The sequence below is a fragment of the Pocillopora damicornis genome, chromosome 3 (genome assembly GCF_964200805.1).
Source record: "Pocillopora damicornis chromosome 3, jaPocDami1.2, whole genome shotgun sequence".
Classification (NCBI taxonomy): Eukaryota; Metazoa; Cnidaria; class Anthozoa; order Scleractinia; family Pocilloporidae; genus Pocillopora; species Pocillopora damicornis.
This window is the reverse complement of record NC_142672.1, coordinates 11580236-11698699: the sequence shown is the minus strand read 5'-3', so window position 1 is coordinate 11698699 and position 118464 is coordinate 11580236. Positions and strand designations below refer to the sequence as shown.

General features: G+C 38.7%; 19 protein-coding genes and 1 long non-coding RNA gene across 28 annotated transcripts in view; 13 read left to right on the top strand and 7 right to left on the bottom strand.

The window, feature by feature from the left end:
- The window catches only part of LOC113667080 (uncharacterized), a 6841-nt gene extending 6308 nt beyond the window's left edge, over nucleotides 1-533 (bottom strand). Inside the window, exon 1 of the mRNA XM_089199003.1 lies at nucleotides 1-533. This exon is cut by the window's left edge and continues 133 nt beyond it. Coding sequence (XP_089055129.1) covers nucleotides 1-398 — 398 coding nt within the window. The 5' untranslated portion in view covers nucleotides 399-533.
- A 17645-nt stretch (nucleotides 534-18178) lies between these two features.
- On the top strand, nucleotides 18179-20241 carry LOC113667044 (uncharacterized). The gene has a single exon (XM_027182837.2). It carries the CDS (start codon nucleotides 18353-18355, stop codon nucleotides 19553-19555), a length of 1203 nt encoding a protein of 400 aa, XP_027038638.2. The 5' UTR covers nucleotides 18179-18352; the 3' UTR covers nucleotides 19556-20241.
- On the bottom strand, nucleotides 19753-25876 carry LOC113667089 (uncharacterized). The gene is made up of 3 exons (XM_027182890.2): nucleotides 24277-25876; nucleotides 23196-23372; nucleotides 19753-22075 (listed from the first exon to the last, which is right to left on the bottom strand). The coding sequence occupies exons 1-3, from the start codon at nucleotides 24841-24843 to the stop codon at nucleotides 21503-21505; spliced, it is 1317 nt and encodes a 438-aa protein (XP_027038691.2). The 5' UTR covers nucleotides 24844-25876; the 3' UTR covers nucleotides 19753-21502.
- Nucleotides 25877-26021: 145 nt separating this feature from the next.
- On the bottom strand, nucleotides 26022-29110 carry LOC113667043 (uncharacterized). Its single transcript, XM_089199432.1, has 4 exons — nucleotides 29093-29110; nucleotides 28417-28614; nucleotides 26953-27133; nucleotides 26022-26551 (listed from the first exon to the last, which is right to left on the bottom strand). The coding sequence occupies exons 1-4, from the start codon at nucleotides 29108-29110 to the stop codon at nucleotides 26022-26024; spliced, it is 927 nt and encodes a 308-aa protein (XP_089055558.1).
- Nucleotides 28827-34679, bottom strand: LOC113667045 (putative sodium-coupled neutral amino acid transporter 12). The gene is made up of 6 exons (XM_027182838.2): nucleotides 34518-34679; nucleotides 33030-33425; nucleotides 31967-32248; nucleotides 30651-30980; nucleotides 29956-30057; nucleotides 28827-29550 (listed from the first exon to the last, which is right to left on the bottom strand). The coding sequence occupies exons 1-6, from the start codon at nucleotides 34569-34571 to the stop codon at nucleotides 29359-29361; spliced, it is 1356 nt and encodes a 451-aa protein (XP_027038639.2). The 5' UTR covers nucleotides 34572-34679; the 3' UTR covers nucleotides 28827-29358.
- Nucleotides 34680-34692: 13 nt separating this feature from the next.
- On the top strand, nucleotides 34693-39303 carry LOC113667046 (uncharacterized). 3 transcript variants are annotated; one of them, XR_016184603.1, is made up of 6 exons: nucleotides 34693-34850; nucleotides 35269-35447; nucleotides 35980-36115; nucleotides 36558-37241; nucleotides 38169-38230; nucleotides 38335-39303. XR_016184603.1 is itself a non-coding variant. In XM_089199009.1 (4 exons), the coding sequence occupies exons 1-4, from the start codon at nucleotides 34720-34722 to the stop codon at nucleotides 36856-36858; spliced, it is 747 nt and encodes a 248-aa protein (XP_089055135.1). In that variant the 5' UTR covers nucleotides 34693-34719; the 3' UTR covers nucleotides 36859-37787. The 3 variants fall into 3 exon arrangements, 1 of the variants encoding a protein (XP_089055135.1); XR_016184602.1 differs by having other exon boundaries at nucleotides 38169-39303; XM_089199009.1 differs by lacking the exons at nucleotides 38169-38230; nucleotides 38335-39303 and having other exon boundaries at nucleotides 36558-37787.
- Nucleotides 39304-39561: 258 nt separating this feature from the next.
- On the top strand, nucleotides 39562-42298 carry LOC113667047 (uncharacterized). The gene is made up of 2 exons (XM_027182842.2): nucleotides 39562-40426; nucleotides 42161-42298. The coding sequence occupies exon 1, from the start codon at nucleotides 39702-39704 to the stop codon at nucleotides 40413-40415; it is 714 nt and encodes a 237-aa protein (XP_027038643.2). The 5' UTR covers nucleotides 39562-39701; the 3' UTR covers nucleotides 40416-40426; nucleotides 42161-42298.
- Nucleotides 42299-48677: 6379 nt separating this feature from the next.
- LOC149048237 (uncharacterized) lies at nucleotides 48678-49425 on the bottom strand. Its single transcript, XM_089199021.1, has one exon. The coding sequence runs from the start codon at nucleotides 49292-49294 to the stop codon at nucleotides 48815-48817; it is 480 nt and encodes a 159-aa protein (XP_089055147.1). The 5' UTR covers nucleotides 49295-49425; the 3' UTR covers nucleotides 48678-48814.
- A 1496-nt stretch (nucleotides 49426-50921) lies between these two features.
- LOC113667028 (uncharacterized) lies at nucleotides 50922-52807 on the top strand. The gene has a single exon (XM_027182822.2). It carries the CDS (start codon nucleotides 51041-51043, stop codon nucleotides 51617-51619), a length of 579 nt encoding a protein of 192 aa, XP_027038623.2. The 5' UTR covers nucleotides 50922-51040; the 3' UTR covers nucleotides 51620-52807.
- A 917-nt stretch (nucleotides 52808-53724) lies between these two features.
- Nucleotides 53725-57488, top strand: LOC113667085 (uncharacterized). Of its 2 annotated transcripts, XM_089199014.1 has the most exons (4): nucleotides 54280-54424; nucleotides 56039-56379; nucleotides 56792-56845; nucleotides 56961-57071. In XM_089199014.1, the coding sequence occupies exons 1-3, from the start codon at nucleotides 54400-54402 to the stop codon at nucleotides 56822-56824; spliced, it is 399 nt and encodes a 132-aa protein (XP_089055140.1). In that variant the 5' UTR covers nucleotides 54280-54399; the 3' UTR covers nucleotides 56825-56845; nucleotides 56961-57071. The 2 variants fall into 2 exon arrangements, with proteins under 2 accessions (XP_027038688.2, XP_089055140.1); XM_027182887.2 differs by having other exon boundaries at nucleotides 53725-54424; nucleotides 56792-57488.
- On the bottom strand, nucleotides 55177-59597 carry LOC113667086 (uncharacterized). 5 transcript variants are annotated; one of them, XR_016184606.1, is made up of 3 exons: nucleotides 59415-59597; nucleotides 56760-56807; nucleotides 55177-56377 (listed from the first exon to the last, which is right to left on the bottom strand). It is a non-coding gene; the product is annotated as an uncharacterized LOC113667086 (long non-coding RNA). The 5 variants fall into 5 exon arrangements; XR_016184605.1 differs by having other exon boundaries at nucleotides 55177-56354; XR_016184607.1 differs by lacking the exon at nucleotides 59415-59597 and adding an exon at nucleotides 57533-57812 and having other exon boundaries at nucleotides 55177-56354.
- A 469-nt stretch (nucleotides 59598-60066) lies between these two features.
- On the top strand, nucleotides 60067-61569 carry LOC113667084 (uncharacterized). The gene has a single exon (XM_027182886.2). The coding sequence runs from the start codon at nucleotides 60067-60069 to the stop codon at nucleotides 60745-60747; it is 681 nt and encodes a 226-aa protein (XP_027038687.2). The 3' UTR covers nucleotides 60748-61569.
- A 500-nt stretch (nucleotides 61570-62069) lies between these two features.
- LOC113667103 (uncharacterized) lies at nucleotides 62070-65750 on the top strand. Of its 2 annotated transcripts, none has more exons than XM_089199012.1 (2): nucleotides 62070-62306; nucleotides 64818-65750. In XM_089199012.1, the coding sequence occupies exon 2, from the start codon at nucleotides 64828-64830 to the stop codon at nucleotides 65368-65370; it is 543 nt and encodes a 180-aa protein (XP_089055138.1). In that variant the 5' UTR covers nucleotides 62070-62306; nucleotides 64818-64827; the 3' UTR covers nucleotides 65371-65750. The 2 variants fall into 2 exon arrangements, with proteins under 2 accessions (XP_089055138.1, XP_027038705.2); XM_027182904.2 differs by lacking the exon at nucleotides 62070-62306 and adding an exon at nucleotides 63203-63531.
- Nucleotides 65751-74851: 9101 nt separating this feature from the next.
- On the top strand, nucleotides 74852-81900 carry LOC113667097 (kelch-like protein 12). Its single transcript, XM_089198980.1, has one exon. It carries the CDS (start codon nucleotides 78081-78083, stop codon nucleotides 79827-79829), a length of 1749 nt encoding a protein of 582 aa, XP_089055106.1. The 5' UTR covers nucleotides 74852-78080; the 3' UTR covers nucleotides 79830-81900.
- Nucleotides 81901-83798: 1898 nt separating this feature from the next.
- On the top strand, nucleotides 83799-87532 carry LOC113667109 (uncharacterized). Its single transcript, XM_027182912.2, has one exon. The coding sequence runs from the start codon at nucleotides 85358-85360 to the stop codon at nucleotides 86945-86947; it is 1590 nt and encodes a 529-aa protein (XP_027038713.2). The 5' UTR covers nucleotides 83799-85357; the 3' UTR covers nucleotides 86948-87532.
- Nucleotides 87533-87936: 404 nt separating this feature from the next.
- LOC149048236 (neurexin-4-like) lies at nucleotides 87937-91083 on the bottom strand. The gene is made up of 2 exons (XM_089199020.1): nucleotides 90668-91083; nucleotides 87937-88712 (listed from the first exon to the last, which is right to left on the bottom strand). The coding sequence occupies exons 1-2, from the start codon at nucleotides 90976-90978 to the stop codon at nucleotides 88076-88078; spliced, it is 948 nt and encodes a 315-aa protein (XP_089055146.1). The 5' UTR covers nucleotides 90979-91083; the 3' UTR covers nucleotides 87937-88075.
- A 2095-nt stretch (nucleotides 91084-93178) lies between these two features.
- Nucleotides 93179-96826, top strand: LOC149048235 (uncharacterized). The gene is made up of 3 exons (XM_089198979.1): nucleotides 93179-93571; nucleotides 93922-94575; nucleotides 94830-96826. Exons 1-3 carry the CDS (start codon nucleotides 93316-93318, stop codon nucleotides 95969-95971), a joined length of 2052 nt encoding a protein of 683 aa, XP_089055105.1. The 5' UTR covers nucleotides 93179-93315; the 3' UTR covers nucleotides 95972-96826.
- A 2230-nt stretch (nucleotides 96827-99056) lies between these two features.
- On the top strand, nucleotides 99057-102770 carry LOC149048234 (uncharacterized). Its single transcript, XM_089198978.1, has 3 exons — nucleotides 99057-99557; nucleotides 99912-100565; nucleotides 100823-102770. The coding sequence occupies exons 1-3, from the start codon at nucleotides 99302-99304 to the stop codon at nucleotides 101968-101970; spliced, it is 2058 nt and encodes a 685-aa protein (XP_089055104.1). The 5' UTR covers nucleotides 99057-99301; the 3' UTR covers nucleotides 101971-102770.
- A 2459-nt stretch (nucleotides 102771-105229) lies between these two features.
- LOC113667042 (uncharacterized) lies at nucleotides 105230-108730 on the top strand. The gene is made up of 3 exons (XM_089198977.1): nucleotides 105230-105632; nucleotides 105978-106631; nucleotides 106885-108730. Exons 1-3 carry the CDS (start codon nucleotides 105377-105379, stop codon nucleotides 108030-108032), a joined length of 2058 nt encoding a protein of 685 aa, XP_089055103.1. The 5' UTR covers nucleotides 105230-105376; the 3' UTR covers nucleotides 108033-108730.
- Nucleotides 108731-111559: 2829 nt separating this feature from the next.
- LOC149048233 (uncharacterized) lies at nucleotides 111560-115412 on the top strand. The gene is made up of 3 exons (XM_089198976.1): nucleotides 111560-112039; nucleotides 112394-113047; nucleotides 113288-115412. Exons 1-3 carry the CDS (start codon nucleotides 111784-111786, stop codon nucleotides 114439-114441), a joined length of 2064 nt encoding a protein of 687 aa, XP_089055102.1. The 5' UTR covers nucleotides 111560-111783; the 3' UTR covers nucleotides 114442-115412.
- The last annotated feature ends 3052 nt before the right edge of the window (nucleotides 115413-118464 follow it).

Genomic DNA, 118464 nt, shown 5'->3' with positions numbered 1-118464 from the left:
TTACTTCCACTTATGTCAGAGCGGTCTGTCGTAGCATGACTCTTTGTGACAGTGAATGGCAACAATCCAGTTAAATGCCCACCAACAATCGGCGTAATCAACAAAATACAAATAACACCCCAGATCAGAGCCTTGAATGCTTTAAAGGCGTCTGTCACTTCCCCTGTTTTAAGTTTGAGTCCACTGTGAAGGAAGATACCTATGACACAGACGTAGTGGGTCGGTAATTTGCTGAAGAAGACACCAGGTTCTGGAGCCAAAATTCCTAAAGCTACGAAAAAGACCAAGCTTATAGGGAACAAATTCTTAAAAACCACTGCCTTCACCGTATTCAAAAACGTCGGTGGTTTCTGCGGTATTTCCTCGGGAGAACCTTCACTTTTAGGAAGATTCATCATCGCCACTAAAAGTTGTCGGATTCCGTAACTTAACGTCTATCGCGCTCTTATGAATGCCTTTTTGGTTATTCAAACTATGTTGCACGTCAACCCGGGCTCGTGCGAGGAGGCCGTTATAGTCAGTAGTCAAGCAGATGCTCGTTAACTAGACCTTATTCAGCTTTACTGGCCGGTTCCAAATAGCGTGTAAAAACTCAACATAATGCTCAAAACTTTCCACAACAGAATAAGTAATCATGCGTTACAAAATAACCGAGAAGTGGTTATTAGTGCATTACAAAGTCACTTTCTTTTCATGCTACACAAAAGATCAAAGGTGAACATGGATCAAAACACTTTTCAAAGGTTCAGAAAATAATCAAGCTCTCTTTGATTTGACCGTTTTGGTGACATAAAAACAAAGCTTGATGGTTCAGAAAGTACGTTTGAAATTAAATAGTTAACAAATAGACTCCAAGTTGCCGTGCGTCAGTGCAGTAATAGATCACGGATGACGTCAAAATGTGGTAAAAACAAAGAAGTGGCACACGAGGCGCAGCCGAGTGTCACTGATTTTCTTACCACATTTTTGACGTCCTCTGTGATCTATTACTGCACTGACGCACGGCAACTTGGAATCTGTTTGTTTTATATAATAAAGAATTTAAAAAAGTTTTAATTGACGTCATCTATACGTCTGTCCTCCAATAGATGCGTACATATTTGAGCTTATTATTTAACAAATAGAGAAGCCTTGACTGTGCTCTGTTCTGTTATAAAGCACACAGGAAGCGGCTAGAGCACGAGAGAAGTGTAGGGAGAAACATGAGACGAGACAAGACCCCACTTCTTGAGTGCTCTAACCGCCTCCTAAGTGCTTTATAACAGAACAGAGCACAGTCAAGGCTTCTCTATTTACTGGGATACCTGTGGTAGCCCAGTCATACATACCTTTGTTTTTTTTTTTCCTCCGCCACAAAATGGAAAAATTGCGCAATAGTACCCAGAGGTCATTGGGCCCTCAACACCATGACAACTAACTGTGATCCAATGAGGTGTTCACATGCTGATCACGCGTGTTATCTTGATGATGATTGACGTTGTCATGAACAGACAGGGCCGGGTCACATGACGAATCACGAGATTTTGCTTATAAAACTCTTTGGTCAGTTATTTTGTATTTCAACGTATTTGGATTGCTATCTCCTGGAGCATTATGGCGCAAACGCGCAAAATACTTACAGACGCATATACAAGTCGTATTAATCGCGGCTAATCCACACTGAAAGATGTTATTGAGCGGTAATTTTGGAACGGATTGAGTCGCCAACGCTTGAAAGCCATGAAAGCCTTGAATGCCTTGTATGCCAATGTCTTAGTTGAAAAACGTTCACTTGTTGTAAAAAGCAAAATCTGAAATCTGAAACCAAACTGCATATACTCTATGCAATCTATTGAACAACACTACTACCGTGAGACTGAAGAACATAACTGTAATGGATGCAAACTGCTTGTGAAGAAAGACGACATGTTGGATTTACTTGATGGCAAGGAACGTAGCTACGATAACAGTACGAATGGTATTAATTTCACGATCAGAAAGGTGAATGTTATGTTTTTTTTCATTGTAGTTTTATGGATATTCTTTTTGAGTAAATACGTTATCCAAAACCCTGTGTTTTTTTGTGTATAATGTTATTATGTTAAATATTGTTTACGCAATTCTCTTGTCACAGGCGGCCCAAGCTTACGTCTCGAGAAAAAGCCAACGATTAATTCATGAACGCGTCACGCGTTGTGTGACTCGGTGTTAAGTTACGAGAGGAACTGCACGTTATAAGGAATAGTATAGGGAAAGAAGTATGGTCGATTTACAACGATAAATATTTCGAAATATGAACATTTTTCTCGTAAAATCAATAAAACTTACTCATACCCTGTGTATCCGTTGTATTTTCTGGAGATTTCTGCCGTTTTAAGCTTGCTTTACCATTACTGTTATTCACGTCATCTACTTTTACAACGTTGGTAAAATCTGTACAGACATCACACCAACCAACTCGCACGCAAATTAAGAAGACTATATTGAAGGCTTGAAATAATATTGCGATCGATTTTCATCAAGAAGTGGGCCAGGAATATTCCACAATGGTGCAAATAATCGTGAAGGCGGATCGCAGAAAAGCGATTGCGTGACGCTCGGTAAGTATAGGAAATCGTATGAACGCGAGTGCATTTCGTGATTTATGGGCACGAGTGATGTTTTGAAAGTTCTCAAAATTGCACGAGCTGTAGGCGAGTGCAATTTGAGAACTTTCAAAACATCACGAGTGACCATAAATCACGAAATGCACGAGCAGGTTCATACGATTTTTTATTTATTATATTCTCGACAAAATTACTCCATCGCGCTACTCTGCAGGCCTTACGTACTACAAAAAACACTTCAATGGGTTCCAAAATGCTCACATGTTTTATTTGAACCAATCAAAAATGTAATGTTGTGACAGGTAAATCAAGCGTGAAGTTCTTGAAAGTTTCTCAGAAAATATTACAAGCCGAACTGTCAGCCATTTTTTTATAATTTGGTGTTCAAATTTGGCGCTTCCCCGGTGTTTCCATGGCAACTTCTCCGTATTGCACTCTATAACCTCTATTGCACTCTATAACCTATTTATGCATTCATCATTGACCAATCAGCAACGCGATATTTTGTTGAGTATATTATAAGCTGTAATAAGTATATAATAAGCTGTAAGTAAGCTTATATACCAGACGTAAAAACTCTTCAGATTCTTAGTCTGCATTTTGTACCCACTCTGCAGTCTGCAGTTGTTCGGGAGCGATAACGAAAACCTCCTAAATGCGACTAAACTGGAAAACACAAGCGATAACGAAAATCTCCCAAATGCGACTAAATGCCGCTAGAAAACTGCCACTAATTGCGACTAAAAAATGCGACTAAAAAATGCGACTAAAAAATGCGACTAAAAACTGCGACTAAAACTCCGACAACACACACGCGAGAAATCGTAAGCGTAACTTGCTTACGACTGATTAACGTTAAATGTCTCAACGCGCGCGAGCTAATTGCACGACACACCAGTCCGGTACTTTCTTCTTAACAGCAGTCTATATTTTGTATCCGGTCTGCAGTCTGCTGTCTGCATTTTGTACTAATAGGTATCCGTGGCACCAATACGGTTTATTTTTGGTTACATTTATTCGCAAAACACACATAATCTACCACAAAATACCTGTAAGTGAGGTAATTCGACATTTTCGTTCTTTCCCACATTAATATTCTTCTCTCCTTTTGTAAGAATGTAGACATCACTCACAATGTTTCAAGTAATCCACCCACCCTACAAAAAAGTAACTCTTGCATGCATAGCATGCCTATGTTTTGAAATAGGTGTATGCCCTTGGCCAGACTTGAGCGCACTATTTCAGTATACTAGTCCGACACCCGTAGTATCACTACACTTGATTCCAAGAATCCAGTACCATCCAGGTATCCCAGTTACCCTGCTCACAGGGTCTAGTTTGTTTTTCCTTTGAGGATTTTCGTATCTGCTCACGTTTCAATAACGTAAATTACGGCGCGTGGTAAGTTTACAAACCTTTGTTTGGTTCTTCTATTGCTATTTGCCGGCTCGCTTGTTCCGAAATTTCAATTTCAATTATCGGAAAAAAGCTAAAAAGAAATCCCGGAAAAGGTCGAACATAGTACAATTTGGCAGATGGCGTGACAGCTTCAGCTCAGCTCTATGCTCTATACTCTCATAGAGCACGCTCTTTCAACCAATGACAGCGCGCGTTATATCCGAACTTTATTATTATTAAATAAAGAATAATACATGGGTGCGCGTAGACATGGAATTTCCATAATCCGAAAATATTCCGACAAACGACCTTGGATTTAGAAAGGTGAAGGATTTGCCGTTCATTCATCAACCTGACCGAGTGGCGCGAAAGGCGAGTGACTTGTCAGCAGCAGATTGGCAATATCAAACACGTGAAAAAATATCGTATTGTTACGGCTTTTCTTAGGGTTGGAAATCCTTGTATAGCATCGTAGTTTATGTGATAAATAAAGAATAATACATGGGTGCGCGTAGCTATGGGAATTCTCTTCGAGTGTTTAAATCGATAGCTCACAAGTGAGCGCAGTGAACAAGTGAGATGTCGAGTTGAACACGCGAAGAGAATGGTCCCAGCATGCAACGCGCAAGGTTAAAGTGATTGACATTGGTAGAGATTGGCCTAACCCTATACCTCCCCCCTTAGTACCGAACTATCTGTTGAAACTGAATAACAAAGATAATCAGAGTAACGCCCACCGAATATTTTCCTATCAAAAGTCTGACGATAAGGGGTGGAGGCAAACGTTTCAAAGTCTCGATAGGGCATAACCCAAACAGAAACGACATTACTGGGATAAATGTCCTGAACAGTGTCAAAAAATTATTGTCCATAGTAAACTACAAGTCCAACCGGTTAGGAAGTCTGACTAGCCTTCCAGAACGTGTTTGTATCAGTGCCAATTCTCTGTAAACAGGCTGCTTTTGGCAAGTTTCTGAGGTAACACAAGGGGACTAAAATGCACCTGCTGAATGTCCTTCTCAGTCATTCACAGGCTGGTCACAAACAGAACTAGTGAGGGTGGCTTGGTTATCTGCTATGGCAGGGGTAGAGCGGCTTTCAGCTTTGACAAGGGCAGATCCATTGCGACGCATTGTGCCTTTCTCTGTCTCGATAAGGTAAGACCGTGGATGCTGGGTACGTCCTTGTACTTTCCCTGGTCTATCTTGATCCCCGATCCATACTGATTCACCAGTTGTCAAATCCGGAAGTTCCTGTACTTGACGTCGGCGGTGGAAGTTTCTCTTCTGGTTAGATCCGGAAATCTCTTCTTTCTTTGCAACTTCTTCACGCTCTCTGAGTAGATTTCTGGAAACCAAGGTACTAGGGAGTACAGGGAGCTGGGTTCGCAGTCTTCTCCCCATTAACAGCTCGCTGAGTGAAAGGCCATTTTTCAAGGGGGTGGACCTCCGGTGAGCAGAGCAAGGTTGGGATCTTCATTCTTCGTTAACAATCCCCTTGCGGTCCTTACAGCCCTTTCAACCTCTCCATTTCCTTGAAGGTATCTGGGAGAGCTGGTAATGTGGAAAAACCCATAACTGACAGCAAATTCTTGGAAGAATTCTACAATGAAGCATGGTCCGTTATCTGAAATCACTATATCTGGTATTCCATGGGTTACATAAAGCTCTTTGGATACTTTGACAACGCTCTCTGCAGTTTGGGATTTGTGTTGCTTGATTTCAATCCACCTCGATTAGTAATCAACCGTGGTGAGGTATGTTCGTACCCCATACTCAAACAGATCCATGCTTATTCTCTCCCAAGGACGACTGGGGAAGGAGGAAGGCATTAAGGGTTCCTTAGGTTCTAGTGTTTCCTTTGCACATGTGAAGTACGATTTGATCAAGTCTTCGATTGCTCAAGATAGCGCCGGCCACCAAACTGACATAAGAGCTCTGGCGCGACATTTGTTAATGCCGAGATGGCCACGATGGATGCAATCTATTACTTCCAGTCTTAAAAACTAGTGGAATGACAATGCGCTCGTCATGGAGGAGTAGATCATCGACTACTGCCAGGTATGCTCTGTGTTCCCAGTATGGACGGAGTAAAGGCTGTTGTGGCATGTACAATGGCCATCCCTCTTGACAAAACCTTCTGACCTGTGAACATTCGTCATCATTTTACTGGGCATTTCTAATCTCCTGAAAACGTTGAGCAGTTGCAGGAAGACTGTCCGTTACGCAGCTGGCAAAGGTTTCAACCTCTTTGGTAAACTGGATGTCACTAGAAGCTTCAGGGGTACATGAAGGAGCGCGCGAGAGTGCATTAGCAGAAATTTGACGTTTTTCAGGGACATGAAGGACGTAAGGGTTGTACCTGAGACGGAAGTTTAGTATTCGGGGCGGCATGTTGGATAATGCAGTTGTGGTCAAAAGGGGTACAAGGGGCTTGTGATCTGTTTCTAAAGAGAAGCTTGAGTCCGAGCACATATTCTTCAGGGCGTTCACATGCCCAGACTGAGGCAAGAGCTTCTTTCTCGATGACCGTATAGTTCTTTTCAGCATCACCGAGGGATCTTGAGATGTAGCAGATTGGACGGCACTGTCCATTGTCTTGAGTTTGAAAGAGAACTGCTCTAAGCCCAGTTGATGAGGCATCTGCTGCAATAAATGTTTGACGACTAGGGTCATAGTATGCAAGGACATCGGGTGATACAAGATCTCTTTAACCCGCTGAAAGGCTGTTTGCTGAGCCCCTCCCCAGTACCATGTAGTTTCTTTGCGAAGTAGTCAGCGTATGGGTTCATTTAGGTCAGCCAATCGCGGAATGAACTTTCCCAGCTGGTTAGCCATCCCCAAGAACCTCTGTAGCTCTGTTGTAGTAGAGGGGACTGGGAACTGGGAGCTGTGTAGTGACTCTTGTCTTTTCTGGATCAGCATGAACTCCTTGAGCATCAACGATGTGCCCCAAGAATCTCATTCTTCCTTGAGAACACTCGCACTTCTGTACGTTCAGTGTCAGGCCAGCTTCCTGGAGACGGAGCAGAACAGCCCGGACACGTACATCATGTTCAATCTGATTCCTACCATGGATAAGGATGTCGTCCATTCGGCATATTACCCAATCAAGACCCTCCAAGATAGCTGACATGGTCCGTTGGAAGATTTCGGGCGCAGAACTTATGCCAAAGAGTAATCCGTTGAAGTAGTAGCGACCGAATGGCGTGATGAAGGTTGTTAGTAGCTCTGAATGTTCGTCCAAGGGGATTTGCCAGAAACCACTGTTGGCATCCAATTTTGTGAACACGCGACATTCTCCCAGCGGGGCAAGGCTCTCATCAACGGAGCCCATGGGATGAATTTCTGCCTTGCTCAGCGGTGTTAAGTCCACACAAATCCATACTCGTCCGTTGGCTTTGGGTACAGGAATAATACCAGAGCACCACTCTGTGGGAACAATGACTGAGAAATGACGCCTTGCTTTAACATTGAGTCAATTTCATTCTTTACTTTGGGTAGCAATGGATGTAGAATCTTCCTTAGAGTGTAGACACACTCTGACTCGACTTCTGGATTGAGCTTGATTCGTTATTCGGTTTTCAATTTTCCCAGGTCTGTGAAAAGGTGAGGGAATTCTTCCTTGAGATTAGCAGCAGTGTGAAAGTGAAGGTTTACTCTTGAGTCCAGAAGCGACTCTGCAGCGTTCGAAGCAACGGCTCCATTTCATCCAACACTCGGCTTGTTTTGGTCCGTTCGCGCCATCAAACTTCGCAGGGAAAGGAAGTTGACTCGGCTGTTGCGGATTAATTCCATTTTCTTGTGCTCCCGAAGGCAACCCTGAGGTTTCTTGGTGTGATACTACTGCAGTGTCGGGCATTTCACGGGTTATCCCACCGCTGCCACCACGTATGATTCGAGATTAATTGAACAACAACACCTTTATTGAACATAGGCATGCTATGGATTACTTGAAACATTGTAAGTGATTTCTTCATTCTTACATGTACTTAATAGAAACGTTAGGTTCGGTACATGTAAAGATCGACGTTTGAACTAGGCCTTACCGAGCGTCACGCAATCGCTTTTCCGCGATCAGCTTTCACGATTATTTGCATTATTGTGGAAAATTCCTGGCCCATTTCTTAATGAAAATCGATCGTAATATAATTTCAAGCCTTCATATAGTCTTCTTACTTTGTGCGCAAGTTGGTTTGTGTGATGTCTGTACAGAATTTACGAACGTAATAAAAGTAGATGTAGATGTAAATGAGATGTCACTATTGAATATTAAACATGCGCAACATTCGAGAAACAATTGACAGCTTTGCACGTGGTCCGTACTATCATCTTTTTAAGCGGTATGTGTTTATTTTGTTGACAAAAAATGAGGCACCAAAACTGTTCCTTCGACTTGATTTTCGACGTTCGTAAATCACATCACATTAGCTTACCTCCGTAAATCATTCATTCCAGATAAAAAAATCAAATAAACATGCTAACGATGGTATCTGAATTCGTCCTTGGCCAAACACAAACGACTCCACAAGATCACTTTCTCCAGGCATCGAAAACATACACAAAATCGTCCATAGTTAATTTTAATCAGACATTCATCTAGAGATAGCACCAAGCAAACCAATCCAGAAAAATGTAATGGGCACACTCAACAAAACATTAATCTTGCAACACAGCTTGCCGTTAAAGAACTGCTCAAGTCAAATGTTTGGTGCAACTTATCAACGCCTCAAGCAATATTTGATTCAAAATTTTTCCACTCACTCTCGTCGGGAAGGAACAATAACCATGATCGTGCTACAGTGCACAGAACTCCATTTACTCTCGAACAACTATCCACCATTTTCACAGGATGAGTAACACGTTTACTATAGGTAATCTCATAATCTTTCATCTTTCCAGTAGTGTCGCATTTCTCATGAAGCACGGTAAATTACACGTTAAAAACACAGCTAACATTTCTCATTCTAATAGATGTTTCCATTCTACGAACCGCTCTCTCCGAATCCCCCATTACCTCGCTGAAATTTGAACACCTCTCAAACCAAAGAACAAAAACGACGCTCTGATTAGTGCGAGATACATATCCTAATGCGGCGATCTGATTGGTGCGAGATACATACCCTACACGATATGATTGGTGCGAGCAACATATCACTCTCTGTACGCTAACATAGATGTTATTTTTTTTTAATAGAAAAAAAATAACTCAAAAACGGCGGACCGTGTACACAGATGGTCCCAGCATGCAACGCGCACGGTTAACGTGATTGACATTGGGAGAGATTGGCCTAACCCTAAACCTGTCTGTAAGCGATACGGATTTTTCAGTGTTTTAGCAGCCATAATCCGGAAAAACTCCGACAAACTATCATAGATTGAGATGACGAAGGCTTTGCCGCTCATTCATCAACCTGACCGAGTGACGCGAAAGGCGAGTGACGTGTCAGCAGCTAATTGGCGGTATCAAACACACGTAAAAGAAATGTCGTTTTTTTTCGCGTGTGCTGTTACCACTTTTCTCAGGGCTGGAAATCCTTGTATAACATCGTAGTTTATATGATAACATCTTTTTTTTACCCTTAAGGTGGTACGATACAAAAAAAACGCAATTTTTGTTGAAAATGAGTCCATTTTTTTCTCATTTGATTTCACCTCTAAAGGCTTTTGTTTAATCGTCCCAAATGTCTTTTTGCGAATAATTTGTAATAAAATAGTAATAAAATGCAATTTCTAAGGCACTGTTGTTCCGTTGCCATGGAAACGTATTTTTAAATGCGTCCTTTTAGGGCCTAAAAGTGCGATTTCCATCCAGGCCAAAGCAAACTGATTGCATCTTGAGTAATCTATTGGGAGACTGGGGCCCAACAATGACTTTCAGCCTCGTTTTGATATGTTTCGGTGAACGGCCGTTATTATCAATCATTTAGTTCGGAATTTTCGCAAGTGAGAGAGCTTCAATCATCAAAATGGCGAAATTTTTGTCTCAGAGACGTAAGAAGCGTAAATTTTATGGAAATCGCTTTACAAATAGTTCAAGAATTAACGAAGAAGAGTCGATTGCTGTCGAAAGCACTTCGAGTGGGATACGTGAATCCGCAGATGGCATTTCACATGATCAAAGCGAAGCGAAGGAATCTTCGGCTTCGTATCGAAAGCTTCAATCAACTATATCAAAGGTCTGTTGAGCTGCACAATCTCAGGTACACTGAATTTTATGGGGATGGGGACAGTAAGAGTTTTTCCAGGATAAAGAATATTTATCAAGATGCTGGAATTTTAGTGGAAAAGAAAGAATGCATCAGTCACGTGCAGAAGAGGGTTGGAACTGCACTTCGCAAATTAAAGCGTGACAATCCAGGCCTTGGAGGCAAAGGGAAACTCACAGACAATCAAATCGATAAACTGCAGAACTATTATGGCATTGCCATAAGGTCCAATGTTGGAAATTTGGCTGGAATGAAGAAAGCTATCCATGCTAGCCTCATGCATTGTGCCTCAAGTGAGGCATGCCCACTTCATGACCACTGCCCAACAGGTAATGCAAGTTGGTGCAAGTATCAAAAGGACAAAGCCAACCATAAAAATCTCTTTAAGCATGGACCTGGCCTTTCTTTACCTGTTATTGCCAAGCTAAAGCCTGAATATATTCGACTTAGTGAGAACAACTTGCTGCAGAAGTGCTTACATGGCAAGATGCTTACATGGCAAAGGATTCCAAAAGAAATTTATGTTGGAAGAGAGACATTGGAATTAGGACTTTATGATGCTGTTTCTTATTTTAATATTGGTTCAATTAGTATAATTAAGCTTTTCCAAGCCCTTGGTATTCCTCCTGGAAAATATACCAAGGATGGGTTTCAGACTCCAAGACCAGCTTAGAGTTAATATTGCACAACATAAAAGCAAAGCTACTACCAAGAAGCGATACAAAGTGATTAGGGACCTTAAAAAACGAAAAGATGATCATAATAAGCAAACTGAAGGTGTCAGCTATGGCCTTGGTCAGTTTTGAACAGTTTAATTCATGGAAACTGTGTTTAAGTCTTGAAAAAATCAGTTTAGAAACTTTAAACCAGTTTTCTCTCAATTTTGAATTTTGTGAAACTACCGACACTCTAACAAAGATAACTTTCCAGGGTTTTATTCAATTCTTCTCATTTTTGGAGTGAGAGATCTCTGTATATTTTTGCATGCAATGAACTAGAAACATGTACTTAGGTGCATCTTTTGTTGTTAAATGACCAAAATGAGATTGCTTATCTTATCAATTCCTGAAAGTTGTTGTGTTTTCTCTAATATTTTCCATTCTATATGACTGAGAGGTGTTTTGGTAGTTCATTGCATGCAGGTGCATGTGAAGATCATTGTCTAAAAATTTTGTGAATTTTTAATCTAATGTTTAAGAGATATGACTGTTCTTGTTCGGGTGCCTACTGGGAGGCATCATTTGCTAATTCTCAGCAGCAATAATAAAATATCAAGACAAAAACTGCAAAAATATAGTTGTCTCCATGTGTCATTTCAGGTGACATAGATAACTTTTTGTAAAACAACATATGAAAAAATGTTGATTTTTTGAGGGTTGTACCACCTTAAGAAAACGTAATTAAAGGAGATCGGAAATCCAGTTTTGCTTTTTGTAGCCTGTGTATCCATTTACCTTTGGCTAATTGGAAATCTAACAAAAATGATAAAAACAATAAGTATACTTAAACATATATATTTACAGAGGGGCCTGTTAATGTTTGCTAATTAACACAATCATGCTATGTCAAACGTAATTTCTTCATGAATGATCCAATGATATTTAAAATGAATTTTCAGTGTTATAATTTCGTAAAATTTATTCAGCTTTCTCAATTTTCTCTTTTTCATTTTTTGCATCCGTGTAAACTACCAGGATGCCCACACTGAATCAGACAATAGGATTCCAATGTGAATAATAATTAAAGGGAGTCTTATGAGGCCTTGCTCAGCTTGTGTAAATGGAAGATGACCACATATCGTTGCTGCAATGGCCAGAGTTTTCTTATTAGCCAAGATAACAATTGATTTCAAAGCAGGCTTTTCCATTTTCAAGGCAATACTGGCCTTCCCTTCCGTTTATTCCCAAATTAATTGAGAAGACGGTTGCGGCCCAACTTGTGCAGTATATTAATGAGGACAATCTCAGTAAAAAACTACAATCTGCTTAGAAGAAACCAGGACGACATATTGCGAGCTGTGGACGACGGCTGCACCGTCATTTTGTTATTGCTTGATTTATCAGAAGTTTTGGGCATTGTTGACCGCCGTATACTACTCCACAGATTGAAGATGCAGTTTGGTATCAAGGGAAGGGTCCTCGCGTGGTTCAAAACCTACCTGGCTGGTCGGAGTCAGTTTGTCTGCTTGAATGGAACTGGTTCCGGCAGGTCTAATCTAATGCATGGTGTTCCCCAAGGTTCTATTCTTGGCCCTACTCTATATCTTTTGTATACGTCTCCTCTTGGTGAAGTTATAAGAAGACATAGTATGAATTTTCATTTCTACGCGGATGAATCTCGGGTTTATTTTTCGTTCGCATTTTTCGTTCGCATGTTTGCTGTTGCGACATAGATGTCTTTGAACAAACTTAAACTTAATGGTGACAAGACAAAGCTTTTGGTTAGATGATCGCAACATCGTCCAGTCTCTCAGCTCCTCTTTCACAGCGGTTGATGGTTCAGTCATAAATACCTCTCACTCTGCCAGCAATATAGGTGTTATTTTTGACAATAATTTGAACATGGAACGTCAAGTGGCTGCCATTTGTAAATCCGCCTTTTTTCACATTCGTAGTATTTCTCGAATTAGGAAGTTCTCGTCAGCTGAAAGCACCAAAATGTTAGTGCATGCCTTCGTAATGTGTAGATTGGACAACCATAACTCTCTTTTATATGGACTTCCGAAATACTGAATTCATAGACTTCAGTTAGTCCAGAACTGTGCGGTGCGTCTAATCTTAAGTGGTTCTAAATATGATTGTATTACTCCTTTACTTAGAGAACTACACTGGCTTCCCGTGGAGCAGAGGATTGTTTTTAAAACCCTACTGTTGATTTTCAAATCTTTAAATGATTTAAGTCCTTGCTATATTCGTGATTTGTTGCAAACTCACATGCCATCTAGGAAGTTCCAATCACCTAGATCGAGGTTAAAATTTTATGGTGATCGTGCTTTTTCGGTCTGCGCCCCTAAACTTTGGAATAATCTTCCAGAGCATATAAAATGTAGTTTAACTCTTACAACTTGTAAGCGCAACCTTAAAACTTATCTTTTTAAGCGCTATTTTAATTTGTAGTTTTGCTCTTGTATTTTTCGAATTTATTATTTACTAAGTTACAGCTTTAAACATTTTATTGTAGAGCGCCTTAGAGCTCTAGAATATGGTGCTACGGAAAGTTTGTATCATTATTATTATTATTATTCTTATTATTATTAAATCATGGAGGAAAATAACAATAATGAAGAGCAAGTGCATTGCTAAGCCCCATCCAAGTACAACAAAAATACTCCAAATAGAGATCATACTGAAGGCTTTTTGAACACTTGCTCGGCTAACCTTTAACCATGGAATCATTGCTAACAGTATCATGCTTATAGCTTTCAATGTGTTGGAGTATTTCGTGACAAATGTCTTCACGTGTGCTATGTAACACAGTCCTTTGCCAACCTATAAAATTCATGTCGTCAAAGGTTAATTTTAGTTAAGCTATAATTTAAGTGCATTCCCTAGTGACAAAACTTATAAATAGTGGACTAAGTATATGTTAAATAATTAATTTTACGAAAACTTACTCTGCAGAACATTGAATAGGTATTCCTCAACCAACTCTGGACAACCAGCCTCATCAAAATTTCCAAGCCGATTACGGTAATATGATGAAATGACTGAATGAAATGTTTGATTTAAGAACCAAGAAACATGATATCAGGTGCAGTGCTTAATCTTTTAAATATCCAATGCTTATGAATAATAACTAAATTAATATACAAATCTTGAATGAGTCAAAATAGTATTTAATGTATCTTGACACTCTTCTCCTCACACCAAATTACAATTAATCTGATTGCACATACCAATAATGGAAGGAGAACAGTCAGCACCAACTTAATCAAAAGTTTAACAGGATCCAGCCGGACATTCTCAAAATTTATTATCCAGGCCACAAGAGGAGGAACAGTGAATACAGCTGCCAAGTTATAAAACACGGTGAGCAGTACAGACAATGCTACGGCACCTCCAGCTTGAGCTGTCTGTTGCTTCATAGAAAAAAAAAGAAATAGTAAGTATCCAAAGTGCACTAGAATCCAAATTAATTAGCCTGTGTTTGAGTTCTGGTTATGCTTATCATGTTATCTTTTTATTGAAGCACGCCTTTTTACTCTCACAGTGCCTCTTTCCATTGAAGATGATAAATTCGTGGGTACTTTTTTAACTATCATTTAATCCTATCTTTGTCCGGCATGACTTAGAAAGAGGTACAAAATGATCGGAAATGTCTACGGGAAGAATCTTGTCGGGTTGAATGCAAAATCTTGAAGGGTACTTACGCGCTAAATGACACCTACAGCAAAATGTACGAAGGAAGTGTGACCCATTTTGTGATGTAGTTTGGTTTATCAGCGAAGTTGATAATGTGAATCGGCCACCGTAGAGAGAATCTAAAAATGACAGTTTTCGATCGTTAGAGCGAATTTATAATGGCTTATTCCAGGGTGCTAAAGCTTAGGGTTAACGCATGTCGGTTGACGAGTGAAAACCGCCAAATGAATGCAATGTCTATCGTTTATGGTCCTTTTCGAGAAGGACGAAAAAAACCGAGACCAAACTATAATGTGATGCAAGTGCTCAGGTCTTGTATCTGATTGGTTGCAAAAGTGGTGCAATGTGCTTTACTCAGTCACATAGCAAAGTAAAATCAAAAGCTATGCCAATCAGGCTTACTCTTTGCCCTCGATTCGATGACTGACTTAGCAATAGGCCGGAAAACCACTGAATAATGGCAAAGTTTTCTATCCTTGAACAGTTCTATTTTTCGAATTTAAGTAGACCTTAAATTCCTAATTTTGCCATTTTCTCAGAGAATTGATATTTAGCGAATAAGATTTGTAAATCCTATTCCTTGCGTTCATAAAAATTGTGATGATCGTCACATGATAGCACCTACCCGAAAGAACGTTCGACATCATGCGAAAATGCAAACCACATAATTTTCTGAAAAATGCCAACTTGTAGTTTCTCTTCTCGTCGTCCAGTTATTCAACTATCCTGTCTTCAAAAGTTGATGCTCCGTTTAAAAAGTTTTCTCTTTCACAAGCGGATTTCAATCGGATTTATATTAATGCTATGCAAACACACTGGTGGGCCATTTGTTTTCTGCTGTTTTAACAGAAAACAAAGCTAACCTTATTGTTTGTACCGTAACCAACCAACTGTTTCTTTTTATTCGTTAAGAGCAACGATTTGTTTTCATTTCTAAATGGTTTCATTCGCTCAACCAAAACTGCATTAGAGGAACCTGGTTCGTGAACTCTGTCTGCCGTTAGCCTCGCGTCAAGTTCAAATCGAACCAACTACTTTACAAAAACTCCACCAGCGCTCATTCAGGGCACCAGTTTTGATATGAACTTCCTGTGACTGAAATCTCACCATTAAGTCAATCGCTAACCACCTCTTCAATAATCATTGGGATTTGTTAAGATATCAGACTCCATTCATTTTTACTTATCCAACGCCAAGCGAAGCAGTGGCTCACTAACGCACCCAATAAATTACCCTACACGCGAAGGGAAACGGAGCGCTCCGCATAGTTTGATACGACTATAGTTTGAAGCCCAAACCTAACAACTCGCAATCCCTTGCGCTTTAAAACTGCAACGTAACAGATGGCAACGTTTACCAAAAATGATCGCCTGTTTCATGTGAGGGTCTTGAGTAGTTATTCATACCGGGGCATACTCCTAATGGACAATACCTATAGAACAAAAAAGATACTCGGGGATAGGGCGTTTGAAAATGCTGCGCCCAAAGTATGGAATCGACTCCCTTTAGAAATTAGACAATGTCAATCATTGAATATTTTTAAAGTTTTACTAAAGACACATCTTTTTAAATAAGCTTTTTATTAGTTCTTTTATTAACTCATATTCTACTTTTATTGTTTTCCGAAAATTGTAAATTATTATTATTATTATCATTATTTGGACTAGCCATTTATTACTTTAAGATTTTAGTGTTGTAATGCACACTCGATCATATCTTTATCGCATGCTAGACTGCGCAATATAAGAAATAAACATTATTATTATTATTATTATTATTATTATTATTATTATTCATACCAGAGGGTCTGGATGGGATTAAGTGACAACTGACAAATGACCAAAATTTAGCTGACAACTAACAAATCTCTGAAAATCTAACTGACAATTGACATTTGTGGTGGGCTTTTACTAACAGCTGACAAAAGACCGGATAGCCCAAAACATCCTAAAAACTGGATGTAAAATGATGACAGTTGATTTATTTTGTCCAGCAAAAGTACATTTTTTATTGCATATTAGTAGGAGTACGCCAGTGTCATATTTCGTTAATAAATACCACCTGGACCATCTACATCAAGGCCATATGTCACATATCGATTATACGATCTTTGATACCCAACTCAATCGTCAACTTACGCGATGGCCGTCAATGCTGGTATTTGGAAAGCTGTTGTAAGCTTTCATTGAATTGATTCGGAAAAGGCATTTGAGCGTCACAGAAGCAGCATTTCCATTATTGATGTAAACACTGTACTGCGCTGAAAAAGCACCTTATTTCGTTCCTTGGTCTAAAGGAGTTACCGGTATCCAGTAAATATGGCCTCGACAGGTGTGAGTGCCTTGCAGCCAGCACGCATGTTAATCAGCTCCAACAAATTTGTCCTTTTCTTAGTCATTTCTTGTCAAATACGCCACCAACATTTATCACAAAAGTATTTTAGGCCTGTTGAAGTCTAGTATTGCGAGAAGATGGTTATAACGTACACAAGAGCAGCGTTGAATGCCTTTTGCATTCCGTAATTGGTCAAGTACAGTTAAAAATGTATAGCATTTATTGCATGCGGAAAATCCCTTTCTCAGAGGGATTTTCCGCATGCAATAAAATAAGTACATTCAAAAGTTCATCTTGAATCATACCTTGATAGACGAACTTAACACCTTATACTATAGTCCTATGTATTTTACTGATTTTGCTAGATTTCTTTTATAAAATATTTTACAGGTCGTTGCACCAAAAAAAATAAACAAAAAGAAAAACTCATGAGTGCGATATATTAAGTATTTTTGCTCGCGAACGTGTAATACCTCGATTGAACTGAAAGTTTATACGATATACCGAATCATACCCCTCAATTTTCAAACTAGACGGCCAGTACCGTAAACAAAAATCTTTGACATAAAAAAGTGCTTCAATATTTTCCTGGCGTCTTATCTTTTCCCTAAAGCTCCCACTTTTCCTAAAGCTTGCTCTAGGAAAACTTAGTTTTCTCCCCTTGGAACAGCCAATGTCCGCGAGCAAATATCCGAGGATATTTTCAGGATAAATGCAGGCTATTGTTCAGTTGTCACCTCTACTCAATGTAGTTTTAATCCATGAAGGCAATAGACCGCACTTTCTGTCGGTTTACCGGCGTAATAATCCACTTGGGATGTCAACCTTTTAACCCCCAAGGAGTGACTAGCATCTAATTTCTCCTTACAATTTCATCCCTGAATTACACATTAAGGTCACGTTAAGGAAAACGATCATCAGCCGGAGAAGCTCTTGATTGTTAAAAAATTCTCCTTGTCAACATCTTAAGAAAAAAATTATGGAGAAAATGCAAACTGATTAGAGGGTGTAAAGATTTAACCGGAGGCAAATGATTTGCAAACTTTTCTTGATCTTACTTGTGTTCTCCCAACATCCCAATTGAGTTATCACGCCTTTACACCGATATAAAGTGCGGCCTATTGCTTTTCTAAATTTAACTTAAAATGTTTCAATATTCTATGAGTTTACCAATGCAATACACGGTAGGTTTTTTCTAGCAATCACGGGGCTCATAGAATCTCCGTCATCTTGAGCGTCCGCCCAAACCGTTTCCACATACATAAAGTATGAAGTGGTAATTGTGCTTGCTGGCTCAAGTTAATTTTTCCTGGGATCACGGGATTGCGGACATTTCTTGGAGAGGATTGCTTGAAAATGATATAGTTTACGCGTAAAGTGTCAGAAGAATTGAAAGGGAATCCGTATATAGATGGATCTACGCGGTGATTGAAAGCTAGGAGATAGGATATATTATTTTTACTGTCATGGAAGAAGACAGGAAATTCGACGTGGCTGTTGTGGGAGGAGGAGTTGTAGGTTGTTCCGTTCTACACGAGTTCACTTCTCTAGGACTTCGATGTGTTCTTTGCGAAAAAGAAGAGAACCTTGTCTGTGGCGCTAGCTCAGGAAACAGTGGAACTCTTCACACGGGATTTGATGCGCCGCTCGGTAGTTTAGAGTTACGATGCCTTCAATCGGCGCGAGAATTGAATGAAAGCTTTTTCTCGAAGCATAACATCCCTTACAGGAAATCTGGAGGCTTTATTGTAGCATGGAACGAAGAGGATCTGGAAAAATTGCCGAAAATTGTCGCTATTTCTCACGAAGCTGGTGTTTCAGACATAAGGCAGATAACAGCTCAAGAACTTCTTGAGAAAGAACCGCACTTGAATAGAAATGCTCTTGGTGCCGTGCATGTGCCTGGAGAGAGCATTGTGGATCCGTGGAGAATTCCCGTCACGTTGGCAAACTTAGCACTGGCGCAGAACGCAACCATTTTAACCAACTGTCATGTGACTAGTGGGAAAAGACAAGGGAAGGATTGGCAGCTGTCAACATCTAAAGGGCCAGTCACTGCTTCAGTTGTAGTCAATTGTGCTGGTTTATATGGTGATGAGCTAGAAACAATACATAGACAAAGCCCATTTACCATCAAACCACGGAAAGGACAGTATGCTGTGTTCGACAAGTCCGCAGGCAAACTTTTGAACTCAATTATATTTCCTGTACCTACACCAAAAACTAAAGGGGTTCTTCTTTTTCCTACAGTCTATGATAACATAATAGTGGGGCCCACAGCCGAAGACCAATTAGATCGCTGCAATGCAGAGATTGACAAGACAGTCATTGACACTTTAATATATCGGGCACAGACCATTCTTCCATCTCTCAAAGAACATTCTGTCATAGGGACATATGCAGGTCTGCGGCCTGTAACAGAGTTCAAAGACTACTGCATTGAGTGTCAACCAGACAAAGCATGGATCACAGTGGGTGGCATTCGGTCAACTGGTTTGTCTGCTTGTCTTGGGATAGCTAAACATGCGGCGGCTTTTTTACCTTCTCTTGGTTTTGAAAATTGTAATAGTTCACCTGAAAATGGTTTGACAAGGGCTGAACGAAAATGGAAAATAACTCATCCAATTGCAAAGTTTGGGTTGTTAACTGGCGAGAAAATAGACCCTTAAATTAAATTTTGTATAATTAATATATCACTTTGTTTGACAGCATGTATGGGATCAATTAGCAGAACTACTGTCGCTGTGGACATTAGAAGAACATAGAAAAGGTTCAATCCCCTAGTCTTTTCAAGCTGATCAATTTTCATACAAATATAAGTTAGAAATACAAAATTCAGCTTAGTGAATCACCAAACCTCAAAAAATATAAATAAATAAATAAAATTTATTGAAAACAAATTATGCATGGTTGTGATACTTCCATTAATTTTTTAACTAACATTGATAAAATGATAATAGAATGGAATTATTTATCTCTATAAATGAAATTGATCTGACGTGTTTTATCATAAGAACAGAAAATTATATAACCAGACCATAAAAGTGGTGTTTTCCAATAGACTGTTCAGCTATTTCAAAATTGAAAGTACATAATTTGATTGCTTGCTTTTAGACAAACATATGTGGAAGACTCTGCAATAAATTAAGTTGGTCATTATGTATTTAAATTATTTTTCAAACGTATAATTATTTGTTCTGATGTAGGGCGAAGAAGCTTCAGGCTTCTTTTCTCTATTAAGGATTCTCCAGGCCTTAGTTTTAAGAGTGAATTCTTACTCTCATACATACTTAGATGAAATGAGAAGGCAAAGTTGAATGGAAAAATAAATACCGGTAATCAATTGATTAAATAATTAAAGACCTTTTCTAAACATACAAGAGACACACTTGAAGACATACCCCACCACCAGATTACTAAATATGAAAAAAAAAAAAAAAAAACCCAGTTTAGTCGAACTCCTCCTTGTTAACCAATCAACCCCTAAGAATAACTAACATCTAATTTTGTCCTTCTAATATCACTCCTGGATCACACATAAAAGGAAGTGATCACCAATTAAAGACTCACTGGAATTTTAACAAATTATCCCTTGCAGCACTTTAGGAAATGTATATATATGAACAGTACTGTGACTAAGCATACTGATGTTAGGGTGTAAACAGTTAACCTTTTAACTACCAGAGGAGATTTATTATCCAGTGAACAGGTAATGAGAATACTCAAACTTACCAGGTAGAAGTTCTTATCTTGATTTAACAACAAACTCTCAAAACTAATTAACAAGGAAAAGTGCAGCAGCCAAGAGAAAGAATAAACAATCTTTTGAGGGATCAAAGGGTTAATAACAGCAACAGGCCTGAGTCAAGTGATTTGTTAATCGCTGGTATGATTACCAACAGAACTGGACTACACAAAGTTCTGTTACCAATTAATCAAAACTGACAAAATTCAAGAAAGAAATTAGACTGATGAAATGTCTTCATTAAAAAAAAAAACAACTGATAATTTCAGGAAATGCACAACAACAGTCCACACATGACACGTACTGTTCACATACACAAGCAGCGTACACATCACGCTTGTCCAATTACAAGCATGATGTGTACGCTGTCCTATTAGTTCTCAAATCGGGCTAATGATAGCTAACCACATTCGAGAATTTTGTTACAGTTTTGATTAATCACAAAATATACTTCTTCCCCTTTCTCACTGACACATGTACTACACCTGTGCCAAGTACCAAGTGATTTACTGATGTCAAGATAAATAAGTCTAGAAATGAAGACCACACTAAACTAGCTCAATTCAGGGTAATAGTTTACTTCAGAGCTACTGTTCTTCCTTGAATAAGCACCCAGGCACTTATTTGAGGCAAAAAAAAGAGTGATACTTATTAGGAGGGTACTTATTATTCTCCTAAAAAGTGGCAATAAAAACAGGTTTTCCTTGTATCCCTATTATCTAAGAAAAAGAGGGAGGAGGGGGGATGGGGGTATTTATTCAAGAGAGGTGTTTGTTTGATATTATGGCCTAGAGGGTGGGTGCTAATTTGGGGAGGGTGCTTAATAGAGCACAGCCATTATTTGAGGAAAAATGGGATATGACTTTGGTCATTAAACAGATGAAACATGTAACTGTTGATTTGCATCACAACATAAATGATCCAGCTCATCATTAGTTGTTTGATTAGTAGTCTCATCTCCTTTTAACGCCATGTTGCCAGGGTCAGCTTTCTCTTTTTCTTTCTTAGCATCCCGTGCAAACCACCAAGATGCCCACACTGAATCAGCCACAAGAATTCCAAGGTGAATTAAAATCATTGGCAAGCTTAGCAAGCCTTGTTCAGCTTGCGTAAATGGAAGATAACCAGCTATTGATACTGCGACTGCCAGGGATTTTTGACTGGCCATTATCACAACTGACTTAAGAGTAGATTTTTCCAGTTTCAGTAGAAAACATGGAAAAATGACAATGATGATAAAAAGAAGGTGCATTGCTAGGCCCCATCCAATAACAGCAAAAACACTTCCAACAGAGAATCCGGTGAAGGCTTTTTGTGCACTTGCTTGGCTGACCTTTAGCCAAGGAATCATAGTCAATAGTATGATGCTGATCACTTTCAGTGTATTGGAATATTTCTTCACACATGGCTTCACATGGGGTATATATCTCAAACCTTTGCCAACCTATAAAGAAGAAAAAAAAATTGAAAAAATTTATCTCAGTGCCAGTAGCAAATGCCACTAACCCTAACTTCTGTGAGGAACCAAGACAGAAGTACTCCTCACAATACAAATACAATACGAAGGCAAGTGATGCGAATGAAGAAAAATATCAATTAGGGGGTTATTAGTTGATCCAATGCTAAATTCTCTGAACTAACATGATAAGAACTGTATGGCATTCAGTAACGAGACTAGAAATGAGATCTTGGGAGTGAGAAGATTAAATGTTTGTCTGTGTACAAAAATATAAAGGAGCACATGCTAGGCCTTGGTTACCTTCAAAGCTAGATAAACCTTAATTGCTTGTTTCAGATTTACCACTTTCCTCCCTCAACAAAAACCCTTGTATCTGGTTCAAATACTTTGTAACATCTGGGCATCTTTTTGTCTCGAAAAAGAAATTGTTTATTTGATCATTTGTAATTACAGGAGTCACAAAACTCGACATATCTTCATCTTACAGATAGTGAAAGCAATGCAAACAACTAGTTGAATCATGCAACTGTTCTGCAGTCTATGAATTTTAACTTCTTCCGTTACATTCATTAAATCTGCAAACCAGAGTAGCATCAAACTATGTCTGTTCTGCAGTCCTTTGTTGTAATCTTTTGGCTGTATAATGAATTTGTTATTGACAAAGCCTGTTAATCCATTCACTCCCATGATCTCAATGTTAACTCTCCTTATTATCTAAGGGTGGCAAAGGGGTTCTACCTGTGTGTGATTAAGGCCAAATTAATATGTGACGTGCAAATTTAACAGAAAGGCCAGTGAGATTTGTGAATTTATGAACCAGAATCAAGTTTAATTTGCCTCCTGAAATATATGTGACCCATAGACTTTTCATATCATTTCACAAAAAAACCTCAGTATTTCCCTGAAACCTTGTACACAAGATGAGAATTTGAAATTTTTCCCCTTATATACATGAAACATGCATTTTTCCAAAAATTCAGGCGTGAAACGAGATCAGGATACCTGCTTTGCCACCCTCCTATCTGTCACTTGGTTCTTTTAACTTTAGCACCAAGAATTTCATGTATTGAATCTTGCATTATTACACTCTTGCTACAACACTTACCAATAATGGAAGAAGCACTGTCAGCAACAGTTTAATCAAAAATGTTACTAGATCCAGCCTAACATTCTCAAAATTTATTATCCAGGCCACAAGAGGAGGAACGGTGAATACAGCGGCCAAGTTACAAAACACTGTGAGCAGCACTGACAGTGCTACAGCACCTCCAGCTTGTGCTGTCTGTTGAAGAAAAAATTGTATATCTAAAACTTAGACACTTAAATTATAACCAATATCATAATCCTAATTTATTTTGGAATCATTATGTCAATAATTTTTAAAGCAAGCAAGCAAGATAGTTGCGTCCCTGCCTATTTTAATTTGCGAAAACTGCAAGCATATGAATCTTGTCGGAAACAGAATAATAGCATAGATATCAAATAGCGATTGTGAAATGTTTGTTTGAATCTTACAAAAGTGGAGAACATTTCACAGAGTGATGTTAACTTGGCTTGTTTATTTCACATGCACTTCAAAAGTGTTTCACATGTAAGATAGTTGTTTTCCAACCTATTTTAATGTGTGAAAACTGTCAGCATATGAATCTTACAAAAGTGGGACACTTGCATTTTAAAGAGAGAAGTTGCCTTGGCTCATTTGTTTCACATGCACTTCAAAAATGTTTCACGCGTTGATCACATGTTTGTTCTGTTGGTGTCTTTATCAAATGTTCATTCAGTCCACGCTAGATTAAAGACACTCTTAAGAACAATTCTATACCCCTTGGTGGAGAGAGGTAGTGTGAGTGTTTTGCCCAAAAACCCAATACATTTACGCGGCCAGGTTTCAAACCTGGACCTCTTGACCCACAGGGCAGGAAAAACTTAAAGGTTATAAAATATTCTGTGTAACTGGTTATTGACATCTTTGACAAAATGTTGGACAGGGTCAGGTCAGAAAATAAATAACTAAATAATAATAATAACAATAATAATAATAATAATAATAATAATAATAAAAATAATAAAAACCCTACTATTCTGCAGGTGTTGTGTATGTGTGTGTGGGGGGATAAATGGAAAAAAATTAAACTTTCCTAAGCTCGCCAAATTCCCTATCGCTCCATGACACGTTTTAAACTTACCAAGATAACGCCAGACGAGATCGTACACGGCACGATGAAATAAATCTGCATTCCTATTTGAAAAAAAACTGGACCAAGTACTGAACTACCCTCTGAGTGTCCTCCAGTGGACGGGGAACTTCCATTTATTTCAACGCCGTTTGTCGTGGCATGACCCTTTGTGACAGTGTATGGCAACAATCCAGTTAAATGTCCGCCAATAATCGGCGTAATCAACAAAATACAAATAACACCCCAGATCATAGCCTTGAACGCTTTAAAAGCGTCTTTCACTTCTCCTGTTTTAAGTTTGATTCCACTGTGAAGAAAGATTCCAACGACACAGACATAGTGGGTCGGTAGTTCGCTGAAGAAGACGCCGGGTTCTGGAACCAAAATTCCTAAAGCTACGAAAAAGACTAAGCTTATAGACAAAAAATTCTTAAAAACCACTGCCTTCACTCTAGTCAATAACTTCGGTCGTTTTTCCGATATTTCTTCTGGAGAACCTTCACTCTCAGGAAGATTCAATGCCGCCATTGTCGGATTCATATGACGCAACTTAATACGCGCGCCTATGAACGTCATCAACAAAACGAATGCGTGACTTCTATTGCGTGACGCACGACGTACGCACACAACAACTGAAACATTTACTCGTGGAAGGTAAACTGTCGGGGACTTACGAAAAGTTATTATATGATCTCTCTCCTGTGACCTTCAGTGGTTGATTCACCACAAATGGCTACGCTTTTCAAAAGTCCGGATCAGCCCCTCCTTCCAGGTAAACCGGTAACCCCTCTCGAGACCCGAATTTACCTGGCAGGAAGGTTTGAAATTCCCTCGTTTTTTTTGTAACTCGGGCTAACGTGATATTGTACAGTGTAGTGTTGCAGCGCAAAAGGCTGATCTGCGATTGGAAAAAGGAGGCTTTACTCTCTGTCCTCCAACTGCGTCTAATAGTGATACGCCGGAAAAAAAAACCCAGATTGCAGGTTAACATGAACCCAAAAGCTAACCCAGGCTAGTGCGCATACAACATCAAGAAGTACAGAAGCACGCCACGAGCGCTACAATATTCAGGTGGCGAAAACTGGTGAGTACTCTCTGTTTGACACAGTGTGATACCCCCTTGGGAAAATCGTGGCTGCGCCCTCGTCTATTTATAGCAGTCTTTCTGATGATTCAAACCGTACTACGGGTCAATCCGGGCTTGTGCGAGGAGGACTTTTAAGGTCTACATCTAAGCATACGCTCGTTGACTAGACCGTATTCAGCTGTACTGGCCGGTTCCAAATATTGTACAAAAACTCGACATAATGCTGAAAACTTTTCACAACAGAATGAACTCGAGCGGTTCACGTGATTTTTAGTGCATTACATAATCACTTTCTATTTACGCTACACCAAAGATCCATGGTGACCATCGATCAAAACGATTTTCAAAGGTTCAGAAAATGATCATGCTCTCTTCAATTTGACCGTTTTGGTCAATCACTTTGGCGGTAAAACAAAGCTTGATGATTTCAAAGTATTTTGTAAATTAATATCTTGTATTTACCCTGAGGAAAACGTAATTAAAGGAGATTGGAAATCCAGTTTTGATTTCTTTAACCTGGTTATCCATTTACCTTTGGCCAAATAAGAACAAGAAATTTTTAACAAAAATGATTAAAATAATAAGTATACAAAAATATATATACTAGCAGAGAGGCCCGTTAATGTTAGCTAATTCGCACAATCATGCTATGCCAAGCATAATTTCCTCATGAATGATCATGTGATATTTGAAATGAATTATCAGTGTTATCATTTTGTAAAATTTTTTCAGCTTTCTCAATTTTCTCTTTTTCTCTTTTTGCATCCTGTGCAAACCACCAGGATGCCCACACTGAATCAGACACTAGGATTCCAATGTGAATAATAATTAGAGGGAAGCTTATAAGGCCTTGCTCAGCTTGTGTAAATGGAAGATAACCACATATTGTTACGGCAATGGCCAAAGTTTTTTGACTAGCCAGGATGACAACTGACTTCAAAGCAGATTTTTCCAGTTTCAAGGCAAAACATGGAAGAAGAATAACAATAATGAAGAGTAAGTGCATTGCTAAGCCCCATCCAAGTACAGCAAAAATACTCCAAATAGAGATCATACTGAAGGCTTTTTGAACACTTGCTCGGCTGACCTTTAACCATGGAATCATTGCTAACAGTATGATGCTTACGGCTTTCAGTGTGTTGGAGTATTTCGTGACAAATGTCTTCACGCAAGTTATGTAACTCAGTCCTTTGCCAACTTATAAAATTCATGTCGTCAAAGATTAAGTTTAGCTAAGCTATAATTTAAGTGCACTCCCTGGTTAATAAACTTATAAATAGTGAACTAGGTATATGTTAAATAATCAATATTACAAAAACTTATTCAGCAGAACATTGAAAAGGCATTCCTCAACCTACTCTGGACAACTTGCCTTGTCATAATCTCTTAACATTACGGCAATATGATGAAATGACTGAGTAAATGTTTGATTTAAGAACCATGAAGTAAGATATCGTGTGCAGTGCCTAATTTTTAAACATCCAATACATATAAATAACAACTAAATTAACTTTAAAATCTGAAATGAGTCAAAATAGTATTTAATGTATATTGATACTTATTCTCCTCACACCAAATTACAATTATTCTGATTGTACATACCAATAATGGAAGAAGAACAGTCAGCACCAACTTAATCAAAAGTTTAACAGGATCCAGTCTGACATTCTCAAAATTTATTGTCCAAGCCACAAGAGGAGGCACAGTGAATACAGCTGCCAAATTACAAAACACTGTGAGCAGTACAGACAATGCTACGGCACCCCCAGCTTGAGCTGTCTGTTGTTTCAAAGAAAACAAAAACAAAATAAGAAGTATCCAAAATTCACTAGAATTCAGATTAATTAGCCTGGGTTTGAGTTCTGGCTGTGATAATCATGTTATGTTTTTATTGAAGCCTTTTCACTCTCACAGCACCTCTTTCCATAAAAGATGATAAATTCATGGGTACTTTTTTAAATGTGAGGGAACGTTATGTAGCACTCGGGGTAATCCCTAATTAATGAACTAGTATCTCGCCTAGGGGGGGAGAGGGGATTTTGCTTAATACTCTCTGTTGTCTTGTGCCCCTCAGGGATAATTCCGGTCAAATATGGCTACTCCCTGTAATACTGATACAAGCTTGAAGAGCGTGATCGGGTCGTAATTCTAGAAAGGTTATTTATTATTCAACTGTACAAAGTAGAGTACAAATAACGCGCAAATAGAGTACAAATATCCTATGATATTGTACGGTTCTTTGGACAGTTGGTTATTTTGTACTTTAAAAAAACCTGTTTAACCTGTTTAACGTTGTTTGTATTTTAACTCTCCTCACGGGCTCTTCAAAATACGGCACAACTCGTAAAAATACTCAGCGATACTACGCACTAAAACATCTCACAAGATATTTTTTTTTTCTTTTCACATATGCGTTGTTATCAATTTGTTTGTTTTTTCGTTTTTAGTTCGAACAAACTCACCTTAATTACTTTCACTGATTTTAATTTGGGATTAACATGTATATTAGACCAAACATTTTTATCGTTTTTGGATTTAAGGATGCTAGGTTCCCCACTGATTTCGAGGACGGTCGAAGGAATTGACAATGAAAACAGACTGGATCTGAGGGACAGTCACGCTAGTTCTGGGACTTTTGGCGGGAAAACTCTCGAACTGAACTGATCAGCTGACTGCTTACACATCACGATATAAGAAATAAAACAGACAAGAAAAATTTACTCTATTTGTGTATTCCACTCGGGTTGTGAAGCACTGTATGTTGCTGTCTCTGAAAACGCCAACCAGTGGCGTGATGACCCTTTTTTGAACGATCAAGAGACAGAACAGTTGACAAATCACGCGCTCATCATGTATTTTGAAACCTTTGAGAAATTATCATTTTTCCTCTAAAATTACGTATCTTGTTTTGAGTTTGTGCTTTAGTCGATTCTACAGTTTGATACATTTTAATGTGGCAGGATCTGATCTGAACAGAGATCAAGCCAATCTTGAGAGAAAATATTTCCTATTCGACCTTAAATTCAATCTCCTTTCATTTAGTGTATTCGAAAACGACTTACCAACATAATCCCCGACGAAATAGTACAAGGAGCGATGAAGTAAATCTGCATTCCCACCTGAAATAAAGCTGGGCCAAGTATGGAACTACCCTCTGCGTGTTCCTCATTAGATAAAGAACTATTTGTAGAGTTTTTTCCGCTCTGATCGCTTGTCTCAGTGTAAGGAAGCAAGGCTGTAAGATGACCGCCAATAACAGCCTTTTACTCTCACAACTTTGAGCTTAGAATAGCAAAGCCTATGAGGATAAGGATTATCTGAAAATATGAACCAGTTGTATTGTTTAACTTGGAATCAGCCTCTCTAGGAAAACAGAAAGAAACTTTAGTGGGGTACGTTTAAAAAGTGCCATAGCGTCACAGGCAATACACAACTTGAACAGCTTACGAACTGTGGACATCAAATATAAGTCTTACATACATACATACATACACTTTATTTCAACTCAAATTATCAGAGTAGCTCTGTTGAGCTAATATCTTCGAGAAAGAAAAATATTTAAATCATTAAAATTCATTAAAACTACCACTAAAAGTTCATTTTCTTTTTCTTTATGACTGTCTTAAAATCTTTACATGATGTCATTGTTCTCATACTGTCTGGGATACAAAAAGGATACAATTTCAATTTCTGTCTTTAATTGTCACAATTGCAATTGACAGTTTCTGTCTTAAATACTTTTATTAAATAACTCATATTTCCTGTTATAATATATTCTCTTTGAAGCTTGTTTGGTTTAATGTATTTTGTTGTTATTTCTGTCGCTTTTTTGTTGCAAATATAAGTTAAGAGGTTATCATTATATCTCATCTTCTATTTGCAAGAGAAAAATATTCCATATTTAAAGCTTGCTTTTGCCACATGATTTTCCTTGAAATACTATATATTAATTCATTCTGCTACATGGTTTCATCAATTTTAATAAAACTAAGAACTTGCTGTATTCAAAATATTCTTGTCATCAGCACAAAGGCAGCAAATGCCAAAGTCAGGTAGACCCACGCATTACTTTGAAATGGAGACTTGTGGTGGTGCATTTGCCTCCAATGAGGAACAGATTTATCCAGCTTGTTCCTTGAGTACAAAGCAAGAAGACCTGGAGTCACAAACATGATAGCTAACCCTGCAAAGGAGCCCTGAAAAATGAGAAATGTAATGTCAAAAAAATATTCCACAACAGATTGAAGTGATATCCCAGTTGATTCATACAACAGAAAAAAAACTTAACAAAACTTGTTGGTAGATTTAAGCTCTCTTATCCTTATTAGAAGGTCAAAAAATTTCAAGCTAAACTTCCTGAAGAGAAAATAGGTTAAAAATCTTCAAGCAAGTGGTTAACTTTCATGGATGAGGCAAATTTGAAGGAATTTCAAATTTAGCACCATTCAAACACCATAAAAAAACCCTGAAAGCTGTAAATACACTTAAAATTAATTTTACAAATTTGGGTTTCTAGGAATAATACCCTTCAAGACCTACCAGTAACCTAAATATAAATCTAAAAACAACCAAACTGAAAGGACACAGCGATGGACACTTACTGTAAGTGCAACAAGCTGACCAACATCATGTGTAAACACTGCAATAACAACAGGTGGCATAAGGGCCACAAGTGTGAAGATCTGCTGGCTAAATATTAAGCTCTGAAAAAAAGATGCACAATTTATTACAATTAAATACCCGGGAAGAAGAAAATAATTCATTTTTAAATGTATATCTAGCTAGTGTACCAGACTGAACTTTCAAATGTTCTTGATTCCTTAATTTTCAGAGAATGTTTTCCAAAATAAAGGGTCATTCAAACAGGCCCAATTTTGCTAAATTCATTGGATATCTTCCATAAATGACCATCATTCTCATCATTGTTTATTGCCACTGTCATAACAAATGAGAGATCAAATTACTCAAGCAGAATGTGTTAATTATTCCTATAATGTGTTAGATTTTAATCATTAACATTAAAGTTATCGATATTACGGTAAAACAAATAAAAAGTACAGGAAATCCTCCTCAAACCTATCTCCCAATATCTAAAATTTTTATCACTCTTAAAAGCATTTTGATCATACCATTTGTTTCAATTGCTTCTAAAGTCAGTTAACATGTTAATATGGATTATCACTCTTAAAAGCATTTTGATCATACCATTTGTTTCAATTGCTTCTAAAGTCAGTTAACATGTTAATATGGAGAGGGAGAAAGAGGTTTTGAAGCTTTGATTTAATTAGTGCATTACCTTTGAAACTGGAAATAGTGCCATCAAATTATTCCTCAAAGTTATACAGATCAGAGGAAAGTTGCTACTCAGTGTAAATACAGGATAAAGGCTGAGAAACTTTGCCAAGACAGTAACAGAGTGGTCACTAAAGTTTAATGTATAAAGTGGAAGGATGGCAGATGCTGGTTTATTTAAGACTGCAGAGAAAACAATGATGCCACAGTAGAGAAGAACTATCACATAGTCCACCAAAACAACTTGCAGAGTTTTTCTTTTGTCAGCCAGAGGAAGGATGATGGATGGAACACTGTGATGACACATGAATGCAAACACTGCCATGCCTAAGAGCTGCAATGAAATATTAAACTTCAAATAATCTCATATCTTGCAATATAGGAAAACACAGTTAAACCCTTCTGTATAGTCTGACCCTTGAGGAACTGGCAAGTGGTCATTCAAATCAGTAAAGGGGATAAGTTTCTATAGAAACTGTGGTGCTGCGCCAGTGAGGGAATATAACAAGGTAATTTGGTTTCATCAATTGAGTTGATAATGGAAATTGGCCACCATAAGGAGTTTCATAGCTGAAATGTTAAGTGTCAGCCCTTCACCAGAGCAAAAGTTTTGCTCTCAGGAAGGTCATTAAAATCAGTTTGTTGCAAATCATCATTTAAGCTTTTTCCATGTAGCCTCATCTAACCACAAGGGTAGTTGGGAGAAATTAAAAAAAGTTATGCAAACCTGAGACATTTAGGTTTGCAAAATCACCTCTGAGCCACTTAACCCTTTAACTCCCAGGAATAATTTAAATGTAACTTCTCCCTTTTCATATCCATACATTATCATTCAAAAATGTAATAAGAATTTTAGACTTATTGGGTAGAAGTTGCTTTTCTTGATCTAACACCAAATTCTTGTAACTAATTTACAAGGAAATTTAAAAGCAGCTAGAGGGGAGAATTAACAATCAAATCTTGGGAATTAAAGGTTTAAATGGATGTGGTCTCTAATAGTAGAAAAAGATCAGTACATATTTAAATAACTAAAAATTAATGTACTGGGCTTTAACTTCAGAAGGGGTCATAGCAGTAATTATGGTTTAGTGGTTAAAAAGCTAGATTCTGGATCTAAATATCCAAGGTCAAACCCCAGCTGAAGTGTTGCGTGTATCTCATGTTCTTGGGTATGATGAGTTGTTAAGGACAGTACTTAAAGAGTATGAATTAAAAGTTTGGGAACTATTAGACTGAGTAATTAAATATCAACTTACTCCATCATCATTCATACAGCACATGATACACAGCAAACAAAGATAAGTACAAAAACTGTAATACCTCCTTAGCTTTATCTGTATCCCATAATATCAGCTGGTCTGTTGGTACTCTGTGTCCATTTGCAATGTCCAGTAGTGTCAGCACAATCATTAACACCATAGCAGAGTTCCTCATTACCATCGTAAACATTTGAAGATATGTAGTTTTTTGGAAATTAAAGAAACAAAATGGTCCAATGAACATGATAAAACCCCAGAGGAAAGAATAATAAGATATTTGATGGCTGGCACCAACAGCTTGCTCTAATGTTGTGGCAACTGATACTGCATAAATTGCAAGATCCTGAAAAAAGGAAATTTAATCAAATAAAACTTTAAGGCAATTTGATTTCAGCACAATTATCATGACAATTATTAACAAAGGCTTCTTTTAACCCTTAACACCCTATCATCACTTTACATATTCTCCATACTGTTCTATACATTTCCTAAGGTGCTGACAAGGAGAATTTGTTTATAAATTAGCAGCTTCTTTGAGAGTGATCATTTCTATTATTCTCATACTTTACTGTTTGATTCAGGGGTGATATAACGAGGAAATATTAGATGCTCGCCACTATTGAGAGTCAAATGCTTAACTGTGGTGTTTAACACATGTAGCAATATTAATTTTCAAGTTATGCAGATGCCTTCCAAACCTTCCCAGCAAGTTGTTGGTACCTTCACTGGAAGTATCCTAGAGCTCTCCCAATTGGCAACAGAACCATTTGGTGTTGATTCATATCAAGACAATTCCCTCATTGAAATTACGTTCAACCCTTATAACTGTCTGCTTGACACGGTATTATTTTATGTTCATGAGCAGATAAATATCAAGGTTTGATAAGCTTTGCATTCATTAGGGCTGCAAGAATGACCTATCATCCATCAGTTAAAAAAAAATATTAGATGCAAATCAGAATTCTCAGAGTATTACTGCAAAAACTGTGTAGTCATTTGTGAACCTTTAAACTACCAAGATCTGATTGATGGTAATTCTCCCCTCTAGCTGCTACAGATTTCCTTGTAAATTAGTTATGGGAATTTGGTTTTAGATCAAGATAAATGGTTAAGAAGGCACTCACCCCATATAAATACAAACAAAGAACTGCATAGAAGAATGTAGATCCCACACTTCCAAGAAACATCTCTGACAAATAGCCCATCTCAAATTTCTCTTCAATTTCAAACAATGGAGGAGATATTACATCAGTCTTGACCTTGATTTGACTTTTTTCTTCCATACTTTCATTTTGAAGCAGGCCTCCTTTCACACTGCCTTTTCTACAAACTGATTTTGTTCTTCGCCAAGCATTAGCAGTTGCTAATACTTCAATCATGAAGGTTACACTAATAAATGCCATGAAAGACACAGTGATGAGACAAAGAACACCTGCAAAAATTCCAGCTTTCGCAATAGCTGATGGAAGGGCAAGAATTCCCACACCAACAAGGAGGTTGAACAGGAAAATAGTGGCAACCTGAAATCAATAGATATTCATGTTTATGTTATAAACCACATAGCCCAATGTGCCCCTGCCAAAACTGAGGAATATCATGTGATTTCCCCTTAGGGGGTAATAACCATGATAACCTTTGTTTAGCCAAAAAATATGCCTAGATGCTGACAGTTTTCCTTTGTTCTTGCACAACTATTGGCTTCTTAGAACTGATAGTGTCTTTACAAAAATATTCAAGTATTGCATTTCCTTGAATAAGTGCCCACACTCTAATAAGCACTCTCCTGGAATAAGCACCCACCCAGGAATGAGCGCTTCCCCCCCCCCCCCCCTTATGTTCTTAAATAGTAGGGATACAAGGAAAACCTGTTTCTATTGCCACTCTTTAAGCTTCAACTACAGCAGAATCAGCACAGGAGAATAATAAGCATCCCCCTTTGATTAAGCACCCTCCTTCCAAAGTGCACCCCCTGGTTTAAGCTCTAGCCCCAGTTTAAGCTTTAAAAATTTGGATAAACCAGAAAAGCAAACACAATGCACAGTAAATTTTTCTGCATGATCTTTTCCCAAAAATAAGCTCCAGTGAAAGAAGACCATTTTGGAAAAAAAATACTTGCTAAAATTGGCTACACTCCCAACAAGTGGTATCACAGCTCAGTACATTGGAAATAGCAACCAACTATTAGTATGTAGGAGGCAAAGGTGTGAACCCTTTAGAAGCCTTTAACCCTTTTAACTCCCAGATTAAATTGGTAATTCTCTTTACTGTCAACCATACAATTCTTTTGATGTTAGGTCAAAGAATTTAGTATTAGATAAACTAATTATCCCCAAATTGATATTTTCTTTATTCTCATCACTTATCTGATTGATAGTGTATCGATATTGTAAGGAGAAATTCTGTCTGCGTCCTTTTTTGGTAAAGCTCTTTCACCAAACATTCCTGTCGTACTATACTAGCTGGCACAGATGGGAAATAAAGGTGCTTATATGAAAGCAGCTCATATTACCCCACAATCTTAGAGCAACATTAGTCTAAAGACCTACTCTGAGAGAAACACGTCTCTAGTTGATTTAAATGTCTCGATTTCCTTTGCATTTTACAACACATACCGTAGCAGAGTAGCTAGATGATGCATAATGAACATCGAATGATTTCCCTGACATGAGTGTTCTGTCCGGAATGAGACTGTGTTAAAATAACACACGAATCGTTTTACCTTCCGTACCCGGAATTCGTCGCCATTTTGTTTTTTCGGTTGTACGAGAGAGACTGGGACAAATACAATGCTCAGCTGAATGCAATGAATCGAATATGGCAGGGAGTGGGAAGGTCGAGGTTTCTTTCGTGGACAATTATGCAATTCTTTCCATGAAAAATGGAGAAAACCGATTAAATTTAGAATTTTTTAAAGAATTCTATGCTGCTCTGGATGAGATCGAAAGGTATTTATAAGCTGCGTAATTGTTTGAAGACTTCAGAGCCCTGTTAGTGTTAACCTGAACAGGAACGTTATAGCGAAGGTTAATTTCTCCAGAATGATGAGCTATGCGTGTTTATTGGAACATCTTGAGAAAAAATAGGCTGTTTAAGTGCAATTTTACCTGCTGAGCCAACACAACGAAGTATATTTGATATCTAAATCTTTTTAAGATGTTTGCATAACTGCCTTGGGTGAGTGAGTGATCCGAATGAAGGTTACGTCACTCACCTCCCTCTGCCCCAAGATGAGCGATCTCATCTCAAAACAAAGTCACCTTGCTCTTACAGAAATATGTCTACAGTCATTTTATCATGATCATTATGAATGGTCCCTTTAGCTTGTTTCAAACATAGTCCTCCATATTGAATTTTCGTTTTCAGGAATGAAAAGGTTAAATTTCTGATCATCACTGGAGATAAAAAATTTTACTCAAATGGGCTAGATCAAGAATTCCTTGCGACATGTACTCCAGAGGAGTTCATAGAAACCACATCTTTGCTTCATAAAGTCTTGGCAAGATTATTATCATTTCCCATGTTAACAGTGGCTGCATTAAATGGTACAGTATTGCCAATTAGACTTCTTACACTCTGTGTGGACTCCTTAATGGTACAAGGAGGTTATGTTATTCAATTTTTTTTTCTTGGTTTCAAGTTTGATTGCAGCTTATCAATACTATTGAAAGCCTAAAGGTTGTTAGAAAAAAAACCATCAGCTAAGGATATAATTTTATTTTATTTTATACAAATTCTCAAAGTTGGTTTACAAGAAATGTTTGCAAGGTGGTGGAGATAATTAATGTATAGATTTTAGATGTTAAATGTGGGTTAATATCAGTATCATTTCCTCCATGTTCACAACACAATATAACAATATATTGATGTTCCTACAGTTTTCTTTTTAGTTTTCATTCATGTTCTTGTGTCACTAGTGTGAACCAGGTTTAACTGTGTCGTTTCATGGATGAAAATCATGATAGCTAGTCCAGTAGCCTGATCATTGGACAGATGTTGACAAATTCCAGTTCACTTGCATTAGACTAACAAGCCATGTTTAAGTTAGTTGTTTTCCTTCTCTGTTGTGTACTATAGGACATACCTTTGCTGGTGGAGCACTATTAGCCCTTGCACATGACTACAGAGTTATGAGAACCAAGAAAGGTTGGTTTAGCTTTCCAGAGGTCAAGTATGGCATGCGTTTTGGTATTGGAAATAACCTGTTGATGAGGTAATTATGCTTGTCTTCTAGTTTGGTTTGGCCTCCCTTATTGAGGGAATTAACCAATCTGAGCTGTTTTTACCCATTACCCACCCCCTTTCCCACCTTGGTAATTATGGAATTTTTGGACTGGTCTGGGTATCCTTCCCAATTTCAAATGGGATTCCTAACATCACTTTCAGTGAGATTCCCCTCACTTCCCCCCTCTCCCCTTTGAAAATACAGGATTTTCCCCCCAGTATGAGTTCCTTCCTCATATGAATCTCATCCCCTCCCTCCTTCCCCCCCCCCTCCCCCATGGATTTTTCCCCTATGGTTTCATATATATTGAATAACTCCTAGCATATACTATCCCACACTTTCATCCCTATGGAGTCCTCCCCAATTTCACCACACCTTTTGCAAGCATTTCTTAGTTCATGGCATCCTTTTACTTCTTCACATGTGCCAGAGGCAAGATAAAGGACCCCAAAGTAATTGCAGATGCTGTATTCATGGGACGACGGTTTGAAGCAGAGGAGGCTCTGGCTGGTGGGATTGTCCATGAAATCTGTGATATTGAAAAACTTCTAGATACAGCCATACGGATGGGAAAGGCGGCTGTAGGCAATAATAACTTGAACAGAAATAGTGTTATGCATTTAAAATCAGATTTCTATAGTGACATCATTAGTGGCCTTCAAAGTGAAATTTTAACCGGTAAAGGGCTTCTGAAGAGCTTTGAATTTTTTGGAAGAAAGTCAAAACTCTAAAAGAGGATTTGGCCAATTGTAAAAACTCCAAATCAAACATTGTGATGGGCGTAATTGTATTAATTTGAACTTTTCCTGAGAGACATGCTTTGTGATCATAGATGATGTAAGGAGATGTGGTGACCGAAAAGATTTTTCTCGTTAACGCGAAGCACTTCCATAAGTAACGAAGTTTGGAAACCGGTTATAAGGAGTTATTCCAAGGAATCAAGGCGGGCTGTTTTGAGAAAGATCACCGTATAACGCTATCGCGTTTTAAAACAAAGTGGCAGTCACAGAGGCAATCCTGTGTTTATAGTGTCGTACCTTTTTCCGGACTCGTACCCTTGTCGCTATTTACGTATTGTGTTAGAAGAGAAGACTGGATACGAGGATGGATTGAGGTGAGCAGGGTGTCAAACAGGGCCAGTCCATAAAACCAGGAGCCACACCCCCTACTTTTTGCGAAAATTGCGCGGGTTCCTTAACTTCCCTTGCGAACCAGTACAGGAGAGAAGATGCAGGAGACGGGGCTTAAGGTTTATCGCCCTTATCCGAGATCACCAGAATGTCAAAACGTTTTCAGATGTCGTAGCTTAGGCAGCACATTTTCTTCAATTAATTTAAGACCCTGGGTGTTGATCATATCTGGGGCTTGAACCTCGACCTTCCGCACGGCAGTCCAGCGCTCTATGAATAAGTTAATCAAGCGCTGCTTTAATCAGTATCACTCCGTCACACTTCTTGACACGTGTCAGGTACTAAATGAACCATTTGAACGATTCAGTGAATGTTGATAATAAAAATGATTTCATTTCAGGAAGACTTCGAAACATATTTAAAGAAGGAAACGGTTGAGCACAATTGGTTTTTACTATTTTTGCAAATGGTTTTGTTCTTAATGTGCTTTGTAAAGTTACACCTGATGAATAAATTACTTGATATGGGAAGTGATCAGTAAACGGTTTAGTACAGCTTTCATAATAAATTCATTAGGAACAACTATCATGAGCGCATGGAAAAAGGTTTAATGTTCCTCCAAAGTGTGGCATGATTGCGATTTGAATATGTTTTCATATCAATTCCTTAAAAAATTTTGTGAGTTGTGGTTATGTTTAACTTGTTGATTACTATTCAACTTCGTTCTTGCAGAACGCCTCATGGAAAACTTTTAATTAACTGTTTAAAATGCTAAAATCTGAGGCCTTAATCACGCAACTGTAGAGTTTGTGTGGATGACGGTGTCACTTTTTTTTATTGACAAGCTATGGACCAATCGAAATGTTTCAGAACATTCTAGGCATTACCCCTCTTTTTGTCTTATTTTCCAGAAGCTTTAAATCTCGCTCAGCAGGATGCCGGAAACGACTGGCTTAGTGGTCGGTATTCAAAGGTAAAAGGTTGTGCATCGCAGCTGCGCTAGTTCGCACAGATATAATTTACCTTCATTTATCCTTGGAGATTCTTTCGCTTATGGTGTGTACATTTTTCATTAAGGAACATCGCCGATCATTTAAATCAGGAAAATGAATGGCATGAACAGCCAGCAGCCCCAACGAGTTGTGATTCAGTATACGAGACCAGTAGCCTCTCCGCATCAAAACTTTGGCTGCTTCATATATGTCTGGAATTGTGTTTTTCAGTTTCTGAATATTTCGTGCGCAATCTGTTGTATAGTTGTTGGTGCCTTTCTGTGTGCGGCTGTTTGGTATGTCGGAGTGCCTCTCATTTTCGCGGGACTTTTGCTACTCAGTGTCTCATGTTGGATTTGCTACTACGTCATAACGGGAAGAAATGATCAAGGAAGAACTGAAAGCCAAGTTTTTTACGTGACTGGGGTGCCAAGTGCACCCGCCATGCCTTACACAAGTCAAACAGAATTCATGACAAAATCAGCCACGACGACAGGCACTGCTGGTCATGCATCAACAACCCGCAATCGCCCACGGCGGGATCGTGTCCTCTGAATAACCAACTACCTGTATATCTAGGAGAACCTCCACCATCCTACGACAGTATTGTTTACCAAAGCGAAGTTAACATTTCTGCAAGCACAACTCCAAGTCCACCTCCTGTTGAGGAAATGGGTTAGTTGAAAATCTTAGATCAACACGAACTGCTCTCTTAGATATGATCTGCAATTCACCTTAAGGAGGAAAATCAAAATTAACAGAGGAATGGAAAGACTATATCCTAGCTAACCTCCATGAGTTCTTTCTGTTCTTTGATCAATACATAGTTTCGAAACATTGCCTAGAATGAGAACCCAGTCTTGGCTGAGTATGGTTACCTTTTCGACATTCGTATGCGAGACAAGAACATATTTATATCCTTTTTAGACATTAAGTATTTCTGTCAAGATGTAAGAAACGTAGCTTCGAGAGCAGCCAGTTGATCCTGTTTGGTGACCCTTGTACTCTATAAAAATTAATCTTTTCACAAATTAAAGTATCACGGCTCTTCTAAGATTTTTAGATATTGTTACAGCGTGTCAGTGATTCCACCCATTTCTCTTCTTCTACCCTAAGGAGCAAATTCTTCAGTTGTACGCGACTGAGTTTGGTGGGTTGGAAAGGAAAACATTTGTCTCTCGTTCATGACTCTCGAACCCTGTAAGACTCGTAAGTGCAACTCTCGGTTCTTGCGACATGACCCCCGTCCGGCCTTCCACTTAGGCCAGACGGGGGTCATGACGTTGGCCTGATTACGTAACAGCCTCGTCTCGGAGATTGACACAAGCCTCGTTTCCAACTTTATAGGGAAACCATCATTTACGATTTTTTCCACCGAAGCACTCCGGAACAAATTAAATCTGCTTGCTTCGAGTGAGGATTAAATTCGTGTATCCACATCGGCAATCTAAAATGAATCGAGTGGTCATTTATCAAAGGCCAGCTCAGCGTTGTAGCGGTCCAAGCTGCACTAAATGTCTTCTAATTTTTTTCACTATCATGTGTTTACTTATTGGTTTCATTTTGACCATGGTGGGTCACCTTGCCGAACCATTTTGGGGCCCAGAAGATGATTGGTGCGACTTTTGCCGCGAGGACAGACTGGAAACAGAACGAAATTTAAAGAATTGTCGAATCGTCGGACCAATATTCCTTGCGATCGGAGGCGTTTTGCTCGTCATTTCGATCTGTTATTGCCAAGTCCAAAACAAAGCAAATCAAGGGCAAGTTATAACCGGACCGCCTTCTACTCAAACTGTCTCTACAAGTCAACCGGGTCCTGGAGCGGTATCAACTTCTCAGTACCCTTCAGGCAACACTTTTGGACCTCAACAACCTTATGGGCCGTCATACGGATATCAACCGGGACCTTACCCGAACAACCCACCTCCGCCCGCTGCGGGAACATATCCACAGTATCCGACAGGACAAGTGTATCCTCCTGTAACACAACACCCTTTCCCTCCTCAAACACAGCACCCTTTCCCTCCTCAAAGTGGACATGATTACTCACCATACCCTTCGACAGATATGCCTCCTCCACCGTCGTATGAAAGTGCTACAGACCAAAGTGTTACAGACCAAAGTGTAACTCCAACTGCCCCTCCCATGGAGAAAGTGGGTTAGATAGCTGTGAGGTTAGTTTCAAGTTAAAAACTCCTTTAATTTCTAAATCTTTACGAGAAGTATGATGTGTTTATTCACTACATGATACACTGACCACTTCATCCTAGAAGAAGAAAAAATGAAAACATAACTCAAAAGTAAAAAAAAAAAGATTTAAAGATAAATTTACTAATGTTATTACTATTCTAGAACAGAAAATGCTTTATATGCTTTTATTATACTGCTGGCAGTGCCTGTGGGTAATATGAAGCAAGTCCTGAGTTCTGTTTGGCTGCCCGAGTGGGTAAGATGGGCCCATCTTGCCTGCTTGGGATTACCTACTTTGGTCCTGGGTAGGAAAAAAATTGCTTGGAGTGAATGTACAAAAAATGTTCATTAATTTTGGACAGTGTCAGCAATGGAGTAACTGAAAGCAACTGAAAACAGTCAAAATAAAGAAAACATGAACAACTGTCAGTGGTTTCTTATGCTACAAAAACAGTTGGCTTCAAATAGTTCTTAATAAAGCAAAATCTTTTTGCTATACGATAAATCCTTTTTGACTAAACCTGTTGGTTCAATATGGCTATTTCTTTTCTGTTTGTTTTTGTTTTTGTTTTTTTTTCATTTTTATGGACCTCAACTATGTCTCAGTCCATCAAAAGGCTTAAAAGGACTTGGCTAATATCCAGCCATTTTGATCTCATGCTTGGTCAATGACACGTATATTATGGAAATGACTGTTCTTGACCTCCTTCCTTTTTATTATAAGCTGAACAATGCACACATTTTGAAAGCTCACACTTTATGATATTGGAGGACAGATGTTTCTTTGTTGTGTGAAACAAATAGATTTGATGTTGCTGTGCGTTTTTTCAGTAGTAATCACAGATGGCATGAAATTTATTTAAGAAAATCGTTTATTGACACTCTTGGCTGCACCTTGTGTGCCACTTTTTTTGTTATCACATTTTGACATAATTTGTGAGCTATAACTGAACAGAAGTATGGCTATGTGGAGTCTACTTGTTAAATAGCAAAGAATTATCCAAGATCTCTTTCATCCTTGAGATTTCGCAAGCTGTAGAGGAGATGGGGCTATTCCTTCCTAGAGGCTCCCAGATAATGTAAAATGTTAGCATGTATCTGACAGTTTTCCTTATTTGTACAAATAGTGAGGCTTTAAAGAAACTGATTCAGTTTATTAGACGTGATTGTTTGAAGTTTTTAGGTTGTGTTTTTCTTTTGAGCTGTAAGATGTTTTAACAGCCATGTGTGCTTTACACACTTCACACACAGTGGATTCTTTGCATGACGATAACAAATGTGGCATTTTTTCCAATTCTTTGTTTTTTTTCATTTTCCTTTTTCCACGATAGAAAAACTTCTAGTTAATAATAAATTTTAGAAGCTAAGTGGCCTATAGTTGGTAGCCCATATTGGTAGTATCTTTCAGCAAGAGGTGATTAAAAGTATGTCTGCTCCTCTAGGATGTGATGCTCGTCCATCACAGCTAATCCACATGGATTTTGTTTGGTTCCCCTGGTAGATGATAGTTAACGATTTATTCTTTTGGGTAGAGAGGGGCGGTGTGAAAGTAAACCCATTACGTAATGACTAGATACATGACCAAACCAATGGTTGAATGCATGCTTTCTTGTTCCAAGGCCCTAGGTCCTTAGCAGCCTTGTCCCCCACAAGCTGAGTCAAGCAAGATGTAATTGAATACCCAGATATTTATTTTATCTTTTTTTTCTATTTAACAGAGGGAGGATGAATCCAGAGACTTGGAGTAACACATGTGATGTGATAATAATGCAAAGATGGTCTGGGGGAATTTCCCAGTTCTATCTTTGCAGAGGCACAATCTTTGAAACCAAATCTAGTTTAGGAGGACACATGGTATTATTAGCATATAAAAAGATATGGGTTTGAAAACTAAGTGAGCCAAACCAGATGAGGCCATTTTACAGTTGTGTACTTAGTTGCCCAGCCTTTGATTTGGAGTGAGGCTGACGGTGACCTTGTTGTGATAGAGACCAGTAATTAGTTAGCATGATAACAAAGTAATTTGCATTTGAAAAGCAGCAAGGTTTGTATCATAACAAGGTCAGCCCTAGCCTAACTCCTGTTCAAAGGCCTGGCAAACAAGCACACAACTGTAAAATGCACTATTAAGCTATGGTTATTGCAATTTTTGTTTGTTACTGCTTACATAACTGCATATTTATTCCAAGGTAAACAATTTGTTATCAAGACTGGAGTATTGATTCAGAATTTTTGATGTTTTCATTTAAATGTAATCCCACATTGTGAGAAAGTATGCTTGATACTATAATGAGTAAAAGTGGTTTACTCATTAGCTTTATTTAAGCATCAATATCCACAATGATAATCTGCCCTTTTATATATAAGAATTATTTACAAACTGTTGTGTTGATCACACTTAGTGTTGTTAGGGTGAGCACAATTTTTATTTTAAGTTTTTTATTGGTGAGAACTGTTGTGTTGACCACACATGATTAATATTCAATGTTATTAGAGTGAGGCCCCTCGGAGTAGGGGGGCTGGGGAGGGGGGTGGTGAACGAAGAGGAAACTAATTAGCTATGAAGTGTAGGGCTGTGTTTTGTGCAGAATTTTAAAATCTCGGATTGGCTATAAAAATAGAAGAGTCTTGGTATGGATGGGGATAGTATTCAGAGGAAACTGAATCTTGTTTTTTTCAATGTAATCACTGTTTTAAAGCACAAGTTAAGTAATGTGGACAGTTTTGGATGAGGAAGGTTTTTTTTACCCCAAGTTGATAATCAAGCAAAAGGTTATCTAGGTGGATTAAGTACCAAAAGAAATTTTAAAAAAGCTGAAAATTTAAAGTATTAGCCCTTTAATCATTTGATGTCCATAATCTGTATATCATAAAAGTTATATATAAACTATATCATTTAAGTATATATACAGTTGAACCTGTATTAAGTGGCACCTGTGGGGAATGGCAGGGTGACCACTTAGCCCTTCAACACTCAGGATCTGATTGTTAATTCTCCCCTCTAGCTGCTACACATTTCCTTGTAAATTAGATGCAAGAATTTGGTGTTAGATCAAGATAGCAACTTCTACCTCATACATTTGAGAACTCTCATTACCTGTTTGTTGGATAGTGGAAGGATATTGTATAGAGAGGATACATGTGAATCACATCTGGGAGTTAGAGGGTTACTAGAAGTTAACTGACTGTGTAGCACATGTTGACCAGCATATGACTTACATGATGTTCATGCTTAGTATTTGCCATAACAGTCCAGAGGAGGAAGATAATCTGCAATGCATTGAGGACATTTGAACTCAAAGTACTGACATTGATTCCAAGACATGAACATGATTATATTTTATCTGAGGAATTATTCTTAGTTTTAATAGAGGGGTTCCACTTAAAGTGACGGTTCAAGACAGGTGGAAGACATTACCAACAGGCCATTGGGACTTAGTCAAGGGTGATCACAACTGCTTTATAGAGGTGACTGCCCAATGGAGGTGAAAATGACAGTAATTTAGGGGATTTCGGATCGCTTAGTACATGAAGACTGCTTAGTACAGGTTTGACTGAAGTTTGAATCAGAACTAGAATTGTCCCTGTAGAACTTTGTCTTAGCAGCAAAAACAGGAGGCACGATTGTAGCCTATGTATAAATAAAGAAATCAGTTATAGTGTAGCTACACTGTGTAGACAAGACAAAATATTGAACTGGTTTTTGTGCTACTTTGTTTCTAGGGTCCTCTCCTCCCCTCCCTTGAGACAATAAAGGTGTGTTTGTTCACATCCTGTGATTGTGTTCAACAGCTTTGCAACCTTTGCCATAGTATGTTGCAGTACAGAATAAGTGTATGCCATCCGTGACTGACTAAAATTTTTATGGAATGCAACTGATATTAAGAACATGACCACAATGGCAGCATTGCTTTATTGCTTACAGGGGGACATGCCGTTGAGGACTGGATGTTGTAGAGCAGACATCTGATATCGAACGCACAGTCTTGTAAATTCATACTTATAAATGAAAGTTTTCTTGCAAATATACAACATGTGACATAATCCCAGTGGCATTACAAAGCAGTTTCTTGGCTTGCCAAGAACTTCGTGATTAAGCAAAGGTGCTCGAAGACGCTAGAGTTAGACCGTGGATAGAATAATAAATTACTAGATTACAACTTCTGTTTAAAAATTAGATTATGTGCTAAGATTTCTATGGTATGTTATATGATAAACAGAATAATACACGCTTTTTGATTGGTCTTAAATATGATCTATTGAAAGACAGACGTATAGGTGACGTCAGCATTAACAAAATTTGGGTTCGCCAATTTGCTAAGCGCTATTGTAAAAACATCGATATTAAGTTGGTTTTTTTAGGCAATATGTTTGGTGTGAAAGACCCTATCCCTCGTGGGCTCCGTACGTGTGTGGTTTACAAGTTTTTGTGTGCGGGCTGTAATGCCTGCTATGTCGGCGAAACCTCTCGGCATTTATCCACACGCGTAAGTGAGCGCTTGGTCAGCGATAGGACCTCTCACATTTTCAGACATCTACCTAATTCTCCACAATGTCGCACTTTTTGTTCTGATGAGTGTTTTAACATCTTAGATCACGCTTCCACAACTTTTCAACCTAAATCAAAGAAGCTATCCACATTAAATGGGAGAAACCTACACTTAATCACCAATTTATCATGTTAATTTAAAACTTTCCTTGTAAATGCATACACTGTTCTGTTACCATTGTTTGTTTTGTCCAATCAGCATTTTGTTACACACTCTAAATTCAACTCTGTACTTTGTTTTATTCACAACTGAAGATAAAAGAGAAACTGTCGAAACATGTTTGCAAATTTAATAGGTCTCGTTTATCTTCTTAAATTCGTTACATATCTGCTTCTATCTAGACCTTTTAACAGCATTTGGCTTTTTAACCCTCTAAACCCTTAGGGTGATTAGCATCAAATTTCTCCCTACAGAATCACTCCTGAATCATTCGTCGAGGTCTTGAGAGTAGAGGAATGATCACTGACGTAGGAAGCCTTTTATTAGAGCACAAATTCTCCTTGTCAGCACCTTAGGAAATGTCTAAAGAGCAGTATGGAGAATATGTATACTGATTTTAGGTTGTAAAGGGTTAATCGTTTAAAACAAACAAGTTCTATGTTGCCGTGCGTCTGTTTCATAATATAATTTATTCTTTACTCTTACAGACGCACGGCGACCTGGAATTTATTTGTTATTCATACATGATTTTTGATTGGTTCTTGCTCATGATATATTAGAGACAGCTGTATAGTTTACCTCAAAATTAAGATTCTTGTTGCAGATTTCATGATGCAATGCGTCTTTTCAGGAACTGTAATAGAACACAGAAGACATCAAAATATGCGACGCCATCTTTGACATCATCGATTTCACCTTGTGTGCTAATGCCTGTTCTTATCACGTGCTTCTAAAGCATGGATCCCCATTTCGTCACGTTCCTTATGAAGACTCAAACAATATGCTCACGCAGCTTTTTGTTGGATATTTGCTGAAATGTAAAAGCAAGGGATTTTGCGAGCAAATATTCGTATATGTTCGTATTGTTTCAGTGTACAGCATATACCACGGAAACTTTTCTTTGTTTTGAAATAAACTTCTTGTTCTTTTGTTGATCCATGCAGTTTAACAATTGTTCTGTTAATTGCATTTTTGGTTCACCTTACATGGTAAATATTAACATCCTTCGGGAGAAGTTGCCATGTGCAAAGATTGTGCCATGCTATGTTTGTCTTATTTTTATTTTTTTAGAGTAGAAGTTCACGTGGATATTTAAGAGACCACACTTTTTAATGGTCGTCTTCTTACTGTGATGCACAATCTCTCGACAGTGTGATTTGATTTCCCCTAACAGGCGATAACATGCAAAACTGGCCCAGGGGAAAGTAAGGCAAGTGATAATCGTTAGATACCCAGCTTGTGAGCTACGTGTGATTACAGCTTTGTGCCTCACAAGGAGGAAACAAAATTGAGAAACACGCGGAATCATGATCTCTTGTTGAAGACATCTACGTTTCTCTTTTAAGATTTATTATTTTATTAACCCGGAATGAAGAGATAAATTTAAAATTTTCAAGTTGCAATCATGACTATCATTGACTTAATCCGTTGCTATTTTTTGAAAAGAATGCGAGTTGGCGCGACAAATGAGGAAATAACTGTAGAGGTTGTACTTCATGCTTGGAAATATTGCGTCGTTTTAAGACTACACGAATTCCTATCCAGCAAAATACAAGGTCGTTTATGCTTTTTATAACTTAAGGCTTCATAATATTGGATCTTAAATTAACTTTCAGAGGTTTCAGGTTTTGTAATGTAAACGTACCGATGTGACCGGACACAGTGCTCAGATGGAGAATGACTATGTCAGCCTTAAATTCGATTAATACATTGCCTAGGTGGACGGAAACTAAAAAAAATTTTTTTATACTGCCTTGAGTTGGAATGCAGTAGGTTGAAAAAACGTGGTTACTCGGCACAACTCTTCAGTTTCGAGTGCCACTACGAGCTTAATATTCGCCTAAAATGTACTAACTCGAGTTTGTCATGATGTTACCTGTATGTTCTATTTCTGTCATTTACTTCCGATAAACAATGTGGGTATTTTATCCTTGACAGCGTATAACACTATATAAGCCCTCAGTTTATGATGATTTACGTTAGCCATTTTTCATTTCATTTAAGCTTCCTCCAGTCAATTCATGTCACCTAGTTCTTTCTTGGGTGAACTAATTGAAATTGATGCGGTTTGTCGCCTTTCTTGCTCCAAAAAGAGTCACTCGCAACTCTCTTGCTTTTCGTCGGATTAAGTACAAGTATACGTGCACATTTGAAGTGTCTTCTTTACTCAGAGCTCTGTTTTATCCATATATTTTGATATTTTCACGTTTTACGTGGGATATAAGGTTTGATTATTATCGCCAGCATGTCTATTTTTAACTGACACTATCCGCCACAGACATAATACGGAGATACTGATGATACTGGCTTACTGGTCGGTAACAATTTTCTAGAGCCAAAGTGTTTCTCTTTGAGTCTCACTGATATAACTTAATTTCCATTTTTGAGCCAAAAATTGCAGAGAATACACTCAACAAGCCATTAACAGAATGAGAGTGGTTTTAATACGTCTATCGAATACATACATACATACATATATAGGGAGTCTGCAAGTCGATTTTCGCGTGGAACAGTGCTCAATACGTTGAAGCAGAGCGGAATAAATATTTTAAGAGGAAAAAAGGACGCAACTACATTTTCCCGACAAGCCTGTTAAACCCCTGAAGAGTGAAGCGATTTACGAAACAAGCTTGTCGGGAAAATGTAGTTGCGTCCTTTTTTCCTCTTAAAATATTTATATATATATATAATATAACTCTGTAACAATTGCATGTTAAGGCCCCTGAGGAAGGCAAATGCCGAAACGCGTCGGGTCTTGAATAAAGCGTTGAAAACGGAAGCACATTCTCCATTGTGCAAATTATATATATATAAGTTAAAGAATTAAAGAGGACGCATCTATTCTCTGTGACTCTGAGTTTCGCGCCTAAGCACTCGTCAGACAGAACTTTATTCAAGGAAGAACATACCTCCTTATATACAAATTAGATAAGTAACTAATTAATTCACTAGTGTGATGATCTAATCTACTTGTGAAATAAAGATTCTATAAAGCTATTGTTGGCGGCTTGTGAAATTTACTAAGTAAAACTTATTCTCGTGGCGGCAGCAATAAGTTTTACTTAGCTACTTATCAACAAGCCATTAACAGAATGAGAATGGTTTTAATACGTCTATCGAAAAAAAATATATATATATTTTCCACGCTGTGAAACACCGAAGCTCACACGTCACTGAACATCAGTTTTTCGGTTTTCTCAGTCACCAAGGTGTTTCACTTTTCTCTTTCTAGGGCCGAGTTTTATGAACATTAGGGATATTTCCGTTTGGTGCGAAAACTCTTCAAGGAAGTTATGATACTTTTCCTTACACCTCACAGAGGGTTTCATTACGTCTATTAGGACAACATCTTCCGCATTTGTTCAGTGAACACCGAAGCTGATGAGTCACTGATCCGGCATCGATTACATTTTTAATTCAGTTCTCCTGGTCACTAACACATCAACAAAAACACATTTCAACGTGATTCATAACCATTGATACTAATTCCGCTTGAAGCGAAACTGTTAAAGGAAGTTTTGGTATTATTCCTTCCTTAACTAGATAGTTGTGTCCTCACTCAAGTACAATCTTTTTTACTTGAAACAATGATAAGTACCCATATAGGAAGTCAGTAAGAGGAAGCAGTTCGGGTTTCGAGATCACACGACTTTGAAGGTTGTATCAGTGGTTTTCCGATTTTTCCTGGTGGGTCGGAGGAAAGGAATTCACGTCTTTTGCCGAATTCAATTTTTGTTCATCTTTTTCCATGGCTATGTTAGTTTGTACAGTTTTTAAAAAGTTATTGTTCACAGCCTCTTCATATGAGGGAGGGACTATTTCTTTTCCAGGCAACTCGGACAGATTTTCAAATTCGAAGTAATGTATCGGCGCCAGTTGCTCATGGGAAGCGCTCGTAGAGTTTGAAAATTCCTCACCATTTACGGCGGACTCATTTTCAGCGAGTTTATCACCGTAGGAGTTCCAAAACGTTATGACGACAAGCAACAGTCCACCCACAGTTACAACGACTGGTCCAGCAATTATGAGACTATTTATAGAATAGGTGTTCCCCACTACAGTCAAAACAGAGCCGATGAAGACGAAGAGAAGAGGCGTTAACCGTTGAAGTCTGCTGAACATGTTGTTGACGGATTTTAACATCTTTTATCCAAAAGTTAACTGAGTTAGAGATGAAATAGCGTCCTTCTACCAGGTCTGAGCGCCGGGAAGAGATAATATGGCGTTCCGTTCCTTCGGTGGAATATGATAACTACAAAGTGTTAGAGTGAGTGTTACTTATTAGATATTAAATGTCGATTATCATTGACGTCGTGAGTAATATTGTTTGAATATTTTACCCACACTTAGATTTAATTTCCAGATTCTAAATATTACTTTGGCTAAGACTGAGATAACTAACTAATTAATTTAATTAAACTAAATTGAAAGAATTAAACTAAATGCTTAAACTAAATTGAAAGAAGTGTCAAGGAATACTTACAATTGAACAGTAGAATTTTACTATCAAGAAATAGGTCAAAAGGGAAATCATTAAGTCAAAGCACAGACCCTTAAATATCATGATTTACAATGTTTTACTCTTGTTATATTTGTTTCAGCATTCAAGTAATTATAACTTCGTTTGCCAAGATGATCTGAGACAAAATACCATGGAGTTTGTCCTGGTATTAGGTAGTTTTCAAGTAAACCATGGTTAAAAAGAAAACATTTCGTTAATCCCGTTAACAATTTGGTATACTTATTTCATCTGAGCACCATAGTTTCATTCTACTCCTATTTCGTAAAGTTCGTCTCATTCTTTCCCCTTTTAAGTTTATTTTAAGTCACTGAGTGATGTCATTGCAAAATATATTTTGCGGAGTCAACTTTTGTAGCCTCTAACAAACATTTTAACAAAATATACAATGGACATAGCTTTTCAATATATTTTCAAGTGCTCCCTCAGGGCCAGTAGCAAGCTCTTAACGTCAATGTATAGAAACAAGGTCAAGTGGTGGTTGTCAAGAGGAGGCTAAATCTGATAGCCAATGAGGGTGTCAAGATTCTGTAAAATATGATGAAAATAAGAGACCACTTACTACACTACTTATGCACATTTTATTGATTTCAACACAAGAAAACCAAGACACATCAAGATACGGTTATGTTCAAATTAGCACTGAGTTTATCTCAGCTTGGTTGTCCTGTCCAAAACGATGACAACGCGAGAATGTCAAATTATTTATTGTCGAGGATATTTTTAAAAGATATTTTGAATCACGAAGGAGGAATCGAATCTTAAATGTTTCATATAGGATTAAAATCCTGCTTTCACATATTCGCTCAGTTGATCAAGCACAGGCCTTGACGATATTCTTTGGTAAAGAAAAACAAACATAAGCTTTATCAGGGATAGAAATTTCCAGAACAAGGCAATTCTTTGTTTACTATAATGTTTCAATTCATCAATTCTCCGCTCAGTTGAGGCAAACAATCAAAACAACGGCTTCCTGAACACGTTGTACCGTAGCAATAGCTTTTATCAATTTTCATTCACTTTTATATACTCAAAGCCGAGTAAACTGAGATGCTATTTCGAAAAATTCCTTTTTTATAGTCAGCAGAAACAGTCCGGAAAGTTTAATTCGTCTATGTTATTAGTGTAATACGAAGTTTCAAAATACTGTTGAAGTACGTGATTAAGTTGGCGGCTTTCCTAGTATAATTACTTGTCCTAGATATTTTTAATAAACAAAATCAACGAGTTTTTCTTGTTCGACATGCGTGGTTGATCAGCCATAAAATTCAAATCACGACCGTCTAGTGAAAAACGTTCGGCATGCCACTGTGATAAAATGCTCAGAATAATTAAAATGGTTGTTGTTTGTTTGAAACAACATCCGCAAAATGCAAGAACTTAGTGAAATTTGGTACCATGGCTACCATAGGCGATCAGTGACAAGCTCATTGAGCCTGTATAAGACAGTAGTCGCTATCGTGGTTCTCATTTTGTGCGGAATCCTTATGGTTGTGGTTGGAGTGACAAATAACAGCTCGCATATGAAAACAGGAGGTTATACGATGTGTTGTTTCGGATTAATAGCTGGACTCTGTTTTATTGGTATACGTTATTTAAAAAAGACAGCAAGTAATTTAGAGAATACAACTGAAGGAAACGAAAGTCCATTAACACGCAGTGTTGAACACATTGAGTTGCTGCTTCGCGAGGGACAGATGGGAAATAGCGAGGCTCAGACCAGAGGCTTATCGTCATCAAGAAGGGAATTAAACTTTCTTTTGACGAGAATCTTTGGTTATCCTCCTTCTTATGAGGAGGTAACAACAAATGATACTTATGACACCAGGACACAGGTTCAATGTGACCCACCGCCATGTTACACAGATGATGAAATGTTAGCGGATGTAAGTTCATCGCCGCCATCTTACGAAACTATTGTCTCAAGAACAGTAACAAGTGAAGTGTGACAAATCTCCCCGCCGAGCCCCCTCTGTTGATGAATCGTCCAAAAAAAATTATCCTTTCGTTGACTCTTCTGAGCTTCACGTAGGAAAAGGCGAGGCCGAGAGTGGAAGTCATTGCAAAGCTAGTTGGTGCAAGATTTAAAGTAAAACATACAACGTTCAGCAACATTACAATGTGAAGTACAATGTAACAACTCTAATTCCAGAGTTACAGTCAGCGGTGGAAAGAATTGAAGTTTCTTTTTACTACGGCCGTAATTACACTGTCGCACAAAACCCAATAATTCTGTATTGAGGGTGCAACGTACCCTGCCTCTACTTTAGGAAAAGCCTTTTGTTAGTCTGATCTCAACGACGTTCTTCCGGAGTAATCTCGTACCCAGATCCTACCGTGTAACCGGAAGGCCATGGAAGGTCTGGGTACGAGCCTTCTTCCAGCGTGGATTTACGAAACTACTCGAATCTACGACGTTTCGACAGCATGTTACTAGTCTTCTTCAGGTGATCAGTGAGATTGAATGATAATGACGATTCGTTTAGAAGCATTTGCTTTGCCGTGATTGGTTGATTTTTCAGTTCATTGTGATTGTGCTTTATAATAATGAGAAAGGAAACTACGCTGTTTAAAATAATTCGGTTCGTTTTGTACAAAATCTCTTTTGCTTTTAAATTTCAAGTAACAGTTTTTCTCTTCTTCTGCCCCCTTTGTATTCTTTTCGCAATCACGCGCGGCGCGCGTGATTTCACAAATTAGCCAATCACGTCAAAAAACTCTAATCTTGACATTGGAAAACTGACGTGGACATTTTTAGCGTACTTTAAGTTTGTTTTCGCGGAGTTTTAGTTGTTTTTTAGCTTTCGTTCGTGTAAATTTGTAACTCCGTTGTTTGGAATTTTAAGGAGTTTCGGAGTTTTTATTTCAGCTAAATGTTGTGATTCATTCAGCAAGTTTATTACATATTTTCTACGGAGTTTTGACTCAAGCCTCTTTTTTCGCAAGTGGATTTTTTACTCGTTTCACGCGAGATCTATGCACGCATGCCCTCCAGGCTCCAGGAATAACGTCATGATATTCTCACTAGTATGAAAAGTACGCAACTCACGTCTCGGATGTAGATTTGTATGAATTTCTCGACTGCTGTGTATTTTTCAGCGAGCCTCTTTTATGAATAAAATTTTCGTGACGTAGGACGTTAGGTGATGCACGAGAATATTTTTTTGTTTTAATTTCGCTATATTTTCGTTTCCGTCGCTGTCACCGTCAAGATCTGGCCTGTGGTGGGTTAACAACGTTTCGTTCCTGTGAGATAACATGTGAAAAATGTGATTAGCTGAGCGTTACGTTGACTAAAGCACGCGTAAACACGCAAGGTACCGTGTTTTACTAAAGCACGCGAGAGCAATAGTGATTGCGTAAGACTTGTGTTTTCGAATATCTCCTCTCACGACCAAGGGGTGTGAAACAACTAGTGTGATGTGTTCTTAGTGCATTACTGCCGATCGCGTTATGTAACGCTCAAAGCACGTGAGATAACGCACGAGCCGAGGGAGGGGCATTACCTGTAAAGCGATATATATACATTTTTCCAAGGAAGTCGTTAGGTTTCCCTGAAGGCAAGATGTATCTTTTTCCATTCTTCTTTGCATAACTTTGCGTAATCGAAATCTTTGCTCCAGAATTTTGCTCTCTATGATTCAAAATAAATTTTTTTGAGCGGAGCCAATCCAGTGCCTGTGGTGTTGTTACTATTTTCGCGCATAAGCATGGGGTTTCCTTCTCTTTTTCGAAGACCATAACTTGGGATTTTTCTCAATTTGTCCCACTACATTTTTGCCTCATCACATTTCGGGTTTAAATGAGATCAGTGTTTTCGGCCTTCTCTTCTTCCTCAGGTTTGTTATTTTTAGCTCCGGGCTTGACAATTTGCTCGGTTTCGTTCTTCTCCATTTTTTTTTCCATATCTTATCTCGGTTTGTAACCAGTTCGGTTTTGTTGACTTCTCCATTCTCAGTTTTGTAAAATCCAGCCTGGAAAATCTGATCAGCAGTCGTGTTACTTGACAAGGTGAAACGACCGGTGTGTAATTGATGTCTGAGGGGGTGGTCAGCCTATACTGGGCCCGTATATATAAGTAGATCTATGCCTACTTTTGTCTTTTTCCGCCCGATTGACTTTTATAATGTGATTCTTGCAAATGTTGAAACAAAAATTGACCTTTCTTAGCGGCACATGCCCGTAACAAGCCGAAAAGCTGCCTAACCTAACGTGAGTCACTGAACGTTGTTTATATATGTTTTGACGGATTGGTCTCGGACTATTAGCCGAGCGGGTTCATGATCATAGTCATGATGAATTGTTATGTAATAATTAGCAAACGTGAGTTCATGTGTGAACGGTGATTTGAACGTCGTGTTTTTAGTGTTTTGTAACATGTAGTACGTGATATCACGCGTGAACCATTTGGGGCATCACTATTCGATAACTTTACGATGTTCAACGTAAGATCCTACACTAAGAGCTGTTTCGTGGAGGTTCATAAGCCTTGTGGTTTCTCAGTTGATGTCAAGGAGAGACTATGTTTTCAAAAATCACCATGTTAAAGTAGACATTCATCTTGTCATCTTTGGAAAAATATTTGTTTGATTGTTGCTATGGTTTCCACTAAACATCTATAAGAAATGAACTATATGAACGTGATATTACACAACGATTCCAGGCTAAGGAACACTCGCAAAACAAGTCAACGTTTGCTTTTCAGCTGAAAACAAGGACAACGAGTGGTATGGAGAGAAACCAATCCATGCAAGGTATGAACTTATCACTGTGTGTGCGAAGAAACTGGGACAAGGGACATAAATTAATAATAAAACGTAAATCTTCATGGCCTTTCTTGACAACAATTAGCTCGATTTTCTCGACAATTTCTTCCTTAAATATCCTCCATGATGATTCTAAAAAAAAAGGGGAAATTCGTTTACAGAAAGTTTTGTTGTATCATTTAGGCGGCACAAAAAACTTTCTATTATTATGAGATATTATTTACTGTTAGTAACATATGGGATTTCTCTTGTAACGTTATCGAAAGCCGTTAAGGGGCTGTCTTGGATGTACTGTGTTGGAGGAGATGCACTCAGTCATATTTAAAGTAGCCGTCCTTATTTGAAAAAAGTCGACATTGATCAGTGACAGATGATAATTTTAAACAGTATTGACTAATACACCTTGTAACCTAATGCTATTCCTCCTATTATCAAACAGTCCATTGTTACCCTTTAGAACATTTTTTTTGTTGCTGACCATAAATTCCTTGAATGAATCATGAAAGTTACGTTATTGTTTCCACTAGTAGTACCTCTGATCATTTGAAACTCTCTAGTTTAATAACTGTTAACATAACGTTTATGGCGTATTGTTTGTGTGTATTTATCCTCTGTCCACCATCGAGTTCCCTACAACTCCGTGGTAGAGCATGGGAATTCGGCGCAAAATCCGAAAGTCTGAGGTTCGAGTCTTCATTGGAACTCAGATTTTTCTTTATTCTATGCTAGTGGCAAAAAAATGAATAAATCTCTTTGTTGAACAATCGAGTTTAACAATTATAGTCTTACTCATACTTGACTTACTATAGTTCCCTTCTAATCTGCCTTTTATTTTGATTTAGTTTTTCTTTAACAGTCTTACGAAAGCGAAGGGAAACCGACCTTATAATTGTGTTATTAACAAGAGGGGTCAGGTGGTACGGGACCCTTTGCAGTCTTTTACTGAAGGCTCTCGCTTCAGACTGAGATGAAAATCTAGGACTACTTGAATATACTTAGCTTCACCAAAATAGCATATTTTGACGCATGTGAAGTAATTACAACAATTCACAACGGAAATTGATTTCCCTCAACTTGCTGCCAGGTCTCAGATTTGATTGCGATACAAAAGTAGTCCGCGATGTCAAAAATATCATTTTGTTATTGTACGGCAGGTCAAATACATATTATTTATTCCTTACAAATTTCACTTGAATAATTTCCGTGCTCAAAAGTAACATTTAACATTCACCGGTGAAATGACATTTAACACTTCTCGAGTAGTGAACTTAAGTATCGATCGAAATCAGCTATAATATAAAACCAAATTAATCAAACAACCAGTAAGTTTAGAGTACTCTAACTCAACAACTGTTAAAAGCTTAAATATTACGTTCTCCGCCTTCTATATGAGTTTCTGCTTGATCAAGAAATTGTCGATGAGGTAATCTACAGTGCCCGTAGTGCATGCATGGTATTGTGCCCGTAGTACATCTGAAGTCTGCGGATAAATGTAAGTGTCTGAGCAACTGCATCAATCCCTAACAGTCAAATATGATTGGTTAATGTAGGTTAGGGGAGAGGTAAGTGCGCTTTCATCCTCGTCCCTCTTATCGCTAACAGGTGCGTTTAGCAAGGCTCCCAGCTGTGCAGACGATGACCCTAACGAAAATTTATCGTCATCATCATCCTCGTCATCATCATTAGTATCATCATCATCGTGGAGAAAGACAATGGTTCCGGAGCACAACTATTCAAGGCCTTCAGATATAGATGAACTTAAAGAGTTGTTCTCGGATGTCGAAGCGCAGCAACAAGCCAAGGGCGATGTGAAACAGGTTGAAAAAGCTGCGGAGTTAAGACAGCAGCATCAGGAATGGTCACCAGTTTCCTCCTCCGAAAACGTGTTCAAGCTTGTGTTTGAGGCCAGCGGTGTGCGCTTAGCATTGAAAAACGATAAAACTGTAAGTAAATAAATTAAAAATAACTTTTTGATTCAGTATGGGAAGTAGTCCGGGATTACATTGCATGATTGTCTTTTCTTTACTGCCTGGTAGGTATTTAAATTTCATATCACCTCGAACAGCTATGATTCAGCTCGGTCATTCAGCTTGGTCATTCAGCTTAGTCATTCAGCTTGGTCACTTAAGGTTTTTGGCGTTTCACGCAGGCATTTTGTACGTCTCATTGCAGTTTCCATTTTAAATTTTACTTTATTTCGATTGACTGTTGGGATTAATTTGGTTTTGGTTTTGGTTTTTACGAAATTCGCTCTCTATAACTGAGGTGAATTCTTAGAACGGGATACATACGTAAGTAATTTTATAGAGTAATGTTTACTGACCTAAAACCTTTTTTTCTTCCTTTAAACCTCAGAAGCCACAAAAAGATCCTGAAAAACATAAATGAACCACAGGCCCGGTTACCAAGGTAGAAGTCCTTTCTGCTTCGTTCTTGGTCATCTGGGAGATGCGTCAAAGGAGTGGGGGAACGGTGCTGATCCGAACAAACCACTAAATTTTTTTTTTTCGCTTTCCCTGCTTAGAAATGAAAACAAATTTTTATCCAGCCTTACGCCAGACGGATATATGTTGCACGCAAGTCCAGAAGACTAAAGTACATCATTTCTCATCCATACAAATTTCTTTTACTTTCCCTGTCAGTAATTGAAAGGAATTCTTCCACATAAAATCGCCTGATCTGTTCTTGATGTTAATTCTTGTGCCCAGGTCTCACTCCTTGGCAGGAAAATAGTTTTGTTAAGCAAAGTGTTTTATGATATTCTTAAATTATTCGAGAAGTTCTTCCGTGACTGAAATAAAGTGCTCCCGTTATGTGATGGAATCATACGTACGAACAATAGAACGACATGAAATAATTAGCTTTCGATTAGTTCTTTCCATAAATCACGTAAAATCCGTCTTTGTTTTTTTAAAGTTTTTCAAATTGTCATAACTGAGGTGATAGGGCTTTAAACTAGAGACTTACAAACTTTGCAAGGTAAAACAGAAATGTATTTTACTAATTGAATTAGGTTGGTTATTTATAATGATGATCAAAAATTATCATATCATTTTGCGTTTCACTTAAGAGATTTTAAAATTGCTTTAGATCTACCCAAATAATGTTGTCCGGGTGCATCGTTCTGGTGATTCATGACCATTTAATCGTTTACATCGCAATTGAGAGTTTCAAATGTCAAGCCATCAAATGCTTGATCACAACGATCGGACTGCTTTCTTCCTCTCGTCATCGCCGGGCGATGAAGTTACGTCTTAGATAAATATATAAAAGCAACTGACATTTCCTCGCCCTCACAAAATGGAAGACAAATACCGGTATCATGACAAAAACAACCAGTGGGTGGCCACCACAAAAACCAAAATCTGTTTACTGTTTTAACTGGTCACATTGGTCACTCTTTAGAGTTGTCACGTCTTTATATATGACCACATTTTTCATGGTGATCTGTAATATTGGTCTTGCCGCTAGCCACCGCCAAGGCTAGACACATTAATAGCGAAAATGCTTCAAAACATAAATTCAAAAATTTCCAATTTTCATTTATAATTCTTTTCATCAACCTCCTTCCTGTCTTTCCCTACAAAACGAAGAAGAAGAGGAAGAAAAGGAAGAAAGGCGGACTTTCCTCTACCAGTCTTAGAAGTATAAAAGTGCTGACTTATGTCTTAATTTTCAAATTTTTGATACGCAGAGAAATTTGCCAGCCAGCTAGCTTTCGCTTTCGGCACGTTTAATATTTGGAGAATCGGCTCCGCGGGCAGACCAACCTTGCTTTGTACGTCAATGGAATCATAGTTAGTTGAGGGGACTAACTATGATGGAATGCAATAGTTTACCTAATAATCACTTTTAAAAATCCAGCGAAAATGCTATTAGTTTTTTGAATCCCTTACATTTCTGAGAATCTTTTGAAACCCTAAAAAATCCTCTAAAATATCCGGTTTTTGGTCTTAGCCCGCCTTCCGCACTCTCACCAGCCCCTTAGAGAGCATCAATCCCGGCAGTCGTGACGATGGAAAAAAGACAACCTTTGTTTGAGAGAACGTGCTCTAGGACTTCGACGCTCAGATCACTCTGATACATATATTTATTTCCGAGAGGTCATTCTTTAAGGGCGCCGAAAGGATTTCATCTTTACGATTGCAAAAAGTCGGTGAAAAAGAGGAAGGAAATGACGACGATGATATTTCGTGTTTGTAGCCTGTCCCGAGAGGACAATAACAACATCGTCGCCTGACTCTGAAGATGACTTCCGCTCAGGATATCGAAACGTCAGATACTGCAACCGACAACAGTCCCTTTCAGTTTCTACTCTCCAGCTCCGGAAAATAATTTTAGAAAGCTTTTTAAAGAATATTTTTGTAATATTTTGGGCTAAAATCGCAACATCTTCTTCGTTAACTAAGCCGTCTGTGAAATGAAAGACCATGAACCACGTATGTTGTCACTACGTAAACTTTTATCCATACCACGTGACGGTGACAAAAGTATCAAGTTCGCTTTAAATTTGGCATCGTAGGGGGGAAAAGTGTATCTATTTATTAGATTTTTTCTTTTTCTTTGTCTATACATGTATGTTAGATACAGTTTGACTGACCACAGCTCCTTGAACTGTTCTTTATGTGCGCCGCAAATGAAGAATTTCTTGCACTATATGTGACGTGACATTATATTTAGGCTCAAATGTTTGTGTTTACAGACCGCGCTGACAATACAACCTGCAGTCCAACACAGAAATATGCCAAACTATGAGGGAAATTAAACCTTCGCTTTGAAAACAACGACAGAAATTGACAGTAAAGATCAAGATCAACACTAAAAATTTAAAAGTGCGAAGAATCAAAACATCTTTCGCTTCTAAAATAACTCTATAAAGATAAGGCTGTATGGAAATTTCTTGTTTTGAATATTTAAAGGTGGCATTTTAATGACTATGCCACTCGCGTTTCACGTGCACGGGAGATCAGAGACTGACCTGAACGATGAAATGTGCCCTGTGTCGATCTCGTTCGACTCTCGTGATACTGATTCGTTTTGAATAACACCCAAGGGAAACGCGTTGGCAATCACGTACATGAATTTTAATCACCTCTAGCATTCATTCAGCACGTGCTCTCGTTTGACAGCCATGACAATACATAATTTTAAGATCAGTCGCAAATTTTTTTTTCACAGAGATTTCGGTTTTCGACAACATATCTCTGCATGAACCTCCACGTAAAAGCCAACCGAGCGTTTTTCGTCCGCTTTTTCACCAATTTAAGCCTTGTCATAAAAAAGGAAAGGGATAAATCGTTTTTCTAAACGCCAAAAAAAATTTCATTATTCAAATTAACCAACAGGCCTGAGTCGTGCATTGCATCGTACGGTGGTAAGTACAGCCTTCAACCGAACTCTGCGCTTTTAAAATTCTGCGTTCGTTTTTCTAGGCAATTTTCGTATGGGTTTTTTTTTCTACACTGAAACTCATGATTCATTTGAAATACTAATGAAATCTTAAAAAAATTTTCACTCTGTAATCAGGTTTTTTCCCTCAGCGCAATCACACCAATTGCCAAAACAAAGCAAGTGACCGTCATGAGTTTTTAGTTGGTCAACGTGCAAGCTTGACATTGAAGAAATTTTCGATGCCTCGATACCAAATGACTTTCTGTCAGTACAATTCGAACGGATATAAAGTTTCTGAATGGTGGATGTTCCTTTTCTTGTTGTACATTGCCAGTTTAATGGTGGGAGTCGTGTTTGTTGTGGCTGGCTTTACTTCATCTGATTATGGCATGGGCGCTGTCGGGTTAGTTTTGTGCATCGCGGGCGCATGTTTGGCCGTCTTATGTGACTTACTTCGAAGATTTGGTTGCGGATGGAGGAAAATAATGGCCTCGCGATCGCCGCGTTTTGGAGACAACGGTCAAGAAAATCCAGACGCTGACATTGATTTTCCATATCTACCAGGCTACCCGGGATTTTCTACAGCTGTGGTTGATAATCCACCTTCATATGCAATTTGCTCGGGCGAACCGTTTGTAACCAGCCCTGACATTTCTTGCTCTTGCGGAGATTCTTATGCGTGTGTCGATAATGGAAGATTAGAATCTTCCAACAACACTGATAGGATTTCAGAGGCGACTTGTACAACATTACCTCAGGATCATGGACCATCAAACTTTGGACCTGAGGTTGTAGGTACAGAGCAGAGGACTCTAAAACCATCACCACCTCCATATGACTTTGTTGTGGTTACCACTTTCGACACATCTAGACTGTCATGGCTAAGGGACTCACCGCCTCCTTATGCAGAATTCGTTTAGTACATTAAACTAAAGACAATAGCTAAATGTCCGGCAGCCGAGCACGCAACAAGGCTGTATTATTTAACATATTTAATTTTTTTCGACAAAGCCCAACATTACGCGATGCTTATCTAGGATGATTTCGGCTAAATTTTCTTAGTTAGTAATTTTCTTAACATGCGGAACAAGCATGGCAGCATAAGTTTGTTTTTGCGTTTTTCAATCGGGAGAAAGGTAAATGCGAGGGGTTCCGCTTTCGCGCGGACTCTCCCTTTCCCTCCTTGCCTCGCCCTCTATCTGCTCGCCTGAAAAACGCATATGAAAAAAAGCTTAAACGCAGGTTAGTCATTTGTAATCTGTGGAAATTATTCTCTTTCTCAATCCTGTATGTGTTATTTTCGTTTTCTAATTTGTTTTTTCCTTCAAGTTGAAGGAACTTCTGGCATTTTTTCCGAAATGAATCCTTACATCAGATTGGTCACTACGCTCGTGCTGCCCTTGTACCACGGACTTGCAATATGGCTAGGGGAGTTTTTCCCGAGATGTGTCTAGCAGGAGTCAATTCAATTAAGTAATCGAGTACTGCTTCTCAATTGTGGGACAATTTTTTCCTTCTTATCGTGTAAAGCTTTTGTTCTCTTTTATTGACCTGCAATGTCTGACGATTTGCGAGATGTGCCTTTAAACAAAGGCGTTATTGTCAAAAATTATGTCTTTTGTTGTATATCAAAGAGATTTGAATTTTTTATTTCAAATTTGTAAATTTGAAATTGATAATAATAGTTAAAAAGTCAGCTTATGTGAATATTTAAAAGAAAATAAATAGTTGATAATTATTTATTTTTTACTGGCCGCTGGTTTCCTTGGCGGGTAATCATTTTGATCACATGTGATATCTCCTTCCATCCATTCGCCCTACTCCCCCCGTGTAAAGATAGAATGAGAGAATGGAAAAAACTAAATATCCTGTGTGCTGATTGAATACGGATATAAGCCAGTTTTGCCTTATCCCTGCCCTCCCTCCCTACCTGCGTGAACTTACCCCCCCCTCCCACACCCTACGTGAAGTGTAATAATAATAAACAAAAGTTAATTAACATGGCTGCCAGACACAATTGACTAAATTTTCTCGGTCAAGATGGCTGGAAGTTAGCCAGGCAGCAGCAAGTTCAGCAGGAGAGCAGGAGGAGGATCTTGTCTATCTTGTCAGCATTTTAATGAATTCTGTTTTCGCGGGCCTTCACGGTATAAAGCATATAGGCATGATTATTTTCATCTTAGAGACACATTTTAGATCGTCTTCAAAAACAAACACACAGTCGCCTTGGATTTCGAGTTACGAGCGGTCTACGATTATTTCAAACGGAAAGTAAAAATTTTTGAGTGGACAATCTGAATCATAAATAATCCAGCGAAATAGGATTACCTTATTCTGAAATAACTACGAACAAAGCCTTTACAGTTTAGCGGAGAGGAACAGCTGTATTCTGACGTTTTTCCGTTGCTTCTCTCCTTGCCAGTTAAATCCCACAAAGTTACGGATCCAAACCGATAGGAACACACACACGGCGAGTCGGGTAAATAATTTTTGAATGGTATACATATAACAGAACAGATACGGTGTTTATTTATTAGACTACAGCGAAAAGAAATGTTTACCTCGACCTTAATTAAGAATCTAACGAGCATTTAAACGGCTAACGGACGAACGACCTCTCACGACGAGAGAATATCGCATTTTAGACCGACATCAGTCTTTCCTCATCAGTTGGTGTCCGCATCCGGTAAGCAGCCTTGATCACAAAACGATTAACAAAAATTTTACCATACCAGGACTTTACAACTACCACAGTCCTTGGTACATGATATCACTGCAACGGTGGTCATAAAATGAATGCTTTGGAGCACCCATGCTTTCTAGTAATCAAATTTTTTTTTCACTCTTTGACATTTGCAAAATATATTATTTGAATAAACATTTGATCTCCTTGGAAAATAATTTACGAAAATAAATTTAAGGTACGTTGGTTTGTATACTGAGAAATTTATTTTGTGATCAAAGAATCTTCGAGGAATTGTTCCTTTAGCGAGATCGCCTTTTTATTTTCTCTTGACGGCAGCGGCTCATAACATCTGCCCGCTTGTACAATTTGCTAAAAGTTTACGAGGATCGAAACATTTTCAGTGGCGCAGAAGACAACTTCTTCCGAAATTTATTCTAAAACCATCAGGATAAGTTAGCAAAGAATTTCGCAGTACTTGAAACAAAATCAAAGGATTTAACTTGCACAAATAAATAGGATCTATCATATTTTGTTTATTTCGTCCTGAAGAAAAACTCAACGGTGACTCACTGTGTGTTTATAAAGAATTGTCAATATAAGCAAAAAGTGCTTTGCGTTCAGATATATTTTTAAACCGTGATGCAATTTAGAATTGGAAACCGAAAGTACCCAGAAGGTATATCCCCCTTATGTATAATTATTTTGTCCAATCACAACTCTTGATGTCATGAGTTGCGGTTCTTCGTTCCGAAAAAAATAACACAGATAATTTATAATTTTTGTACAACAGTGGAAGACCAGTAGTCCTAAATATCACTACATGTAAACTGAAATATCAAGGATTTGAATCTTGTTGAATGAAAGGCGCTCAAAGTATTACACCATCTTTGCGAATCGCACATTTAATTTGTAAGAAGCGAGTTTCAAACGCTGATGAAACTCGTTGAGGATTTATAGCATATTATATAGCAAGATCGAAGGTCAGTTCTTCGGGAAAACACACAGCACTAGAGAATTGGTAGGTAATTTTATTTAATACGAGCTTTTAAAAATTATCTCTCTCTCAAGCGTTCGTTTAAAAGTCTTTCAGTCGACTTTGTCCTGTTGTTTGAGGGAACTGTTTTGAGCAAACGAAGCGAAACACGTCCTGCTTGATTTCACCCAGACAGAACGCCGGTTAAACACCTCCGTTACGAAATTTCCTTCCCGATTAGTAAAAATCTACAGTTCTTCTAAAAACCAATTCGAATGAACCCGACACAGTTCATTCAAATTCAGTCTGTTTAATTCCACTTGCAGCATTTTATTTATTCGACCATAAATTAGATAGAAATCGAGCAGGAATTTTAACTCGTTAGCGATTTCACTGCCGCAGTAATTTTTAATTTTGTAACAACGGACTCGAGAGTTTCTTCAGTCTAATATTAAAGGAGATTAAAATAAAGGATGAAAATAAGGGAATTGAAGGTTCTCTTTTACACGGCCAGCGGCCCACAACTATTGATAAAACATCATAACAAATAAAAACTATAATCAGTTATCATGTTAAGATTGTTCGAAACAAATGCAAACTTCCGGTTTTTACTGACTCGATGTTGATCGAAATAAGGAAAACTAGCTATTATGTGAATAATAAATTATGATGTTTTTGACTAATTCGGGCATATGATATCCTGTTAAGAAAAGTTTGTATATGTAGCAGTTACAGGCAGTGGCATGGAAATTCCTTGGTTGTAAGCTTCTGAGACGGCCGGGTCAAGGGTCGAAATTGCAATTTTATCAGTTATCGCACGAATTTAGTTATATTTATTGTTGGATGACTGTCGATCGTGTTTAAAGTTTATTTTGTTCTAGGAGGACAACATCTGGCATTTTTATGGAAAACTCATTTTCTTCTCTAAGTTGAGTTCAACCCATCCATCCATCCATCCATTCGTGATTCAACCACGTGCAGTTTCAATTAATCAATTAATTAACCAATCAATCCATCAAATAACCAGCCAGTTTATCAGTTAGCTTAATCAGGAATATACTTAGCAGTTAATTGACTAATTAATCCTTCAATCAATCAAAAAATTGTGCAATCCATCCGTTGTCATTGAATAAATAAATTAAAAATCAAATTAAAACAAATGATATAATTTGTTTGAATTGACGGACAATGATTTTTTTAAACCGTGACAAAAAGGCTCTTCGACTCAGTTTTCAACAATATTTTTGTCGCTTGCGATGTGAACCTGGACAGAAGCCGTTTCCACGATAAAAAGATAAAAAAAGATAAATTTTCTTTATTTTACGACATAGGTATTGAAACATGAACGAGAGTAGTGCACCCACCGTCTCCGCTAAATCTTCCATCTGGCTATGGCTGTTCCGCCCATTTTCCATCATAATCACCTGTGCGGGCCTGGTGATGTTTGTTGCAGGAATCACCTCATTTTCAATTCATGGAGATGCCAGTGGACACCTGATCCTTCTGACTCCCGTTGGAGGCTTCTTGTTAAGTTTTGGCGTGTTGCTGGCTATCGGAATACAATGTCGGGTTCGATTGAGGGAAAGAGAACGGCAAGGGGAATTGCGTCCTAACAACGATATAGTAGATCTGACATCGGAGTTTGCCTCCGCTAACATTTCCACGGAAGCAACTTCACCGGGTATGTGGCGTCACTCACCGGTAATGCTCCCAACATGCCCTGGTCCTCTCCGAAACGAAGACATCCCCAGCGCAAGGTCCATTTCCCCATTAGTGATTGATATGACTTGTTTGGTAAATATCGATGAAGTTTTGTTATCATTGGAGAATCCAGAGGCATTTGAGGTCCCCCCGTCTTACGAGGAAGCGATGTCTTTGGCTTGACATCGTTGCCACCCTGACTTAGTCTCCACTTGCAGGGGATGGGTGTGTTAGCCTGTTGTAAATTAAAGCTTACTGCATAAAATGTACACTGAGATGTTTTTAATCTTCTTTGTCAGGGGCGTTACTAGGGGGGGGGGAAGTCCAGAGGTGTCGGTTTACCCCTCCCTCGTTGGTGAGATGACTTTGTTTGACGTCAACAACATTCTTACTTTGTTGGCGAGAACGCTCGAATCCAAAGACGCATAAGTTAGAGCAGCGGTACGTAGCCACTTCACGTGAGAGGCGCCAAAGTTCGTAACTTTGACTCCTTCCTTTCAAAGCCTCTAGCTACGCCCCTGTAAGTTCCACTAATTTCCTAATAAAATTTTATCTTCGCTTCACGTACGTAGTTCTTGGCGAGTAATCGCATGTTTGCATGATATAAGGGGTTGGTTCACCTTGCATCTAACTTCCTTTTGTTTTTGTTTTAATGTAAAAAGTATTATTCCAAATATATATCATTGTTCCCTACAAACAACAACGAAAAGGATGAAGCTGTACGAATATACCAGGATGTTATCATATTTCTTAAGCGATTGAAATCTTAGTACAATGTTAACAGCCAAAGAGAGAGAATGAGCTGCTGGGATAAATTGTAATAGTTTATGGAATGATTATGAAATTATTTTGATATCCTCATAACAGCTGCACTTAAGAGGAAGAAAAACAAAAAAATTTACTTTGCATCAGAAAGGTGCATTGCCGTCTGTGAATCCTGTACATAACGTACTCGATGCCTTTAGCAGAGCATTTCATTAGTAAAGAAATTTAAAATTTTCATGCGGATGTTAGATTTAGGAATAGTCCACTTACGAGTTCTAAAAACCTTTACTTTCGAAACAAGGCCAAGAGTTAAACATTTATTGCGAAAATAAGCGATATTTGCAAGAGCATGAAACTCTTTTTCGTATCGAAGCTTTTGTTTCTTCCCCCGTTTTGAAACAGAGATTTCATGCACTTCGGAAATTGCTTCTTTTACAGGTATGGTATCTACGTCTTGCGTACCTATAACTGTAGCGCGCATTTGCAAGAACGTGCTTGACGGCATTGCGAAAGCCAGCATCGCGCTATTTCAGAATCTCGTTTACATTCAGTCGCCGGGAATTCAAAGATAGCATGATATTAAACCAGTTAAAAATTTCAATGATTTTCTTACAAAGATATTTGAAAATAAGTAGTTTGGAAATCGATGAAGGAAAGTGAGGCACAATCACAAGCCTGAACACTTGGCTTCGATGTCTTCCAGTTTTGCCCCGAAATAATGGCTTTCAATTCTTCGTAGCTGAAAGAGAATACTGTCGAACTTGACATCGACCATATAGCTCCACGAGGATGAAAGTGTAGCTTCTCTACGCAATTTCAAAACATTATTCATTCAACAAGTGCTAAGAATTGATAAGCATATCAATCAATTGGAAGGTGTTATCCTGTTCCAACACTAAGTTCTCTCGAATGCTACTTTAGGAGGAATGAATGTGAAACAATTAGAAGAGAGAATTGTAAATTAAAAAGGATAGGAGTTCTAGTCTTAAATTATTGTCTCTGCTTCTTCTTTGGCACCAGTAAATCCCTCGTGGTCCATAACAACAGTTGTTATTTCACTTGTTGAAATATCTGCTTGCGCCCGGTCATAAACAGATTCTTCTTCTGGCAAACAAGATCGATATGCCAAATTGACGACTATAAAGTAGAACAACCCAACCATATACACAGCCATTCCGATTAAAACAAGAATATTCTTTGCCATGGCTCGAGTTGACCACAGCCCTATGCCGCTACCAACAAGAGTTGCTCCTGCAGCGACAACAACCATCGGTAGAACACAAAGGCAGGCCAATTTGTGGCGGTACAATTGTCTATTTTGCTGCGGGTGTGTGGGTAGAGAGATCAATTCGGACATTTCAAAACGATATTGCGTGAGTGGAACCATTTCGTATCTGCGACCTTTTCACAGACAGTGATTGAGCAATTGGAGGGATTTTGTTGCTCATCATGATCCTGGCTGGCTTTATCTATTTGGGTTAGATCTTACTTTCACAGCTGTAGAAGGCAGCTCCACTGATGGTGCCAACGAAAAAAACAACGTAATCCAGCGAAAATATCTAGGCCGTGTTCTTTGGAGCAAAAACACTTTAAAATAATTTTGTTTTATCAATAGAGTTCATAAAATCGACACTCATCATCATGCAGTATCAACGGACGCTTTCAATTAAACTTATCTATTCTGTTGTTTTAATTGTTACCATGTTCTCACCTATTAAGTAACAGCATCTTTCTGCATATAAACTACACATAGCCAAAAATTCTTCTTTTCCCTCTGACGAAGAGCTAACTCTTTAAGGTGTAGAGAAAGGTTTGTTACATGATTTGGTTATATTTAAAGTTGAAATAGGAGACCCTTTCTGATTGAACAATACAAACTGATTACAGACGAGGAGTAATTTCAGCTAGGATTAGATCAACACTAGAGAATCTTATTGTATCTTACGGAGAAAAATAAAAATCGAGAAGTTTGCAAAGAACGGCTTCACTTGGCATTCGCAACAACGGCGCCCAACTCACGAACATTAGCAACTCAGCTGATAAAACAGAATTATCTTGAAATATCCCTCTTTGGAAATGTAACAACGGCACCATCACAATTTCCTTAGAAACTTACGTAACCCTTTACGTAACCCGTTAGATTTCGTGGGTCAGCTCTTTCAACCGGCAACATACCAAATAAAAACGATTGAAAAAGCGTAGATTGCTGCTGTTGTTGTTTTCGCGGGCTCTCTCAAAGGTCGGTGAAGGGATCCAGCTGATGGTTGCGCCCTGCTGTAAACAAGACCCAAATGAAAAACAAAACAGGAAAAAAGAGCAGCTGCGTGTGCTCGCATGAAGCACTGGCTATGGTTGATGTACCAGCGACAATCCTGCGTTCATTATGGTAGGAAAGTGTATCTTTTCAAGTTGTTTTCGAAAGCTCAGTTTCATTCTTCGTACAACCCTGGCACAGCTTCTTTCGAATATCCTCAATTTCTAAGGGCACACTACAACACTAAAGCAGCTATTTTATTTATCAATTTTATTTATTAGCTTTGCCAGCAATACATACAATGTGGAACATGGGTAAATTCCATAACAATAACGGGCAGGCAACCACAACAGGAGTATTAAAAGACTAAAACGATTACATCAATAATTAATAATTAAGAACAACATGGAGTTGATATTGTTTCCAGGCTGCGACATGAATTACATTTTGTGCAGATAGTTTTATAAGTCCTGGGATTGTCAATGTCTTAGATCACTTGGATGAATAATAACGCATCAAACCGCGATTGAAGTCATTTACATTGTTCATACTTAGGTTGAGCTCGTCTCACGGTGTGTTCCAGATTTTTTTGCTCGTACAATAAATGACCGTTGAAAGGTTGAAGTCTTGCATTTAGGTACAGATTATTTGTTAACAGCTGTATTGGTAGACGATCGTATGTGTCTCGTAGAGCGAGCAATAGGAACAATTGTAGGATCTATATCCACCAGACATGGGTAATGGATAGTAAGTCTTATTATAGCCATTTCGAGGTGTTACCATGGTTACCACGTTTTAACCAAATGCGATTAAAGAACTGTCTATTGGGAGGCCTTCATCCTCACGTGATAGTGCGACTTGCATCTTATGAAATTTAAAAAAGTTATCTCACCAACGAGGAGGGTTTTATACCCACAGGTTACAGGCTCCCGAAGTTCCCCTCTTAGTCGGTGAGTTGACATTTTCTCACGCAAGATCGCAGTAGTTTGGTCATGAAGAGCTGACAAATCATGCGACGTCAGGAGCCCATTACTCGGAGCCTCCATACCAATTTTACCCTTGAGTCAACCCTGTCCCGTATCTTTTTATTTTTTGAATTGAGATATGTGAGGGGTTCTTTAATTTCCCGCGAAAACACGCTGACCTTCCGTGCTTTCCGCAATTATTGAAATACTTTCGTGCGACATGCATGTGACGTAAACAATAGATGACCAGAGCTCTCGTATGATTGGCTACTATGTAAACACTCGCGAAAAATCCCGTGGGAGGTGCTTCTGAAAATTAAAAGATACTGGACAGTATGGAAGATGAAAGCTCCGGGTAATGGGCTCCTGGCGGCGTCAATAAGTTCTGCTCGGAAAAATAAACAACAAAAAAGGAAAAACAACAAACTATAGCAGCTTGCGAAGAACATTTCTGAAAGTCCAAAGATGCTGAACCATCAACTGAGAAGAATTTCCTTCGGAACAAGGTATAAATGGGAGGGTCGGTCTCTAGGCTTTAAGTCTTTAAGTAGTAGCTTAATCTCGTAACCAGATTTTACCGTGTAATTGTAACTGAAACGTAACAACGGCTTAGCCGTGAAAGGTCTGAGTACGAGACTAATAGTAGCTAGCCTGTTCAAGGCGTTCAGTTGGAAATACAAAGCACGACAGCAAACGGCGCGATAGAAGCGGAGGAGTGAAAAAACGAGGGAGGTCTGGGTCGGGTCGTGTAATACACTCAACGCGACCGGACCCAATCCTCCTTCCCTAGCTTTAGCTCTTCTGCTAATATCGCGCCGTTTCCTATTTCGCTCTGAACGCCTGGAACAGGCTCAGTTGAAGCACGTTGACGCACTGAGCTTGTGTACCCTGTGCTAGCACTACATGTCTTTCACAATTAGAATGCAGATTTTGCGAATTAATGACGACACGATCTTGTGGTCGCATGGTGTAAAGATAATTGGGAAATGTTTAGACTGACATCTAGGATTGTTAACTAGGAGACGAAAATTCCTTTCCTACATATAAACAGCTCTTTATAGGAAGATAAATTTGAACATTATAGACTAGCACTCTGAACTTCTCTCTAGAAGATGATAACTCTTTTCCTTAATGTCTTTTCGGTCTTTGTTGAGGAAGTCACCTGACATGTTTACCACTGGTCATCAACTTTAGACATTCCAAGACGTATTTCTTATCTAGAGGGTTTAATATCTTACTAACTCTGCGTAAAATGCTATACCTGTTGATTGATCCATTCATCCATGGACTGCCTGAGGGCATCTCTTTGAATAAGTGTATACAACTCTGGCAGTTATACAATTAAAAATTAATCATGTACGCAAAATTCTTAACATTTCACGTATATCAAACTTACTAATCAAGATGGTTATCAACTTTGTAACAAAGAAGACAAAACATTGTTTTGGTAGAATTGCTCGTGTTCAGAAAGTAAACTATCTCTACATTAGATTTTTTTCCCTTCAGTATACACATAATTGCTGTTCTTCCGAAACCAAAACATTCTAGCGTTTAAGAATCATTTGAACTGTTCTGACGTGCTGCGAATAGTTTTGATGATTAGGTTATAGTCGAGCTGATTAATTCAAACAACATGCTTACCTTGAACACAATAAATATGTACCTCTTTCTTGGCACCGATCCAAAGTTTGGTAGAAATGTTAATAATCTTTAATTAAAGTTCAAATTCTGAAAGCATCTGATATTCTTCAATTACTGATCCATTTTAATTCAATTTACAAAAAACTGTTGGTTCCGCGGCCATAGAAAGGTCCACAAACTGATTCGACCGATTTATTTCAAAATTGTCTCATTATCAGTCGTTTTTCGCAGACATAACGACATTGCGCTCGATTTTCCTCTCCCTTTTTTTCCATTGATCGGTTCAGCCTCATTAATCGATGGTTCCTCTAACACTGAATATAATGACAGTCGTATGACTTTGAGTCGACCATATTGCCGCATGTTGTAAAGATTGGATCCATAACAGTGGCAAATGAAAAGCCGCTCAATTAGAACTTGTACTTTTTTGTAGGTTTCTAATCCTCACTTCTAAAGGTCAGTACTCGTCTTTTTCGTTTTTATTTTTGTTAAGTCCGTATCACCACGGCTCCTCTTGCCAAAGTTAAACCGCAGCCACAAATGTAGTTTCCTCGCGACTCCGTCGAGGTCGTTTTCTTCCCCGTTTCGTCAAACCGTCGCAAACGTGGCCGCACAGCAAGCAAAACAGAATGCCAAATACAAACGTTATTGCACCAGAGATGATCATAGGGGGGATGTTTTTTAAACAGCCAGTGATGAATACCGTGATTCCTCCGAAAAGTATCAAACCAGGCAGCAGAATTATGGCCAATGATCTACAGATTGTTTGCCAGCCTAGAGACAGAAGGTGCGTGAATGCATTGTCGTGGCTATGTTTTGAGCCTTGGTTTCTCCTCTGATTACCTTTGTAAATAGGTATCCGAACGGTTGATTCTAATTCCATTGTCTTCCCTCCCCAGTTTTTGGGCCCAGCAGTAAAGTTAATTAAAAGTCTTAAAGGAAGTTTACAGATTTAAGGTGTGATGCCTAATTAAAAACTGTTGAAGCTTACTTTCAGAGTCATTGAGGGCCTGTTGTGACTCACTCTTATCGGCAACGTTAGTTTTAATTAAGTGATCTAAAATGTTTGTCCCACCAATTCCATAGATGACCACGACCATAAAGGCCGTCAGCGGGAGGTTCGAAATATCTCGCTGATTAAGGTGTAATCGCCGCGAATTATTACGCTTTTTGTTTGTCAGCGATTGCAAGTCAATAAGCCGCAGGAAATTATTTATATTAACCACTGTTAAAGGGCCTCTTCACTCCCTTTCGATTAACAAACTTTTCAGACAATAAATATTTAAAATACTTTTGAATGTTTACCCGAATTTCATGGCATGCTGCTTGTTGTTCTTTGAAACAGTGGATCCCAGCATGGATTGTCTGAGGACGGCAGTAGCCCATTACTCGTAATGGGCTCCTGAGGGAGGTCATTATCGATTGTCTTTTTTCTCTCTCTCTGGATAGGAGAGACACCAGGTCCATAGAAAGTTAAGTATTTATTCGTGAAAAATAGCACAGCAACAGAGAGTTCAGTATCATTAAGAGGATGTGCGATCGGTCTCTGAGCGTAGACTTAGCGCTGATCAGACATGAATGGATGAGGACTCGACTAAACAATCATAGCAATTTATAAAGTAAGTAAGTTTGGTTGCCATAGAATGCGGATCAGGGACGACGGAGCCCGGAGTTTTAACCTTTGGAGCTGTTTTAGTAGTTCATGCTAAATAAAGCACGAACCTGTCATAGAAGCTGCCACATCTGGGTCGATTCCCTCCTTCCTAGGAGAAAACGATGCTCACAAGTGACCAAGCTTCCTGTTGACTCAAGAGCAGACATGGAGAAACAGCAGCTAACGTGGAAAAGAGGTTCAAAGGGGCAGTTAGTACAAAGGAACTTTGGGTCTGTTTAGGGGAACAAAGGAACAGTGGGAGTAGAGAAACAGGAAACAGAGAGGAACAGAAGAACATTCGATAGAAAGGAACTTTGAGCGTGTACAGAAGGACAGAGGAACAGTTGATACAAAGGAACTTTGAGCGTACTTAGGGGAACAAAGGAACGGTAGGAGCAGAGAAACAGGAAGCACAAAGAAACCGTGCACACAGAGGAACAAGTAGCACAGAAGGACGCACAGCTTCACAGCCTGACACCGACGGGAAGAGTGGACCCAACGGAACTGCGGCAAACCATAATAAGCAGGATCAACAAATACAGAAGAGACACTAAGGAAATTGGTGTTTTGATTTGGGTTTGTCATTTGAGATTAAGTACCCAAGTTTTCCATTTGTTTAATGGCCCTGGATTTTAAATGATCGTGACCTCAGGTGTGAGCAATTGTTCCCGCACTAGTTTTCGTTTACATTATCGGTTCCTTTTCTTTTGTCCAGCGTTAAATTTAAAGACAAATAACGCAACCGAATACACTTAAAATTTTTTTGACAACTCATTTACCTCATATGATCCCTTGGAAGTAGCACGTTTTATACCAAAAAGTGAGAACGTGCTTAAAAGCTGATAGCGTAACAAGATATGCTAATCTATAACTGCAACATTGTGCAATACGGGCTTAATCTGGAAAGTGCACGACCGGAACGGTAAAGATAAAAGAGGGAACAATTTGTATCTGCTTTCTTATCAAAAATTGATTAAAGAATTGACAATCGATGTTAAATATTGCCCTTTAAATTTGGAATACTTTTACTTTTTGTAAAATCCTTTTCAAGCTAGCGTGATGATTGTAAGAAATACCCTCTCTGCTTTCAAAACTGTCATCGTTTGTGTCGATTACATTACCGGCGAAATTAACAAGCTCGTGACGTCATAGATCAATTGACCACACGGACGTTGTGTTATATTTTGTGTGTGACAGGAAAACGATAAACGTAAACATTGCTCCAGGCGAGAGAATAGTTGTCGCTTTTATTAGGGGCTGACTTTGCACACGTGTTGGCTTTGATTCCTTCGAAGATACTCTCGTGTTTCAATGGCCAGATGATTGCTCAAAAGCAACGTAAAGGGAGATAATGCGTGAAAATGTAACCGTCGAAATTGGTGAGTCGCCAACTAATGTCTCCCAGACCAAATGGCAGGAGTTCTGGAGTTGGAAGACCCGATATCAACTCTGCGCCATTTGCGTGGTTCCTTTCGTCTTGATCTTCATTGGTTGTGTGCTCCTAGGACTGCACTGGTCTGGATCTTTTACAAAAGGCTCCAGCCAAGCTGTGCTCACTTGCGGAATGGTTTCATTTTTTAGCGGCTTCCTCGTTTGTGTTATCGCCAATTTCTGCGACGCCTGTGGCGTAACATGCAGCAAACACGAAGAAGTGAACAGCAACGACGCGCAGAACAACACCATGTTTCTAGACTTGAGTGAACTTGGACCAAGGCCAAACGATCCCGAATTCGACGACGATAAATCGGAAAACAGTCCCCAAACAGAGGTGGACCTATTTGAAAACCATTCGGAACCCCAGAGAAAATAATTCATCAATATCACCATGAGTTATTTCTGTTTACTGCATATCCGATGACAGTTTATTTTTGATCACGCAAAGAGAGTTCAATTTGGAGTTTTAGCTGATAAACCTTTGAAAATAATCATCCTGATGTGCAAGCCGTGAAATAAACCACTCGACCTCTGTTTTCTAGAAATGTTTGCCATTCGTGAACTAAGCTCATATTCTGTGGTGCGTTTTTCTTGTGAATAGACAGGTTGCGCAATAGCAACTACAGCTTCCGTTTCGTCTGACAAAAAATTGATGAATAATATACAATTTGTCTCTTATTCCAAAGAAAAATTCAATACTTTAAGAGATAGAATGATGTAAATATTAAAATTTTGACATTGAGGACATCAATTCAAACAGTAAGACATAAAATCAAGTTTGTAATGCTTTTAGATATTTACGGTAATTTACATTCTAGCAGCCGCGAATACGTTTACGATTCGCACGTGAATAAATTATTCTAATTTAAGTGAAAATAAATGTCTTGTCTAGTCAAGTTATTCAAATATTTTTTAGATGCTGAGACTCTTTTTAGAGTGTTGCATGCTGCATAAGTTGGGGCTAGTGTGATTTACCAGCTACAGCTGACCGGTTGGAGGAGCACTTTACGAAAGAGATGTCTCCCGCTTTGAAAGATCAAGATCTCTGTTTTGTTGTAAAACAAAGGGTGGAATTAGCCCCGAAGCCGCGACAGATCAATGGACGATACAGAAGGAAAAATCAAAATTATTCCTTCTCGAAAAGTCGACGTTTGACCTTCTTTCTATTAGCCATAGTTGTATTACTGAGAAGGAGAGCACGAATACTGAAGATAAGTATTTCAGTACAGTATTTCAATTTCCAGTAGAACACCCCAGAGGATCAAATCACGTGCGGTCACGGCTGGCTTAGTTGACATTAAACAAGCGGGTTTCGTATAAAGCGGTTAATTTTTTTTTTCTAATCCATGATCAAAATATGAATGATTTTGCTAACTATCATGACTACTTTTTGCTTGAAAAATAGTAATAGTAGGAATAGTAATTATAATTTCAAAAAAGACAAATTTAGCCAAATGTGCGCTAACACAGTTATTTTTACTATTTTACGGGTTTATAGCAAACTTGCTGCACAAACTGGAAAGAGTGCGCTGTGAATACTGCACTGGTAGAGGAGGGGCGACTCGAAGGGATTTGACGGAACTCATTTCAACTTTTTAAATTTACTTAGAGTGTAAAATGTCGAATAATGCGATTGTTAGCAGACCAAATTTGAAAAATGTTTACAAGAAGCTATGGGAGAGAGAAGTGACTCGCTATAATTTGTGTTCGTTACATAAACTAGCATCTAGAGTCGATTATGGCGGCCAGCACGCAGGAGAGGCAAACCATGCTATGTAGATTTTGAAGATGAGCTAATCTACAAACTCAACAAGTTCAGAGAAACAAAAATTCTCTGGATGTGTGTTATGAAGACTCGAGCCCAAGGACACTCTGGTAGAACAGTCATTCCTTGGGTGAAACATGATGTGCCAACCAGAGAATCTTGAATTTCAGAACTAATGAATGTGCCAGACTATTTTCGATGAAAAAGTTAAGTCTCTGGGAATGTTTGACCAAGAGCTAGTTTCCAAGAATGCCACTTGCACAAGCACTGGACTTGTTTCTATATCCGGTGCTCGCCCGGGACATTTCACATAAACTTCGCGTGTGGCGGTAATCACCGATGGAGTTTTTAGAGATATCTATAAAGATGAAATTTATTGTTTTGTTCTCGCTACAAGACCTATGAGTCCCAATCATGGTGTTACCGTGTGTGGAGGACTCTTGTACGAAATGGGTAGAGGGAATCCTCGTGGTTCAGTGTGTTGTTTCGACCCCCAAAAAATGAATGAAGCGCTCTTAACACTGAATATCACAGATTGGAATGAAGTGTCACACCATTTAATGAAGAGCTCTATTTAATTGGTGGAGAGGATTACTGGCATAATGTTCATATTTTCAATCTAGTTCTTAATGGATGGAGACAAGGAGTATCAATGGGATTTGCTAATTGCTGAACACAATGCACTTTTACTAGAAGAACTTGTTTTTGTCATTGCTGATTGCAATGGTGAGCATTGCCTGAACAGTGCAGGGTATTACAATCCATCAACAGGCCAATGGGCCAAGATTTCAAATATGTCTGATGTCTTAAGGTCAGCCACTGCTGTGGCAGTTGGTGGAAAAATTGTAGTTTAAAAAACTAGTAAATGGCATGAAATATCAGTTATACCAGGTGGGTTTTGCTAAGGGCTACAAGAATCTTTGCCTAAATTACAAAATAACATATGAAAAACAGTCACTGAAATCCCCCTTTTCAAAGATGAGGCAGTAGCCCAGACATTTCTAGAAACTTAAATTATTACAAGTGGAAAAAAGGGACTTGGGAAGTAATCAGTTTCTATGGGAAGTATTCCTCCAGGAGCCAAATCATCAAGACTCCTTAATTTTCAACTTATGACTCATTGAAATTCCATACAGAATGTGTTAATAGGTAATTTTATAAGAGTCTTTTATTGTTTTATTGTCAGTTAACATTTCATATGATCTAGATACATTTGTTGGCCAACAGCTAACTGGTTACACATGCTAAATGTAACCAGAACAATGATAAGTATGGGAATAATGTGTGGAAATTTGCCACAAATTTTATGTCAAACATTTGGCTCACTTACATTTATGTAACATGATTGATATACAATGTAGTTGATGGTAATTGAAATGGAAATTTTTTTTAGATAAGATGGTATTTTGAAGGGAATACTTTAGTGTATAGTTTAGGAGTGCTGACATTTTGATATTAGCCTTGTTATAAGCCAGTTTTGTGGCTCATTAATGTAACATTTTTGTGTAAGCTTTATTGGGCATTTATGCACACTTCAGTCAGAAATGGTTTTTAGAACATTGAAATCATTAAGAATGACCCAGCTCACTGCAAAGAGAGCTTGGAGGAAGAACAGAGCAGCATCCTCCTTACAGGTAGCTGTGCAGGAGACTTCCATTCCTGAGTCAAGGAGTGTTCCAGCCTGATTCAGCTAAACTAGCCAGTCTGTATGCCTTCTCCTCCCAAGAAGGGAAAATATGATGCACACAATGGTGGTGGAGGAGGCAAGGGGGGGAGTGATCACGAGAAGTTTACACCTTCTGTGCTTAATTCCCTTTGCAAAAAAGATCTTTTAACTTACCTGCATATCTTTATAAATATAGAAGTATAGACTGATGTTCTTCACTGCAAAAAAATAATTACCTTTTCTGTAATTTTATGAAGTTCTTGGTTGGCTATATATTGGTGCACAATCAGACTTTTGGTCAAAGGTTTTGTTAGTATATGAATAAATAAATATTATGGCTACTATAAAGTTTACTTATCAGATCAAGGGAGTTTCACTGTTTATGGGTTAAATGATAAGCTGGATTATACACACATTTTGACTGCTTCTCAGGTATTATTGATTTGGAGACAGATGCATAGATTATCAACATTTTGCTTATCTTTTGTGGAAAACAAATCGATAATATGTGATGAAGTGTCATTCTAGTAATTTCCTGGATGTAGAAAATGGTGAAAGAAAGCAAATTTAAACAGTATTCCTTCGAGTTTTGATGGAAATTACGTTGCAGACCGAAAAGAAATTTAATTGCAGTCCAGAAAATACTCGCCTGGAGAGACGAGACGATTACATGTCAAATAGCTAGCTATAAATTGTGTTCCTTACATGAAGTAATTTTTTGAAGGTCGGATGCGTACTACGGTTCTACTATGGCGGCCAGCAGCAGACAGGTAGAGGCGAGAATTGATGAAAAGCCTGAAATTATGTACGATAATTTTAGGGAAGAGTTACTCCATAAACTCAACGAACTCAGAGAATCGAATTCTCTCTGTGATACAACAATTCGAGCCCAAGGACAGGATTTCCCTGCCCACAGATGTGTTCTGTCAGCTGCAAGCCCTTACTTCCGTGCCATGTTTACAAGTGAATTAAAGGAAAAAGAAAGTGACCTTGTCGAGTTAAAGGAGATGAAATCTAGCACGATTAGCGATGTTCTTCATTATATTTATACCGGTGAAACAGCAATCGACTCTTCCAACGCGAAAGATTTGGTCATGGTCGCCGACTATTTGATGATACCAAGTTTGAAAAGGAAAGCTGCAGTTTTCCTCCAGAATGAAATGCTAAATGTTTCCAGTTGTTTAGCTTTAGAATCGTTCGCTTCTCAGTACGATTGCAAGCAACTAAGGCAAGCCGCAGTTTCTTTCCAAACTGAGAATTTTGTAGACGTCTCTAGATCTGAAGATTTCACTTTACTTGATTCGAGGAAATTACAAGAACTGATTTGCATGGACGAGCTAAACGTGGCTGAAGAAGAGGAAGTGTATGAAGCAGTGATGACCTGGGTAAAACATGATCTACCATCCAGAGAGTGCACCCTTCCAGAATTGTTGAAATCTGTTAGATTGTTTTCAATGTCAAAATCCAGTCTTCGAAGAATACTTGATCAAGAGCTGGTTTCTAAAAGTCTCGCATGTACGAGGATTGTAATAAATGCGTTGGATTTGTTCCTTTTCCCTGTGTTGTCGCAGGACATTTCACTGACACCTCGCTCGTCATTAAATAATTATGAAGATGTAGTGGTACTCACACGTTCTGAGCTACCATCTGATGAAATTTATAAAGACAGAACTAATTTTTTTGTTCTCGCCACTATGACCTGGGGGTCCCTCCCCACGGTGCCTTTGAACTGCGGCGAACATCATGTAGCAGCAGCAGTGTGCGGAGGACTCTTGTACGTAGTAGGAGACTTTGGATCAACTTCATTGAGTTGTTTTAACCCAAAGCAGAATAAGTGGAGCACTCCTGATACAAAATTAAACTGCAAAGGCTGTACAGTCACATCTTTTGATGATGAGCTCTTTGTGATAGGTGGTGAGGATTCTTGGCATGATGTTCAAATATACAATCCAGTTCTTAAAGAGTTGAGACAAGGAGCATCAATGGAAGCTGCTCGTGCTGGACACAGTGCAGTTTTACTTCAAGGACACATTTATGTCATTGCTGGTCACAATGGTGAGCAATGTCAGAACAGTGCAGAGTGTTACAATCCATTAACTGACCAATGGGCTGAGATTTCAAGCATATCTGATGTTCGAAGGTCAGCTGCTGCTGTGGCAGTTGGTGGAAAAATTTTAGTTGTTGGAGGATTTGGTGACATGTCAGTTTACACTGTAGAATCTTCCTGCGAAATATTTGATCCAAGGACAAATCAGTGGAGCCTGGTACCTAGTCTAGGTATTCCTCGTGCTAGCTGTGGTATTGTGGGTGTAGGAGACACTGTTTATTTATTTGGAGGTGAGGATGAAGATGAATGTAGGAACGATGTGCAATGTTTTGATTTAAAAACAAGTAAGTGGCATGAAATATCAAATATTCCAAGGTATCCCTATAACGGCATACAAGCATCTTTGCTGAAATTACCCAAACATTTTATCGAAAATAGTCACTCAAGCTGAAATCACATCTTGAAAAGGTGGAATAGTTCCTCAGTTTTTTCTAGAAATTTCAATAAATGTCAACAGGAGAAAAGGATCAGGGAAATAATTGCTCTGATTACTTTACGTGTACAACATAATTGATACATGCTGTATTAAATGGCAATTAGAATGAAGTTTTTCATTCAAGGTGGTATTTTTAAGGAAGTATTTCAGCATATAGTTTACAGGATATTGACATTTTTTTCACCAGCCTTGTCATAAGCCAGTCTTTTGGCTCATTAATGTGAAATGTAAAAGTAAGTTTGATTGATTGATTAAATAACCAACATTTTCTTCCGAACAAAGACATGTGACTGAAAAAATGGTCCTATTGGGTGCAAACAGGACCTGATTGATTTTCAAAACCCTTCAAATCTTTAGTTTATAACTGTTTAGCATTTGATGTTCAGGTCTTAGGGAAAGAACTGTTAATTTAACAAAAATGCAGGAAGCACTTGCATGCCTTACCAGGTTTTGACCAATTCCCTTTTAAATGAGGTTTGGAAATCCATTCTTTTCACTATTAGAGCAAACTTGCAAGGATGCCCCTCAACCTTGGCAGCAAAATATGTCAATTATTTGTATCCAGTAAGAACTTTTTCCTCTGTTATCTGCTCAAATTTGTCAGATAAAAATGATATTATTTATTGTTATTAACTGTTGTTACGATACTAGGGCTGTGCCCTAGCAAAGCCATGGTGCTACATCAACTAAATTTAGTCTCGGATGAGTTGTGTAACTGTGTTTTGTGTTGTAAAAATGTAAACAGACCATTAATCAAAACAAACTACTGAACTATCATATACAGCTAAGTTATGTAACATTGTGTACCAAAATTTGATGATAATGAATCCCACACAAATGAGCAGAATAATTAACACTAAGTTCTGGTTCTATTTACAATGAACCCTCTAACTTTCATGAATGACCAAGAGAGAATTTCTCCTCACAATATCTATACAACATCAACCAGATGAGTGATGAGAATAAAGAAAAATATCAATTTGGGGATAAATAGTTGATCCAATACTAAATTCTCTGAACTAACACTATAAGAATTGTATGGTTGACAGTAAGGAAAATCACAAATTTGATGTGGGAGTTAAAGGGTTAACAATATATTGTGATTCAAGAAAACTGAGCACCCCAGATTTATGTGACTTGATAGAAGAGTTTTTTGGATATAATGTTAGGAATACTAAATTTAAAGGTTAGGCGTTTCCCTTTGATGGTCAAACTCATGTTAGAGCAAAACACACAATGACAGGTTAGTTTTGTGTATTAGATGCTTGGTGCATCCTAAGCTTCGTTCCCAGGGTGCTTTTTAGACTCCACTTGTGAGTTTCAATTTTTTATGCATTTCGAGAAAATTGGTTATATTTATTTCTGTATTTTTTTTAGATTAAATATAACAAATGAATAATCTTACCAAAGTTTAGATTCAACAATGACTAATAGTTAAAAGTTTCCTAGTATTCTCCTTGTACACCTGATTTATAATCATTTGCACTCAAAGCTTATTTTTATTTTTAGAATTCTCCGTAAAAGGCTCCCTCTAGCTTTAACCCTTCTGGATTTTCCTCCTTCTTAAGAGTGGATTATGGTCAAATAACTACTGCTTGCTCAAAAATATGGGGAACTTAACAAAGTTCACTCAAATTTCTTGGTCTTTTTGGCCAGGTGACCTCTTAACTCTTTAACTCCCTTGAGAGACCAAGACATCATTTCTCCTTACAATATCAATACAATATCAACTAGATAAGTGATGAGAAAAAAGAAAAATATAAATTTGGGGATAATTAATTGATTTTATACTAAATTCTCTGAATTAACATTATAAGAATTGTATGTTTGACAGTAAGGAGAATGACAAATTTGATCAGGGAGCTTAAGGGTTAGGCAGGCCTATTCAAATTTTAGTGATGTTATGTGACTTTGATTATGATGAGGAGGCAAAATACCAACCAAGTTTCCTCTCAAGTTCTTTGTTTTTACTTGACTTCGATAATGAGCTGAAACGGCTTTTAAGATTAAAATGAGCTCACTTGAAGATTCTTCATCAGTCCAGTTGAATTCGTTTCTCAGTCGGTACACAGGGTGATATTGCACAATATTTCATACCCTCAGATCTTGTCACAAATGTTTCCAACCGTATGTTCCTCAGTAGCAAGAGGTCAGAGGGTCTTTTGGAAATGACTCTGTGAGTTCGTGTTGTCATTCAGTCATACGTCTTGTACCCCCGTTAAAGAATTTGGAGATGAAGGCACAGTGGATTAGAATTACTTCAACTAGCCTGCGGCTTTTTAACTCAAGGCTCGGCTCTTTCGTACACGTGACGGAGATAAGCCGACTTTTAAAACCGCAAAAACTAATCTGCATCCCATCTCGCGTATGTTGAATCAACTGTGAGTAATTTATTACGCGGAACTTCTGTTATACAATATGAATACTTAAGAGCACTAACGACAAAAGATGTTGAGCGTGGAAAGATCTCCTCCCACAACTTTCATTAATCACGTTTATCTCGAAAATGTTAATACATGCGTTCCACGTGTTCTAGAAAGCCTTGCCTTTTTCACCCTCGACAACAACCCACTACAAGTATTCAATTAGTAACTCCATCCATGGGTTATAACTCAGACCAGAGACCAGCTTAAGGTCAGCACTCACTTCATCAAATTAACATCACTTTCCGCGTTTTCCGACATTCTAGTTTGCCTTTAAGAAATAAACTTATGGTTAGGCAGCCAGATGTAAGATTAATACAGTATTTCAATATTGCGGCTTAGCGCCGATCCTGCGGAAAAAAATTTGGAAACGGCAATCGATGTCGAACTGGTAAAAAGTGTGACTATTGAGATTTTGCGAGCCGTGTCTTTGTTAATCGTTGCATTAAAAAAAACTTGAAATCTAAGATAAACAACATAACCAGGTGTAATTTTAAAATCTTACGTGCTTATTGCCAGGAGAGGTCTACAAGGGGTAGGGGGAGGGGTTGATAAGACGACGGAGTGGGGGGGTGGGGGGTGGGAAAGAGAAAGGGTCATTCTCTATCCTAACTGATGTAAGCTTAATGAACCAGGTGTGACCTTCCAGCCTATTATTGGTTTTATGTTCTATGTTCATCACAGGGAGGGCAGGAATGACTTGGAGGGAATAAGGTTACGGTCAGTTTGTCCCGATGCACTTTCAGTTTCACCCCCCTCTTGTTGAATGTCAATTACCATCAGGTTAAAAATATCTCAATGCTAAGTATCATGATTGTTTTCGGTGTTAGAAACACACTTTTTAAAAATTTACTATCAATATCGCTCTGTCGCCAGACGGCAATACCAAAGAGACACAGACATTGTCTAGAACGTTTTTGAACCCCACGCAAATGAAAAAAAGGAAATGAAAAAATTCCAGTCAATCCAGATTAAAAACTGTTATCGATTCAAATCTCAAAGGAGCCCGCCAGTCGCAAAAAAAAGCTTTACTTTCGTATTTTACTCCATATAGACGCACCATCGCTCCTGGTTGTTTTCCATTTTATTATTTTTTTTCGATATGGGGGTCCTGTCATTTATGGGGTCAAGATTTAGTTTGTAAGTGCGGTGCAAATTCTTCAAACTCGAGCCTTTATTTATCAGCAAATTTCTCGGTGTAGATGGAAAATTTTGCTTGAGGTTAGAACTAGGGTCAAGCGTCAAAATGATATAAAAAAAAGTATCTCTTGAAATATCAACTGTGCCTTATCTTTAACTAATACAATTAGAAAGAAAGAATCTTATACCGATCTAAAACTGAAATCGCAAGTCTGAAAAGATTTTTCATGAATTGCGTTAAAATAATGGAAGGGATGATGTCGTGTATAGCATTTGTGAAGACGAGTTTACGCTCACTTGAACCAAATTATCATTACATGGTGCTTAGACACGATCGATTAATTAGGCACCAGTAGTTTTTTTTTTTTTTTTTTGAAAAATTCTACTCAATAGGTCATGCAATCCAACTAAACCTCTCCTGGGCCGAGAGCAACTTTTAATCTCTCCATAGTTACAAGGACAGATACAAAAAAAATTTTTTCCTACATTTTATCTTTCCGTTTCCATTTTTCAACGAGTTCCCAAGCCAGCTTTCGACCAAGTCTTAGAACAGGCTGTCCGGTATATCTAATAGACTAAGGAAACTTGCCAGGGAGACACACAAAGCCAGCTCTAATCATTATGATAACCAATTATCAAGATAATTTACTCATGGTGTCTTTTGATCCTTTCACTTCTTAGGAGACTAATTTTCTTCTGTTTTTAGACAGAAAAACTTCTAAATGTTGCAAATGGAACCAAGATATTTCATCAGTTTCCAAAGAATTCCAGCATAAATTTTTCTATGTTCATGAAAAGACGACTAGACATTTTACTCAGCGAGTGATCGACAAGTACTCTTTCATGTGACTGTTGGCGTGCTCTCGCGGGACAAAAACAGCATAAAAGATGTAAAATAGAGGAAATGTCTTAAAAGAAAGACAGGGAAACAGCGAAACCAACATGATCAAAAACAAACCACAAAACGGGAAATATGATGATAAACATATTGTGAACTACATGCATTAGAAAAACTGTGCCTTAACGGGTATATTTTGAGTGTTCTCAGTTTTTCGCCAAATCGCCTTTTCTTTCTCTTTGCATCAGTTAAACTTATATAAAAAATTTCATTATTCACACTTTTATAACAAAAATAAAAGTGATGCCTTGCACATAGTGGACCACGGGAAGTTGTTAGAATTCCAGACACGCAAACTAAACGAAGCAAAACTTTTTCTCCTCAAGAACAATATGGTGTTTGTCAATATTTTGAATCAGATAATAATGAAGTCTTGACATTTTTCGGATCGTAATCTAGAACTGTTCTAGGCTCTAGATCAGTTTTTCATCTTCCTATTTGTTTCGTGATGAGTGCTCTTTTCGATGAAACTATCTTAGAGAAGACAGCAATAAATTTAATAGTACGATATTGAATTAGATTAGGCAAGGAACAAAAGGAATTTAACAATTTACTGTAGGAGCTCTAAGGCTTGAACTTGACCAGTGATCCAATATTTCAGTACAAAGATTCTTTTCTTAGCTTATTTTGAAACATTCTTAAGACTGTTATGCTTTTTCACACAGGCCAAACAGTCACATCAGAAAACATAAACATATAAAATGCCGTCTGTTGATAATCGTTGATTGAATCCAGGTTTTTCGAGATTCCATAAAGTAGAACGAAAACTGCAATATACAACAGGCTCAATTACTTGTCACGTCACCGGACATGATCGAAAAAGGCTCGCCACAGGAATGATGTTTAGCGAGTTGGTTTTTACAGAAGGGCAATATAGGTAAAGCTGTTGTTTCTTCAAATTAGAAACAATTGCCGACATTGTTTCGGCATTAATGGTCGCGAAGCCTCAGTGAGAGCAAAAACAGCTGTTTTATCGGTTGATTAAGGATAAAGTTAAACACGATTAGCTATTCAAGACTGAAATGAGCAGTGGACAATCCGTTGGCCAAGATGGGCCGGCAACTCAAGCACAAAATGAACTGTCAGATAGGCGAAATTCTACTGAACTGGCCTCGACGCGAAGGAGAAGAAAGATCTTCTGGGTGAGCATCGTGTGTTGGCTGATGATTTTGTGCGTAACAGCTATTATAATTATAGCTGTTGTACACTTTCAAAACTCTAAAAGCGACATAGATCAGATGAGTGCAGGCGCTCTTATTGGATTTGGAGTGTTGCTTATTTTTGTGCTTTTGTGGTCGGGTGTAATTTACTTCAAGTTTTATCGTTCGAAATCGAGAAGGGATCCGCAACAATACAGACCGAGCCGAGAAGAGTTTGTAGCCTTTGCCTCAAACGAGATCGTTTCAAGAGGAGTTAGTTCAACAATTTCTACAAATAATTCTGCAACGTATAGTCGATCTACTAATAGCTCAGCCGAAGGGATTAATCCTGAACGTATTATATATCGCGAACGACGCTATGACGACGAGCGACGTTACAACGACGAACGACGAGTTATCGATCAGGCCGTGGAAACACCAATCATGACTTCGATTCCAAGTGCGTCTAGAATGACACGAGAATACATCGATCGCCAACTTGCTCTTGTCGGGAGATCACATGCAACACATCCTCCTGAACGCCAACGAACTGAAGCCGAACGCCCACGAATTATCGTCGACTCCAATCGTGCTCCTCCTCGTCAACATCATCGGCATTCAGTTCCAATGCCTCCACCATATCAACCACAGGTAGTCCCTTCATATAGAGCATCAGCAAGTTTACCCGCGGGTACCCCACCACCTGCTTATGACAGAGTCTGTGGCAGGAGGAACCGACGCGAGTCGACGGCGTCAGAAGACAGCCAGTGTCTGAGTCCTCCGGCTTATCAGTCGCGTCCTCCATCACCATCAGGTGGGATATCACAGGGGGTAGATACCACCAACATGTGCCTTAATCTACCTTCCCAACGACCAAGACTGGTGGTCGGTCGCCCTGTTTCCATGCAATTTCCCGTTGAAAACATGAGACGCTATGAAGTAGCGACGAGCCAACCACGTCAGCAATTGTCACTACCATCAACAGGCAGAATTTTGTCAGAAAATGCCATTTATCCTGTGCCATCGAGAGCAAGGCGAGTTTCTCCTCCTGCAATACAAACTACGGCAATCACATCAATGGCGCCCTACCATCAACCACAACACAGATCATCAGCATCTCCACATTACCATGTATCACCCCATCTGCCGAATTCAGCATCACTTCCCCCCCTTGCCCTTGCACGGGGCCCACCATCAAGTCCAACACACCAGCCTGTTTCACCACCATATCCTACAGCGCATGTACCATTTTCTCTCCCTGTCTTAGCTTTAGGTGCTCCAGAAAGCACGTCTCGGCTTTCGCTTACGTCAAACCGTCCTCCTTCTCCAATACAAGAAGCTACTGAAGACAATCAGGAAGAAAACGAGAACAATAAAATTGAAACGCCGCCAGCGGCGACATGCGAAGTACGCAGACCTAGTGTCGTTCTTGTCTATTTATCACAATCACCAGAGGAGGATATAATCGTATAAACGTATAAGAACGTTGACATTCCAAGAACCGTATGAGCTTTTCTCTGTCGAATCAATGAGACTTAGGCTTGAGAAAAGAGGAAACGAAATGAACTGCCTAAAATATCTAAATATGCTTACATTTTTAAAGAGCAACAAAGGAAACATTTTGCGAAGACGTTGAGATTTAATGCAATCTCGTACATGATATATAACTGTCTGCCTGCTTGCAATAAAATTGTTATTAATTAATTCATTCAATTTTTAATATTTTATTATTTATTAAATCAATGATAATTATAAAGAACCTCTTAATCATAATTGCACACTGTTGAAACAAGGGCTATTAACGAAACGTTAAGTATTACAGTAATTATTGCTAACTTCTTCTTATGAATGAAATATCTAAACGGTCGTGACGATGATCAATACAACAATTATTACGTAACGGGAAATTTGTTTAAGTTGGATCAGAAGTAAAATATTACTGCAGTGATTAAAAACCAGGATTTACAGGCTTGACAAAAAAGAGCAAACTTTCGACTTATTCTACATTACTTTGTCTATGTACAATTTAAATTATGCTGAAATAAAATTCTTCTGGTATTCAAGTTCTCATATTATATGAGTTGAAACTTTACCGAGAGATATGACGTTGGGTAAGAGTGGAAGACAATGAACTGTATCTAAAAAAAAAACTCCGGCCATGCTTATATTAGGTCCTTTTAGATATTTTGGAGTGTGAAAGTAATTAATGATGGGATGATTTGCTTGTGGAATTATACTGTACGTACATGCACAGGGAAGTCCTTACATACGTTGGCTCCAACATCGCAACTCATCTCTCATTTCAAATACACTTTCATTTGCATCAAGTACCATTAACGACTTGTAATTATGACTTGTAATTCTTTTTTTTTTTCAATTCGACGTTACAGCCAGACAGACTGATTCCAGTACGTGATACGAACACATCTGATTTTCTAGTTTACAATTTACAGACAGTAGAGAAGTTTATAGACATACCAAGTGCGTGTACTTTTTCCTCGACAATTATAGAACTAGGGTACATTAGACTGAAATAGTTCCGCGATTGCGCTCGAGTCCAACATATGTCAGGATAATCGGGTAGATTAAATTAGCAAGCATTTAAACTATGCCATAGCACTTAAACTTTCCCAAAGTATGAAAGCCTCTTTCGTGTTCCTCCCCAGTATCTCCAAACCTCAGCTGTTTGACCGGAAGACTTTTCTTGTCGGTGAGGAGACCGCTGTCTTCTCGTAAAACTCGGTCGTTATTGTCGCAGTTACAAACGATGTCGGGTTTTGGGCACGTGTTGTTCATTCCGCATGTGCAGATTTGGTCTCCTTTCCCAGGCGAGGCTCCTCCCCAGTAATTCATCTTGATGTCATCGCGTGATACCCACCATGCGAATGTTCTGTTTTGCCAAACGATGGACGAAGATTGGCACTCATACTTAATATACTGTTCACAATGTAAGGAAACTTTGGATAGATTGGCCAGCTGGGACAGACTCGCTCCTGTGTAATGAACGTCTCGTGAATAACATCCTGGGCCATTACATCCTTTCACTAGCATTCTGGTTTCACTGTCGTGACCAATGACTGTCACGCCAACTCCATTCTTGTCACTCATGTCACAGGTGACGTTAAATAGGGGCGGGAAGCCTCCCTCGCCATCAGGGTCAATGATGTACGAGCCACTTTGTGCTGCAGGGTCAATCTGTTTCAAGGCGCTGCAGGACCTCGCTAATGCTGGGGATTGAAAATTTTTAATGTTAAAATTTACCAGCGTGTATCGATCAGAGGATGGTAAGAATAAAAATCTTGGAACGTTAAACAAGGGTAATTAGCACCATTTTTGCCGTGAATATATCTAAAAAAATTACGATTCCATCTCATCAAAATGGCGAGACAGTGAGACTTCAAATATTTCAGTTTCTATAATATTTACCAATGATTTAGGTTATTTGTGAACTTTCTTGATTAAATTGGCAAACAACAACTTTAAGTTTTCAGAAACTTAAAGCTAAATTTGAATTTTTTGTTGTTGTGTATGTGTGTGTTTGCGATAGAAAATGGCCAAACTTCGTATAAGTACCTAACCATTACTAACAAAAGCTTTTAACCCGAAATTGGAATTTTCTGGTACAAATGTAGTATCTATCATTAAAAAACGTCGTTTCAAAACCTAACGGATTTTATGGATTCCCAGGTCATTAATTATTTAGGATCAGTACGCAGTATAATACTTCATAGCTTAAGTAAAACATGTAATAATATTTTTTTCATCGTCAAATATGCAAAAAGAAAACTCTTAGATCTTTAATTATTTTATTTTTTCAGAAGATCACCGGCCGTGTAAAATAAGCCACGTACGTTAGTGATGGAAGCTCTTTCAATTAAAACTAATCGTATTTATTACACATCTCTATGTTTGTTTGAGTGCTGTGACACCCATGAGAAACTTTTTCTTTTTGTTTTTGGTGGAAATGGTAATTATTCGGCTTCTCCCTAGGATATCACGACCTTATTAAAAAAGAAACAGGCAGCTGTATTAATACACAGATTTATCAGCACGGAGGTTTGAACTTGAACTCATATCAAACGATCTCCTTATCACAAGTTGAAAGGGAAATGTATGGCATTTTTCAATCGAGATCTTGGCAATGAAATTGAAGGCGTTGATGTTTATTAATAGAGTATGTGCTTGACCGCATGCTGGTTAATGAATAATAACAGAGCACTACGGTCGCCAATATAAAAACTTTATTATTAAGAATGCGACTGAATCATAATTCATTAAGAATGGAGCTTCACGGCACACATACAAAAAGGCTAGTTTTAAGAGTTAACGCTTGATATTACATTTGCCAAGGTTTATTTATATACTCTGTTGAGCTACCTTGACGCAATTAGCGAGAATCCCTCTTTGCAAAATAAAAATTGAAAAAATTTTATTTCAAATCCTAGTCAAACAAGGCTCCAGTAAACAGCTTGATAGTGATTACAACAGAGCCAAGAAACTGACGACATATCCGAACTAACATACATCAAACGCTTGCAATAGTACACTATGAACGATTTAAAACTTGGTATCAATTTTGATCTCCAATACCGAGGAAATAGGATACCTCTAAGCTTTTTAAGGCTTAGAAAGCTTTTTAAAAAAAGCTTTCTTAGAAAAATCAATTTCAGGGAATTAAAACTGCGAACGAAAAAGATTCCGGCATCCCTCGCCTTCCAATTAGAGTCATTTTACTCCTAAAATGTGTTAAGGTTATTCACCTGATATTTATTTTGCTTTCCTCTTGACATCGTTGTCTCAATGGCCTTGTTAACCGTTAGCCATAAACAGTGAAATAATGTAGCCGTTAGGTGTAAGAGTTGACAAATTTCACTAACCGTTAGTCGTAAAAAAAAACTAACCGTAAACATAATTTTTCCTGTGACCACAAAAGAAAGTTATTAACCATAAGCCATACATTTGAAAAAATTTTAACCGCGAGCCGTAAAAGCAATCACCCTAATGAGACCCTCTGACGTTAACTCCGATCCAAAGCAATATTATTATCGTAGATGTTTTTTCAGAGTATCTGGTTTAGTCAATAATCTAGCTGTTGACTGATAAACAAGGAAATGCAATGGTTTCTGAGTGTCTGAGATGCATACTTTATCTTCTAATCAGCTATTTTCAAAAACTTTTTTTACCTGGGTAAAGGGATACCTCGCCATTCCCATGTAAGTGGATGACTTATCCGTCACAAAGCAGGCCCGGCAACTATGCTCTCTTGCTTTGCTGTTCAAATCACATATTTTCTTCTCCCACCAGAAATTAAAACTCATGCACTGAGGATCAAGCGCGCATATATCTACGCAGTCAGAATAGTGTGATGTTTGCTTTGTGCTGTAGGAAGAGTTGAGAAGGGCAAAACCAAGCTGGGATTTCTCTTCACGACACACACCACCATTTGAAACCGAAAGTTGACGGTGAAGACAGAGAAAAGCTAACCAAATGCGCTGGAGATACATTTATCTCCGGTTGCTGCAGCCTGATAATGTTAAGATTCGGCGACTTTGGAACACAGCCTATTCACCTGTTCTCCACAGTTGGAAATCATGATAATGCATGACACTATATTGCTTTTACTTGTAGGCGTTGCCTAGCGACTAAAAAACACTGAGGTCGGTCTTGTCTTACATGAAAGCTTTTTAGTTCGATTGTATTTATTAGCTTTTCATCTGGTGTACCTTGGATAAAAGGTGGACGAAATTTAACAATTGGTTCATACGTCAGCGTGCGTTCATCGAGATATGAAGCACGCGGGAAGTTTGGAGAGCACGAAAGATGCGTAAGAGTTGCCCGAGGCGTAGCGCAATTGAATTTGATTACACAAATTTACTGGCTATGTTATAAGACAAGCTAATGAATTGGCATTTTAATCATCTTTCCAACCACTGATTTGCGTTTTTCGCCAAGGCAGCGGTAATCAGTTTATCTTAGTATGCACAAACCTTAAAAATCCCGAACGGTGGTTGTAGAATTGTAAAAATCGCCATTTGGCTGAACTTCCCCGCCCTGCGGGCTTAAAGGGAGTAATAGTTTTATAAACGCATCACATTTGCACACCATGGATTATATACATGGAAGAATGATATTAACGTAATTTAGTCATGGAAAAAAATCCGCATGCCTTGTATCAAGGGTTGAGATTAACACAACGGATAAAAAATAAAACAGAAGAGGTGCTAAAATTCACATGGAGAGAAGTTAACGAGACAGGATTTTTAATACCAAAATTCACAATACAGAGGTTTTCGTGAAACTGTCCATTGACTTATGACGAGCTCGCCAGTTCGTGCGCGCCTTTTTACTGCAGATAACTTTGAAAGGACTGTGCGCGAGAGAAAAAAGCTTTTGTTCCTCAGTTTTCATTAAAGTCTGAAGTGTCTCGAGAAGAGAAGAAAATCGAAATGATAAAAAATTTTGCTGGTAGCAATTCCTTTTTTTTACGTAAAAATGAAGCTTGAAATAAGCCAACGCGATTAAATTAACGCGAATTAGAAAATCTCACTAATTTTATAAAGTTTTACTTTCCTATCGTCGGGTATCACTGAAGTTTTTCTCGATTCTCACAGATGTTTATCAACCAATTATGGACGTGACTGAAAACCTGAAAACTTTGAGATGCATGTGTTTCTGCGCAACAAGAAGACACTTTACAGAGGGGGCGAGTCGGAAAAACACTACAAGTCTGCCACTGCCATGTTCCCCTCAAATCAGTCAAATGAAGTAATCGTTTACAGCTAAATGAAGCTAACTTCCTCACATTGTGTAAGCTTGCAGCGAGTGAATCGAAAAGAGCCCGCAATGTAAACGATGTGCTTGGTAACCAACAATCACACTATTTCTAGAGACGTGCAGGTCAAACGTTCACAGAAAATATAGCCCTGCAAGATGATGTGATGATTATCAATACTTCCCGTAACACTAAAGCATTGACTTGTTTCCGCCTCTACTACTGTTCCGCGTTGCTTAGAAAAATGCAACGACATCATAACTTTGAAAGGACTGTGCGTGAGAGAAAAAGCTTTTGTTCTTCAGTTGTCAAAAATGTCTGAAGTGTCTCGAGGAGAGAAGGAAATTAAAATGATGAGAAATTTTGCTGGTGGCGGGTCATTATTTTTTAGTTAAAAATGAAGCTTGAAATAAGTCTACGCGATCAAATTAACACGAATTAGAAAATCTCACTAATTTTAGGAAGCTTTATTTTCCTGTCGTCAGGTATCTCTTACGTTTTTCTCGATTCTCGCAGATGTTTATCTATCAGTTATGGACGTGACTGAAAACCTGAACACTTCGAGATGTGTTTCAGCGAAACAAGAACACACTTGACAGAGGGGGCAAGTCGGTAAAAAACTCAGTACAAGTCTGCCACAGCCATGTTCCGCTCAAGTCAGTCAAATGAAGTAATCGTTTACAGCTTTATCGGCAGGTCAAAAGTTCACCGAAAATGTAGCTTTATACCCTTGCAAGATACTATGATTATTATCAATTATACTTCCCGTAACACTAAAGCATTGACTTGTTTCCGCTTTTACTACTGTTCCGCGTTTGCTTAGAAAAATGCAACGACATCAGAACAGGTCTCATGAGTAAGTGTTGTAGCACAACAGGAAATCAAAATGTTCGATCCGTCACGTCGACCCTAAGGACTTTATAAATGCACTCATGATTGAAGGACTTATCTTGTCACTTTATTTGAGCACTAGATCGTTCATGAAGCGGCCGATCGTCTCCTCAAAAGTCAAGATACATTGATCAGTATATGTCTATGAATTTGAGATGTCTTTCTGAAAGCTGTAACAATGAAACAACACGAAAAAGCAGAGAAGCAAATGAAGAGAACACAGATGTTGGAGCGCTTTTGTTCCGGGTCAGCCTTGTTGTTGTCCCTTTTATGTTGTGTTGCATGGATTAACGTGGAACTCAGAATACAAGAACACCATCGACTGATATCACACTCAGCAAAGTTCTGTGATAAGATAGAGACAGAAATCATACGAAAGATGCAGAAGAATTACGCACGTTGGCAACTTGAGAATATAAGGAAAAAGGAAGATGGTAAGTTTTGCCATGTTGGTAGTCATCTATTATCGTGTTTGCCGCAGTCGGTTACACCAGTGTTCCACGCGTATTTCTGAATAGATGACGCAGTATTTATCGCTTAACATTCTAGGAGAAAGATTGCTCCTAAATAAATTGTTTTTAACACATTTTTAATTCAAAGAAAAAGCTTCCTCGCGAGCAAAATTAAATTTAGCCACGCAACTATAAGTTAAAATTTATTGATTCGGGGTTGCAGAAGTATTTTCCTTGATAGGTAGACTTCAAACTTCAAATTACAAGATAACATTTCCATTTCTTTGATGCCAATGAATATGAGAAACAGAGCCAATCTTTGATATTTTCAGACGGACAGGAAGCTATATCGAGAAAGAAACGCTTTACACGGGATGATTTACAACAAAACTCTTCCTTAGCATCCTCTTTGGTACAAAAGCTGATCAAACAAGAGCTTAGTCTACTGCAAAACCAGTTCTGCGCAAAAAATCACACACTTTGCCAAGCAGGACAAAAAGGTAACAGGGGAAGACGAGGAAAACCGGGAAACCGAGGGAAGCGGGGTCCTCCTGGAAGAACTGGTCCAGAAGGGCCACCTGGTAAATATGGACCTATAGGACCGCCGGGGCCGATAGGAATAAAGGGGGATGTCGGATTACCAGGGAGCCCCGGTCCCTTGGGACCGCGAGGACCACCGGGAGAGAAAGGAGCCACAGGTAAGCCCGGTGAGTCCCTCTCAGCGCCATCTCTGATTGAGCGACCCATTGGAATGACAGTCAATGAAAGTCAGACAGCCATGTTGAAATGTAAAGTGAGTGGTAACCCAAGGCCAAAAGTGAAGTGGTCTAAGGTGAGATCATCGCTTCCTGTTGGACGTCACACGGTAGAGTCCAGTGGTGCGCTGATTCTAAAAGACGTTAGACCTGAGGACGACGGAGTCTACAGCTGCAAGGCAGAGAGTTTGCTGGGACAAGTGAACTCCTCAGCAAAATTAACTGTTCAGTGTAAGTCATTCAATTTAAGCTTGAAAGTCATCAAATGAAACAGTTCATCTGACACACTGAGAGACATTCCTTGCCAGAAGACAACTAAAGCTTCCAAAGTTAAACTTTAATCCTTAAAAAGAAATTGGTTTTTTTTCTTATTTGATCCTATAATTAAGGCATAATATTGGGTGTTATGAAACTAAACTATAACATAAATTTCAGTGTCAACACTCTTTGAGAAAGGAATTATATCTGCGTTTTCTTTTCCATAGTCATCCCTAAACCTAAGTTATCATCAAGTCGATTAATGGCTGAAGAGAAACAGAACGTCACTATTGCCTGCAATGCTGTCGGTCAGCCGCAGCCAAGCATCACGTGGTCTAAGGCAGTGGGTAGTTTGCCAAAAGATAGGACTGAAGTGAAGAATGGAAAGTTAAAAATCTATAGTTTGGCTAAAAAGGACAGTGGAATATTCATTTGCAAGGCAGAGAATACTTTAGGATCAGCGACATACACTGCTCATCTCGTGGTATTTACTGCTCTAAAGTTCAAAGTGCGTCCTCCTCAGGAGGTGACTCTGTATCCTCCTCTTTATGTGCCATGTACGGCCGAGAGTGACCTGAGCACTAAAATCACTTGGACAAAGGATGGCATGTCTCCTCTTCCTGTGGAGTCTAATGTTCTACAAAATGGAACACTGGTTATAAACAACATCAGGGAATCACACCAAGGAAATTACACCTGCAGAGCGACTAATGCTTTGACAACAATAGAAGCCAAAGTTAAAATCATCTTTCGTAATATTTCGTCTTGTTCTGTGATAAGAAAATACGTCAGTAGCGCAAACGGAAATTACGTCATTGACCCAGATGGCGAAGGGGGACTGGCACCTTTCACGGTATATTGTGACATGACTGACAAGAATGGAGTTGGCGTGACTGTTATTAGTCACGACAGTGAAAGTAGAACACATGTGAACGGATGCGAGCCTATAGGCTGTTATTCACGAGACATTGATTATACCGGAGCGAGTTTGTCTCAGCTCGCAAGTCTCACCGGTGTCTCCTCACAGTGTGAACAGTTTATCAAGTATGAGTGTCATGATTCAATACTAATAAGACGGAAGGGAGGTGAACACGGATGGTGGGTGTCACGCGACTCCGCTAAAATGACGACCTGGGGTGGAGCAACACCTGGAAGTGGTAAGTGCGCATGCGGGATGACTAACTCCTGTGCAAACCCCAGTTATCAATGTAATTGTGATAAGAATGACGATGTATGGCGTGAAGACAGCGGTCTGCTCACTGAAAAGACACATCTACCAGTCAAACAGCTCAGGTTTGGTGACATAGGTGATGGATCAGAAGAAGGATATCACACTCTGGGAAAACTTAAATGCTATGGAATAGCATGAGCAGTTAACATGGAAGCAGTAAAAAAAATTAATAGTTAGTCAAACCAACCTTATATTTCGTTGATAGTTTGGCTCTTAAGTTAGACTGTTCCTGAAACAGTATTAGAGAAAGTATTGATTTCAGATATATTCCTTTCTGACATGAGTAAATTTTCTTGATACTTAAGTACATAGTTCTATTGTGTGAAGTAACCACTCTGTTCTTTTTTTTTTACATTGACTTAATTTCGAAGATTTTAAGTGCACTCCGATTTACTTGAATAGTTTATGGAATTCTACGAGCAACTCATCTCGTCTCCCGCTTCAATTTCCTATATTAACGACAGTTTCAGGATGTGCTTTGTTACGGACCGTGGAGTTGACTAGTCAGCTCTAGTGGCGTTCTAAGATTGTGGCGCAACTCGCAAAAGTTAAATGCTATGAAAGGGTATGTACGTTTCAATTCAAATATAGATTAGAGTGTTTCCCGAAGCTTAGTTAGTCAAAAGCTGAAAACATCCTCAGAACATTTTAAGAATAGGAATAATAAAATCGCTTCTCATGTTCTTTTAGTCAGTATAGGTAGGGTAAAACGCTGTTAGCTAGAACTTCAAAAAGTTCTTTTTAACCATTGTTTCATTTAAAAGGCTTTAACGTGAATGACTGTAGTTTTATTTGCGTTCTAACAGAAATAACTACTTTAAGTACTTTGCGAAACTTTAGAGTTTCATTTTTTTTCACAACTAGTGCGTTGCAACTTTCTTAAGCTTGAAGGCTTCAACGGCTTCGCCAAAATTATATAATTTGCCTAGTTTGCACGTCAACTATAGTGTCCACTTGTAGTCTATCAAGGAATATGTTAAAACTCGCTGAGAAGTCCCTGTGTCCTATCCCTTGTGACCCCCCAGAAATCTCGAGGCACCACTCAAAACTCGCGCTAAAACTGAATTGAACATACAAACAAAGTGGACGAAGTGAGACGCGTGGTCTAGCGACTACACCTTTGAGATAACTACTGCAGTGCTTTGAGCAGTTATTTTAAGATTCACGTTATTTACTTTGCAGGTTCATAAAAATTTCATGCATGACATTCTCCATCGTTAACTGCAACTTAAATACAAACAATTGAGCCCTGGCTGACATTCCTTCCAAGCCAGCATTACTTGGTGGAGTGTTTTTTTATGTAGTTAATAAGACCATTCGTTGAAGAATCGTGTGACGTCACAGGTTCAGGGCCCTCCAACTCCGGCTGAATTGCTTTAGCAAGCTGTTTGCCTAATTTAACTCTGTAAGAAAAAAAAATCCAGAAAAAGAAACTGAATTTTTTATTCTCCTCACTGTTTACTAAACAAAATGTCATAAGGAGAACTTCCCTATTTGCCTTTCTTTACACGGGAGTTTTACTGGATAAAAGGGTAATTCAGTATTATCAATAGAATTGATAACATATATTGGCCAAGGAATCGAGTCAGCATTCGCCCACTTTTCTTCAAAAGCACATCAGTGAGTAATTTAGGCTGGCACATGAAAGCCACAAGTCGCGCGTGTCTGATCACTGCCGCGTGTCTTACTCGCACCCGGTCACTTTGAAAGTATAGAAAATAGCTCTCACAATCACATGATATTCAAATCATACATCTCATGGAAAAGATAACCTTAAACTATACGAGCAGATCACCACTGGAACATGTAAATATTCCGAAATATGAACATTTTACACGTAAGATTAACAGAACTTTCTCACTCCTGTGTGCCCGTTGTACTTTCCAGCGTTGTCTACCGTTTTAATCTTGCATTGGACTTGCTTTGCCATCACTGTTATTTCAGTTACAACAGGAAGTAATTTGATCATAGTCTACTACCTCTGGTAAATTGAAGATGAAATCAGATGCGATCTGTTCAAGCAAAACTCTTGACTAAACGTTAAATAACTCTTAATACGCGTGACTGTTCGTGACTGACATTATTACTACAACAGAGTGTGTCTCATGAGACGTCACAACAGGTCTCATGAGTAAGTATTGTAGCACAACAGGAAGTCAAAATGTTAATCGATCCGTCACGTCCTTAGGGACTTTATAAATACATTCGTGACTGAAGTACTTATCTTGTTAGTTTATTCGAGCACTAGATCTTCCATAAACCGGCCGATCGTCTTCTCAAAAGTCAAGATACATTGACCAATATATGTCTATGAATTTGAGATATCTTTTTGAAAGCTGTAACAATGAAACAACATGGAAAAGCAGAGAAGCAAATGAACAGAACACAGATGTTGGAGCGCTTTTGTACCGGGTCAGCCTTGTTGTTGTCTCTTTTATGTTGTATTGCGTGGATTAACGTGGAACTCAGAATACAAGAACACCATCGACTGATATCACACTCAGCAAAGTTCTGTGATAAGATAGAGACAGAAATCACACGAATATAGCCCTGCAAGATGATGTGATGATTATCAATACTTCCCGTAACACTAAAGCATTGACTTGTTTCCGCCTCTACTACTGTTCCGCGTTGCTTAGAAAAATGCAACGACATCATAACTTTGAAAGGACTGTGCGTAAGAGAAAAAGCTTTTGTTCTTCAGTTGTCAAAAATGTCTGAAGTGTCTCGAGGAGAGAAGGAAATTAAAATGATGATAAATTTTGCTGGTAGCGGGTCATTTTTTTTTAGTTAAAAATGAGGCTTGAAATAAGTCTACGCGATCAAATTAACACGAATTAGAAAATCTCACTAATTTTAGGAAGCTTTATTTTCCTGTCGTCAGGTATCTCTTACATTTTTCTCGATTCTCGCAGATGTTTATCTATCAGTTATGGACGTGACTGAAAATCTGAACACTTCGAGATGTGTTTCAGCGAAACAAGAACACGCTTTACAGAGGGGGTAAGTCGGTAAAAAACTCAGTCCAAGTCTACCACAGCCATGTTCCGCTCAAGTCAGTCAAATGAAGTAATCGTTTACAGCTTTATGTGCAGGTCAAGAGTTCACCGAAAATGTAGCTTTATACCCTTCCAAGATACTATGATGATTATCAATTATACTTCCCGTAACACTAAAGCATTGACTTGTTTCCGCTTTTACTACTGTTCCGCGTTTGCTTAAAAAAATGCAACGACATCAGAACAGGTCTCATGAGTAAGTGTTGTAGCACAACAGGAAATCAAAATGTTCGATCCGTCACGTCGACCCTAAGGACTTTATAAATGCACTCATGATTGAAGGACTTATCTTGTTACTTTATTTGAGCACTAGATCGTTCATGAACCGGTCGATCGTCTCCTCAAAAGTCAAGATACATTGATCAGTATATGTCTATGAATTTGAGATGTCTTTCTGAAAGCTGTAACAATGAAACAACACGAAAAAGCAGAGAAGCAAATGAAGAGAACACAGATGTTGGAGCGCTTTTGTTCCGGGTCAGCCTTGTTGTTGTCCCTTTTATGTTGTGTTGCGTGGATTAACGTGGAACTCAGAATACAAGAACACCATCGACTGATATCACACTCAGCAAAGTTCTGTGATAAGATAGAGACAGAAATCATACGAAAGATGCAGAAGAATTACGCACGTTGGCAACTTGAGAATATAAGGAAAAAGGAAGATGGTAAGTTTTGCTATGTTGGCAGTCATCTATTATCGTGTTTGCCGTAGTCGGTTACACCAGTGTTCCACGCGTATTTCTGAATAGGTGACGCAGTATTTAACGCTTAACATTCTAGGAGAAAGATTGCTCCTAAGTAAACTGTTTTAAACACATTTTCAATTCAAAGAAAAAGCTTCCTCGCGAGCAAAATTAAATTTAGCCACGCAACTATTAGTTAAAATTTATTGACTCGGGGTTGCAGAAGTATTTTCCTTGATAGGTAGACTTCAAACTTCAAATTACAAGATTAATAACATTTCCATTTCTTTGATGCCAATGAATATGAGAAACAGAGCCAATCTTTGATATTTTCAGACGGACAGGAAGCTATATCGAGAAAGAAACGCTTTACACGGGATGATTTACAACAAAACTCTTCCTTAGCATCCTCTTTGGTACAAAAGCTGATCAAACAAGAGCTTAGTCTACTGCAAAACCAGTTCTGCGCAAAAAATCACACACTTTGCCAAGCAGGACAAAAAGGTAACAGGGGAAGACGAGGAAGACCTGGAAACCGAGGGAAGCGGGGTCCTCCTGGAAGAACTGGCCCAGAAGGGCCACCTGGTAAATATGGACCTATAGGACCGCCGGGGCCGATGGGAATAAAGGGGGATGTCGGATTACCAGGGAGTCCCGGTCCCTTGGGACCGCGAGGGCCACCGGGAGAGAAAGGAGCCACAGGTAAGCCCGGTGAGTCCCTCTCAGCGCCATCTCTGATTGAGCGACCCATTGGAATGACAGTCAATGAAAGTCAGACAGCCATGTTGAAATGTAAAGTGAGTGGTAACCCAAGGCCAAAAGTCAAATGGTCTAAGGTGACATCATCGCTTCCTGTTGGACGTCACACGGTAGAGTCCAGTGGTACGCTGATTCTAAAAGACGTTAGACCTGAGGACGACGGAGTCTACAGCTGCAGGGCAGAGAGTTTGCTGGGACAAGTGAACTCCTCAGCAAAATTAACTGTTCAGTGTAAGTCATTCAATTTAAGCTTGAAAGTCATCAAATGAAACAGTTCATCTGACACACTGAGAGACATTCCTTGCCAGAAGACAACTAAAGCTTCCAAAGTTAAACTTTAATCCTTAAAAAGAAATTGATTTTTTTTCTTATTTGATCCTATAATTAAGGCATAATATTGGGTGTTATGAAACTAAACTATAACATTATAAATTTCAGTGTCAACACTCTTTGAGAAAGGAATTATATCTGCGTTTTCTTTTCCACAGTCGTCCCTAAACCTAAGTTATCATCAAGTCGATTAATGGCTGAAGAGAAACAGAACGTCACTATTGCCTGCAATGCTGTCGGTCAGCCGCAGCCAAGCATCACGTGGTCTAAGGCAGTGGGTAGTTTGCCAAAAGATAGGACTGAAGTGAGGAATGGAACGTTAAAAATCTATAGTTTGGCGAAAAAGGACAGTGGAATATTCATTTGCAAGGCAGAGAATACTTTGGGATCAGCGACAGACACCGCTCATCTCATGGTATTTACTCCTCTGAAGTTCAAAGTGCGTCCTCCTCAGGAGGTGACTCCACATGCTCCTGATCCTCTTTATGTACCATGTACGGCCGAGAGTGACCTGAGGGCTACAATCACTTGGACAAAGGATGGCATGTCTTCTCTTCCTGTGGAGTCTAATGTTCTACAAAATGGAACTCTGGTTATAAACAACATTAGGAAATCACACCAAGGATCTTACACCTGCAGAGCGACTAATGCTCTGACAACAATAGAAGCCAAAGTCAGAATCAACCCTCCTATTACTTCGTCTTGTTCTGTGATAAGAAAATACGTCAGTAGCGCAAACGGAAATTACATCATTGACCCAGATGGCGAAGGGGGACTGGCACCTTTCGCGGTATATTGTGACATGACTGACAAGAATGGAGTTGGCGTGACTGTTATTAGTCACGACAGTGAAAGTAGAACACATGTGAAAGGATGTAACCCTCGTGGCTGTTATTCACGAGACATTCATTACACCGGAGTGAGTTTGTCTCAGTTGGCGAGTCTCACTAGTGTCTCATCACAGTGTGAACAGTTTATCAAGTATGAGTGTCATGATTCAACTCTAATAGGACATAAGGGACTCGAACTCGCATGGTGGGTGTCACGCGACTCCGCTACAATGACGACCTGGGGTGGAGCAACACCTGGAAGTGGTAAGTGCGCATGCGGGATGACTAACTCCTGTGCAAACCCCAGTGATCCATGTAATTGTAATAAGAATGACAATGTATGGCGTGAAGACAGCGGTCTGCTCACTGAAAAGACACATCTACCAGTCAAACAGCTCAGGTTTGGTGACACAGGTGATAGATCAGAAGAAGGATATCACACTCTGGGAAAACTTAAATGCTATGGAATAGCATGAGCAGTTAACATGGAAGCAGTAAAAAAGATTAATAGTTAGTCAAACCAACCTTATATTTCGTTGAAAGTTTGGCTTTTAAGTTAGACTGTTCCTGAAACAGTATTAGAGAAAGTATTGATTTCAGATATATTCCTTTCTGACATGAGTAAATTTTCTTGATACTTGAGTACATAGTTCTATTGTGTGAAGTAACCACTCTGTTTTTTTTTTTACATTGACTTAATTTCGAAGATTTTAAGTGCACTCCAATTTACTTAAATAGTTTATGGAATTGTACGAGCAACTCATCTCATCTCCCGCTTCAATTCCCTATATTAACGACAGTTTCAGGATGTGCTTTGTTACGGACCGTGGAGTTGACTAGTCAGCTCTAGTGGCGTTCTAAGATTGTGGCGCAACTCGCAAAAGTTAAATGCTATGAAAGGGCATGCACGCTTCAATTCAAATATAGATTAGAGTGTTTCCCGAAGCTTAGTTAGTCAAAAGCTGAAAACATCCTTAGAACATTTTAAGAATAGGAATAATAAAATCGCTTCTCATGTTCTTTTAGTCAGTATAGGTAGGGTAAAACGCTGTTAGCTAGAACTTCAAAAAGTTCTTGTTAACCATTGTTTCATTTAAAAGGTTTAACGTGAATGACTGTAGTTTTATTTGCGTTCTAACAGAAATAACTACTTTAAGTACTTTGCGAAACTTTAGAGTTTCATTTTTTTTCACAACTAGTGCGTTGCAACTTTCTTAAGCTTGAAGGCTTCAACGGCTTCGCCAAAATTATATAATTTGCCTAGTTTGCACGTCAACTATAGTGTCCACTTGTAATCTATCAAGGAATATCTTGAAACTTGCTGAGAAGTTCCTGTGTCCTGTCCCTTGTGACCTACCAGAAGCTTCGAGGCACCACTCAAAACTCGCGCCAAAACTGATTTGAACATGCAAACAAAGTGGACGGAGTGAGACGCGTGGTCTAGCGACTACACCATTGAGATAACTACTGCAGTGCTTTGAGCAGTTATTTTAAGATGCAGGTTCATAAAAATTTCATGCATGACTGTGACGGTGTGTTAGGACATTAAGTATACCAAAGGTTCCAAACCTCGATATTTTATTGCAATAAATAAGGGTTACGGTACGATACGATACGGATCGAAGATTCGAAATCCATTGGTTCTAGGTGTCCATAACACTGTCTAGCGATAGAAAATCTTAACAATTATATCTGTTACGTCACAAATTATAATGCGCAAAGAAATTAGAATTTTGCGCAATACAATGACATTCCCCATCGCTTACTGTAACTTAAATACAAACAATTGAGCCCTGGCTGACATTCCTTCCAAGCCAGCATTACTTGGTGGAGTGTTTTTTTATGTAGTTAATAAGACCATTTGTTGAAGAATCGTGTTACGTCACAGGTTCAGGGCCCTCCAACTCCGGCTGAATTGCTTAAGCGCCAAAACTGAATTGAACATGCAAACAAAGTGGACGAAGTGAGACACGTGGTCTAGCGACTACGCCATTCAGATAAGTACTGCAGTGCTTTGAGCAGTTATTTACTTTGCAGGTTCATAAAAATTTCATGCATGACATCGTTTACTGCAACTTAAATACAAACAATTGAGCCCTGGCTGACATTCCTTCCAAGCCAGCATTACTTGGTGGAGTGTTTTTTTATGTAGTTAATAAGACCATTTGTTGAAGAATCGTGTGACGTCACAGGTTCAGGGCCCTCCAACTCCGGCTGAATTGCTTTAGCAAGCTGTTTGCCTAATTCAACTCTGTAAGAAAAAAAAATCCAGAAAAAGAAACTGAATTATTTATTCTCTTCACTGTTTACTAAACAAAATGTCATAAGGAGAACTTTCCTACTTGCCATTCCTTACACGGGAGTTTTACTGGATAAAAGGGTAATTCAGTATTATCAATAGAATTGATAACATATATTGGCCAAGGAATCGAGTCAGCATTCGCCTACTTTTCTTCAAAAGCACGTCAGTGAGTAATTTAGGCTGGCACATGAAAGCCACAAGTCGTGCGTGTCTGATCACTGCCGCGTGTCTTACTCGCACCCGGTCACTTTGAAAGTATAGAAAATAGCTCTCACAATCACATGATATTCAAATCATGGTATCCAGTCACCTCGCCACCAAGCAGACTCGCCACCAGCGAACTCGCCACCAAGGAACGATCTCGCCACCAACGTACTCGCCACCAAGTGAAGTCATCTCGCCACCAACCACCAATAAAGAGATTAGTCGAGGACAGTAGGATGTTCGGCTGATAAGTCTGTACTCAAACTTTATAAACGTATGTTGTCGAAAGCACGTTCGAAACCGATAAGTTTGTTCGCTTGTCTGTACTCAAACTTTATAAACGTATGTTGTCGAAAGCACGTTCGAAACCGATAAGTTTAGTTTTAATACAACTGCTATCGAGTTTCATTTCATCACTTATTTCTTCCCATGAAGTTTCATTTTCTCTCAAGTAAGTTTTTATTCCTCGCATCGAGTTTTGTAATTTCTCCTCGCTTACGTGCAAAAGACAAACACGATACGTTTCGATGTCAATGAGTTAGGAACGGAACACATCTAACACGCGCTGAAGGTCATAATTTAAATACAGACAAGCGCACAAACGTATCGGCCGATTTGAATTGTGCTCGTTCGAACATCCTACTCTCCTCGACTACTTTATTCTAGTTTATCTCTTTATTGGTGGTTGGTGGCGAGTACGTTGGTGGCGAGATCGTTCCTTGGTGGCGAGTTCGCTGGTGGCGAGTCTGCTTGGTGGCGAGGTGACCGGTAACCTCAAATCATACATCTCATGGAAAAGAAAACCTTAAACTATACGAGCAAATCACCACTGGAACATGTAAATATTCCGAAATATGAACATTTTACACGTAAGATTAACAGAACTTTCTCACTCCTGTGTGCCCGTTGTACTTTCCAGCGTTCTCTGACGTTTTAATCTTGCATTGGACTTGCTTTGCCATCACTGTTATTTCAGTTACAACAGGAAGTAATTTGATCATAGTCTAATACCTCTGGTAAATTGAAGATGAAATCAGATGCGATCTGTTCAAGCAAAACTCTTGACTAAACGTTAAATAACTCTTAATACGCGTGACTGTTCGTGACTGACATTATTACTACAACAGAGTGTGTCTCATGAGACGTCACAACAGGTCTCATGAGTAAGTATTGTAGCACAACAGGAAGTCAAAATGTTAATCGATCCGTCACGTCCTTAGGGACTTTATAAATACATTCGTGACTGAAGTGCTTATCTTGTTAGTTTATTCGAGCACTAGATCTTCCATAAACCGGCCGATCGTCTTCTCAAAAGTCAAGATACATTGATCAATATATGTCTATGAATTTGAGATATCTTTTTGAAAGCTGTAACAATGAAACAACATGGAAAAGCAGAGAAGAAAATGAACAGAACACAGATGTTGGAGCGCTTGTGTTCCGGGTCAAGTTTGCTGTTGTCCCTTTTATGTTGTATTGCGTGGATTAACGTGGAACTCAGAATACAAGAACACCATCGACTGATATCACACTCAGCAAAGTTCTGTGATAAGATAGAGACAGAAATTACACGAAAGATGCAGAAGAATTACGCACGTTGGCAACTTGAGAATATAAAGAAAGAGGAAGATGGTAAGTTTTGCTGTGATAGCCGTTATCTATTCCCAGTCTGTTACACCAATGTTCCACGCATACTTTTGCCTAGGTGATTCAGCATTTGACACTTTACAGTCTAGGGAAAAAAAATTACTCTTAAGTAAATCTTTTCTTTACATAACACTTTAACACATTTAAAAAAAAGTTTCCTCGCGAGTAAAGTTAAATTTAGCCACGGAACTGTGGGTTAAAATTCATAAACTGTGGTTGCAGAAGAATTTTCCTTGATAGTAAACGTCAAACTTTAAATTACAAGATAACATTTCCATTTCTTTGATGTCGATGAATATGAGAAACAGAGCCAATCTTTGATATTTTCAGACGAACAGGAAGCTATATCGAGAAAGAAACGTTTTACACGGGATGATTTACAACAAAACTCTTCCCCAGCATCCTCTTTTGTGCAAAAGCTGATCAAACAAGAGCTTGGTCTGCTGCAAAACCAATTCTGCGCAAAAAATCACACACTTTGCCAAGCAGGACAAAAAGGTAACAGAGGAAGACGAGGAAGACCGGGAAACCGAGGGAAACTGGGTCCTCCCGGAAGAACTGGCCCAGAAGGGCCACCTGGTAAATATGGACCTATAGGACCGCCGGGGCCAATGGGAATAAAGGGGGATGTCGGATTACCAGGGAGCCCCGGTCTCTTGGGACCACGAGGGCCACCGGGAGAGAAAGGAGCCACAGGTAAGCCCGGTAAGTCCCTCTCAGCGCCATCTCTGACTGAGCGACCCATTGGAATGACAGTCAATGAAAGTCAGACAGCCATGTTGAAATGTAAAGTGAGTGGTAACCCAAGGCCAAAAGTCAAATGGTCTAAGGTGAGATCATCGCTTCCTGTTGGACGTCACATGGTAGAGTCCAGTGGTACGCTGATTCTAAAAGACGTTAGACCTGAGGACGACGGAGTCTACAGCTGCAGGGCAGAGAGTTTGCTGGGACAAGTCAACACTTCAGCAAAATTAACTGTTCAGTGTAAGTCTTACAATTTATGTTTGAAAGTCATCAAATGAAACAGTTCATCTGACACACTGAGAGACATTCCTTGCCGGCAGTTTAGGCTTCCAAAGTTGAACCTTAGTCCTTAAAAATAAATTGACTATTTTTCTTATTTGATCCTGTAATTAAGGCATGACGTTGGGTGTTATGAAGCTAAACTATGACATTACAGTTTCCAGTGTTAACGCTTCTTGATGAAGGAATTATATCTGTGTTTTCTTTTCCACAGTCGTCCCTAAACTTAGGTTATCATCAAGTCGATTAATGGCTGAAGAGAAACAAAACGTGACTATTGCCTGCAATGCTGTTGGTCAGCCGCGGCCAAGGATCACGTGGTCTAAGTCAGTGGGTAGTCTGCCGAAAGATAGGACAGAAGTAAGGAATGGAACGTTAAAAATCTATAGTTTGGCAAGAAAGGACAGTGGAATATTCATCTGTAAGGCAGAGAATACTTTGGGATCAGTGACAGACACCGCTCATCTCATGGTATTTACTCCTCTGAAGTTCAAAGTGCGTCCTCCTCAGGAGGTGACTCCACATGCTCCTGATCCTCTTTATGTACCATGTACGGCCGAGAGTGACCTGAGGGCTACAATCACTTGGACAAAGGATGGCATGTCTTCTCTTCCTGTGGAGTCTAATGTTGTACAAAATGGAACTCTGGTTATAAACAACATTAGGAAATCACACCAAGGATCTTACACCTGCAGAGCGACTAATGCTTTGACAACAATAGAAGCCAAAGTCAGAATCAACCCTCCTATTATTTCATCTTGTTCTGTGATAAGAAAATACTTCAGTAGCGCAAACGGAAATTACGTCATTGATCCAGATGGCGAAGGGGGACTGGCACCTTTCACGGTATATTGTGACATGAGTGACAAGAATGGAGTTGGCGTGACTGTTATTAGTCACGACAGTGAAAGTAGAACACGTGTGAAAGGATGCGAGTCTCGAGGCTGTTATTCACGAGACATTCATTACACCGGAGCGAGTTTGTCTCAGCTGGCGAGTCTCACTAGTGTCTCCTCACAGTGTGAACAGTTTATCAAGTATGAGTGTCATGGGTCAGTGCTGATAGGAGGGATGGGAGGTGGGTACGCATGGTGGGTGTCACGCGACTCCGCCAAAATGATGACCTGGGGTGGAGCATCACCTGGAAGTGGTAAGTGCGCATGCGGGATGACCAACTCCTGTGCAGACCCCAGTTATCAATGTAACTGTGATATGAATGACCTAGGATGGCGTGAAGACAGCGGTCTGCTCACTGAAAAGACACATCTACCAGTTAAACAACTCCGGTTTGGTGACACAGGTGATAAACCAGAAGAAGGATATCACACTCTGGGAAAACTTAAATGCTATGGTATAGCATGAGCAGTTAACATGAAAGCAGTTAAGAGGAAAAAATAAAGCCAACTTTTAATTTAGTTGAAAGTTTGGCTTTAGACTGTACGTGAAACAGTATTAAAAGAAAGTATTGATTTCAGATATGTTTCTTTCTGGCACCAAAGTACATTTTCTTGAGTTGAAAGCGCAACTGATCTTACCTTCCACCTCAATTTCATATATTAACGACAGCTTCAGGGTGTGCTTTGTTACGGACCGTGGAGTTGACTGATCAGTTCTAGCCGCGTTCTAAGATTGAGACACACCTCGTAAAATTGAAATGCTATGAAAGGGCACGTACGTTTAAAATCAAATATAGATTAGAGTGTTTCCGAAGCATAGTTCGTCAAAACGGACAACATCTTTAGAACATTTTAAGAATAGGAATAATAAATTCGCTTTTCATGTTTCCTTTTCTCAGTATAGCCAGGGTAAAACGTTGTTTGCAAGAACTTTAAGGCTTTTAACGCAAATGACTGTAGTTTTATTTGCGGTCCAACATAAATAACGACTTTAGTTCTTTAAGAAACTTTAAAGTTTCATTTATTTCGCAACTTATACGTTGCAACTTTCTAGACCTTGTAAGCTTCAACAGCGTCGCCAAAATTATATCAAGTTGTCTAGTTTGCTTGTAAATGATAGTGTCCTCTTGTAATCTATCAATGAATGTAGAAACTTGCTGAGAAGTTCCTCTTGTCCCTTTTGATCTACCAGAAGCCTCAAAGCACCACTCAACACTCGTGCCAAAACTGAATTGAACATGCAAACATCAGGGAAGAAGTGAGGTACACGGTCCAGCGGTTACACTATTCAGATAAATACTGCAGTACTTTAAGCAATTATTTTAAGATTCACGTTATTTACTTTGCAGGTTCATAAAAAATTCATACATGACATTCCCCATCGCTAACTGCAACTTAAATACAAACAATTGAGCCCTGGCTGACATTCCTTCCAAGCCAGCATTACTTGGTGAAGTGTTTTTTTATTTAGTTAATAAGACCATTTGTTGATGAATCGTGTGACGTCACTGGTTCAGGGCCCTCCAACTTCGGCTGAGTTACTTTAGTAAGCTGTTTGCCTAACTTTCCTCTGCATGTAAGAAATAAAAATCCAGAAAAAGAAACTTCAATTATCTATTCTCCTTACTCTTTACTAAACAAAAAACCATAAGGAGAACTTTCCTATTTGCCATGCATTCCTTACACGAGAGTTTTTCTGGATAACAGGGTAATTTAATCAGTATTATCAACTGAGTTGATAACATAAATTGGCCCCCGTAAAGAGTTTTAAAGCTGACGTTTCGAGCGCTAGCCCTTCTTCATATGCTCTACCGAAGGGCTAACGTTTGAAACGTCAGCTTTAAAACCCTTTACAGTGGCCAATTAACGCTATCAACTCAGTTATACTATCCCACCGACGCAGCACCACAGTTTCTTTAGAAACTTACCTCCTTTGTTCAGTTTTTCAGGATACCGATGAAGCATAGACTACGGACACCAACTTCTGCTTATTACCTCGTGTATAATTGTGGCCTTTGTATTAATTCGATCGCCCAGTACAATAAAGATAAGTAAGCTACTTATCCCCATTGGTCAAAGGAGTTTATATCCCAGACTACACCTTAACAAAATATTTATACATGACTGTAGAAAAAGAGAAGTAAGGAATCGAGTCAGTATTCGCCTAATTCACTTCAAAAGCACGTCACTTTTTTTACATTAATTTACTAAACAAATTTTCGCAGAACTTGATGTAAGTAATTTAGGCTGACATGTGAGAGCCACAAGTCGCGCGTGTCTTACTCGCACTCAGTCACTTTGAAAGTATAGAAAATCTCTCTCACATTCACATTAACAAATAGATTCCAAGTTGCCGTGCGTCTGTTCAGTAATAGATCACAGATGACGTCAAAACGTGGTAAGAACAAAAAAGTGGTACACGAGGCGCAGCTTGCGCAGCTGTAGTCTATGCAGTTCTCGCAATTTGAGAACTTTCAAAACATCACGAGTGACCATAAATCACGAAATGCACGAGCAGGTTCATACGATTTTTTATTTATTATATTCTCAAATTTGTGTTCAAATTTGGCGCTTCCACGGTGTTTCCATGGCAACTTCTCCGTATTGCACTCTATAACCTCTATTGCACTCTATAACCTATTTATGCATTCATCATTGACCAATCAGAAACGCGATATTTTGTTGAGTATATAATAAACAAATTTACTGGCTATGTTATCAGACAAGCTAATTAATTGGCATTTTAATTATCTTTCCAACCACTGATTTGCGTTTTTGCGCTTTCATTAAAGTCTGAAGTGTCTCGAGAAGAGAAGAAAATTGAAATGATAAAAAATTTTGCTGGTAGCAATTCCTTTTTTTTACGTAAAAATGAAGCTTGAAATAAGCCAACGCGATTAAATTAACGCGAATTAGAAAATCTCACTAATTTTATAAAGTTTCACTTTCCTATCGTCGGGTATCACTGAAGTTTTTCTCGATTCTCACAGATGTTTATCAACCAATTATGGACAAGACTGAAAACCTGAAAACTTTGAGATGTGTTTCTGCGCAACAAGAAGACACTTTACAGAGCGGGCGAGTCGGAAAAACACTACAAGTCTGCCACTGCCAAGTTCCCTTCAAATGTGTCAAATGAAGTAATCGTTTACAGCTAAATGAAGCTAACTTCCTCACATTGTGTAAGCTTGCAGCGAGTGAATCGAAAAGAGCTCGTAACGTAAACGATGAAGCTTGGTAACCAACATTCACACTATTTCTAAAGATGTGCAGGTCAAAAGTTCACAGAAAATATAGCCCTGCAAGATGCTATGATGATTATCAATACTTCCCGTAACACTAAAGCATCGACTTGTTTCCGCCTCTACTAATGTTCCGCGTTGCTTAGAAAAATGCAACGACATCATAACTTTGAAAGGACTGTGCGTAAGAGAAAAAGCTTTTGTTCTTCAGTTGTCAAAAATGTCTGAAGTGTCTCGAGGAGAGAAGGAAATTAAAATGATGAGAAATTTTGCTGGTAGCGGGTCATTTTTTTTTTAGTTAAAAATGAAACTTGAAATAAGTCTACGCGATCAAATTAACACGAATTAGAAAATCTCACTAATTTTAGGAAGCTTTATTTTCCTGTCGTCAGGTATCTCTTACGTTTTTCTCGATTCTCGCAGATGTTTATCTATCAGCTATGGACGTGACTGACAACCTGAACACTTCGAGATGTGTTTCAGCAAAACAAGAACACACTTGACAGAGGGGGAAAGTCGGTAAAAAACTCAGTACAAGTCTGCCACAGCCATGTTCCGCTCAAGTCAGTCAAATGAAGTAATCGTTTACAGCTTTATGTGCAGGTCAAAAGTTCACCGAAATTGTAGCTTTTTACCCTTGCAAGATACTATGATTATTATCAATTATACTTCCCGTAACACTAAAGCATTGACTGGTTTCGCTTTTACTACTGTTCCGCGTTTGCTTAGAAAAATTCAACGACATCAGAACAGGTCTCATGAGTAAGTGTTGTAGCACAACAGGAAATCAAAATGTTCGATCCGTCACGTCGACCCTAAGGACTTTATAAATGCACTCATGATTGAAGGACTTATCTTGTTACTTTATTTGAGCACTAGATCGTTCATGAAGCGGCCGATCGTCTCCTCAAAAGTCAAGATACATTGATCAGTATATGTCTATGAATTTGAGATATCTTTCTGAAAGCTGTAACAATGAAACAACACGAAAAAGCAGAGAAGCAAATGAAGAGAACACAGATGTTGGAGCGCTTTTGTTCCGGGTCAGCCTTGTTGTTGTCCCTTTTATGTTGTGTTGCATGGATTAACGTGGAACTCAGAATACAAGAGCACCATCGACTGATATCACACTCAGCAAAGTTCTGTGATAAGATAGAGACAGAAATCATACGAAAGATGGAGAAGAATTACGCACGTTGGCAACTTGAGAATATAAGGAAAAAGGAAGATGGTAAGTTTTGCTATGTTGGCAGTCATCTATTATCGTGTTTGCCGCAGTCGGTTACACCAGTGTTCCACGCGTATTTCTAAATAGGTGACGCAGTATTTAACGCTTAACATTCTAGGAGAAAGATTGCTCCTAAGTAAATTGTTTTTAACACATTTTTAATTCAAAGAAAAAGCTTCCTCGCGAGCAAAATTAAATTTAGCCACGCAACTATTAGTTAAAATTTATTGACTCGGGGTTGCAGAAGTATTTTCCTTGATAGGTAGACTTCAAACTTCAAATTACAAGATTAATAACATTTCCATTTCTTTGATGCCAATGAATATGAGAAACAGAGCCAATCTTTGATATTTTCAGACGGACAGGAAGCTATATCGAGAAAGAAACGCTTTACACGGGATGATTTACAACAAAACTCTTCCTTAGCATCCTCTTTGGTACAAAAGCTGATCAAACAAGAGCTTAGTCTACTGCAAAACCAGTTCTGCGCAAAAAATCACACACTTTGCCAAGCAGGACAAAAAGGTAACAGGGGAAGACGAGGAAGACCGGGAAACCGAGGGAAGCGGGGTCCTCCTGGAAGAACTGGTCCAGAAGGGCCACCTGGTAAATATGGACCTATAGGACCGCCGGGGCCGATGGGAATAAAGGGGGATGTCGGATTTCCAGGGAGCCCCGGTCCCTTGGGACCGCGAGGGCCACCAGGAGAGAAAGGAGCCACAGGTAAGCCCGGTGAGTCCCTCTCAGCGCCATCTCTGATTGAGCGACCCATTGGAATGACAGTCAATGAAAGTCAGACAGCCATGTTGAAATGTAAAGTGAGTGGTAACCCAAGGCCAAAAGTGAAGTGGTCTAAGGTGAGATCATCGCTTCCTGTTGGACGTCACACGGTAGAGTCCAGTGGTGCGCTGATTCTAAAAGACGTTAGACCTGAGGACGACGGAGTCTACAGCTGCAGGGCAGAGAGTTTGCTGGGACAAGTGAACTCCTCAGCAAAATTAACTGTTCAGTGTAAGTCATTCAATTTAAGTTTGAAAGTCATCATATGAAACAGTTCATCTGACACACCAGAAGACAACTAAAGCTTCCAAAGTTAAACTTTAATCCTTAAAAAGAAATTGTTTTTTTTTCTTATTTGATCCTATAATTTAGGCATAATATTGGGTGTTATGAAACTAAACTATAACATTATAAATTTCAGTGTCAACACTCTTTGAGAAAGGAATTTTATCTGCGTTTTCTTTTCCATAGTCATCCCTAAACCTAAGTTATCATCAAGTCGATTAATGGCTGAAGAGAAACAGAACGTCACTATTGCCTGCAATGCTGTTGGTCAGCCGCGGCCGAGCATCACGTGGTCTAAGTCAGTAGGTAGTCTTCCGAAAGATAGGACTGAAGTGAGGAATGGAACGTTGAAAATCTATAGTTTGGCGAGAAAGGACAGTGGAATATTCATCTGTAAGGCAGAGAATACTTTGGGATCAGCGACAGACAATGCTCATCTCATGGTATTTACTCCTCTGAAGTTCAAAGTGCGTCCTCCTCAGGAGGTGACTCCGCATGCTCCTGATTCTCGATCTCTTTATGTACCATGTACGGCCGAGAGTGACCTGAGAACTACAATCACTTGGACAAAGGATGGCATGTCTTCTCTTCCTGTGGAGTCTAATGTTCTACAAAATGGAACACTGGTTATAGACAACATCAGGAAATCACACCAAGGAAATTACACCTGCAGAGCGACTAATGCTTTGACAACAATAGAAGCCAAAGTCAGAATCAACCTTCCTATTACTTCGTCTTGTTCTGTGATAAGAAAATACGTCAGTAGCACAAACGGAAATTACGTCATTGATCCAGATGGGAAAGGGGGAGTGGCGCCTTTCACGGTGTATTGTGACATGAGTGACAAGAATGGAGTTGGCGTGACTGTCATTAGTCACGACAGTGAAAGTAGAACACATGTGAAAGGATGTGAGTCTCAAGGCTGTTACTCACGAGACATTCATTACGCCGGAGCGAGTTTGTCTCAGCTGGCGAGTCTCACTAGTGTCTCCTCACAGTGTGAACAGTTTATCAAGTATGAGTGTTATGGGTCAGAGCTGATAAAAAGGAGTAGACTTGAACAAGCATGGTGGGTGTCACGAAACTCCACTAAAATGACGACCTGGGGTGGAGCATCACCTGGAAGTGGTAAGTGCGCATGCGGGATGACCAACTCCTGTGCAAACCCCAGTTATCCATGTAATTGTGATAAGAATGACTTTGTATGGCGTGAAGACAGCGGTCTGCTCACTGAAAAGACACATCTACCAATTAAACAACTCAGGTTTGGTGACACAGGTGATGTAGGAGAGGAAGGATATCACACTCTGGGAAAACTTAAATGCTATGGAATAGCATGAGCAGTTAACATTGAAGCAGTAAAAAAAAAAAGTAACATTTAGTCAAACCAACCTTACATTTCGTTGAAAGTTTGGCTTTTAAGTTGGACTGTTCGTGAAACAGTATTTAAGAAAGTATTGATTTCAGATATATTCCTTTCTGACATGAGTAAATTTTCTTGATACTTAAGTACATAGTTCTATTGTGTGAAGTAACCACTCTTTTTTTTCTATACATTGACTTAATTTCGAAGATTTTAAGTGCACTCCAATTTACTTAAATAGTTTATGGAGTTGTAGGAGCAACTCATCTCACCTCCCGCCTCAATTTCTTATATTAACGACAGTTTCAAGATGTGCTTTGTTACGGACCGTGGAGTTGACTAGTAAGCTCTAGTGGCGTTCTAAGATTGTGGCGCACCTCGCAAAATTGAAATGCTATGAAAGGGCATGTACGTTTCAATTCAAATATAGATAAGAGTGTTTCCCGAAGCTTAGTTAGTCAAAAACTGAAAACATCCACAGAACATTTTAAGAGCTAATCTCAACATGCATCAGACAAACAGTGCAAAGTCTCCTACTTTCATGTTTTGTAGCCCAATATGTCCTAATAATTGTGGTGTAGTTTTTTGGTGAAAATATATTTTAGTTTTCGAGAAATGATTTTTTTCGTTCGACCGCTCAAATATGCAAATTTTCATCGTCAATATTACCCGAGTTGTGTGACCTCATGTAACGAATTTACTTCACCTCCGATATTTCTGTCAACATAAGCCTTTGATTTATCATCTTAACTTAATCCCCTGTCATTATTAACGCTGGCAAAGAAATATTTATTTTTTGGTGAATATTTTTGTCTGACATACTTTTTCTATGTCGAAAAGTAGCATCAAAACAAAGGCAGTTTTAACAATGACCGATACGACAGAATCTATTGAGCTTCTAGCTTTTAAAAGACAAAAGGATGGTTATAAAGTTACTGTAAAAATTTCCTTGTGTATTTGTGTTGTTCTATCGTGAGACGAACTCAAAGTCCGGCAAAATTTACTTGCTAACGACTATGAAATGTACATGGTGTGCCAACTTATCGCCACCGTTTATTGGCATAAATCACTATAATTTGTAAAAAAAACTAACACTCTTACCTTTTTTATATATGGTTTTATAAGACCAGTAAGCTGTTTCGGTAATTAGATTACGCTTGGGTATTACATTTTCCCAGGAGCCCAGGTTTTACGCTGTGTTTCCCCCTAGCCCATGTATATCATAAGCTAGTCACGCAATAATTGATACCAACACAAATGAATATTTACCCTGTATGAAGATTTTTGTTTATGTTGAATTGACAATATTACAATATGTTACTTTCTACAAAAGAAAAAAAGCGAATCAGTGAAGATGTAAATACTACTACGCAACTGTAGAAACACAACAATACTCTCAGTTACTGTAACCCGACTAACGTTTAATCGAGTATCTCTTTCGTCGCTGTTATTTTTCTCATTATGCCAAAAGCACGCCGGTCTTCGTATACTATGGCTTTCAGGATAAAAGTTGTCGCGGAGCCTGAAGCTGTAGAAAACAGCTCGGAGATCGCTTGAGATTATGGATTATGGCGAGTCCATGGTGCGACGTTGGAGACGAGATAAAGCGACTATTCTTTCTGGCAAGCTTAAGATGTCTACAAGACGTGCAAAAATGAGCCGTTTCACTTCCAAGTGTCCCGATCTAGACGAGCAAGCGATGGAGTGGTTTTCACGGCAGAGAGACCAAATATTTCATTTGTAATGTGAAATGAGAAGAGTCTTTGCCGAATTGAGTGACATCGTCTTTCAATGCGTGGGAAGCAAAGAATCTGATTGGCGGTCAGAAATACGTTGTTGTCATGTCAATTTTGGTTAAGAATATATGAAAGTCATATATTTGAACTGCGGATAAAGAAGAAATGAAAGTGATCCTCGCAGTAATGTGCACTACTTAGGCAGTAGTGAAAATAAATAAATTTTTTTCAGGCCTTATTTTCACTACTGCCTAAGTAGTGCACATTACTGCGAGGATCACTTTCATTCACGTCTTTATCTGCAGTTCAAATATATGACTTTCATATATTCTTAACCATTTATTCATCACTTCACGGGTTTATTTAGAACCAACTTCATAACCAGCTCCCAGTTGGCTTGTTAGCTCAGTTGGTAGAGCGCTGCACCGGTATCGCAGAGGTCATGGGTTAAAATCCCGTACAGACCTGAATTTTTTTTTTTCAGGCCTTATTTTCAATACTGTCTAAGTAGTGCACATTACTGCGAGGATCACTTTCATTCACGTCTTTATCCACAGTTCAAATATATGACTTTCATATATTCTTAACCATTTCTTCATCACTTCACGGGTTTATTTAGAACCAACTTCATAACTAGCTCCCAGTTGGCTTGTTAGCTCAGTTGGTAGAGCGCTGCACCGGTATCGCAGAGGTCATGGGTTCAAATCCCGTACAAGCCTGAATTTTTTTCAGGCCTTATTTTCACTACTGCCTAAGTAGTTCACATTATTGCAAGGATCACTTTCATTCACATGTCAATTTTAAAGCATGTCACGTAAAAAGCGCTGCAGTCACGGAATTTAAGGTCATTTCGCATTAACACTAAATTTGTACTTGTTTTTGAATTCCAAACCCTCGGCTATAAGCCGAAGCCCGTTTCTTGTGAAAAAAATCTCAAACTTTTGCGTCAAATGCTGAAAATCGCTCGGCTTATAGGTGAAGAAATACGGTAATCGTTTCAGTAGCGGCGCATATTGAAATTTATAGTGTTCTGGCGGGAGAGCAAAGCGTGATGCTCGGGGAATAAAAACTGTTAGGGGCCTTTTATATAATATCGGAATGAGTTTTGTTCAAGAACGAGTTCATCCCGGTCGCCACATGATAGCTGAGTAAAATTATTCGAAACGAGTCATCAGGCGATAGGATATGGGTGAGGATGCTTGTCGTACCTTTCAGGGGTCAAAATCAGTTATCTGGTACCTTTTACGATGTCTCAAACTTTAGTGGACTACCGGAGACCTAGCTGGTACCTTTTAGGCTGTTTTTCGCTCAATAAAATACCTGAAATAAGCATTACTTGGACGATTTTAATGATCTGACCTGAGCCTCTGGAGCATATCGATAAAGGAGTTTTTATTTTAAGGATTTTTCAATTTTTTGTATTTAAATTGGTACTTTTGGGTAGACATCAGTTGTTGCCACTCCCACACGGATAAGACTCAGGTACCTTTTATAATATTATAGGGGTCATTTTTGAAATTACCGGCGCGCATCCTCGCCCTCTTTTGGGGTTCCTCGGGGGGTGCTGATACGTGCAGCACACTTGAAATTTAGCAAGGACAAATTTTGATGTGATTTTCGGTGAAGAGAAAAAAGTTTTGTCAGCAAATCTCCTTGTTAGCATGTAAGATGAAACGCTTATACAACAGATCAATTAGCTAAATCAGTATGTAGCCTGTCAATCGAATTGACTTTGGTGAACATTCTTTGACTTCTACCGGCAAAGGAATCATTGATGAATCTGGAAATTTTAGTTTTTTGAATACAGTAATTCTTGGAAGGTTTTTATAGATATGCAAAGAGGGAAAAAACCCATCTCTTGGTAATTCGGAGGTCTATTCATCTTTAAATTTATGTGTCACGCTTGTCATGCAACTGATGTAATAATGTGGAGAAGTTTTATAAACTGCAAATTAAATCTGGCTTAAATGTGGTAGAGCATAACTTGATCATCGAAACAGCTCATAAAATCGTAAATAAATGAGGTAAGAGTGGACGAAGTGAGACGCGTGGTCCAGCGACTACACCATTCAGATAACTACTGCAGTGCTTTGAGCAGTAATTTACTTTTCAGGTTCATAAAAATTTCATGCATGACATTCCCCATCGCTAACTGCAACTTAAATACAAACAATTGAGCCCTGGCTGACATTCCTTCCAAGCCAGCATTACTTGGTGGAGTGTTTTTTTATGTAGTTAATAAGACCATTTGTTGAAGAATCGTG

Bases quoted from the DNA above. Each gene is read 5' to 3' on its own strand.
- LOC113667089 (XM_027182890.2), bottom strand. From the start codon at position 24,843: ATGACGTTCATAGGCGCGCGTATTAAGTTGCGTCATATGAATCCGACA. The intron at 23,373-24,276 runs GTAAGTTTAAAA...TTTCTTCAACAG, and splicing joins TCTCGTCTGGCGTTATCTTG to ACAGCACAAGCTGGAGGTGC. The intron at 22,076-23,195 runs GTAAGTGTTGTA...TCTTCTTTATAG, and splicing joins CAGTGCTTCTTCCATTATTG to GTTGGCAAAGGTTTGAGATA.
- LOC113667044 (XM_027182837.2), top strand. From the start codon at position 18,353: ATGGAAGAAGACAGGAAATTCGACGTGGCTGTTGTGGGAGGAGGAGTT.
- LOC149048237 (XM_089199021.1), bottom strand. From the start codon at position 49,294: ATGTTAAAATCCGTCAACAACATGTTCAGCAGACTTCAACGGTTAACG.
- LOC149048233 (XM_089198976.1), top strand. From the start codon at position 111,784: ATGAAACAACACGAAAAAGCAGAGAAGCAAATGAAGAGAACACAGATG. The intron at 112,040-112,393 runs GTAAGTTTTGCT...TGATATTTTCAG, and splicing joins TATAAGGAAAAAGGAAGATG to ACGGACAGGAAGCTATATCG. The intron at 113,048-113,287 runs GTAAGTCATTCA...TCTTTTCCATAG, and splicing joins AGCAAAATTAACTGTTCAGT to TCATCCCTAAACCTAAGTTA.
- LOC113667028 (XM_027182822.2), top strand. From the start codon at position 51,041: ATGCAAGAACTTAGTGAAATTTGGTACCATGGCTACCATAGGCGATCA.
- LOC113667109 (XM_027182912.2), top strand. From the start codon at position 85,358: ATGAGCAGTGGACAATCCGTTGGCCAAGATGGGCCGGCAACTCAAGCA.
- LOC113667047 (XM_027182842.2), top strand. From the start codon at position 39,702: ATGAATCGAGTGGTCATTTATCAAAGGCCAGCTCAGCGTTGTAGCGGT.
- LOC113667042 (XM_089198977.1), top strand. From the start codon at position 105,377: ATGAAACAACATGGAAAAGCAGAGAAGAAAATGAACAGAACACAGATG. The intron at 105,633-105,977 runs GTAAGTTTTGCT...TGATATTTTCAG, and splicing joins TATAAAGAAAGAGGAAGATG to ACGAACAGGAAGCTATATCG. The intron at 106,632-106,884 runs GTAAGTCTTACA...TCTTTTCCACAG, and splicing joins AGCAAAATTAACTGTTCAGT to TCGTCCCTAAACTTAGGTTA.
- LOC113667103 (XM_089199012.1), top strand. From the start codon at position 64,828: ATGAACGAGAGTAGTGCACCCACCGTCTCCGCTAAATCTTCCATCTGG.
- LOC113667045 (XM_027182838.2), bottom strand. From the start codon at position 34,571: ATGTCAGGGAAATCATTCGATGTTCATTATGCATCATCTAGCTACTCT. The intron at 33,426-34,517 runs GTATGTGTTGTA...TATTGATTTCAG, and splicing joins CATCTAGCTACTCTGCTACG to GTTGCCACTATTTTCCTGTT. The intron at 30,058-30,650 runs GTAATGCACTAA...TCTTTTTTTCAG, and splicing joins CACTATTTCCAGTTTCAAAG to AGCTTAATATTTAGCCAGCA.
- LOC113667085 (XM_027182887.2), top strand. From the start codon at position 54,400: ATGGAGAGAAACCAATCCATGCAAG. The intron at 54,425-56,038 runs GTATGAACTTAT...TATCGCTAACAG, and splicing joins GAGAAACCAATCCATGCAAG to GTGCGTTTAGCAAGGCTCCC. The intron at 56,380-56,791 runs GTAAGTAAATAA...TTTAAACCTCAG, and splicing joins CATTGAAAAACGATAAAACT to AAGCCACAAAAAGATCCTGA.
- LOC113667046 (XM_089199009.1), top strand. From the start codon at position 34,720: ATGGCAGGGAGTGGGAAGGTCGAGGTTTCTTTCGTGGACAATTATGCA. The intron at 34,851-35,268 runs GTATTTATAAGC...TTTCGTTTTCAG, and splicing joins GCTCTGGATGAGATCGAAAG to GAATGAAAAGGTTAAATTTC. The intron at 35,448-35,979 runs GTACAGTATTGC...TGTGTACTATAG, and splicing joins AACAGTGGCTGCATTAAATG to GACATACCTTTGCTGGTGGA.
- LOC113667097 (XM_089198980.1), top strand. From the start codon at position 78,081: ATGGCGGCCAGCAGCAGACAGGTAGAGGCGAGAATTGATGAAAAGCCT.
- LOC113667084 (XM_027182886.2), top strand. From the start codon at position 60,067: ATGCCTCGATACCAAATGACTTTCTGTCAGTACAATTCGAACGGATAT.
- LOC149048236 (XM_089199020.1), bottom strand. From the start codon at position 90,978: ATGTATCTCCAGCGCATTTGGTTAGCTTTTCTCTGTCTTCACCGTCAA. The intron at 88,713-90,667 runs CTTTACCCAGGT...CATTAAAAATTT, and splicing joins ATGGGAATGGCGAGGTATCC to TCAATCCCCAGCATTAGCGA.
- LOC149048235 (XM_089198979.1), top strand. From the start codon at position 93,316: ATGAAACAACACGAAAAAGCAGAGAAGCAAATGAAGAGAACACAGATG. The intron at 93,572-93,921 runs GTAAGTTTTGCC...TGATATTTTCAG, and splicing joins TATAAGGAAAAAGGAAGATG to ACGGACAGGAAGCTATATCG. The intron at 94,576-94,829 runs GTAAGTCATTCA...TCTTTTCCATAG, and splicing joins AGCAAAATTAACTGTTCAGT to TCATCCCTAAACCTAAGTTA.
- LOC149048234 (XM_089198978.1), top strand. From the start codon at position 99,302: ATGAAACAACACGAAAAAGCAGAGAAGCAAATGAAGAGAACACAGATG. The intron at 99,558-99,911 runs GTAAGTTTTGCT...TGATATTTTCAG, and splicing joins TATAAGGAAAAAGGAAGATG to ACGGACAGGAAGCTATATCG. The intron at 100,566-100,822 runs GTAAGTCATTCA...TCTTTTCCACAG, and splicing joins AGCAAAATTAACTGTTCAGT to TCGTCCCTAAACCTAAGTTA.
- LOC113667043 (XM_089199432.1), bottom strand. The intron at 27,134-28,416 runs GTAAGTCGTTTT...TTGAAACAACAG, and splicing joins TTTCGTCGGGGATTATGTTG to ACAGCTCAAGCTGGGGGTGC. The intron at 26,552-26,952 runs GTACAATCAGAA...GAATTTTATAAG, and splicing joins TCTTCTTCCATTATTGGTAT to TTGGCAAAGGACTGAGTTAC.